This window comes from Neolamprologus brichardi, chromosome 5 (assembly GCF_056152115.1).
Source record: "Neolamprologus brichardi isolate AB-2024 chromosome 5, ASM5615211v1, whole genome shotgun sequence".
Lineage (NCBI taxonomy): Eukaryota > Metazoa > Chordata > Actinopteri > Cichliformes > Cichlidae > Neolamprologus > Neolamprologus brichardi.
Genome location: NC_142108.1, coordinates 16,158,862 through 16,265,034, shown reverse-complemented (window position 1 = coordinate 16,265,034; position 106,173 = coordinate 16,158,862). Strand labels below are relative to the sequence as shown.

The 106,173-nt window shown below is 40.1% G+C and overlaps 14 protein-coding genes across 22 annotated transcripts; 10 read left to right on the top strand and 4 right to left on the bottom strand.

The window, feature by feature from the left end:
• Positions 1–1,406: 1,406 nt before the first annotated feature.
• LOC118453679 (proline-rich transmembrane protein 3) lies at positions 1,407–3,853 on the bottom strand. The gene is made up of 2 exons (XM_035904495.1): positions 3,376–3,853; positions 1,407–3,046 (listed from the first exon to the last, which is right to left on the bottom strand). Exons 1-2 carry the CDS (start codon positions 3,851–3,853, stop codon positions 1,407–1,409), a joined length of 2,118 nt encoding a protein of 705 aa, XP_035760388.1.
• A 2,630-nt stretch (positions 3,854–6,483) lies between these two features.
• qrich1 (glutamine-rich 1) lies at positions 6,484–15,545 on the top strand. 5 transcript variants are annotated; one of them, XM_006783364.3, is made up of 12 exons: positions 6,484–6,590; positions 7,721–7,980; positions 8,055–8,123; positions 11,164–11,301; positions 11,400–12,206; positions 12,566–12,725; positions 12,907–13,061; positions 13,173–13,287; positions 13,651–13,759; positions 13,854–14,005; positions 14,094–14,184; positions 14,272–15,545. In XM_006783364.3, exons 1-12 carry the CDS (start codon positions 6,584–6,586, stop codon positions 14,459–14,461), a joined length of 2,253 nt encoding a protein of 750 aa, XP_006783427.2. In that variant the 5' UTR covers positions 6,484–6,583; the 3' UTR covers positions 14,462–15,545. The 5 variants fall into 5 exon arrangements, with proteins under 5 accessions (XP_006783427.2, XP_087696900.1, XP_006783425.3 ...); XM_087840774.1 differs by lacking the exon at positions 6,484–6,590 and adding an exon at positions 6,627–6,726; XM_006783362.3 differs by lacking the exon at positions 6,484–6,590 and adding an exon at positions 6,686–6,824.
• Positions 14,711–18,639, bottom strand: rpusd4 (RNA pseudouridine synthase D4). Its single transcript, XM_006783365.3, has 6 exons — positions 18,015–18,639; positions 17,133–17,340; positions 16,953–17,046; positions 16,615–16,765; positions 16,428–16,525; positions 14,711–16,032 (listed from the first exon to the last, which is right to left on the bottom strand). The coding sequence occupies exons 1-6, from the start codon at positions 18,424–18,426 to the stop codon at positions 15,832–15,834; spliced, it is 1,164 nt and encodes a 387-aa protein (XP_006783428.2). The 5' UTR covers positions 18,427–18,639; the 3' UTR covers positions 14,711–15,831.
• LOC102777418 (WD repeat-containing protein 82-like) lies at positions 18,548–22,169 on the top strand. Its single transcript, XM_006783366.3, has 9 exons — positions 18,548–19,174; positions 19,273–19,373; positions 19,460–19,526; positions 20,619–20,718; positions 21,110–21,226; positions 21,318–21,473; positions 21,581–21,650; positions 21,728–21,870; positions 21,970–22,169. The coding sequence occupies exons 1-9, from the start codon at positions 19,014–19,016 to the stop codon at positions 22,000–22,002; spliced, it is 948 nt and encodes a 315-aa protein (XP_006783429.1). The 5' UTR covers positions 18,548–19,013; the 3' UTR covers positions 22,003–22,169.
• Positions 22,170–25,867: 3,698 nt separating this feature from the next.
• On the top strand, positions 25,868–31,505 carry LOC148102759 (uncharacterized). Its single transcript, XM_087841311.1, has 10 exons — positions 25,868–25,933; positions 26,014–26,105; positions 26,396–26,710; positions 27,361–27,417; positions 27,936–28,025; positions 28,290–28,379; positions 29,542–29,577; positions 29,709–29,807; positions 30,418–30,458; positions 30,552–31,505. Exons 3-10 carry the CDS (start codon positions 26,410–26,412, stop codon positions 30,621–30,623), a joined length of 786 nt encoding a protein of 261 aa, XP_087697437.1. The 5' UTR covers positions 25,868–25,933; positions 26,014–26,105; positions 26,396–26,409; the 3' UTR covers positions 30,624–31,505.
• A 7,815-nt stretch (positions 31,506–39,320) lies between these two features.
• Positions 39,321–46,901, top strand: twf2b (twinfilin actin-binding protein 2b). The gene is made up of 11 exons (XM_006783367.3): positions 39,321–39,507; positions 40,295–40,372; positions 40,475–40,653; positions 41,793–41,888; positions 41,962–42,066; positions 42,149–42,163; positions 42,263–42,304; positions 42,423–42,548; positions 42,732–42,882; positions 44,737–44,858; positions 44,955–46,901. Exons 1-11 carry the CDS (start codon positions 39,483–39,485, stop codon positions 45,120–45,122), a joined length of 1,107 nt encoding a protein of 368 aa, XP_006783430.1. The 5' UTR covers positions 39,321–39,482; the 3' UTR covers positions 45,123–46,901.
• A 3,895-nt stretch (positions 46,902–50,796) lies between these two features.
• LOC102778187 (cytokine-inducible SH2-containing protein-like) lies at positions 50,797–52,803 on the top strand. 2 transcript variants are annotated; one of them, XM_006783369.3, is made up of 3 exons: positions 50,797–50,910; positions 51,695–51,851; positions 51,952–52,803. In XM_006783369.3, exons 2-3 carry the CDS (start codon positions 51,713–51,715, stop codon positions 52,455–52,457), a joined length of 645 nt encoding a protein of 214 aa, XP_006783432.2. In that variant the 5' UTR covers positions 50,797–50,910; positions 51,695–51,712; the 3' UTR covers positions 52,458–52,803. The 2 variants fall into 2 exon arrangements, with proteins under 2 accessions (XP_006783432.2, XP_006783431.2); XM_006783368.3 differs by lacking the exon at positions 50,797–50,910 and adding an exon at positions 50,917–51,142.
• A 2,621-nt stretch (positions 52,804–55,424) lies between these two features.
• On the top strand, positions 55,425–59,888 carry LOC102778666 (rho-related GTP-binding protein RhoA-B). Its single transcript, XM_006783370.3, has 5 exons — positions 55,425–55,538; positions 56,488–56,645; positions 56,903–57,023; positions 58,588–58,718; positions 58,813–59,888. The coding sequence occupies exons 2-5, from the start codon at positions 56,490–56,492 to the stop codon at positions 58,984–58,986; spliced, it is 582 nt and encodes a 193-aa protein (XP_006783433.1). The 5' UTR covers positions 55,425–55,538; positions 56,488–56,489; the 3' UTR covers positions 58,987–59,888.
• Positions 59,889–59,982: 94 nt separating this feature from the next.
• Positions 59,983–66,982, bottom strand: tmem43 (transmembrane protein 43). Its single transcript, XM_006783373.3, has 12 exons — positions 66,789–66,982; positions 64,898–65,032; positions 64,660–64,794; positions 63,081–63,175; positions 62,949–62,998; positions 62,801–62,870; positions 62,650–62,720; positions 62,429–62,556; positions 62,249–62,323; positions 61,060–61,161; positions 60,854–60,971; positions 59,983–60,771 (listed from the first exon to the last, which is right to left on the bottom strand). Exons 1-12 carry the CDS (start codon positions 66,804–66,806, stop codon positions 60,569–60,571), a joined length of 1,200 nt encoding a protein of 399 aa, XP_006783436.1. The 5' UTR covers positions 66,807–66,982; the 3' UTR covers positions 59,983–60,568.
• On the top strand, positions 66,784–71,540 carry zgc:112334 (rab GDP dissociation inhibitor beta). Of its 3 annotated transcripts, XM_006783372.3 has the most exons (13): positions 66,785–67,266; positions 67,818–67,919; positions 68,085–68,124; positions 68,495–68,602; positions 68,694–68,790; positions 68,893–69,027; positions 69,111–69,309; positions 69,394–69,525; positions 70,182–70,281; positions 70,372–70,543; positions 70,644–70,788; positions 70,877–70,931; positions 71,026–71,540. In XM_006783372.3, exons 4-13 carry the CDS (start codon positions 68,516–68,518, stop codon positions 71,167–71,169), a joined length of 1,266 nt encoding a protein of 421 aa, XP_006783435.1. In that variant the 5' UTR covers positions 66,785–67,266; positions 67,818–67,919; positions 68,085–68,124; positions 68,495–68,515; the 3' UTR covers positions 71,170–71,540. The 3 variants fall into 3 exon arrangements, with proteins under 3 accessions (XP_006783434.1, XP_006783435.1, XP_087696899.1); XM_006783371.3 differs by lacking the exon at positions 68,085–68,124 and having other exon boundaries at positions 66,784–67,266; XM_087840773.1 differs by lacking the exons at positions 66,785–67,266; positions 68,085–68,124 and having other exon boundaries at positions 67,808–67,919.
• Positions 71,541–72,281: 741 nt separating this feature from the next.
• ndufaf3 (NADH:ubiquinone oxidoreductase complex assembly factor) lies at positions 72,282–77,310 on the bottom strand. The gene is made up of 5 exons (XM_006783376.3): positions 77,061–77,310; positions 74,895–75,090; positions 74,711–74,777; positions 73,278–73,378; positions 72,282–73,160 (listed from the first exon to the last, which is right to left on the bottom strand). Exons 1-5 carry the CDS (start codon positions 77,150–77,152, stop codon positions 73,041–73,043), a joined length of 576 nt encoding a protein of 191 aa, XP_006783439.1. The 5' UTR covers positions 77,153–77,310; the 3' UTR covers positions 72,282–73,040.
• On the top strand, positions 77,216–89,380 carry nckipsd (NCK interacting protein with SH3 domain). Of its 2 annotated transcripts, none has more exons than XM_006783375.3 (13): positions 77,216–77,979; positions 78,834–78,946; positions 79,030–79,240; positions 81,244–81,319; positions 81,456–82,054; positions 84,493–84,663; positions 85,158–85,244; positions 86,371–86,509; positions 86,612–86,692; positions 86,911–87,039; positions 87,238–87,327; positions 87,430–87,602; positions 87,850–89,380. In XM_006783375.3, the coding sequence occupies exons 1-13, from the start codon at positions 77,809–77,811 to the stop codon at positions 88,072–88,074; spliced, it is 2,265 nt and encodes a 754-aa protein (XP_006783438.1). In that variant the 5' UTR covers positions 77,216–77,808; the 3' UTR covers positions 88,075–89,380. The 2 variants fall into 2 exon arrangements, with proteins under 2 accessions (XP_006783438.1, XP_006783437.1); XM_006783374.3 differs by having other exon boundaries at positions 81,453–82,054.
• A 1,306-nt stretch (positions 89,381–90,686) lies between these two features.
• slc25a20 (solute carrier family 25 member 20) lies at positions 90,687–99,987 on the top strand. Its single transcript, XM_087840772.1, has 10 exons — positions 90,687–90,823; positions 90,899–91,012; positions 94,745–94,837; positions 94,937–95,064; positions 95,172–95,262; positions 95,431–95,548; positions 97,440–97,512; positions 97,606–97,715; positions 98,055–98,179; positions 99,356–99,987. The coding sequence occupies exons 2-10, from the start codon at positions 90,908–90,910 to the stop codon at positions 99,416–99,418; spliced, it is 906 nt and encodes a 301-aa protein (XP_087696898.1). The 5' UTR covers positions 90,687–90,823; positions 90,899–90,907; the 3' UTR covers positions 99,419–99,987.
• A 1,694-nt stretch (positions 99,988–101,681) lies between these two features.
• Positions 101,682–105,645, top strand: prkar2ab (protein kinase, cAMP-dependent, regulatory, type II, alpha, B). Its single transcript, XM_006783377.2, has 10 exons — positions 101,682–102,108; positions 102,228–102,263; positions 102,337–102,476; positions 102,909–103,015; positions 103,682–103,835; positions 103,936–104,037; positions 104,133–104,207; positions 104,322–104,387; positions 104,511–104,649; positions 105,097–105,645. The coding sequence occupies exons 1-10, from the start codon at positions 101,850–101,852 to the stop codon at positions 105,219–105,221; spliced, it is 1,203 nt and encodes a 400-aa protein (XP_006783440.1). The 5' UTR covers positions 101,682–101,849; the 3' UTR covers positions 105,222–105,645.
• The last annotated feature ends 528 nt before the right edge of the window (positions 105,646–106,173 follow it).

Genomic DNA, 106,173 nt, shown 5'->3' with positions numbered 1-106,173 from the left:
CCCACTGCATCATCACCATCATCACAAATCATCACAAAGTTTCAAAAACGATTGAGAAACTGTCACTGCAACATACGGCAAATGGAGGCAAGGCATCACACCTTTAATTATTATATAACGGTGCTTTTGTAAAATGATTTCAAAAGTAATCTCCAGAACCACCCCCTTTTCAAACTGTTGACCAATCATTCATTACCATGTCAACCTGTAGCGGGAGAAGTCTTTGTTGTGTATGATAAGCATGTACTGGACTAATCAGCTCTGTTATCCTGTTTTTTGTGTTTGCGCACCGCTGAGAAATACGACATTATGACATATGCATTAGGGCTACTGAAAGTAGAAATAAAAAGATTAAAGTATTTATGGGAAAAATAACCATCAAGTTTGCGATTAAAAAAAAATGTAGGTTTAAAAAAAGTACCAAATTCAGCAGGAAAAAGAAAACTCTGAAAATTTCAAATGTTTCTGAGTTTTTTTCTTGTAAATGTGCCTTTATTTAATCCTGAATTTACCACTTTGTCTCTGTACAATTTTTTTCTTGTCAATTTAGGACTTTTTGAAAAGTTCTTCCCAATAGATTCTCCTGTCACCTGTTAAAGACATTTTTTATTTTCCACTTTTTTTTCTAACATTGGTAGTTATATCAAACAATTCAAGCTGAATAATAACACAACTAAATGCTACTAAGTTTAATTAATTCCCTTTTGTTCGGGGTAATTACCCACACCCATGTCTAAAATCTAATGTTTAAGTTCTATTCTTTTTTTCACCTCTTCTCAAAATCTTCTGTTTCTCGGTTTTTCAGCTTTACGTAAACCAGTTTTCAGTGATCTAAACATCTACTAAAACATTACATCCTTACACCTCCACGCTGACTGCCATTCTTATGATTTGAACACAAACACACACACACACACATATTTGAGGCAAAATCAATAAAAGTAAATTTGGTATGATGTAAAACATGGTTAGCACAAAATTTATTCTTTCAATTTCTAAATTTACTGTTGATCATATTATTCATATAAATTCAAATTGATTTACAAACAAGACAGTAAAAACATCCAGTCACTGTTGGTACACTAATCAGATGTCAACAGATAAGAGATGGTAATTTGCTGAATTAAAGGTAATCTGTTCTACATACACAAATAACACTGATAGAACAAAACATATTAGACCTTTATTATTATTAAATACTCACATTATTCACTAGCAGAAAAAAATCTGACTCAACAGATTTATTTAAGTGAAAGTACCATCATCTTCTCAAAAACATAAAGATCATATAAAAAGTGACAAATTTCAGGTCATACTGACTGTATTTTTGCATTATTAAACCCACCCATAGTAAACAGTTTTTACTAAAAGAAATATGATAGTTTATGTAAAAGACGTTTATGTCCTTAGAGGTCTGTGACATCGTCATCTGACCAGTAATGCTGATGCATCACTGCAGAGAATTCCTCTCTCATGTATGCAGCAGCTGGAGACTCATTGCTGCCATTATTTTCAGATGCAGCACTGGGTGACTGTACTGGTTCTTTGGCCTGGAAATGGTCTAGAGATGCTGAAATGGACTCTGTGTCCATCCAGCCGTAGCTGATAAAAGCTGGAGGGAAGGGTTTTAGACCACCATCTTCATCATTGGTGCCCATTGTCCATGAGGGAGGCGGAGGTGTGAACAGACTCCCTGCTACAAGCTGTCCGTGGTGAAAAGCATTGTCAATGCTGCGCCTGAGGTTAATAGGAGATGGGGGCCGCATGTCAAACTCTATAAGTGAAAGAATACACTCACGTTCACCAACTTTTTGCCACAGCAATGCTGCCTGAGAGTCCGAGCTGCTACTACCAGGATCAGACTTGGGCTCTGATATTTGGGTGGATGTTTGATCATCATATGGGGACATTATGTTGTTGCTGATACCTGCTTTTGACAGGTTATATTTGGTCCAGTTATTTGGCATCAGGTCTTCCCAGCTTTTATCTGATTTTTTTAGTGGGACTTTCCACACAGTGGCTAACACCCTATCCCAAAAGCTTTTATCCTCCATTTGTTTGAATGCCTCCACTCTGCTCTGCACATGATCACCCCTTGTGTGACCCTTAGATGGAGTCCAGAAGATCCAAGATCCCAGGACAAGCAAAGAGAATCCCCAGGCTAACTCAAGGAGTCTCGCCCAGAACTGACTCAGCCACCAGCCCCAGCCAAAGCGCCTCCAGTTTCCCAGTAGCCCATAAAGCCAGAAGAGACTATACATCTGAAGGCTGCAGCATAGCACCCCAAGGAAAGCGCACCCTGCTATGACTCGCTTTCCGCGCCTCTCGGCCCTCTGTGAAGGAGCCCACTGTGGTAAAGAGGACCTGAGAAAGGGTTGCAGATTGGAAAGGGCCTTTGTGAGGATCCCCAAGCAAAATGGGAGGCCCCAGCAGAGGGAAAGGGTCTGTAGCAAAAGAGGGACAGCAGGGGTTAAAGTTAAAGAGTATAGATCGGCTACAAATAATGCAGAGCAATGAAATATACCAAACCCTCCAACCACCCATGGGTGCTGCAGCTTTAGTGGGAAAAGTAATAAATTTAACCCTTTCAGTGTAACCAGAGCGAGAGCAAGCTGCGCCCACAGAAGAAGCTGCAGAGGAACATTATGTAGCGCTGCCAGAGTGGCATGAGACAGAATCTGACGGGTACCATAGGGGTCAAGCATGAGGAGGATGGTACGCAAAGAACCACCCATGATTAGGAAGCTATTTGCCAGGATCAGGGTGTAACAGAGGGGCCGAGGAAGCGTACATGCTCCAGCCATCCCCAAAACTGCCAGGCAAGCCATCAGCGAGAAAAGGCTGGCAGACCCAAAGACGTGCAATTCCCAGGCAAACGCCAGTGTGCGCCTCATGTCATCCCAGAGCAGACTGGTGCCATTAAAGTTTTTAAGAACAATACACGGCCCAACACCCAGCACGCAGGGGCCTCCAGGTTCTGAAGGTTTATAATTTATCATGGAAGTAAACGCACTGGTATGGAAAGGAAGTTTAGGGCGGTCTCCACCTGAAAGAAAGAGAAGATTTTATATTTTTAATTAAAAATAATTTCATGGTGAATTTTTACATACTGTTAGCCCGATTACTAGCATAGTTGCACAGCACGCAGTGTCACAGACAGCTACATGGAACCAAAAGATCCAATATCAATCACTTTTACTTTATTTGCTTTTTAAATAGATTTAAATTTGATTTTTCATACAAAAACGTGAAAAGAGGGATATAATTTTATACTAGATCTCACTGTGACCACCTGACAATTTAATGCAGTTAAAGAAAAACGTAAAGTAATGCACTATGTGTGCTACTTCACTTGCATATCACAGCTTTACTTACGAGTTGGGAAGTTGTGTTTCACAGCAGAGGTATGACTCTCTTGTAAGCGCTCTGCTGTTATGTGGCCGCCTTCCAGCAGAGCTCCCTCTGAGATTACGGGTACACTGGGGTGAGTGTTTCCTGTAATTGAAGTATTAGCTTTGTCAGCTCTTGGGTCCAGAGGCCCTGAGTGGTGCAGGCTGGGTTCTGTCCCCACTATGATTCCAGACCCAGAGTGGGTTTCTTTGCTCAATGGAGTGACAGCCTGATTGATGAGTTGCTGCAACTTCATGCTGCCAACACTATACCGGCTGCCTTCTACAGGGCTTTCTGATTGAAAGATTACTTCGCTGGCCAAGCTGTCCAGGCTGCTGTTGTTTCTGGCTCTACTTTGAGTTATTTGGACTGAGCCAGAGTTGGACGGTGAATGCGAAGATTGAATAAGGCTTCCAAGTGAAGAGAGGGACACGGTTAGTGTCACAAAGAGCAGACGCCCCATTTTTGACAGCCAAGATCTGTAGAGAAGAAAGAACGAAAGTACTGAAACACGTTTCCATGCATTCAGGTTCCTAATGTCCCTAGCACTAAAATTAACAGTCTAAAAATATGCTTTACAGTTTTTCTGAAGCTAACGCAAAACTTCAGCCATCCAAGATAATGAAAAGCCTCTTTTAAGAAAAAGTTCCTCTTTTGTTGCCACACTTTCACAGCAACTAAATAATCAAAAACTGCTTTGGTGAACACAAAAATATGTACTAAAAATATTAATTGATGTCAAGATGGCTAAAACTTGATTTTACCTTGAAATAAACACTGAAACACTTTCTTCACAGCCATTATGGGGAGGTAAATGATTATTAAATATATTTAGATTCACACAGACAAAATCTTATGTTTCAGTTCTAAATGACAATATCGTCTATGTGTAATCTGGAGGATATGCACCCTCTACAATAAATGCACATTTGAATCAGCAAAATTACAACACAACTTTGGAAAAACTGTTCACAATATGAGTCAGTCGGACCAAAAATATAAAGTAGCCATTTCAGTAATAAATCACGCATGGTAAACAATAGGTATCTAAATGCAATTAGAAAGACTAGAAAATGCTGTGAATCCAGAAAAACTCTGAAAAACTGAAATACTTTACCCCTTCATAGTTCAGTTATGATTCAGGCAAACACAAACACACATGACAACACATCATTCAGCTGTCAAATCAGTCTAACTCATTGACCTACCTGCGATCAAGTCTTATTTTCTGCTTTCTTTTTAGTGCATCACGGGTTGTGCTGCATCTTTGGTAAAAGTATGTGTAAAGACTGATTTCTGAGGTGATACACAAGGTGCATCACAGTGAGCCTTGAACTTAGTGACTGGCGTGCTCACAACTAACTAACGGCTTATTGCACCTGCTGGTTACTTGGCAACTTTCCATCACTATGTCGCTAGTAAAACAAAGACCTGATTACCATGGCCCATTTCTGGAGAAAAAAAGTTGAATAAATAATTCATGTTTACTGTTTGCAGTGTTCATAAATGAAGGATTTTAAAATGAAAATCAAAGTGGTAAATGACTGACTGTTAATAACAAACTACAAGCCTTCTGTTTTGTTTCAATGGCAGCTGTTTAAAGGTAAATCCTTCTGAAAAGGATTACATTAAGATTCTTACAGTGGCATAAAGTCACCTGCAGTGATAAGCCAGTAAGTCACGAGCCAAGTAAGCTGTTTCATGCCAACTTACTAGCTTATTATTTTTCCAGAGTATGCATGTGAAAGACTTATGCTTTATGATCAAATTAGGAGAGTGTTAGTCACCACTCAGATGAATCCTGTGGTCTTTTCTCTATCAATAATGGATCAGCTTTCTTTCCTCTTAACGTCCACCATGGTGATAGTGTTCGGGCTAGATTTTGCTAGACAGGCAGATTTTCCGAGACTAGAAGATGTTACATTTCAAATGAAGATTCACCGCATTATGACTTTCATTTTTTTCCATGAACACTCTCAGGTCCAAGTCATCTTTGCTGACAGACCCAATTTAGCCTCAAACCATAAACGTAACCTTGTATTTTGGAGAAAAGCCAGTATATATTATACTGGAAAAAATAGTTCTGTTGCATATGTTAAAATAAATTTGTCCCCTTACTGCAAAGAATTTGGACATCTTCTTTTTAAATTACATCTTCTGGGATCATTGCTTGTGATGAGAGACCTCAAGGGGTTAATTATAATAGCCTCAGAATTTGGGTGTTTTAAAGTCTATAAACAGGGGTGGACATTTAACAAGACCTTATCCTTAACCCTAGATGTGTTGCCAACACCCTGGAAGATGTTAAGCAGTTAAAGAAAAATGTACACATACTGCATAAACGCTGCCATAAGAGAGCCCTTGTAGAGTCAGAGATAGTCTGCAGCGAGTGTGGGAATTAACTCTTTCCTATCCAGTGTGTAGAGGACACAGCCTATGCACACAGCGCATCTGTCTAGGTCCACCTTAAGAAGGGCAAGAGGCAGTTTGTTGTGGAGGGAACAGGGGGAGGCCCTCAGTAGCACATGCCTGGCTCTTTAAGGCAGACTGGGGAAGTTAGAACAAGTTAAAGGCACATGCATTCATGTTTACCAAGCTTCAGGAGAACCATCCTGGAAGAAAATGTTTGTGTTTATTTAAAGTCACGTATCTTGATTTCCAGAGTCAGAGGAAATAAATTAAACAGTTAATAATAAAATAAAATGATTAATCAAAACCAGAGATATCGTAACATAAAAACAGTTTGACCGAAAATAATAATTTAAGTAAGGAATCCCTACTAAAATATTTTTAAACATTCTTTAATCATAATTATTGAAAAAGTGACAACAAAGGCCAATTAACCACATAATGTGGCCAATATCTATCTAATTTAAAACTATACAGATCCTATTTTTCTGTAATATTAGAACAGATATTGTTCTAATAGTATGACAATAATAAGTCATTATTTTGTCTGATTTTTAAATTAATCCTCAATGAAAGGAGTGGTGCTGTAAAAGGCTGTCTATTTATTGCGATCATTCAAACTGGGTATCTGTGTATATAGGTTCTATTATTTCAATGCAAATGACCCTGTTTTAATCTAAGAGACTGTGATCATCTTCCACTGCCAGACTACGGTTGACCCACCGTTACAGATGAGACATGCCCTACCTTTAACTACACAAATGTGGTTACACTTCTCGTCCAAATGTCATGTAAGTTTTCATAACAGTGCTGCTCTTGCTACCGGGATGGGAGCTGCAGTTATCAGCCCGTTGGTTGGCAGAGCAGTGTGGAGAGCAGCCGCGTTGTTTTCGGGGCCTATACTTCCGTCATTTTATGTCTCACTTGGTAAACAGTGTGTGGGGTTTTGTGCGTGTGTCGCTGAGTGGTGTTTTTTTGGACATACGACGTGGGATTTCGCCGCATAAATAAACCTGCTGGAAGTGGTAAACTTTTAACACAACCCGGAGCTCAGCGTGAAATAAGCAGACGTCAGAGAATCGGCCAATGGTTAAATTTTATCTCCGTGTAATCACGGCATTGTTTTGCGGGATTGCACAGCTGCTAAAATGTGCTATGTAGCCACGTAAATGGTATGCTGGTGGTAGCTGTTAGACGTTTATCGGCTTTTTGGTTTTAAACACCGTGCCTTGGCGGAAACAAGAGGATTTCATTTTATTTAAGGTAGCATGACAGGATCCAGAGCCGCCGAGCTAGCTAGCTAGCGTTAGCACAGTGGTTAGCCAGCGAGGTGTTGCTGTATTAAATACGTTCGATAGCCTCTATTATGAGTAAAACTATAGCCGTGTTGTATAAGTTACGGCATAAATTAGATTGGTATTCAACAGTGTAGAATGCAGTCGGCGGTTGCTACTCAGTGAACTATCCATATGGGTTGTGGCAAAACAGCGCCTAGCTAGCATTGTTAAGCTAGCATGCTAACAACTAGCTGTCACATAAACTGTCAATATAATGAAACCAGGCACTATTGTTGGTGCGTTGCTTCATTACTTCATTGCTATTAAACCCAGGTGATCGCTCATAGTAAACATTTAGGTTTACCTTTCAGCTAATCTGTGATTGCAGTGTTTCTTAATTGTAGGAAAAGTTGATTTAAGCAAAGCACAGGCATTGTATTAGCTCCAAGACAAATGCATTTAACATAGTAACCCTAACGTTCCCAACCTTACTGACAAACATTTAAACTGCATCATTTTAGTTGTATGTAAGAGAGAAAAGCTGTCTCTCATCATTTTACATGAACATTGCAAATGCAGCTTGTTTAGGATGTAATGGATGTAACTGTGCTCTTAGATGTGTAAAAGAAAAATCTCCTTTCCAGGTCCAGTGACAATGAACGAGCAGGAGAGTGGGGTGGTCTCCTTTGACGAATATGTGCGGCAAAAGGCCCGCACTGTGCCTCAGCACAGGATGAAGGAGTTCCTGGAGTCTCTTGCCAAGGGCCCAGAGGTGCTGCAGGAGTTCAGCCAGCAGGAAGGGGCAGCCACCAGCACAGCCATGGTGTACCATCAGCAGGGTGCCAACTGTGTTTACACAGACAGCACGGAGGTGGCAGGATCTCTCCTGGAGCTGGCCTGTCCAGTAAGACACTTTATATTGGGTGTTGAATTATGTTGTTTGGTGGTTTGCAATTACATGTACATGTTTTATAACAGGTACAGGTGACCTCAACAGAGATGTCACCCCAGCTGCATCAAGGATCTGAACAGCAGCTTCAAGTGCAGGTTAGTTTCTTCTTGTTTCAGCTGCTCTTGTTATTGGTCGGATCATCTGCCTCCATCTCACCCTATCCCACCGTATCCTCCTCTTTCACACAAACTCTCAAAGTTTGCATCCACACTGCTCAACCTGACCTGGCCCAATGATATATTCATTTCTAATCATATCCATCCTGGTCACTCCAAAAACAAAACTTAAGCTCTGTGACCTGCAGTTCCGCCTTGTCTTACTGTCAGTGCCACTGTCTCCAAACTGTAGATCAGAGCAGGTCTCACTACCGTCTTTTAAATTCTTGTTGCTATCCTTCTGTCACAAATCACCCTGCCACTTGTCTCCATCCACTCAACCCTGCCTGCAGTCTCTTCTTCACCTCTGTTGTGCACTGTTTGTTGCTTTGCATGGTTGATCCTAGAAATTTAAACTAATCAAACATGATGTCATTTGCAAACGTAGTCCCTTCCTTCCTGCCTAACCTCATACAAAAACATAGTGTGTTTAAATTTTATATAGCCGATTGTCCTCTCAGTCTCAGCACACCACAATTACTCACTAGTGTTTGGGTCATTACACAGAGACCAGAATATGTTACAAATTATTAGTTACTGTTTTAAAAAGCAGTGCGTTATTTTTGCATTACTCCATAGCAAAGCCTGATACACTGTCACACATATGAGAATGCATCTATGTTGACATTAAAAACCTGAGGCTACTAAGGATGTACCAATCCAGCTTTTTCCCTTTCTGATCTGACACCACTGCTTTGACTCGGAGTCTCTGCTGATGTACTGATTTGATCTCAGTGTTGGATTAGAAAGTTGTATTTCTCACTGTGAGGAAGAGATTGAAATAAGGGTGGGTAATTATAGATTCAAAATTTATATCATGATATTTCATCAGAAAATTATAATAATTATTATTATTAATAATAATTTTGGTGATATAGAAAAAAAATACAAAAATTTTAAACACTTGCAGTCAGCAGCTTTTTTTTGTAAGTGTAAGTAAATGAAGTGCACTTTCTTACTGAAATGAAATTTTGAAATGTGAATCTGTTAAAACAAGGTGGCAACAGCATTACATACAGTGACACAGCATACGTCAAATGTAATCACAAAAGTAGCCGAGGTAGTGTTTCCATGTAAGTCTGTATAAACATATAAAATAACTGCTTAACATTTGAGTTTATCAATAACTAAAGTAGCTTAACCTCCTCAAACACCTGCGCAGTATTGTCATATAATAAACCTGAAAACATATTTTTTTTACCCGGGATGTTTTATGTTGTTTTTTTCTTGGGTTGAGCTGTTTAAACACCTGCAGGTGATTAATTCGGTAATTCCTACCCACCATTGGCTCTTCCTGTCGTAGTAATGCTTAGTTTGAGGCATTTGTTTACTTTTGGATTACACGTCAGGAGCTGTGAGGCTCTCCTCAAAGTTCTGGAATATTTGAAAGGTAGCTCCCTTTTTACTAAATCTATCAGAGGCTGACATGTTGCTGTTCCTCTCAGACATGCCTGGGTTTTTCTGCTAGTCCTACATTTGAAAATGTAAATGTGAGACATTGCTGTAGCCAAACCATCAAAATATGATACTCTTATAGCACATAAAATGTGTACTGGTGTTATCTTTATCAGCTATAGATGTGAATCATTTGTATGAAAAGAGGTCATACTCCACTTAAGTTTTCATAAGTTTTGAAAAGGGTTAGGGTTAAAAACAGGTTATAAATTTACAAAATTTATGGTATTTACTATTGAAAAGGGGAGGATAAATACAGTGGGGGGGGGGGAAGAAATATATTCTTGTTCATTTAATCTATTTGCACTGGACTGGAGTCATTAGGCTGCAAACTGGTGTCATTTACAGGCATTGTACTTTCTTCATCCAGAATGAGACAGGTAGAGTGAAATGAACTTTAACTGAGTTGATCACATTTTAAATTATAATTATATCATAAGTTTAGTAAACACTCCTAAAAAGTGTTACACACAACTTTCCATCTTGCATGACTGGACAGAGCATAATGAGAGTGAAAGTAAACAGGAGGAAATTAAGAGAGAGAAAGTTATAAAGTATCACTGTCATCGTGCAGACTTTTCAGTCGTGTCTCACTTTGACCGCAGTTTCCAGTTAAATAAATGCTTCTGCAGATGTACAGATAGAAGTTGTTGGTGTAGCAGCATGAAATGACCCCAAACCTCCCTCCATGCTGTGTTAGCTGTGGCGCTAACTGCTGCTGTTATCTGGTAAACAGAAAACATTGTAGAACTCAAAGGAATGGATCCCATACTGACCCAAAAAGTTGGATCGAATATTGGACTGATATCCAATCCAAATATCAAAGCAGTGCCTTCTGAGAGGCTACAGTCAGGCTCACTGGAAGGAATCCCTTTCCTACTGAGTAAAAACAGAAGATCTTTCATTTAGTATTTAAGTATGCATACAGAGCCAACAGGAAATGTGAAAACCACGCAAAGGAGCACTTTACAGAAAAATGTTGTGGTCACAATGATTCTTCAGTAGGAAAATGTGCAGGTGGAAATGGAGGATACATTTCTGACTGGTTATACTGATTTATACCATCACATTCCAGTCCTTCTGTGCAATAAAAATTAAAGCAATGTAAATTTATTTAATGTAACTGGAAAGAGGGTGTTTGATTGTTGTTTGCCTGTTGTGCAGATAATTAAAGACCTTGTAGCACAACCAATGAAATATCTGTTTGATTAGTAGCAGAAGTTAGTTCTATGAAGTATCACAAGCCAAAAAAAAAGATCAACTTTCTCTCAGAATTATGGTTGCTGTTTCATGCTTGTTCAATTCACGTTAATGTAATTAAAACAGGATGGGTCACCTCAGACATGGGTGTATCTTACCGAGACTTCAAATGTATAAACTTGAGACGCCTTATGACTTTGATGACTGTTGTGTTGTTCATAGCAGAAATGTCAAAGAAAAGTATTTCAGTGTGTTTATGATACGTCATTTCTTCATAAGGTTGCTTACAAGTCTGTTTGTTTTTCTCACTCTCCCTCTGTGCCAGGTTCAGATCCAAGAACAGCAGGGCCAAACAGTTGGCCAGGTTCTTCAGGTGGCCCACCCCTCTCAGCAGGACATACAGGGAATCTCAACAGCCCAGCTTGTGCAGGCAGGAGAGCTCACAGAGGAGCAGCAACAGCAGGTAGAGGATTAACTTCAGTTACGTCTATCAGGTTTTTCCATGTTTCCCCATTTAAACAAACAAACAAAAAAAAAAAACATGTTTACTGTGTTTCACAGATTCAGGCTCAGTTGGTTGCCGCCGTAGCTGGAGGACAACAAATCCAACTGTCAAGTGGCCAACAAATCCAGTTGCAGGGAATGCAGCATATTCAGCTGCCTGGGGGACAGCAAATTCAACTTCAGGCCGGCCAGCAGATTCAGTTACAGGGTGGGCAACAAATCCAGATCCAGACCATTGAGACCATGACTCCTGCTCAGCAACAGGACTCTACCAGGGAGGCAGAGCGGAGGCCCAGCACTATCCCCACTGTTCTCCAACCAGCCAAGAAGCGTAAGATGGATGTCCCCCTAGCTGTTTCGTATGCTGTTCCACAGGGGCAGCAGGTGGCTACAGTTTTAGCCATCCCTCAAGGGCAGCAGCAAAGTTATGTGTCCCTACGACCGGATTTGCTCACAGTTGACAGTGCTCAGCTGTACAGCACTACAGGAACAATCACAGGTCCCCAAGGTGAGACCTGGACCATCCCTGTGTACTCCACTCCACAGCAGCAGGGTGTAACTCACATTGCTATACCACAGGAGACGTATAGCACAGTGCAAGTAACTACCGCCAACGGCAAGGACAAAATGTCCCCAAATTCCACATCGAGGTCTGCCGATGTGCATTCGGCCACCACTGCAACGCAGGAAGAGATCGTGCAGACCCTCTTCCCAGCACAGTTCATGAACGGCAACATTCATATCCCCGTGGCAGTGCAGACCGTAGGAGGGACATACAACACTACACAGTCAGTGCAAATATGGGACCCAAATGAACAGCAGAGTCAAGGGGAAGATGGACAAGACCAGCAGCTCCATCTGCAGGTTAGAAAAGACTCAGTCTTACAGTTGTACTCTGGTCCGCGATGATTATGGCTGGAACTAAATTTGCCCTGTGCAAATGTAACAAAACAGAACTGATAATTGTTGCTTTGGTCATAATCATGATGGTGTTTTCAAAAGTTCATGTTTATTTTTAGCCTTTTTTTTCTTTCTGAATTAAGAATGTTAACTAGTTTAACTATGACTAGTTAATACTACTAATCCTAACAATACCATGTTACAACATAACAGTATTATCATACTATGAATTACCGTCATGTAATTAATAAGATGTGTTTAACTCTGCTGCCATCTTTCTCAAAAACAACCTTTTTATTTTTTCCTTTGCTCTTCTACTGCAGGGTCAAGTAGCCACTGAAGCTCAGGGCGAAGCACCCACAGAGATTCTGGTTCCTGTGTGTCTAAAGCCAGAGGAAGGGCTGGAGGTTTGGCGCCTTTGGGTGAAGAGAAAAAATGCTGAACTAAGCAAACGGGAAACAACAAAGCTTGCGCCCATAGGACGTAAGTAGGCCTGTTACAGTTGTCTCAGTAACAGTGAGCTCTTGCTGAAACCAGAGGAAGTCATAACATTTTGCTGTTAGCACTCTGTGTAGTACGTACTGTTATTCTTAGTCACCTAGAAGTAAAGTCAGTTTTACACTGCTTCTCCAAACGTAGTGTTTTCTGGTATTTCTGCGTTCAGGTCGTCAGCCCCTGCGTTTTCAGGAAGATCTGGTATCCAGTGCAGTGGCAGAGTTAAACTTGGGTCTTTCCCTGATGACTCAGGAGGCACGAGGATCCGAGGACGAACAGTTTGCTCCTGATGTCCTGTATTACGTTTTCTTGTGTATACAGAAGGTTAGTATCCCCATAGTCAACCACAAAGAGGCAGGAAGAATAAAACTAAGGCTGAAATTGCTTAATAATCTTTTCTGTGTTGTTGGGGTTTTTTTCTTTTCTTTTTTATAGTATCTGTCTGAAAATGGACGTGTGGATGATATTTTCAATGATCCATATTACACTCGATTTTGCGAAAGTTTACACAAAATCCTGCACGACTGGAAACCCACTGTGCATCCTTTAGGTAAGGCAGAAGCCACAATTTTGTAATTGTTTTTGATATTCAGGCAGCATTTACATGTATGTAAACACTCGACAATGGACATCTTTGACATTTGGGATCTTTTCTGGCATGATTGCCATAGCAACAACCATCAGTCATTCACAAGATTAAAAGAGCTCCAGTTGCCTGTTTGCATTAGCCATGCTAGCTGCACTTTACTAACCTTATGCAGTTAACAGCATTTTTTTGGCAAGGACGAGCTAAGCAGCAGATCGACGATTTAGTTCGGCATCACATCATCCTGTTCAACATGACGGAGATGCGCTGAAGCCTTAAACACATGTATGTGAATCCTGCCATACTCATGGTATGTTTTCCTCTTAGGTTATATCATCCCAAGTCACGTGACAGAGGAGATGCTGTGGGAGTGTAAACAGCTTGGCGCACATTCACCTTCCACATTGCTCACAACTCTAATGTATTTCAACACTAAGTGAGTAACCATTGAATGGCCCTTAGTCTTTTATCCTCTCTCTAATCACTCAGAGTCAAATACCGAATATGGTACAATGTCATATTTGTTGCAGGTATTTCCGCTTGATAACACCTGAACAGCACATGAAAGTAGCTTTCTCTAAAGTCTTAAGACACTCAAGGAAGAACCCAACTAATGCCAAGGACAAAGCAACCAGTATTCGCCTTCTCAAAGGGCAAGGCCTACACAGTGCTGGACAAAAAGGTACTCTCTTGCTCAGGTCGTGATTAGCTCAGTGTTGGATAGCAGAAATGCCCGTTGTTGACCTGTTGCTGTGTACTGCATCATTTAGGAACCGATGACATGTATGAAGAGCAGATCGAGGATCCTGCAAATCCCCTTCGTTGTCCCATCAAACTTTATGACTTTTACCTCTTCAAATGGTGAGCAGCACTTCAGCTTAGTCGGATTTATGTGATGATTACTCTTCAGTTTACACCCCCAGACACATGCTTAACTTTCTTTTCCAGCCCACAGAGCGTTAAAGGACGTAACGATGCGTACTACATGACTCCAGAGCCTGTCGTTGCACCAAACAGCCCGATGTGGTACTCCTCTCAGCCCCTCACAATTCAGCAGGTGGAACAAATGCTGTCTCGCATCATCGTGGTCAGAGAGATCCAGGAGATCATCGGTGTTGTTCCAGAAAATGTGAGCTAGATTGAGGACTTGGCTCACAGGAACTTGTTCTCCAGATTGTTGACTATGCAGTATCCATCCTGACTATTATCATCGATGGCCATTAAAATAAAGTGGAACAACTTCTGAGGAGAGTATCATGATTATGCTCATCAGATCCATAAATTCTTCTCTTCTTATTATCTCTGTTTTTGACTGGTGGGTTGGACTTCTCGTTCTCTTGGCTGCCTTTGTAAGATATCACCTCTGTAACTTTTGAACCGGCAAGTGAGCAAGACTTTAGTCTCTTCTCAGCTGGGCAGAGATGATACACGTTCCTGTACAAAGTCAGTCTTATAAATGACTAAACAACTGTAATCTTTTCTTTCTTAACCCTCTAGTACCACTAGGAATAATCTTAAGACAGTTACAGGGACCAGTGCTCACAACTTTTTTTAAAAATACATTTTGGACCATGTATGATAAGTTTAAATCTGAAATACTTGTGCCTGTTTTTTCCAAAACATAATTACATGATATTGCTTGTGGAATAAGTTAAAACTCAATCATTCACATGGTTAAGTGCTACAGATCGGTGACAAATTGAAGGCAAAACCAGTGTGTTTCAGTAATTTGGTTGGTTGCCTGTGCTGTGCTGCCTCTTTAACTCAGCTGTAGTGAAGGACACAATTTTTCTTTATCTAGAAGATATCCTCTAAATGGGTATTTTAACCATGTTAGTGGCCATGTTGGCCCAAACTCCCCCACAAGGCACTTTTTAAGATCCGGTGACTACAGAGGTCAAAGCCTGATTCATAATTTCATAGCTCAAGTATTTCAACCCCCTCCTGCATCCTGGGAGATGCCACTCGCGTCAAAACTGAAGCATTTTAACATAGGATTAATGTGAGCTGAGACGTACTCCCTCCTTAGCATAACAGAGCCACCATATACTGTTGGATTTTTTTTTCCTTTAATTTGTCACCTATATCTGTATATTGTAGTCATTCAGGAGATTTTTCTCAGGATAAAACTAACATCTGAAACACCCATCAAGGATTTTTGCCAACGTATTCCTTCATGTATGTGTGTATAGTAGGTTATTAAACAATATATGCAGATGGAATCTTTGTATTAAGGGTCATGTCAAGCTGAAACATAATGATTACTGTCTTCTAAAAAGAAAAAGTGAGCTGTGGGTCTTTTTAATAATGACGCATTTGAATGGTTCTTATTCAGTTCCATAGCATCAGTTTTTTCATAATTAACACATTCTGTTCCACATCTGTCCACTATCACACGTATCAGCGCTGTAGTTACACATCCTGGTGTTCTATTCCACATTTAAATTACATTCCTGTCACAACCAGACAGGGTTGGACTGTTAAACGCTGAACAAAGTAAGGAGATGATCACGTTTGTTTTTCATCTGGGAGCGTTATATGCAGTCGGCCCAGTGTTTGAGTGAAGTATTTCGGTAGGGGGCAGGACACGTTGACGTCAGCTTGGCTGCTTCCTGGCAGCGTCAGCTGTCGTGCATGTAAATGAAGGGGAAGGTGCCGAACCTTGCTCTGTTCAATCCCAAGTTTTCCCAACACACGTTCTGGTAATTTCTGTGGAAGGAAATGTATTATTTAGTCATTAATTGTGACAAAATAGAAATCAAATTCTTATACGTGTTAAAAAAGAGACTGATCATCAGCCTACCCAACTGAGGGTCAAAGCCATGACTGTAAATGTGCACAATAAAACATAGTCAAAGAGCGATGAGAGGTGCAGTCAGAAAGCCTCTCAACCCAGTGTTATAGTTAAAATTACAATTAAGTAGCACAAACAACCACTATGGATATTCTCAATGTCCTTCAAAGTTTTTAAAAAGTGACTATGGTTAAAAAGCATATGTACCAACATGTCAGCAGCTAACAGTGATTAAGATGTGGATCCTTATTCACTATTCTATATTTCTTCTTGCTTCATCCTGTTCTCTGTGGGACTGTAAACATCTTACCTGTGGTGCCAGTTTGCTCCAGTGGGAATATTTGTGGTCACCAAGAATGGGACACCCGAGAGCAAAGGCCATATGAACCCTCATCTGGTGCTTCGCTCCTGTGACCACAATGAAGCAGAAAAATACTGAACATGTGCCCAGGCAGGTTTTTGGGATGATTTCCTTTTGTTCACATGTGCACTGTTACCTGTAAAAGGCTGGAGCTCCACAAGGCTGCAACCACTGCTGCTGTCCAGGACTCTGTACTTGGTCACTGCTGGATGAGCTTGGCGATGACTTCGGACTTTGGTTACACCATCACCTTCATCGTTCAGTCTGTAAAGAGGACTCAGAGCCATCTGAAATCAAAGAAGTTGTTATGAGACTGGAAAATGCACAGCATTATTTAAACAATAACTAGTAATTTACTCAAATGCCCTGGACAACAAACCCAAACTAATTTGTGTCATAAACATACTAACTACTAAGCCAAAAGCCGTACATACAAGGATGTTTAAAGCAATGATCATACAGAATAAGAGGCACCTTGTAGTGTGGCTGAGGACCTGTGACCTCTCTCTCTATGATGGGAATATCAATCAGACCTTCAGATGGCACAGGAACACCAACCGTGATAACCCTGAAAAGGAACAACATAACTAACATGCAGTGGGAGCATTAGCATGTACATTATTTAATTAATCTTTATCAGTTTCCCCTACTCACCAGTACTTCCTCTCCACTTTGTTATTTCTATTCAGAGCGAGTACGTGCTCCACCACTTCATCCCTCCTGGCCAGCAGGAGAGTTCCTGTTGAGTCCTTTTCTAGACCCAGACAGGGAATGAGCTGAGAATCAGACTTCATCTTCATCCCATCCATCATTTTGGAGAGAACAGGAAGCACAGAGGTGATGGATGTGACGTTGGAGTCATCTGGGAGACAGCAGCAACATTACATTTGTGGTGCCAGTTAGACATCCCAGCTTCAGTGTGATAGCTGACATTTTTTATGGTCATTCCAGCTGTTCTCAGTAATGATACTGCATGTCTCCTAACAATAACAACAACAATACTGAGCCTGTTTAAGAACACCTTAATATGTACCACAATAAAATATGCTCTCACCACATAATTTTTCATACACGTTTAACTGTTCATTAATACAAATATCTAATTAGATAATTACATTAATTTAGCATGCAGGCATCAATAATGGTCAATAGTTCAGAGCCATGATCAGAATGGGAAATAAAGGTGATTTAAAAGACTAAATGTGGCATGGCTCTTGGTGTCAGACAGGCAGGTTTGAGTATTTTATAAAGTTCCCCAATCATCTTTCAGGTTCACACAGAACAGTACAAATGGATGATGTCAGATGATGTTTTCTTGACACACTCTGTGCCCTTTAGTACCATTTAAACACCACAGTCTACCTGAATATTGTTGCTGACCATGTCCATTGTAAAACACCATGTTACAAAGATCTCACATTGTTTTTTTGAACATTACAATGAGTTGATTTTTATTTTTATTTCAAACTGAAAATAAAAACTTTTTCAAACTTCTTGTCAGTGTAGATTAAAGAAGACAGCCCAGTGTTGGTTTACCTGCCACAGGGACACCGTAGGGTTTGTTGACGATCACTACATCCTTGTCCTGGTACAGCACGCTTCTGTGAAGGTGTTTGGCGAGCACGTTGGGGTGCACATTTTGTAACTGTACACTGAACCGTTTCAGCTCCATCACCCTCCTCTGCTGGGCAGACATGGGAGGCGCTGTCTCTCGGGTCTTCGACTTCTCTCCTCGGATCTTACGGGCCAGGTCAACGGCTCTAAGACGGGGTTTGTCATCTTCGTCGGAGCCTGGAGTGTGGTTGGCAGCGGTGCTCTGAGCCCGGGCGAGGGGCGGTGTTGTCTGCGGACACTGGCGGCAGGTTGTCCGGGGTTTGACCCGACACAAGAGCACATTCAGGCCGGAGCTCCGGTCAAACGCACGCGCTAGTCTCCCACAGCTGTTCATCACGGTACTGAGTGAACCTCACAGACCAGACACGAGCTTCAAAACACAAGCATGAACTCTGAAGCTATTAAAGAATTTCCGGGCCAAGCCTTTCAGAATAAAAGCATAATTTCATCCAATCATTCAAATTAAAATAATTCCGACATATTAGACAATATATAGATAAAACCAAACGACAAACGATATAACTATCCGTTTAAATGCTCTTAAACATAACAAATACACACTGCGTAAATGTAACAAAGGATTCCGGTAATTTCCGCCTTTCTCTCAACGGGTGTATTTGTTACCTACGCTTACACGGCCCGCCAGGTCACAACTGCAAAATATTATAGCTTCTGGAAAGCACCGCCCGCCTGGTAGATGAATAAAACTCATAATTTCCGGTTGTTACAAAGTTGCATGTTGTCTGCTGTGGATTTTTGTTGTCATAATGCAAATACAAGCACCTTAGTGATCTAATGGACAGCAGATGCGCATAGCTCAACCAAACCGAAATAATTACCAGGCTTCATTAAATCTTAAACAGGAAGCTGATGGAGTGTTTTTTCTCCTAACGAATGCTTTCTTGGTAAAAGCCTGCAGCTATGAAGATCACAGACGGTGTATTACGAAGTTTCAGAGTGGCCAGGACTCATCGGAAAAACGAAGAGAAGGTCAACTGCGTGGACTACAGCCCAAATGGTGAAAATGTGATAACAAGCAGCGACGATGACCGCATACTGCTGTATGACATGCGAGATGGAAAGTAAGTGGCAGCCACTGTAGACAGTATACTGTATATGATAAATAAGATCATTAATGTGACTGCATTGTGTTATTATGTTGTCCTTGTGCTTTTCTCAGGTGCAAAAGCAACGTCTTCAGCAAAAAGTATGGAGTAGACCTCATCCGCTACACGCATGGAGACACAAATACAGTGATCTACAGCTCCAACAAACTGGATGGTAAACACTTGACGCCATGCACAGCAATGCGAATACAGTTAGTGGTCCATTTTGGAAAATGAAATATATTTTGGGATATTTTTCAGATACCATCAGATACCTTTCGCTCACTGACAACAAGTACATCCGATATTTCCCAGGTCACACTAAGAGGTGCGTAAAGCAAACACACAACCTTAATCAACCACAACTGTAAACATGTAGACTGGTATTCAGTGAAAGCAGACAGTTATATAGTATGCACCGTATATAAATACATGCCTACTAAGTAAATGGACATGCTTTTATTTACTGTAACCAGACTAAATAGAATAAAATGTAGTTCAGTGGAATTCTCATTTTCTACCTTTCTGGAGCTTTCTCCAGTGTGCTCATAAAAATACAGAAATATACACTCAGTGGTGACTTTATTAGCTAAACCTGTTGAATTGGATTTTAGTGGAACTATCTAATCAGCCAGTGTCATGGCAGCAACTCAGTACATTTAGGCATGGTGAAGGTGATGTGCTGAATTTCAAACTGAGCATCAGGATGGGGAACAAAGGTAATTTCAGTGACTTTAATGTGGCATGGTTGCTGGTGCCAAACAGGCTGGTCTGAGTACTTCTGATACTGCTGATCTGCTGGGATGTTCCCACACAACCAACTCCAAGATTTACAGAAAATGATCTGAAAAAGAAAAAAATTCCAGTAAGCAGCATTTCTCTGGGTGAAAATTCCTCATTGGTGACAGAGGTGAATAGTCAGACTGCTTTGATCTGAAAGGAGAGAAATAGTAACTCAAATAACCACTTGTTATAACCAAGTTATGCAGAAGAGCATCTCTGAATGCTCTCCAGACATTTCTGTAGCAGATGTGCTAAAGCAGCACAAGATCACACCGGGTGCCACTCCTGTCTGCTAAGAACAATAAACAGTAGTTACGGTTTATATCCCTAAAATTAGACAACAGAAGAAAAACATTGCCTGATTGAATGATTCTCAATTTCTCCTGCAAGTTTGAGATGTTAGGATCAAAATTTGGATGAGACAAAGCATTGCACTCAAATGGCCTCCAGAGTCACAGATTTCAGTCCAACAGAGCACTTTTGGATTGCAGAGGAATTCAGATTCTCATTGTGGATGTGCATATAGTGTGCATTCCTGAAAAGCTTGTTCCTGCCTGTCTTTCCTTAAAGTAATTTTACATTCAATAAAACATTAGCTCAATCCTGATCAGTTAAAACCAATTTGTTTGGGTTTCAGGGTTACTGCTCTCTCCATGTCTCCGGTGGATAACACATTTATCTCTGGGTCACTGGACAAGACTATCCGGATCTGGGACCTCCACTGTCAAAACTCTCAAGTAAGTAGTTTGTCACTTGATTGGAAGTTTCCATTTCTTCTGCCATTTGTACACATTTACAAATGTGTAATAACAGCTACAGCAGTAGAATAGTGTGCTTTACATTGTGACACAAAATACTGCCTATTAAAGTGCTGTTGATTAGTAGTCCCTGAGTAGTCTTGACCACCAGAGGTCTCCAAATCTCTCTTGGATCTGCTCAGACATAATAAATCTATGGGCAATACCAGACACACAACCTTGCAAAAATATAAGGAGTAAATAAACACCAAATGGAAATAAACACATAAATATGAAAACATGTGATGCAGAAAGTGGTCATTATTGAGGATTCTTTTGCATATTTCTTGAAAGTTAACAGTTTATGTTGCACAATCTCTCTGATTTTCAGGGTTTGATAAATCCACTGGGGACACCTCTGTGTTCGTTTGACCCCGATGGGCTGATATTAGCTGCAGGAGTGGATTCAAAGACAGTTAAACTCTACGACTTTCGTGCTTTTGACAAGGTACAGCTGGGTTTTCTGTTTGTGTTCACATGCATTCTTTCCAAAAGCCTTAAATGAAATTCTTAATTATCTGAAAATCTTTCCGTTGAAGGGCCCGTTTGCCTGTTTTGAAACAAGGTTTAATCGCGTTTGTGACTGGACTGGACTCAAATTCAGTAGTGATGGGAAGCAGATCCTCATATCTACAAATAAAGGGATTATTGGAGTCTTGAATGCTTTCAATGGATCTGTGCTGCACACTTTTTCCGTAAGAGACATATTGGAACAAAAATACAGAATTGCATCTGTTTTTATGTTAATATAATTATTTTCAGATTACATGCTGAAGCCATCCCTGTCTTTCCTCATTTTAAGGGCTACAACAACAGTAAAGGCATCTCGCTGGAGGCCTGCTTTACACCTGACTCGCAGTTTGTCATGATTGGTAAGCTAAAAAAAACCTCAAACTTTAGATCTGAGCCTTTTCCTTTAAGCTTCCTGTTAATACTCTTGTTTTTCCAGGCTCAGAAGACGGGAGAGTTCACGTTTGGAGCACAGAGAGTGGAATGAAAGTGGCCGTGCTGGATGGGAAGCATCCAGGACCCATCAGTGCGCTCCAGTTCAACCCCAGATTCATGACGTTTGTTAGTGCCTGCTCTAACACGGTGAGCGCAAGCCTATCTTACCAGTGTGTCATTGATCTCCTGCTGGAAAAACTGCTTATTGTTCTCATTTTGACTTTTTAAAAATTATTTTCTCAACAGACTTTTTGGCTCCCGTGTGTTGATGACTTGTAAAGGCACCAAAGGTCACCATCATGGAGTGAAGTTGGACCCTCCTTTACAAACATCGTGACCAAGGAATATTTTGGAAAAATGTTATGTTGTTTCTGCCTTTTTATAAAAAAGATGTTTCATTAGCTTTTATTAGCCTGTGTATTTTTAAATAATAATTGTGCTTTTATTGATGGTTTTATAATAAAAAATCTTGTTTTTTTAAACGTTGTCCCTCATCCTTCCTCAAGCGTTTGCTAGGAATTATCTGAATTCCAACAAGTGTTTTTATTATTATTTTTTTCCTTTGTATTAACCAACAATATTAGAAGTATAAATGTAAACTGACAAACACTAACAAGTGAGAGTTTTCTGTGTGTGTGTGTGTGTGTGTGTGTGTGTGTGTGTGTGTGTCTGTGTGTCCAAATCCTGTTCTTCTTTACCCTAGCTTAGATCCTCGTGGCGCAAAACAACAAGGTGCTGGAAACATTTCTTAGAGATTCTGGTCCATATTGACATGAAGACACAGACGTTGGATATCAGTTGGAGATGGTTTACGCTTCGTGTCACAGCACATTATCCTGCTTGAAGCAGCCATCTAAAGACCACTACACTGTGGTGATAAAGAGATGGACGTGGTCAGAAATGAATGATGATGCAAGTACCAGTCTACTTCCTCAGCCTGTCTGACCAATTCTGATGCTCGGTTTCATCATGTAGATGATGTGAATGCCTGGAATAACTGTTATATGATTGGCTGATTAGATATTTGAATGACTTAGCAGTTAAACATAAATGTAGGCCCCTCACACATGTGTAGCTCTGACTGATCCATTTCCAGTTTTCAGACTTTTTCCATTTGTCACACCCCTAAAAGGATCAGTCAACACTAATGCACGACTCTCTTCATAAAATAGAGGTAAATGACTGAAGTGAGACTTTGCTTAAGTTTTATGTTTCAGTTACGGTGAACTATTCTTGAATTCTGTTATCTAACTCAAACCTGTCGCCTCATCTAAATACAGGGAGTCATGCTAAACAAAGCTCAGTTTAAGTTATCCAGCTTTTCTTAAATAAAGAAGCTTTTCTTAAGCTAAATGGTGATTTACATCTTAACAACATTCAAATTAAATAATGCTCTGAATCACACTGAATTTATTTGTATATTTATTATATAATTTGCCCCGTCGGAGGAAGATGGGGCTATTCTTGTCAAGGCTCAACTGAAGAAGCAGCACAGTCGTTCTTCCAGAATAACCCAAACCGCTTTCTCTTCTTTCTCAGACTTTTCTCATTTCCTGTAGATTTTTGTTCTGAACTCTGAGGTCTGTCATCTCTGTTCTTATCTTCTGTTTCTTGAACCTTTTCTCTCATTCTTTTGGTGTTTCCTGCTTTTCTTCACGTTTTTCTTCCAGTTCTTTGTTTGCCTCATGCATGTGTTTCTTTGTTGTTCTTTATGATGGGTTGCTTGTAACTCTTCATGTCTCTTCTGTAGTAATTGAAATGAAGACTGTATGTCTTTATGACTTTTCTCCTGTCGTTGCTTCTGCTCCTGCTTTTTGGTGTTGGCTTACTGGACTTTGTTATAGAGTGCTTGTAAATGGCTGTTTTTGGTCACCACTTCTTGGATTCGTCACTCTATATCTCTGCATATTTTCTCAAGTTCAATTTTATTTCCGTCACTTCATTGTAAAATACTTGTAATTCTGTATTTTGTGTTTCAAAGTCTTGGAGAATGTGCTGTGTCTCTCTTTGGGTTTCTTCCAGTTGTTCCTTCTCTTTTAGCAGGTGTGAATTTTCTTTGAGCACTCTATCAATCATTTTTTGCAATGTTTCCATTTTTTCCTCTGTGTCTTCGAGTTTGCACTGCATCTGTTGGTGACCTGCCTCCTGTTCTTCCTTGTCTTTGAGCGTTCGTGTGTTTCTTCTCAATGCTTCATCAGACGTCACTTGGAGGCTTTCATTTTTCTTTGTGTCTTGGAGCTTGCACTACATCTCTATGTATTTTTCTTCTGTGTCATAGACCTTGTAAAAACTTTCTCTATGTTTGATTTTCCATTTTTTAAACTCTTTCTCCAGTTGTGTATTTCTTTCAACTGCTTCATCAAACATTACTCGCAAGCCTTCATTATTTTCCTCCATATCTTGGAGCCTGCAATGCATTTCACTGTTCTTCTCTTCCAGTTGACTTTTCTCCTCCTGCATTTCTGTGATCCTGTTCTCAAGGTCTTGTTTTTCCTTGTTCCAATTATTAAAATCTCTTTTGAGGGCTGGAAATTCACTCAAGGAGGAGTGATGAGGTGTTCCATTTGTCTTGGGTGACGTTGTCTCTGAGACAGTTTGGTACCTTGATGCAACGACTCTGTGGTTTTCTATTTTATTTTACTTTATGTAGGTACAAGAATTAACAGTAAAGTTTCAATCTCTATTTTATCTTTATCTATACCTTTATCTAAGAATTGTCATTATTTTTATATTTTTATTTTCATTATTTTCATATTGTTACAACAGAAACAATAGGAACAGAAGCATGCAGCTCGTACACAAGCATTTCACTACATGTTGTCCTCTGTATGATTGTGTATGTGACAAATGAAGGTTGTTTGTTTTGCTGAAACAATAATGGAAATAGATATTTGTTTTATAATATATAAATATTGGTACTGTTTGTTGGGGACTTTTTTAAATGAGTATATTTATTGTTAATGAGGGGTGGCTGTAGCTCAGGTGGCAGAGCAGGTCAGCCACTAATCAGAAGGTCGGTGGTTCAATCCCAGGCTGCCTCCTGGCTGCATGCCAAATATCCTTGGGCAAGATACTAACCCCGTGTTTGCCTACTGGTGGTGGTCAGAGGGCCCGGTGGCGCCTGTGTCCGGCAGCCTCGCCTCTGTCAGTGCGCCCCAGGGCAGCTGTGGCTACAATGTAGCTTGCCATTGCCAGTGTGTGAATGTGTGTGTGAATGGGTGAATGACTGAATGTAGTGTAAAGCGCTTTGGGGTCCTTAGTGACTGAGTAAAGCGCTATACAAATGCAGGCCATTTACCAATGTATTTTATTATTTAATAACACACACACACAAATTCTAAGCTAACTTGTTATTTAAACACAAAGAAGCAAGTTTCCCTTTTCAGCAGCCACCTTGTGACCCATGTTAATGATTGGTTGCATATTTATTTTTAGGGATCATCACATTATAGAAATGGCAAAATGTAGAATGTCGTTCATGGCTTTTTGCTCTGCTTGTGTTAAAGTGGTTCCTGTGGTTTTCCTGTGACGTTCCTTAAACTGGAACATCAACCTTTACAAAGTCAGACTTTCACATGTGTTCTGTACAGTCACATTAATCCTCTTCATCATGGCTGAACACCTTCTGTTAGTCATCCTCATGTGTAAGTTAAACCTCCAGTAGCTTTTCGATTGAAGATGTTGAATCTGTAGGTTTTACATTTTTCATGGTTGGGGATTTTATGTTGTGTTCTTATATCAACTTTTTTTGTGTCTTTGTGGTGCTTCTATTTTTTTTATTTTTAATCAATAAACTCACGTGAGGAGTCCCAAACTAAAACTTTCTCAGCAGGACAAATTCCTGTGATCTTGAAAAGACAGTTTGTTTGTATTAATGAGCCATTAATACATAATTATAATAATGGTTATTAATACGTGCATTTAGTATGTTGTTAACAGACTTTCTTTCCAACAGCTTTTTTTCATGAGATTCAAGCACAAGGTGAGTCCCTGATGTTCCAGTGTTCAGATTTTTCTGTGACTGCATATTTGTTCTTTACTTAAACCAAAAATTACCTATTAGATCAAAATTTTCTTTACCTCTAATTTTTCAGCTCTTCTTCCACCAACACTGACAGTGAACACAGCAGTGATCTCAGAGACGGACTCGGTCATGTTATACTGTCAGGCACCAACATCTGTTTCAGTTCATCAGTGTTTTTTCTACACGGTGAGCAAAAATACTTCCAAAGCCTTCTCATGCCTGCAGAATTTCACTGCAACAGAACTGCTGTTAATGTCACATCACAGTTCACTTGCTGAAGTTAAAGTGAGATGTTTTTACACTGAAGACCTTAATTCAACGTCTGCTGACAGTGAACCATCCTCCATCACCATACAAGGTGAGAGACTGCTCTTCCTGTGACTGGATAAGTTATCATACAGTGTGTTAGACATATTTATCTTTATAAAGCTTCATGTTTTCTTTCACAAAACTTTTTTAGGAGTGTTGTTCTTACACATTTTCTTACACCACCAAAGACAGCACACAGAAATCTAAACACGACCAGTTACAGTTAATTACAAAATGTGTTGCAGTTCACCTTTTATGAACACCAGTATTGTTATTGTTGTGCTGGTAAAACATACAATATTCTTGTATATTAATGGGACTTGATTAATCTTCATGTAGGTCAAACACCACAGATGAGTGTGCAGCATTTTAATGGGAAACATGTTCGGTTTGTTTGCTCTCTGCCTGGATCTGTGAAAGATGATACGAGATGTAATCTGTACTTTGGAGAAGCAAGTCGTTCGGTCCTCACAGCAACTGTCTGGAAGAAAAGCAAGACAAAAACTAAACAGAGGTTCTGCCAGTTTTATGTCTCAATTGATGATTTTTTGAGACATCTACATTATGTTCAACAAAAAGATGCCAGCTGTGATTACACTTTGACAAGGAAACCCAGGTCTTTGTCTCCTCGCAGTGATAGATACAACTTAACAGGTAAGTCGAAGATAAACAGACTTTATAGCACAGATGCTACTTTAATTAATTAAAATGATGAAAATGACTAAAATAAAAGCATTCAAAGTATTTTTCTCTAAAAATGTTCTGCGGTTGTTACTCCCAAGATTTTCATTTTGTTTCACTTTGTTTAGTTGGACCCTCAGTGCAAATAAATAGAACTGAGCTTTGATGTGAAAAAGAGTACGTCCAGACTGGCTTTGATAATATTGTCAGCATAATAACATGCTCACAGTAGAAGTGGGTAAAAGTTTTTACACTGGATACTCTTCCTAACACAAAATATTTGTTTTAATACATAGATATAAAAATATGAATATGTACTGATAAATGGTCAGAATTATAATATTTTTCACTGTCAGATTCAAAATTGAACTGAATCAAATCGACTGGAATCGGGGATCAAATCGAATCGGGACCTTAGAAATCAGTGATGATACCCAGGCCTAGACACTACCAAATATTTCAGTATAGGTAAAAAATGGTCCCTCGTCTGACATTCCCTTTGGGACAGATTTGACATTTAATGAAATAGTAAATGTGTTTTCAAAAATTTTAATCACTTTTGAATTGATTGCAGTAATAACAAAACCTTTATTTTTACTCAAATTAATTTCCTTTTACTGTAGCTATTCTAGAAAGTGAATCACCAAAGATCAACAAACCATCATCTATCATGACCACAGGTAGGACACACAGTACACGTAACTATTAACCCAGAGCATCATCATACATCACTTCTTTAAAATATCTTTAACATTTTATTGAACATTAATGGAGCAGAATTAAGTCTCAACAAACCCAGTACTTTAACTTCTACCACTTCAGTGAACTCACTATCAGGTAAATAAATTACTCACGTGGTAAAATTAGAAAATATTTTTTCTGTATTAATGTAAATCTGCTTAAATGAAAGATGAGACGTTTAATTTTTGTGTTATATATTATTTTTCAAACTAAATATTCTGAAGGCTGAAGACTGAAACGATGTCTAACAGTTCAAATACTGTTACAATACTATGTTTAACATACTTCTTTAAATTATAGAAAAGTTGGCAGACATACACCAAGAAACTCTGCTTTTCTTTTAGCACTTCATGCCAAATACTTGTTTTCAATAACGCAAGGAAATAAATAATCAACAATGTCAATACAGAAAATATGTGGCATTATAATATTTGTTTGATATTTTTCTATCTTAAAGGACTAGCTGCTCTTAATCAGAGCCCTAAAACTGGTGTGAACAATCCTGTCAAAACAACTCAGTATAAAACATCAGGAGACAGCACCACAGGTGAGATGTCATTGAGTGCATCAATAACACTTAAGGATGAACTGTAAAAATAAGACATTCAATTTTAGTGGGGTTTTTTTTTTCAAACTGAATGTTCTGAAGACTAAAGAGTAAAACAATGTCAGAAATACACCAGGAAATATTTTTGTTAGTTCTTTTCTTTTGGCATGTCATAACTTCAATACGATTTTAATACAGAAAAGAAATTAAGCAGCAAAATGTCATAGTGACATAATATTTATTTGATGTTTTTCTGTCTTAAAGGATTAGCTACTGTTAATCTCAACCCTACAACTGGTGTGAACACTCCTGTCAAAACAACTCAGTATATAACATCAGGAGACAGTACTGCAGGTGAGACTTTTTGAGTGCATCAATAATGGGAAAATAAATTGTCATGAAAGTTTGAAATGTCTTATTTATTACAGTACGTCCGACAATGACCTATTGACCATGCAGACAATGAGTCTGATTAAATTCTCAGCATAATAATATGATCTGAGTTCTAACTCTAAAATTCTGATGTTTGGTAGGAACAGTAAATATTCACCATGTTCAGCATCTTAAATAGCTTAAATAAAACAGTACTTTGTAAGCAGGGCTAAAGCTGATGTTGAAAGGAAGTTACTAACTTTGCGGGCACTTCATTACAAACCTTTGGTCTCCAAGATTGATGCAAATGACCAGATACATTTTATCTGTAGATATTTTTGTGTGTTTAATATTCATTATTATAATTGTTGCCATTCCCTAATGAGTACTAGTTTACCATTGCATACTAAATAAAAACTAATACAACAGTTTAATGTCAACTGACCAGCTGATGACAACATTAGGACAGAAGTGTTGATTGCATTGCTAAACAGAAAACACACAGTTTTTAGTTTTAGAATTATATGTTGTAGTGATTGTGAAAATATCAAAAAAGATGCAAAACCACTCAAATTATCTAAGACATGAAAAATATACAGTGGGTAAAAAAAGTGTCAGACATGTCACCAATTTTCTAAGTAAATATATTTGTAATGGTGCTACTAAAATGAAATTCTCAACAGACATCAATAATGACCCATTAAAGCCCCACGTGGAAAAAATCAAACCATAGATTCCATAAATTAAGTTCCATTAAATTATGACAAGTGACACAGTGAAAAAGTACTGAACACGGTAAAAACGGGAGGTGTAAAAAGGCATGGAAATTCATGACGCCTGAAATCAATCAGTAATTAGAAAAGAAAACAGAGATGGTGTGTAAAGAAAAAGTGTCTTGTTTAGTAAGGTGACACACAAGAAGCATCTCATGGTGGGTAAAACCAAACCGTCTCAAGACCTTCAAATATTGGTGTTCAATAGTTATTTTACCCACTGTATATTATTTCAAACTGAATGTGCAGAAGCACAGAACCTGAAGAATTAGAAGCATACTTAATCTGTTGCAGCTTTAAGTGACTGAACACAAATATACACCTCTACATACAAAGCTAACAGGCCCAAATCAATCTTCTTTTCCAAACAGATTCCAACAAGAATGATACTACAGGGAAAGTCGAGGGTAAGACACACTGCGTAGACATCCATAATATTACTTTCACTCATTCCACTGTTAATGCTGTAACTTTGTCAGATAGCAAAGTATCTTGTGTTTGAGTTACAAGTGAAATTTGTTTGTGGCTTTCAAAACAGAGTCATTATGGAATTTGGCAGCAGCTGTGACAAGATATGGAATAATTGTGGGCATGATCCTACTGGTACTGGGGCTTCTTATATTCAAAAGGAGAACTGGTGAGAAATACTTACTTCATGTGCTTAGAAAAACAATTTTTCAGTGTTCAGGTGACACATATTGAAGCACGCTAATAGCATTTTCCATTTTATTTTGCCTTCAGTGTATCAAGCAATGTCTATAAATAAACAAATATATCATTAGATTGCTTCAGAATCATCAACATTAAAATAAAAAACAACTCAGTTTTACACCAACTACCAGTGTCATCATCAAAACTTGTTAAACATAATTTCTTGTATTATCTCTGAGTATGACCAATGTGGAATACATGTTATGTCTTCTGTAGCAAAATTGCATCTATGTATTATAAGGATCTAGAGTGACAGCCCCCTAGACAGCCCCTGGATTCTTAAAGATTCAGTTCAATTCAATTTTCTTCACATCATATCAAATCACAACAAGTCACCTCAAGGCATTTTATATTTTAAGGTTAGGACAATAAAATAATTCAGAGAAAAACCTGGTAGTCAGCTGACCTACACGGACTTACAAGAGCAATGTGTGTGTGTGTGTGTGTGTGTGTGTGTGTGTGTGTGTGTGTGTGCGTGTGTGTGTTTAATGCTGAATGAAAGCAAGAATTTTTCAATGTTATTTTCTTACCTGCAGTTGGGGAGAACCTAAACGTGCAACAGATGAAAAATGAAAATGTAAGTGAGAGCTGGTACTAAATATGTTTTCTGTTTGGCTTAATCATTGCCACAGACTTACAGGACTCCTACATTACTGTCTTTATCTTCTAGTCTGTCACTTACCATGTGTACGCCACCATCTCTGAGGAAACAGATGCACCAGATTCACAGGACACGATTTAGAGCATGTTGATGCACACTGAAACATTTTGGTGATTTTGTCAGTAAAGTGCATTTAAAGGGTTTTAATTTATGTAAAAGTCAGAAACGTTTTACAGGTAGTAGATATTTTTTGCAAATAGCCTTGGACTTAAATTGTTGTAGATTATTTTTTTCTAAGGATAATTGGCATGATCATGCAGTTTTCAGCTTTTGCATTTTTAATAAATGCTTTTAGATCTTCATTATTTTGTTTTAAGTAACTGTAATTTGGAAGATGATAGTCATAACATCTGAGTCATTTCCAAACTTACAACTGTGGATACTGTTGCCATAAAATAAGATATGCTTCCCTCCAAATTGTCCACCTTTTAAACAATTGCTGCTTTTAAAAATTAGCTAATACACTATGTGTATCTATTTTAATGGTGTCATTTGCATTTCAAATTGTGTTATTCAACAGTTTTTTAAGGTGGAGTGTATTTGTTTTGTGTTAATATAAACTAAAGGGGAAAACAACATATTAAACGTGTATCTACAAACTGTCAACTGACAACACAAAATGTTCTTCCAAAATCTGCCTGGAAAAGGTCAAAGGATTTAACTGCATGTCCTTTTCAGTTTTCTCTTGGTAATAAAAAAAAATCCCGTTTTGTTGTTTTAAAGTTATATTGACACATTTTGAAGTAAAGGAATTTGTCTAAATATTAAAAAAGCCAATCTTGACTTCAATCGCAGGTCTCAGAAATTGTGGATTTGAATGCCCAAAAATGTATCTTCCATTTAAACTCTGTACTATTGCCATGTCACACTTTGGAATGGAAAACCATATTCAGTGAAACAAAAATATTTATTTTGTTTATATAATTTATTTTAAAAAAAACATAAATAAACCTACTAACTGTACTCAGTAAAAGACAGAGTTGCTATTTTATTTTGTACCTGTTGTTTCTTAATTTTTTAACTTTCTGCACCTGGATACTGTGTGTTCATTACATATTTAAACATGTATCGCAAACACTTGTTACTGTATTATTGATGGAGATTATACATACAACAAATCTTCCCAGACAATCAGGTAATCCACATCGCTTTTCATGTTTACATGAGAAGCCTGAAATTCCTCTTTTAAAACATCTGTCACAGCCAGAGAGACTTTCACCATAGATTGTGCCCCTATACAACTACAGTATATAAGAATACAGTGCCTTGCAAAAGTATTCGGCCCCCTTGAACTTTCCCACATTTTGTCACATTACAGTTATTTATGTGTAAAAAATGTTTGGAATCATGTATGATTTTCGTTCCACTTCTCACATGTACACCACTTTGTATTGGTCTTTCACGTGGAATTCCAATGAAATTGATTCATGTTTGTGGCTGTAATGTGACAAAATGTGGAAAAGTTCAAGGGTACTTTTGCAAGCCACTGTATATACAATTTGTAAACCTGTGTATATGTTGCTCTGTGACTCTTATCTTTAATTTAGTTGTTAGTCTTTTGTTACGTGCTGTGACAGCCCAGAGGCTATTAAAAAAATAGGGCATATGTGAGACCTCACCAACTACACTTTTTATGGCTAACCATAGAAGACTGTTTTAGGCTAGAGGACATCATAATTAAAAGATACAGAGAAAATATTATAATGTAGCTGTTACTACTAGTACTTTGCAGCTGCTGCAGTTTGTTTGCAGGGCACACTTGGCTACAGGAGGCTGCATTACATCTGGTACATTATACATTTATCGTATTGTTGTTGATGATACTTAGTAGCAACACAAGTGACAAAGTAATACAGATTCCACAGCAACAGGGAAATAACAGGGGGAAGACCTGACATTTACATTCAGCAAATACAAAAGCATTTCTCTGGTTCTGGTTTCAGTTACAGGAAATCTTATTTTCAAATACAGTACAGTATGTAATATTTAATTTTGCAGTTCTCATTTCTGATTACTACGTAAACTACCACAGCTGTTCCAGGTCCGAAAAACTTGTACAATCTTGTTAATAAACTACTACTATATTACTAATTGCTTTTTCCCTCACAAGCAGATAGTTTCCACATTATTATCCCCAGTTTCTGCCTGTTAAACACCTAAACAGCGTAGTGTATGGCTGTGCCCCTATAAAACTACAATATATCAGCCTGTGTATATGTTGCTCTTTGACTCTTATCTTTAATAACTTTAGCAGTTAGTCTTTTTTACATGCTGTGTGGCCCAGAGGCTTGTAAAAATAGGCAACATGCAACATACAACTACACCCCACCTCACCAACCAGCTGCAGTTTTTTGATAACCTCACAAGACCATTTTAAAGAATATGATGGTGAAAAAATACAGGAAGAATGATGTACTGTAGCTGGTTGCTACAAATACTGCACAGCTGCTACAGTTTGCTTGCAGGGCACATTTGGCTACAGGAGGCTACAGTACAGCTGGTTAGATCCAACCAAGTTTGAACTGTTAAAGACACTCATATATTACCTAATGTCAAGCATACATCAGGTAATATATGACAAAAAGTAATACAGATTCCACAGAAACAGAGGAACAACCTGACATTTACATTTACTGGCTCATGTTGTAGGAAATGTTACTTTCAAATATAGCAGAGTATGTAATCTTTCATTGTGCAGCTCTGATTCCTGCTTATTACACACAAACTACCACAGTTGTTCCAGGTAATATTATTGAGAGCTTAGTACCACTTTAAAGCCACTATATAAATATTCTCATGCACCTCATGCATAATTTTTTTAAAACACAAAGAAAGAGCTTCGCAGTTTGGATAAAAACAAATATTTCTACATGCAAACACAGCGTCAAACACGCGCTTTCTTTCATTCCTGCATAAACACTGATATGCACACATTTCACAGTAGGAGAACCAAAAGATTAAAGAACAGCTAACGTACAAAAATAAGTTTTCAGTAGTTGTTTAAAACAAACCACAGATTATGCTAACCTCAGCTCGTCTGCAAATAGTAGACAAACATTCTCATCTAGTCATCTTAATTTAACTCCCCGTGTGGTGTGTGATATTAATAATGCACACACAGGACCTTTCAAAAGCTGCTATTTGTGCAGCTTTGTGACCTGTATGTGTTGATGAAGTACTGATACCCCCTGTGGTTTTCCTGTGAACAACTTGTGCACAACAATTCATGATCTTCTGCATAGTCAGACGCACAAAAAGATCCTACAAAAAAAACACACATGTAAACTAAGACCTTAAATAAAGAGGGGAGTAATGGGGACACAACACTCAAGACATTTAACACAGAAACGCTAGTAACAGAGGAGAACAGGGAAATAACCTCAAGAAATCGACTAAAAGTAAACTATAAAAGTCAAATACGAATGAAAACAACCTAAGCAAAAGTCTAATATTAGACAAACCCAAAATTGTGAAACTACAACAGTGCAGGTAAAAAACAGATTAACAAACAGCAACTGAAAGTCCAAACCTGACATTTATGGGTTCAAAATCCAGGATCATTCCCTAGTGAGGACCCACTCATGGCCACACTCCCTGAGGAAGCCAGGACACAAGCTCAATTTGTATACCCTTGTGATTTTCTAGGTCCCTTGTGACCCTTGTTTCAATTATTTTGTCCTTGTTCAAATTTCAGCTTTTGTCCCTGTGGGCTCGAGGAGCTATTCCATCAAACCTACCTGTTTAAGCACCGTGGTTGGGCTCATCTCTGATGGAGATGACACAGCGTGCACATTGGAGGTAGAGAATTTGTTGCTCAAAAATAAACTGACCCTAAAGATCCTTAAAACAAAAGAACTCAGATTTTATTTTTTGCAGTGATTATTCTGTCTTAAATGAGGATACTCCGTTCCTTCCACCTAACATCTTATGAAATAATTTACAGCCTTGTTATAGTGACTCCTACAGTATTGTGACCTGTGAGTTGACCACTTTGTTACTTTTGAAATGCCCAATATTTTTCAAATTGATATTTTGCATGATGTCCAAAAACCATTATATTTCACCAGGATCATTCAATTTTTACCTGTGTTTGTACCTGGAAATTTATTGGACTTTTCAGAAATGAAATTTATTTTTTATTGAACTTTATGAATTGCTAAACTGTGGTCTGTTTTTACTGTGGTCATAAAGGGATTGACATGTAGCTGTAGCCCATCTGTTTCAAGATCCAATGTGTTGTTACTTCAGAGAAGCTCTCTGCATCTCTTGATTGTAACAAGTGTTCAGATCATCTTGACCATACTTGCATTACTTGACAGGCGTGCCTAACAAAGTGGCCAGCAAGTGTATACAGACTGGAACCATTTGGTTTAAATGGAAAATGTGCAAAATGGAGACACAAACACAGTGGTCTACAGCTCCAACAACCTGGATAGTCATCTCTTGTTGCCATGCACAGCACCTCAAAAACAATTAGTGGTCTATTTTGAAAAATGAAATATGATTATAGGAATTTTTGTTTCCTAGATACCACCCAATACCTGTCGCTCCCTGACAGCAAGTGTGTCCAATATTTTCCAGGTCACGCTAAGAGGTGAGTAAAGCAAACACTCAACCTTTATCGAACATAATGGTAAACATGTAGAGTGGTATTCAGTGAAACAGACACAGCTACATGTACCCTATATATAAAAAAACCTTACCTACTGAATACATACATTTATTTACTGTAAGCATTTCAAGCATAGTGGCTCCATATCAGACCAGATAGGGTAGAATTTTCACTTTCTACTTTTCTGCATCTCTTAGTCCAAATATGCTCATAGAAATATAAAAATATATAGTCATTGGGGACTTCATTAGGAACACCTGTTGAATGGGTTTTTAATGTAAATATCTAATCAGCGAGGATACAGTTCGCACAACCAAAAATGGACAACAGAAGAAAACGTGTTACTTGGTTGGACTCTCATTTTCTGTTGAAAATTCAGTTCAGTTTAATTCAACTTTATTTATACAGCGCCAAATCGCAAATAAACACCAATTAGAAAATAATCACATACATATGAAAACACATATGTATATGACTCTTTTGCATATTTCTTGAAAGTTAAGAGTTTGTTTTGCACCATCTCTCTCTCTGTCACAGTCCTGGGTCAGTGACCCAGTGTTTTTGTATCATTATTATACTTTGACTGTTTTATCTTTTCTAGTCTTTTGGTTTCTGTTTTTGCTGGGTTGCTGTTCCCTCCTAGTCAAGTCCGCATCTGTTATGTTTCCTGTTTTACTTTGAAAGTCTGTGTATGTAAATGTATTGAGTTTTGCTTCCCCTGTCTCATCTTGTCAATTACTCCCAGCTGTGTTCTCCTTCTGTGTCTCATTCCCTCGTTATCCCTCTGTGTATTTAAGCCTTGTGTTTGCCTCTGTTAGTAGCTGGTTTGTTGGCGTTATTTCCCTTTGGCAACCTGTGTAGTTCCCTGCGTGGTCTCCTCGAGTTTAGGACAGCGGTCCCCGACCTTTTTTGCGCCACAGACCGGTTTATGTCTGACAATATTTTCACAAGCCGGCCTTTAAGATGTCACGGATAAATACAACAAAATAAAACCAGTACCGGTACCAAAAAAAAAAAGGATTTATTCATAACACATGAGAAAAGACCCAGGAAAACCGAGTTAACGATAAAAATATTTTTAAATAATTTAAAATTTTTTATTATTTTTACGACTCACGGGCCGGTACCGTGGCTCAGGGGTTGGGGACCGCTGGTTTAGGGGACTCCCTCCTTCTACTGCTGAAGTAATGTCATTGTTTCCTGTATTGTTACTTGATTGAAAGTTACAGGACTAAAAAATAACCACTACAATCAACAGTGACTCAACAGTTAACAATGTTTTTTAAAAGCTATTAAAAAACATATGTTCTTCATTTCCAAGCAAAGTAAACTTATTAATGTAACTTATTAATGTAATGTAAGTTGAAGGATTCCCCCGTTCACAGCAGTATATTTTGGGAGAATATTTAAATGAATAATACAAAGCAATATTTGCTGCATGCAGTCCAACACGAAATTTAACCCTGAAAAAATTGTATTTTGGTTAATTGTGATAGTTAAAGTTTTTTATTTATTTGAATTCAAAAGGGGAAATGTTATCAGAAAGAGTGCATAACTGACGGGTGGATGGGTCAAAGCTGTGAGCACAGTGCTAAAACTTTGTTTACTCTTTCCTGTAACTCAGTCCTCGTGCTCAGTGATGTCCCCTCGCTCCTCCATGATAGTACTCGTATTTTATTGAAACTAAGCAGAAGTGAACTGAAGTCTGTTTCAGTGTTTTAGTCGTATTTATATGTATACATCTCTTCATGTCTCAGCAGAGACGCAGGGACAACTCTCGATCTGACAAGAACAAATGTATCTCATTAGACAATTTATTAGGTACACTTTGCTGGTACCAGTTTGGACCTACTTTTCCTCAGAACTGCATTCATTCTTTGTGTCATAGATTCAGGAAGGCGCTGCAAACATTCTTTATAGATTTTGTCCGTATTGGTGTCACACAGGTGCTGCAGTGTATTAACTGCACATACATGAAGAGAATCTCCCATTTCAGCACATCCCAATGCTCTAATGGACTGAGATCAGGTGACTGTGGAAGCCATCTGAGTACAGTGAACTCACTGTCATATTCAAGAAACCACTTTGAGGCATATTTGAGATCTATGACATGGTGCATTATTCTGCTGGAAGAAGGAGATGGGTAAACTATTGTCATAAACGGATGGACATGGTTAGCAACAATACTCACACAGGCTTTGTCATTTACACAGGGGTCAATAAGAAGCCCAAAGTGTGTCCAGAAAATATCTACCATACCATTATCTCACCTGCCTGAACCATTGACACAACGTAGCATGAATGTTACAGCAGAAATCAAACCAGACAAGACTTTTTCAAACTTCTATCGACCAATTTTGCAGCCTCTGTCCATATTCAGAGTTTTCTTTTCTTCCCAGAGTGATAGCTGGTGTGGTCTTCTGGTGCTGTAGCCCATCTGCTTCAGGGTTCAATGTGTTGTGAGTTCAGAGATGCTCTCTGCATCTCTTGGTTGTAAAAAGTTGATCCGATCATCTTGACCATCTCTAAGAGCTTGAATGCAGTCGCTGCTATTAAATTAGCTGATTAGTTATTTGCTTTAATGAGTTGTTAAACAGCCATGCCAAGTTATGATGTCTGCTCTTCTCATTCTTACTGTCTTTGGACCAGTGAAAACTCTGATATGGTTCTTTTCTCCCTTTCTAAGGAGTCCTTGGCCCCCAGTTTTTTATGAAACCAAGAAATAATCAAACCATAATTGGAAAGATATATAAACAATTCTATATACTACTACCAATAATTCTTACTTCTAGTAAGATCAAACTTTCTCTAAAGTAAAGAGTAATAATTATAATAATAATAAGATCCCAAAACTTGCTGTTTTATAATTAAGTATTGCATTACATAAAAAATTATTATTATTATTATTTTTTAATCCTTCTGTCGATGTTTATTTGATGTTCATATTGGAGATTTTAACAGTGATCATACAGCACTATAGTAATAATTTTGGATGTTATTAATCCCACACTGGGGAAACTCAGCCACATGAGGGACAGGAAGAAAAAGAGATTTAGAGACATATTCGAAAAATAAAACTAAAAAAAAGAAAAATTGCATTCAAAAAAGGCAAAATTATATAAGATATATAAATGTTATTATATACAGTAAAATACACAGAGATTTTTATGAGTACATAAAGTGCAGTGGGAGAAGAGACACAAACAGATATTTGTGTTGTTACTTTATTATTCTGTGAGAGAAATGCACTCAGCTTTTTTCTGTTTTTATAAGTGTGTCATTTTTTTTGTGCACATTAAGTGTGTCCTTCCAAAGTCGAGGAGGGTGGGGGCGGGGGGGGGGGGGGGGGGTGCTGTGTTAAATAATGTATAGATGCTTGGGTTCTGTACTCACCACTGAGTGAATAATGGATGATCCCATCACAGGTAACCTCACAGGTACACACTTATATTTCTCTCACCCACCTCTGTGCATGTGTGTGTGTGTGTGTGTGTGTGTGTGTTACTTTCGTGAGCTTGTTAGTTCCTACATCCTTTTGTTCAGACCATTCAGGGACACTTAATGTTTGGATCTCTTCAGTTTACACCTCAGGATACTTCAGTCTTCTCATCAGAAACCTCATATTCTCGTGTTTTAACACTTAAGGTTGCTTTATGTAGCTGCCCTATTCTCCCTGTTCACCCTTTCATTGGTTTTTGGAGCTAACCTTGCAGATCAAAGGCACAAAATATACTGTGAATACCTGAGGCCCCCACCCTCTAAATTCTTAGTCCAGGAAACAATGTTGAAGTGTTGCGGTCAGATTCTTGCTTGGTGTCACATTTCTGTGACCAGGTGGCTGGAATTTGAGATCATGCGTCTGCTGCAGCTGATCAGCCACTCTTTGATCGAGTTATCAGTTGCCATTACATGTGGCAGCATCTGAAAATGCGGCACTGACCCCCGACGTCATGTGTGGTGGGTTTCTGCAGAGCCCTCCCGCAGGGTACAGTACAGGACAGTATGTGACCTGCGAGACACTCCCCTGCCGAGACTATTAAAGTTGTGGTCATCGATACGCAAAGAGTTTTAGATCAGTGGTGAGGGTGGCATATCCCCTGACAGGCACGTTATTACTCATCAGCCACAGTTCCGCAGATTGTATTTCAAGTGTTAGGAAGCTCCTGAGTCACCCTCAAGGCGTTTATGTCACTGGTGCGCGTGGGTCCCTCCGTCTGCCATCAGCTCAGCCTACCTGCTGAGCAAGAAGAGCGAGGACACACTGTGACCTGGACCTGGTCCTTGTTGGATGAGAGGAGTGTGAAGCGGTGAAAACTTACTGCCAAAAGATGTCTCACCAAACTGGAATTATTGGTAAGTTGTTTATTTTTTTAAATGTAAACTGTGCATTTAAGTTTTATCCCAGTTGTCCCTGAGCTCAGTTTGAAAAGCTTTTTAAATGCTTTTTTATTAACAGACTCTGAGCTACACTGCTGCTAATAACACATCTTCACATCTTCTGATGTTTTTCTGCAAAAAAAATTAAAGATTGTTCCCAAGTGATCGCTTAGCTTCTTTAGGCTAATTTATCCTGTGTTATTATAAAAGTATGTGCTAACATTTTTAATCTGTTCTTAGTCATTTAAAACTTCTCTTCACCTTTGTGATGTCAGTGCTAACAATGTTTAGCACATTCAGGCTCTTATAGTTGAATCTCATGCATACATTGCTTTTTATGTGTGTTATGGCTTTTGGTAATCGGAGCATGAAGGTGGGCAGGCTGACGGAAGCGAACCTCTCTCACCTTTCTCACCTGATCTTGCATCATTAATGAGAGCGCTGTGTTTGGTAACCATGGCAAGAGAGAAGGAAAGTACATAACAAACAATCAAAGTTTGAGTTTTCTGTGATGACGCTCTGTCCTTAGGCTTTTCAAATTGGGGGATTTATCGACGATGGTCGATCAGATCCTTCAGTGATTCTTGGGGGGCACATGTTTGCTCTCTGAGTCACTGCAGGTGATGGTGTGACCATCTGGCAGTGGATCAAATTTTTTCCCTGAAGTAGAGTTTCAGGTTGTTACTTGGTCAGCTCTGTCTCACTGGCTTTCAACCACCCATCCTCAGTTTTGACTTGTCTGCCTTATATCTGGTTACTTAAGCAACATCTGAGCTGAAAGATTTTTTGGCCCGAGCGAGGGGAGGTGCCATCAGAATCCTGAAGATTATTATCAGAAACGGTAAAAATTGAATATTTGTGGCATTTTACAGTATTTTGATATAAGTGAGCTTTCATTAAACATCTCCAAATCTTGACTTTGTTCACTTTTTTCTCTCTGCAGAGGAATTGGTGCTACATTCATACAAAGAACCAGCCCGGAGCTGGGACAAGGATTATGACCAGTTCCTGCTTCCTCTGCTCACGCCTCTGGAGCCTTGCTACATCCTCTACCGCCTGGACTCCAAGAACGCGCAGGGTTATGAGTGGATCTTCATCGCATGGTCACCTGACCAATCACCAGTATGTGTGCAGCACATTTAAGAAACCATCACTGTAGACTGACATAAAAGTAGGACAGTGTCCTGTGGAAGAATCAAAATAACTTCATGTTTAGTGGCAAAAATGTCTTAATATTAGTTTAAGTTGAGGCTAAAGTCAGTTTATGCTTATTGTTAGTGAACACACATTGAAAATAGATTTTTTTTAAATATAATTTAAGATCAGTAACATATCTGATGTGTTGCTGCCTTCTCCAAAAATATTAGAATCAGAGATATTATGTTTTTTAGTTTGTTTTTACATTTTGTTTTCAATTCTGTTTTATTTAAGGTAGTTAACAGCAATTTATTTCTTAAAAAGGAAAAAAAAACAGCTCAGAGATCATCTAAAAAGTAAGAGAAAGGCTGTCTGATTTTATTCTATTTTTAGAGAATTTTATTCTCTTTTTAGAGAATAAAATCAAAAAATTATTACTTTTTACTTAAAAATATATATACAAATAATTATCTTTAGATTTTATTTACATTTACAGTTTCTGATTTAATTTGATTGTGAGCCAACATCTTAAACTCAAATTTAAATTGAGCACAGAAAGACTTTGTAGCAAATTCATGCAAAAAAAATTTTAATTTCTAATAATTAATCATAATAAAAATAATAATAAAATGCTAATAAAATGATCAAATAAAAATAATATGATAATAATAATAAAAATCATGTATTATTCCTAAACAAATTACACTATAATTAGTTCAGTAAGAAAAACAGCTGAAAACAGAAAACAAATCACACATGCTAGTGCAGGACCTCTCCCCCACATTAACTCTGATCAAATCAATACAATGGAAAAGAGTTTGATTGCTCAAGTTGCCCTTGCTAGTGAATAAGAAACTATTTTTTCTAACAATGTAACTAGAACTTGTTAGAAACAATTATAATATCATTTTATTATTATTATTGCGTGACAATAAAAATGACACCGTTTAGTAATAGATTTCTTTTTTCTTTTTCTTTAATTACAAATTGTAATCAAACTCTGTTATACAGGCTGTTTTTCCCCACTCACAAATACTTTATTTTTGAAAAGAACCACTGCTACAGAAAACCAGTAAAACTGTGTGAAGGTTTTTTGTCGCTGTGTCTGTCCTGGTGTTCTCCAGGTGAGGCAGAAGATGGTGTATGCAGCGACTCGTGCCACACTGAAGAAAGAGTTTGGAGGAGGTCACATCAAAGACGAAGTATTTGGGACAGTGGAGGTCAGTATGGTCCTTCCTGCATAATAATGGCCTGCCACTCACAACCAAGCCATTGGTGTCTCTGTGTTTCTAGGAAGACGTGTGTTTCCAGGGATACATTCGCCACAGGTCCTCCTGCTCCTCCCCAGCTCCTCTCACAGCAGCTGAGCAGGAGTTACAACGAATTAAAATCACAGAGGTACAGACAGGCTGTCAAAGCTATATGACTCTTATAGGTACGTGAGTTATCTGTGCTCATCCTGTGTGTGTTTTCCTTGCAGGATAAAGTTGTGTGGGTACGTTGATTTTGTTTTCATTATGATAAAAGAATTCAAGTATGTTTATGTTAAAACTTTATTGTATAGTGATTTCAATACTGTTTCTTCTGTCTGCAGGATGAACGCAGACGAATTGGGACTCCGACAGCAAGAGCAAGGGTTTGTGAAGTCTTTGGCATAGACATAGATTTTTTGTTTTGTTTTGTTTTTTTGACTGATTTAGTTGAATTTCATGTGAGGAAGAAGCAGTGCAAATATCTTTTTCCCTCCCCTGAAGGTAACAATGGAGTTTGGCTTGGACAAACGGGCACAGACTCTTCAGGGTCTTGCGTTTCCTTTACAAGAAGAGGCCAAACGAGCTCTGCAGCAACTCAAGCATAAACGCATCAACTACATCCAGCTGGTGAGCCCCCATAGAAAATATTTATAGCTCATTAAACAGTGAATATTTACATGTATACAGTAAAAAGTATACAACATATATTTGATAACAACATCTAAGGGTGTGTTTTTGCCAGTGAAACTAACTCCACATGACTTGACCCCTCAAAAGTAATTACATTTGCTTGCGTATGTTGTGTTGCAGAGGCTGGATGTAGACAGAGAGACCATCGAGCTGGTTCACACTAAACCTACAGAAATCCACGAACTTCCCTACAGGATTCCCACAGATTCACCTAGATACCACTTTTTCATCTTCAAACATTCCTATCAGGGCCAGCAGGAGGAAGCTCTGGGTCAGTAAAAACTCACTGAGTTCCTCACGCACTGTCTGTGACTTGTAAAGCACTAATTTGGTGCTATAAAAGTGAAGGGCAATGAAAGTATCTTACAGAGTTCACACATATTGTTTTAACTATCATCACCTCCACTTTTTTCAGGATGTTAGTCTCTCCTAACTTCTTCTAATTCTTGTTGAGTGACACCATGTGGTTTGCCGACCACAAGTTAAACTGTACATAAAGACTGGCTTTAGCTATTGTAAGATCATCATCTGGTTTGGGGACCATTATTTTGAAGCTTTAAGGTCATCCAGGTGAATTTCTTTTAGCTAACACTAGCAAGTTTAGTTAGGCCTCAGTCACACAGGTCAAGAGACTGGTCAGTAACCCCACTGGCAAACTCCAGGAGGCTGGGGTAAAATGCATACTCTCCGACAGGTTGGTTGCTGAGTGGTTGCTGAGTGGTTACTGGGTAAAACTGGTCGCAAAGTGGATGCTACACCAAAAATTGGTCCCCCATAGTTTGCATGAAAGATGCCAACTCATCTACAACCACTACCTATATGCCAGATATTGATTGATTGATTGATTGATTGATTGATTGATTGATTGATTGATTGATTGATTGATTGATTGATTGATTGATTGATTGATTGATTGATTGATTTTAAACACGAAAATAAAAATTACAAAAATAATTAACAAGTGTGCACAATACACATATAAAAAAGGGCACTGAATTGCCATCAACAACACTGCACCACTCAGTTCATTCACTTCACAAATAAGTGTTTTTATAGATACTGACAAATCACATTTGCTGTGTAATGTGAACTCTGCAGTGTCCTCAGGTCTGTGGGGGATTTTATCATCTTTCACCTCGTTGTTTGGTTCTGTTGTTTATGTTCTCTGCTTTCACTGGCCTGATTTCAAGTAACAGGCAGCTGTGAAGAAGCTCTGATAAAGCCAGCACCAATAAGCAGACACAAACAGTTAGAATTATGAACATTGATGACTGAGCTACAGATATAGCAGCTATTTCTGTCAGCGGCTGGGCCAAAAAGCTAAAAAGATTTGAGTGTTAACTTGGACTTGACTAGTCCAGTCTCCATAACAGCTGCAAATGAATGCCTGTTTTGTTCCAGTACACGTGTAAATGAATTACCATTGACAGTGACAGACGAGATATAAGCTTGTGTGTCTCCTTTTCATGCGAAACCTATTTAAAAACATTGTTTGTTTTTTATAATCAGCTGCCGAGCTGTTAATCTAGTTTGAACCTTTTGTACGAGCGATTTTTATACTGAACAAATGAGCTGGAATTATTCAGTTAGATACTCTGAAAAGCAGTGTGGGGTTAGCCTCATGTGTGCTTAATTATAGGATGTTCCAGTCGGATCTACAATATGTAACGTTTGCAGCTATCTAGGCCTGTGTCTCTTTTTATTTAAGACCCACTATGGTCTTGCACATTTTCATGTCATGAATGATGCTTATGTACAAATGAGGAAATCAGAGTTTGCACAAGAAGTATCATTTATCAAGGATAATTTTTTTGAGTAACTTTTTTCTACTCTTGGACCTGTATGAAACCAACAAAAGCCAATCACAATTAAGTCAGCCTTAAAGAGACAGGAGCTTAACCTTGTTTCAGATAGTAGATATTCCACAAGTCCCAGTGTACGAACAATAAGAATGACTTTGAACTGAGAATCGCACTTCTCTAGTTACTCTAGTAGTAGTAGTATTACTCTAGCAGTAAAAATATGAGCACAGTACGTCATCTATAACAGAAAGTAGTGAAGTAGCTAGTGAAGCTGATTGTGTGAGGCAGAAAATATCAACAGATCAGCTTCATCTTTGTTTCAGTGTTTATATACTCGATGCCTGGGTACACCTGTAGCATCAAGGAGCGGATGTTATACTCCAGCTGTAAGAACAGGCTACTGGACGAGGTGGAGAGAGACTACCAGCTGGAAGTCACTAAAAAGGTACAGCTCTCCCACAGAGACGGTGACAAATAATCTGTAGTACCACTGTCACTGTGTAAACTGTCTAATGACTGCCTACTCTCCATACCTGCTTAGATGGAGATAGACAGTGGTGATGGTCTGACAGAAGACTTCCTGTATGAGGAGGTGCACCCCATGGAGCACACTTTAAAGCAGGCATTTGTCAAGCCCCGTGGCCCGGGAGGGAAAAGGGGCAACAAACGCCTCATCAAGGGTGCTGGAGAAAACGGAGAAGAAAATTAGACATTACACACATTTGCATAACACAAGCACACAACACGATATCTAAGAATTGACTTGTTATTTGATTTGAATTTATTCATGTCTAGTTTCTTAATCTAATCGTTTTTTAAAGGGGATGCATCATCATCATGAAACTGTAAATTCTTGTTAAAAGTCATTTTAAATCATGCAGCAGACATTATAAAACTTACATTCCATTGTAGGTTTTCAATGTGCAGCCTCCTCTCTGTGTAAAGCTCTAAAAATAGACAATAGCAACATACAATAACATGTAAAAGTCTTGGGCCACACGTCATTTCTTTAGATTTTGGTTGGAAGGAGTCAAGCTTTCTGCAGGTCTTTTATAGTTTTTTTCTCTCAACACTGAATGCTTTTTCAGTTATTTTGCGTCCAGTCCTTGACCATTTTCAGGAGATTTTTTTTACTTATTTGTTAAGACTCTTAACACTGACCTATGAATCATTTGAATCATTCAAATATATAATTAAAAAAACGTAAGGAGTAAAACAGTTTTGTTTTACAACAACAAAGAACTGATTTCTTTAGTTCAAATCTATGAAAGACATGCTTAATAGGCATAAAGCAACCTGATTCTCAAATAGCTTTTAGCCAAAATCTTGGCTTATCTCAACATGGTGTGCAGTGTGTCTGTAAAAACGCTGATAAAGCGGAACAAGTGGAGGATAAATGTGGCTTAAAAACTTCTTTAAAACTATCAACAGCAGATGAACAGTCTCTGAAATTCAGGTCCTGAAGAAGTGGGAAAAAATCCAACAAAGACCTGAAACATGACCTGAGAAATGCATCTGGCCCTTCAGCTAACCTTTCTACTGTTCACTAAAACCTCATCACAAATGCTCTCAATGGAGGGATGGGCATCAAGAAAGGATTCTTAAGGAAGGGACACAGGGAGAAAAGGCTGACATATGCCACATTACACAAGAACTGGACAAAAATCAGTGACAACAGGTCTAATGGAGTGATGAATGTAAGTGTAATATTTTGTTCAAATCATTGATACGTAGTAATGAATAGCATTATGTTTCTTGTTATTGGACATGCACAGTGGATCACTGCCAGTCAAGGATTGGCCTCTCCAGAGCCCAGATCTGATAATTATTAAAGCAGTGTGTGATAATGTTGACAGAGAACAGAACAAAAGGCAGCCAACAAAGAAAAAAGCTGAATGTCCTCCCGAACTATTTCCGAATACTACTTAAAGAAAATACAGAAAAAAAAGAAAAATACTAGAGTTTAGACTGTGCTGAAGAATTTGGAAATTGGTCACATAAATTATTGACTTTCAACCTCATTATAATCATACAGACATTGTTTTTGCCTTATATACCGGGGCGATCGTGGCTCAAGAGATGGGAGTTCGCCTTGTAATCGATTCAATTCAATTCAATGTTATTTATATAGCGCCAAATCACAACAAAAGTCGCCTCAAGGCGCTTCATAGATACAGAGAAAAACCCAACAATCATATGACCCCCTATGAACAAACACTTTGGCGACAGTGGGAAGGAAAAACTCCCTTTTAACAGGAAGAAACCTCCGGCAGAACCAGGCTCAGGGAGGGGCGGGGCCATCTGCTGCGACCGGTTGGGGTGAGAGAAGGAAGACAGGATAAAAGACATGCTGTGGAAGAGAGACAGAGGTTAATAACAGATATGATTCAATGCAGAGAGGTGTATTAACACATAGTGAGTAATCGGAAGGTTGCCGGTTCGAGCCCCGGCTTGGACAGTCTCGGTTGTTGTATCCTTGGGCAAGACACTTCACCCGTTGCCTACTGGTGGTGGTCAGAGGGCCCGGTGGCGCCAGTGTCCGGCCTCGCCTTGCCAGCACCAGTGTGTGAATGTGTGCGTGAATGGGTGGATGACTGGTTGTGTAAAGTGCTTTGGGGTCCTTAGGGACTAGTAAAGCGCTATACAAATACAGGCCATTTACCATTTATATACCCCATTTCCATGTATGATTGCACGTTTCAAATTTAGATACACCAATTTCCAAGCAAAATATAAAGAAAAGAGGGCTGGCTCGAGATTTTTACATAGTACTGTAACTGTTGGGGTTAGCCTCTCTGACATTGGTCATTTGACTTCAAAGTCTCAGCTGCTGCCGTCTTGTTTTGTAGAGTTTTAAAAAAATCTAGATGTGTCAGTCTGAGAGGATATTCCACACTCATCTGATCGACTAACTTGTCGATCACATGGTAACTACTCCCTACAGCATACTCTGCTTTATCGACTGTTTTACTCTGCATGTGACTATGAGCAACGTGTAGTTTCAAAGCTTACTGGAAACTAGCAATCAAGATCAAAATCTCATCAGTGGCTGCAGATCAAGAGAGCAGTGAGGTCATTTTCTCATTCGGCTCTCTGTCGCCCCCTGCTGACCATTAGAAACAGTGCAGACTATAATGAGCTGCCAGTTAAACCATATCTGTGTTGTTGCATACAGTATGAACTGGACTGCTCTGCTGGTCTCCAGAATAAAGCTGGGGCGGTTAAGGGTTAAAATTTTCTTTTACTCTCCACTCTTCTCCTGCCTTTTTCTTTCCATCTTTTTTGATCGCCTGACTAATAATTAGTTCAGCTCATCAAGATCTGTGGGGGAAGTTACATGAATTTCTTTGCTTCAGGGTGGAGTATCCTTTACAGTACACTACCCAGGCATGTGCTGTGCCCACAGTCCACGCTTTAGCAGACACAAGCTCATCCACATTATTTACAGTTGCCTTCATCAGTGACCTGATTGAGCTCTGACTAGGATCAGATGAGGGCTGTTCTTTTACAATGGTTCTACAATAAAATGTTTTCTGTATTTTCTAGTGTGTGTGTCCTCATTTCTTTCCCTCTAATTGTGCACATGTGTTGGTGATAAACGTCATGCAGGAAAGCAGCAGCAGGGGTCACAGTTCAGCAGCAGAGGTCAGCTGGTTGTATGTGTATGTGTGCAGCATGTGTGGATGTGTGTGTGGGTGTGTGCGTTGGTGTTTTCCGGGAATGCGCTCTACTCGGAAGCCTTCAGCTGTGCGTTCTGCTGCTTTTGTATCTCATGGGAAACTGAGTTGATTTGAGCTTGTTTTCTTGGAAAACTGGTTCAGAGCTGAATAGCAGCTTTCATGAGGTCATTATCTCTGCACATGGAAACTGTGGGGTACATTAGGATGAACCTGTTTGAAGACATACTAATTTTAAGCACATTAGCTCATCTGCAAGAGGGAAGGCGCCACACCTAATTTTCTTCATGATAACATAACACATTTAGTAGGGGTGGGGGAAAAAATCGATACTGTGTAGTATCGTGATATTTTGTTTGCTAATAATGTATCGATACAGGGACAGCAGTAATCGATATTTTGTTACAAAAACCGTTTTTGTGGACTGGAACATGCTCTGACTTCAGAGCATCTTGGTCAGCTCCTTTTTCTGAGCAAGAATCCTGACATTCCTTCACTGTCCAAATGTGTTTAACTTTTTTTTGGCAGCAATAAACATGTTTTATTTTAATTAAGTTTAAAACTTCTTTATTTAATGTAAAATTATATTTTGTTTTAATTTACTTTCAAATTCTTCAATTGCTGAATGGGCTGCATAGTTTTGATAAATTGCATAGTTCAGAATAGCTATAATTGTACCAGATGGTTGCATTCAGTTAAGTTGGACTAGACTGTAATACAAACCGTTCAGTTTGTCAACAATAAAACTGACTGAAATGAGAGAAAGACTGAGTGTGAGACTTTGATATTAGATAAAATGAATATTGATAAAGTTTACCTTTATGAACAGAATCTGAATATTGCAATAATATTGTATAGTGCGTTAAGTATTGTGATAATATTGTATTGAGGGATGTATGGTGATTCCCACCTCTAACATTTAGTACAGAAATAAAGAGCTGAAGAATTAAATATTAACATGCTGCAATGTTTGGACATAATCTTCACCGAGTGTCATACAATAAAATAATAACTACAGTCTGCACACTTAAAGTTGGTATTGCAAAATATCACAGTCTTGCGCAGAATAATTGCAAATAAACAATAATTCCTTCGCATGACAGCAGCACTTATCGACAGCAGCATGGTAAGCTGAACATAACCGGAAGCTTTCAAAATAAGAGGTTGACTTTGTCAATACACGCTTTAATGCAGCCAGTGTAGTGTACCAGTGACAGTGTTGGGAAGGTTACTTTTAAAATGTATTCCACTACAGATTACATGCCCCAAAATGTATTTTGTAACGTATTCCGTTACGTTATTCAATGAGAGTAACGTATTCTGAATACTTTGGATTACTTAATATATTATCATGCTTTTTACAACTACATGAATGTATTGCTGTGTGATTTATTACTATTACTGGAGGTCCGCGGCTCCGAAGCATAGTAAAGGGACCTCTGGCTAATACATCAATTCCGTGTTGGGCTCATAGCTGAAAAATAGCTTTACTTTGTTATCTGGGTCAACTTTGCTTGCCAGAGACAGAGAGAGGCATTGAAAGGCTGCTCCTTATTGTTTCGGAGGAAAACACGAACACGGTGTACAGTCGAGTCTTAATAGCGCACTTACAACTGGGCTCGTCAGGCACTCTTCTTGGCTGCAGTGGTTATTATTATATTTACATGCTTCCAGCTCCCGTTTCTGCTGAATGACAACTGGTACCTTTCCACTCTCCTTTTTCTCCCTCCTCGCTCACAGACACATAACGGGTATGGCAGTCCATTCTCGCTGCAGCATGGACTACACTGCCCATGAGGCAACATTCTTTAGGCCTATGCCTGTAACACTCTGCCTATTAGCTTAGCACAACAACAACAACAAAAAGGCGCTCTCTCACCCAGGAAACACACAGTCGCAGAGAGAGCACCCTGTAACCATGGCAACCATAACGCTGCTGCCTGGAACAACAGAACATAGCTGTCAAACAAAAACCCAAACAGTCCTGACCCGGGACAATATGAAACAGGAAAATACCGCTGTGTAATCCATTTATTTTAACAAAGTAACTGTATTCTAAATACCACATTTTTAAACGGTAACTGTAATGGAACACAGTTACACTGACCAGTGATCTGTTGTAATAAAGGCTACCTTTAAAATAATTTTGTTACTATGTATTATATGATAAGTTCCACAGACTTTGTTTATTTGTCAACATTTTTATTATTTACAAAAAAAATATTATTTATAATATTATAGGGTATGATCAAATTTATCAATTTTCCATTTAAAATCTACAACTTTATTTATAGTTATTATTATCATGGTACATGTGGTGTTAAGTCTCAGACCAACCCTAACACTTATGTAACTTGAAATTTAGAAATTCTAAGTCCATTTTGACTTACGGGCACAAAAGACAGATATACAAACAAATATGTGTTTTTCTAAATAAAAAAAAGAAAACGTCAGTGGCAGAAGCAAACTTCTATAGCTGTTATTCCTTAGCTTTTTTTAAATTTGCACCTGCAGTGTTAAAAGAGTAAAACTAACTAATTATAACATTAAAAAAAGAATCAAAACTAAAACTAAATCCTGCAAACGTGACAGCAAACAATGAGGCCATTTAACAGCGCCCAGCTCGTTGCGGTTCCGATGCCATTCATCCCGTTTAGTTAAGAGTTTAGCGGGTCTTTTACATCTTAGTTTGAAAGGTTTGGCGGAAGTTGTGCTTATTGACTGAGCCAGACGCCGAGGTTGCCAGCAGCGCGCGGCTCATGAGTCCCTGCGGGCGTTGAAACGCAAAACCTTTCTTGGAAACAGATTCCGGGAACCTCGGTGAGTCCGGCTGAACCGAGCTGCTGTCTCCTCTGCGCCTCACTCAGTGAGGGGAGCGCTTCAGTCGCACATCCAGCGCTCAGCACGCTTATATATATTTGAATCATTTTGAAGGACTGAACCGAAAACTTTGGAGGACCGTTTATTATTATTATATAAATAATATTATAAATATTCACCGCAGGGCTGTTTTTACACTGGTTTCAATCCTTATGGTTTTTCCTGATTTGAGGTAAGAACATTTCTAATATGATTTGGGTAATATGGGTATTTTATTGCGGTATGCATGATTCTTATGGCACTCTTTGTTACAAAGTAAGGTACAAAATAAGGTGAAGAGACGAGTTATTATGAACTGGCGCAGTATAAATAAAGCTGGATTCAGCGTAACTGAATTGGCACATTTACTTGAGTTGTGTGTGTGTGTGTGTGTGTGTGTGTGTGTGTGTGTGTGTGTGTGTGTATAAATATAGATGGGTGTCTTTTTTAAGGTGCTCTTTAACCCTGTTTGTAACCTTAGCGGCAGGCTTCACTGTAAATAAGCACAACGTTTTTCTGACTGATCACTTTTCCCGTTGTCCTGATGGGAATGGTCACTTTCATGATTATAATGCTTCCATCAGTAGGGTGGTGGAGTGTCGACAGATCTCCAACCAGCTAACACTACGGGGAGATTTGGGACAGACATATTTGACATAAGCAACTCAATCCGCATTAATTAAGGGAATATAGTTCAGATGATCTCTTAGTTAACTTTCCTACATGGTCATCCTCGTCTCCACAGGTGTTCTGTCAGTCAGCAATGGTTGTACAGGCGGTGACCATTTTCCATCATGAGGAACAAAGAAAGTCATCCTGCTCGGATCCTGCCCCTTCATCCTGGGACCCAGCAGATGACCTCCGCTGCATCACCACCACCTTCCAGTATCTGCAGACTTCTGGTATGCCAGCCACATTTAAACACTTCTAGTGTCAGTGTCCATGTGGCTATTAAAAAAAACAAAACAAAAACACTAATAACTGAACTGTCTTTTCCCCCAGGTTGGTACTGGGGTCCCATCTCAGCAAGTAAAGCTCGGGAAGCTCTCCTCACAAAGTCTGAAGGCACATTCCTGGTGCGGGACAGCAGCCATCCTCAGTACATGCTGGCTCTGTCAGTGAAGACTCGCTGTGGACCTACCAGCGTGCGTATAGAGTACAGCAAGGGCTGTTTCTGGCTGGACTCTGTCTCCCCTGGCCTGCCTCAGCTGCAGTCCTTCCCAGATGTTCTCAGCCTTGTACAGCACTACACCAGCTCAGGCCACGCAGCACAGGACCAGACATCTAGTGACATTCACCCCCAAATGGAACCTGACGCTTCCCAGCACGCAGCTAAAGAGAGCGGAGTACCCATGAAGCTGAAGCACCCGCTTCACAAACTGGAGGTTTTCCCTTCTTTGCAGCACCTGACACGCCTCACCATCAACAGGCACACTAACTGCCCCAACCAGCTGCCCCTCCCAAAGCCTCTGCTCTTCTACTTGCAGGACTATCCTTTCTCTGTATAATACCTGCCCCTCAGCGACAGGACAGTCAGACTGGAATATGGTCGCGTCGTTGAGCCGATTCTGTGAATCGGGGACTCTTTGATATATTTATGTAGAATAAACCACTCTTGACCTCACTGCTCATGAATGAGCTTATTCTTACTGCACTGCTGCTGGTATTCTTCAATAAATATTCAATTATTTTTACATGCCGACCCCAGCTACTGTGAAAGTTGCAATGCCAATATGTGAGTTGTTTTCTTTCCTTCTTTTTTTTGATAATGTGGCCCAGTGAGAAGAAAGCAGCTCCTAAACCAGCTGTTTCGAGTGTTCTTCAATAAGGCAGCCTCCACTTATAAATAATAAATCAGTGAAGAAAACATCTACTCTGTGCTTTGTTGCTCTAGCAGAGATGACAGTAACAATTTGGGGTTTCGTAACTTAAAAACAGTTTTTCTCCGTGCCGGAGCCCAGTGGAAGAGATTAAAACTCCCAAATATACACAAACAGATGTGTAAACTGCAAAACGAGACAAAACAACATGTGAGACAAACAAAGGAACCATGCAGAGTCTGTACCCAGAGTTCTGCTGTCAATTCAGTGTTTGCATATAATGTGATGTGGACTTCTTTAGTGTTCACAATCCTGACAGAAATCTGATATCTTTCATTTCCAGAAAGGAAACATAAACGAATCAAATGCTCTTCAACGAATGCAAAAGCCAACAAAGAGGGACTGTTTGTAGCTTGTAGAAGAGGATTATAAATACCATTTCTGAGAATTAAATCTCGGAAATGTTTGTTTTTCCAGCTGTTGTGTGTGTGTGTGTGTGTGTCTTTCCCTCCCTCCCCTCTTCTGAATTACTGGTCACTTGAGCACACAGATAAATGTGAGGTATTACTGTTTTCATGGAAGCGCATCTGAGCTCGTTTCCACGAGTTGGAACTGAGCAGCGCAGAAAAAGCCTCTTATCAGGATTAGAGTAATCGCTGCGGTTATTAATACACTGCTGCACTGCCAGCTCACGCTCTGTTTGTGTGCCTTTCAGCTCCAACCTGCCGTCGAAAGGCTTAAATCATTTCTTAGGTCACAGTTAAATGATCGGGATAAGCAGAACAAAATCTCTATCGAGATCACATTGATATTTATCAGAATGAAGCTCTTTCATTGGGATTTACTGCAATATTAAATGAAGCCATGTGCCATTTAAGAGCTATATGCTGATACAGGAGGAGAGCTCAGGTTGAAGTAAATGTTGCAGCAGCTCAGTGTAGAAATACTCCATTACAATTTAAAATTCTATTTAAGTAGTGACTAAAGTAAATTAACTTTAGTTTTTTTTAGATCAGACCATTAATACTCATGATACAGATAAGTCAGTCTACAGTAAATTCTTACTGGCAGCTGGATGTCAGTAAAGTTACTGTAAAAAGTGACAGTAAAAACTTTACTGTAAACACTTTTTACAGCAAAAAAAACCTTCTGTAAATGCTCTAATTGCATTTACAATAAAGTTGCTGTAATTTGATTTTACAGTAATTTTTCTGTAATTTCTATATGCAGTAAAATTACTGTCATTGAATAAAGATCAGACTTCTACTATTTAATTTTTACAGTTTTATCTAGCTGCCATCATACATGCCAATACTGATAGATTGGTAATATCAATCAGTCGAGCTCGAAACAAAACCCCAAGGTTGCCCTATTGGAAAGTGAACTGCTTCCTCTGCTTTTGGCTCCTGCCTTTAGGGGTCGCCACAGTGGCTGATCTGCCTCCATCTCACTTCATCCCCAGGATCCTCCTGTGTCATCCCAACCCTCTGCATATCCACCTTGACTATATCCATGATATAGTGTGTGTGTGTGTGTGTGTGTGTGTGTGTGTGAGAGAGAGAGAGAGAGAGAGAGAGAGAGAGAGAGAGAGTGTGTGTGTGTGTGTGTGTGTGTGTGTGTGTGTGATCATTCTCTCTGTTCTTCCTACCTTGCATTTCCATATTCATTATGTTATGGAGTCCAATATATTCACTATCCCCCCCCTTTGCACATGTCCAGAGTATCTCAGCCTTACCTCTAACTTTTTTCCAAAGTGTTCAATCTCAGCTGACCCTCTGATGTACTCCTTTCTGATATTGCTCATCCATAAATACATAAAAGAGGTAGAGGGGAAAATCCATGCAATATAAACTAATACACAGTTTTTATTTCACTCCCTCTAAACTTCATAGTATGAGTGTAACGTCCAACGACCTATGTTGGACATGCAATCTAGACATGCAAACATTAGCACATGCTACTTGGAAATATAAGCAGGTATAGAGCTCAGAAGCTCAGATATGGATAAATTTGATAATACCCTTATCACCAAAATTATGTGTATTGGTAGGCCGATCAGTCCCACCCAGAGCATCGAAATACAATTTAGCGGTGATAAAAGTAAGGGCAATCACAGTTGCAAGAAGAATTCTTAGTGCATGAAAAGACACATCCTCCCCAAACTTCAAATATTGGACTAAAGTTATATTAGAAATTGTATCACCTGGAAGAAAAGTGTAAAGAGTCGATGATGATGATAATGACAACTCAGGCAGATCTTTGTAATAAAATGTTATTGACAATGTTGATGTTGCAGTTTTAAGATATAATTGCAGGTTTGAGTGTCAGTTCCTGCTTGAAAATTTTATAATAATGCTCTCTATTCAAGTTTAATATAGGAAACGCAAATTTCAATAACAGAAAGTAAAATACAAAAAAAACCCAATAATTATATGGTACTCTGTCCCTCCTTATATATAACATATGTGTTTAATCTAATATATAAAAAAGCTCTGAACTAAAAAATAATAATTTATTTTTATGTTGCTGTATACAAGTATTGATTAAAACAGTGATATTATTATTATTATTGTTGTTGTTGTTGTTTTTGTTGTTATTATTATTATTGAGAAGTATGGTGTTGTACTGTAGTGCATTGTTGTGCGGTCCCCACCCCCTCACTTCCCTCCTGTTAATCCTTCAGCAGCGGCGCACAGTAAAGAAGCAGCGGCGGAAGCTAACAAAGCACTACTTGGGCTTCATTTGAGTAGATTTTTAACTAATAACTTGGTGAGTTGGAAATATTTTCAAGAATCCTGTAGCTGTTATATTTTCTAACACTTATTGTGGGTAATTATACTATTGTTCTGACTATAAATCTGTGTGTCTTCTCCAATATTTCGCCTAGCCTAGCTAGTGAGCTAACGGACCGATAAAGTCATATAGACTTCCGTTATGCTAAGCTAATTCTAGCTATCTAGCCTAGCAGGCTAAACCGGTACCGGTTTGTTACTGAAAGGAGAAGCAATGATTCCGGCTCAGCAGCTTGAAACAAACAACAAACACGACCTGAATACATTATATCACACGTGTTGTACGCATTTACTGTAGCACCCCCGAGTTATATTGTAAACATTCAAATTGAGCTTACAGGACACACACATCCGGCTAAGCTAACGCTCGATGATTAGCTAGCTTCAGTAAACACAACATCCTCCTAGACTAAATCTGGGTCAAACACCACTGCGGGGGTCCTAGTTATATTTCGCTGACATACATTTGCATGTTAATACGGCCAGTGTTGTAGTGATGGAATAAATGTTTGACGGGATATGTATGTGTATTTTTTTTGTTCGAGCTTGATGCCGGGGAGGGTCAGAAACACTGGAGCGGAAACGTAACATCACAGTAGAGGGCTTCACTGTATGACTCTTAATTTGTAAGCCAGCTATGTCGCGATGGGCCCTTGACAGCATGTACAGTATAGCTGATCAGGGGACCATGAAAAGCCGTGATGGTGATGATATTGTCGCAGAAAGCTGCACAGTTAGCCCTGGTGTTATTTTGTTTGGATTTTGCCAGCACAGCTGAAGGTTGCTGGTAGTTCATCGTTTATCACAGGCATAGTGTTAGAAAGTTGGACAATGCTTCCCCCTCCTGCATAATAAAATAAAATTACCCACTCTGATATAGATGACGTTCACGTGTTTTAATCAATCTTCTATATTTTTTCCTGAAGCTATGGCAGCAATCAGAAAAAAGCTGGTCATAGTGGGAGATGGAGCCTGTGGGAAGACCTGTTTGCTCATCGTGTTCAGTAAGGACCAGTTTCCAGAAGTTTACGTGCCCACAGTGTTTGAGAACTATGTTGCTGACATTGAAGTCGACAGCAAACAGGTAAGCAGTATTTATTTCTTCCCAGAATCGGTGTTTTGTAACTGGAGGACTCTAGTGGCTGCACTCATGTAATGCTAAACCTATAGACCAGGGTGGGCAGTTAATTTTCACATGTTAGATCTAGTCTAACCTGTACGAGTTTGAATTATTGAGCAGATTGAGTTCTGCTTATTGGCAAAATTAATTGTCTGACCTGCTCACCTGCTACCGACTGTGCACTGCTCGAAGATATTTCAGCTTCTAAACACTTTTGGCAGGTCGAGTTAGCACTCTGGGATACAGCAGGTCAAGAGGACTATGACAGACTGCGCCCGCTCTCCTATCCAGACACTGATGTCATTCTCATGTGTTTCTCCATTGACAGCCCTGACAGTCTTGGTAAGTAAAAACAGAGGAGACTCAGCAATGTTGCAGCTCATTTTTAATTTTAAATTATTATTACTAAACCACCAAAGGCTTTGTGGGAGGGGGAAAAAGACTATTAAAAAAGGGAGGGGATAGCTCAGTAGTTAGAGCGTTCGCCCCATGATCAGAAAGTCGGGGGTTCAAATCCACCGAACGGCTACCTGAGTAAGGTACCATCCCTGCACACTGCTGCCTGGGCGCTGGATTGATAGCTGCCCACTGCTTTACTGAGTGAATGGGTGCAGAGAGTAATTAGCAAGGTAGTAGTAGCAAGGTTTACAGAAGGCTCTCCTTGAGTTAAAAGCTCTGGAGCTTGTTTTGAAATCTGAAACTCTTATGTGGGCCACTTCTTTGTGTTTTCATTGGTGGTTAAAGGTGATTTTTGAACACTTTCTAGTTACTTCCACCACCTAGTAACCCCTACTCTATTTAAGGTCTTTGCCTTGTGTAGCACATAAAAGACAAATTCAGGATTCAAATATTGGCCTGAAAATTCAGAGTAAAATGTTTTTTACTTTCCATTTGTTTGTTTTACCTGATCAGCTTCTCTGTTAAATCTAAATGTTTAAATACAAGGGCTTCCATTAAAAAACTGTATTAGAAAAAATAAGATGGTAATACAGAAGAGGCAGGAGTTATGCACTATATTATTACTATATATATTTAACAGTAGCGCCTGCGTTTTGAACCAGTACATGGGTAAGAAGGAGTATTGACAATAATGTCACAGTAATCTTGCCAGGAATAAGACGAAGTGTACTAGAGGCTACAGGATACTGGCTTATAGCTGCTCCCTCATTCACATGGGGTCACCACAGTGGGCATGTTTGATTTGGCAGATTCACCGGATGCCCTACCTGATGAATGTGTAAACCATAACACTATGGAGCCACTTTTTTTTTTAATATATGTGTATATTTATTGTAAATAATGGCTTGAGCACTTGCAGTGCCATTAGTAATGAGAAAAAAGAGTTCACTGTAAACAGACCCGATGGAAATTCTTGAGATTTGGTCATAGCTTGAATAATCTAATATTAAGAATCAGAAACATAGAAAACAGCTATTGGACATGGAGTCATGTAATGACTGTCTCCCACCATGAGTCTCAGTTTGCTCTCCTCTGTACATCACAGTGGACGCACATTTATCATGTGATCTGTACCATTACAGCACACCTTGTTCTCAAGTTTCTCCATCTAAAGTATCTGCTCTTCTTGATTCAAGTCCACACCACCTTATCTCGCATACAGTCCAGAGCTGCAACTTTTACAAGTTAAAAGAAAAGTCACTAGCAGTGATTTTAAGTTAAGACAAATAATCGTTTAATTTCTGCCTGCTGCCAAATGTCAGCATTTTATTTATTTTTGCATTGTTTGCACAGCAAAACATGTTAAATGATATCCTCTTAGCCTATAGGACTCTGTGATCATTAGTGTTTTCCTGCTGGGTTACAGAGCAACAGTAATCCATTAGGAAAATAATCAACAGCCGTGTGTCTCTGCTTTGAATGCTGCTATATTTGTCTCCTTATTCAGAGAACATCCCTGAGAAGTGGACCCCTGAAGTGAAACACTTCTGCCCTAATGTTCCCATTATACTAGTGGGAAACAAAAAGGATCTGCGTAATGATGAGCACACTCGGAGGGAACTTGCCAAAATGAAGCAGGTAAAACTTAACACCCTGAGCAAGAAAACAAACAAACTTTGTCAGTGAAAGATTTTTTCCTAACATTGCTTCTTGACCTTTATATTTATTTTAGGAACCTGTTAAACCTGAGGATGGGCGGGACATGGCTAACAGGATTGGTGCCTTTGGATACATGGAGTGCTCTGCAAAAACAAAGGATGGTGTGAGGGAAGTATTCGAGATGGCTACCAGGGCTGCACTACAGGCCAGGCGGGGAAAGAAGAGTAATAAATGCGTCCTACTGTAAAAGGAGGCATGAGGACTGCTTCCTGGAGGGGGAAAGAAGGAGAATTAGGTCAAACCTACCCCCCAAACACACCCACCCAAAAGACTGTTCTCCCCAGTTTTTACTAAAGGTGTAATGCTTTTACTTTTCTTTTATTTCTTTATTTCTTTTTGGTCTTAAGCAAAACTAGTCAGGTTCTGTCAGTATTCAACTTTGAAGTTATGGAAAATACTTTTTTTGTACTTAAACATAAGTAAATTTGCCATAATAATCAAACCTCCTTTATCCACACGTTCTATGTAATCAAAAAGGTCAGCGGGGGAACCGTGGTGTCAGCCTGCCAACTGCAGTTAAGTGCTTAAGCCCTGCGAGCTGATCAGAGGAATGTTTCCACAGCCAACTAGGGTTGAAGTACCTGCTCACTGTGACCCGTAGTCCTTTAATTATTGACAAACTCGTGCACACAAAGTCAAAATTTGTTTGTGTGCTTCATAAACAAATCTGCATTATGATCACATGCACAATGCGAGACTGGAAAATCTTTTTGCTAAAATGCAAATGGAAACTTAGTGTTTTGTGTAATAAATTACTTTGTAAGAATCTGGACAACTTGCATCACTTGATTGAACACTGAATTAAACTGAACTAATGAATTAAAGCCCTGTCTAGGATCAGAATTCAACTTTATGCAGTGGTGAGGAAAATCAAAGGCCAGTCTATGCTTTAGGCTCCTCAGTTTATGGTGAACCTTATGGATTAATACGGGCCACTCTTTGGCCGTTCCCCTGTGAGCTGAGCCTGAGTGCACACAAGCATGTTAATGAATCCCATTAATAGTTGTTAAAAAGCTGACAGCCGAGATGTTTACTGATCAGGACAGTGAATGTGAAAAATAAACCTGCCCAGGCTTTCTGGGGGTCAAACTGCCTCTACCTTCACTTTTTGTTCTAAGCACATATCAGTAATCTTCTATAGTTGAAGGTGATCTTTTTCCTGAATGAAAACATGAGCCAAAAGTAATTTCAAACTTTTACTCAACATTTAAACCAAACACAATTGAGAACCCCACTTCTTTGGTGTCTTTTCAGTTTTACATGTAAGAACTGAATTTTTGATTACAAATAATTGTCATTATTAAACCTACTGAGCTTTCTAAACAGTGAAAACAGAGGTATGTAACAAATATACAGTTAAACAATTCTTTGGATGCACATAGCTAAAACTACTGCAGTCTCACTTATCAGTGTGTTAAATCCAACCTTAATAATGCAAAGTTCTGAAGAGTGTTGAGCACTGAGTTTTGTCCAGGACTGTTGGATTCAGCTGCATTTATTTTTAACTGGGTGAAAAACATTCAAGCTAAAAAAAACCAACAAACATAATGGAACGAACAACTTTGGTGAAGTAAAAATTTATATATTGCCAGTAAAACTGATGCATGCTGGATTAAATTTATTTAACCACAAAACAAACCCATACACTCAATGTTTGTTTAAATCAACAACAACCCTTTGTGCAGGCTGTAACAAACTGGGGGGAAAAAATGGCAACCCAAAACATCTGCAGCTCACCATCAGAAAATCTATAATCACGAGTTCAACAGTCATGCGTTCTTCTTGGCGGGAAGTCCTGAGCGGGCGAGAAATATCGGAAGAACAGCCAGCGCTCCTAGAGCTACTGCCACCAACGGTCGGTAATAAAGCCAGCCGAACCCAATAACGATAAGAGACAGCGAGCAGGAGATGCACAAGGCAAAGATCTTCAGTCCAATGGACACGAGCTCTCTAAGGACAGGAACCCAGTCCACTGCAGGAACACAACAGACAGGAAGTATAAATAATAGAAGCAAGGAAGGAAACACAACTGTACAGCAGCAGAGTTAATTTACCCAGCGTGTAGATGATTTGCATGCTCAGCTGGATACCAAGGAACATGAGGGCCCAGCCTGCAGCCCGGAGTCCCCAAGTCTTCATGCTGTTATACTGGTGCTCCCTCGCAAACACCTCCTACAGATAACACAGAAATACGCTTTACCCAGATAGACACACAGAAAGAGAATTTAAACCAACAAATGGAAATGAAGCCCACGCTGACCTCTGCAGAGAGCTCCTCCAGATAAAGGATCTCCAGAGTGTCTCCTGATCTGGTTTTAAATGGCAGCAGCTGCTCCCCTCTTTGCATGGCAACAATACTGACCTGAAAAACAGCAGCATGTGAAGCAGAGTTAGAGACTTAGTTTTAATCTAATATAAATACATAAATGAGCAACTCTTTTGACAGTATTTGTTCCTGCTCATATTTCATGGTAAACTGAACATTTGTTTGTTTTGGGCTTTTGGTTGGAATATAATAAACGGCACATTTGGCTGAAGAACATACATCTTTTTCCTGAACAAAACAACTTTTTTTTAATAATCCCATAAATGTAAGCAGCATGCCAAAGGAGACCAGAACTGTCCTCATGTTGATCTACTAAACTTTCAAAAAAAACAGCTGTGAAAAAGTTTTACCATGATTATTTGGTACTGTGTAAATTTACTCATTTAACAGTATAGTACATTCTATATATGTTTACAGTATACAATTTTTTATTTAATGTGCAGTTTTATACTAGTACACGGGTAAATTTGAAAATATCCCATGCCATTCTGTTATGGATAAAACTTAAAAACAATATTAAGTTTCCATACCTCCAACAAAATATTCTAATAACTACTCATAAACAGTAAATGTTTGAAATACTTGATCATATATTTGACTATCCAAATTCTATTTGTATTAATAATCATTTAAAACACTACTTAAATTGATTTTTATGAAAGTTAATGAGAAAATATTTTATTATTGAATGTTATAAATAGCAACATAAGAACATCATGTAGGTTGTGACCACAGACAGTACATAAAAGATGGACATAGCTGTAGTGAGGTCAACCTCAGTAATAAGGGTTAGAGTTTACTGAGAATATTGCATGCTCATGACTATTATGTTCTACTGAAGATTTGATGCTAGCAACTGAGACCATAAACGTATAAGGAAAATGTTTACTGGGTAACAGTGAAATGAAAAGTAGGGTCACTTTTCCATAAACATCTACACAATCAGACTTTGTTTTTAACCAGGAGTCTCCCCCTGGTGACTATCAGAAAGAATGCAGGTTTAAGGCACTGAATTCACTTTTCAGATCCTGAAGGTACATCAGTCTCCTATAAACAGACTACAGTCAAAACCCAGTGGAAATGTAGGCAGAGAATGTGTTGATGGGTCATTTGTAGCTTGTACCGTCTGAGCAGGGCCGTGGCGTGAGTTCTCACTGCTCAGTCCAGCGAAGGAGAACCTCACCCGCACGTCACCCACCTCATGAATTCAAACAAATTCAAAGTCAACAAGTGTGGAACGCATATCACATAACGAAACGCAACACTGAGATTATTTGCGAGGCGCTCACGACTAGATGCTCACCTCTGGCCTGCGTGGATTTGGAGTGTGATAGAAGTAGTCATCATGAATAGAGAGAAAGGGGTCCAAGTTAAAGACAGGAAAATCCCTCAAACTCAGTGTCTGGAAGTTATTTATCTGCTCCACCAGGCCTGATGATAACCAGGAAATTAACCGAGTACTAAAATCCAAACACATGAAACACAGCATATGTGTAGTGGCTGTGTGTTTGCTTAGACACAAACCTTTAGACAGAATGAATGGCCCAGTTCGGACTTCAGGAGACACCACCATCACACTCTCAACAGCCATGGCACTGAAACACAAAGACTGAAGTGAGCATGGACTGGATGCACACACAAACACAAGATGACCATATTAAATATGCTTTAGTACCTCGGGTTCTGGTGACCAATCTCCTTATCAAAATTACGACTGTTCACCAACTCTGACTTCCACTCAGTGTCTACAAAAAAGGAGTTATAACCTCTATACACAGGCTGTGCTGTTACCAAAGATTACAGACTGCAAAAAAGAAACTCACTGTAGGTGTATGTAGTTTCTGTTTTGGTTTCACCATTCTCCTGGTAATCCCTGAATTAAAACGTACAGTCAGCTGCATTCTAGCCAACATGTCCACACCCAGTCCCACCCTGAGTGCTGACAACAGCCTTACCTGCTCTCATGGTACTCCACCCACTGATACATCTCCACCTGCCGCTTCAGCTTCACTGCATGCACCACCACTTTGTAGTTGGGGTCATACAGGGGCTGCAGAGACACATCAAAATTTACACATCAATTTACAAAATTCTTAATGCTGGATTATTAAACATGACAATGTCAAAGTCTGACAATGTAATTAGTACAATAATGCATTACTATAAACACAAACGAAAGAATTCAAGTGAAACTATATGAAGCTTCAGTATACAGATTAAAAAATAAAACATTAGAATCAAAACAAGGAAGCCAACTGGTGGCACATTTATGTCCACAAAAAATGGAATCAAATACTAGCAAAGATATTTACATGTTGTACAACTCCTGAGGTTGTGTATTAATTTAACATAGATAAATACAACACTATTTCTCACTGTCTGAGTCTCTCTCAACATTACCTTCTTTTGTCCTCCTCTGCAAAGATATGAGGGTAAACACAGCCAGATAACAGGCACCACCGCCTGTTTATCTAAACAAACTAACTAAGGCAGCCCTGAACTTTTTAGACATCACCCGACAGAGATGCACGTGAGAAGGCAAACAGCCAGAGCAGAAACTCTTTAACCTGCCAGCCCCATGGAACAAAGTCTGTGTGATGTCCAATTCCATCCATGCGAGAAAAACATACGTAATCGGTCACAGAGTTCAGAGCAAGCGAGCGGTCGTCCGCCTGAGCTGATTCCTCACCTAAACTGAAAGGAGTATGTCCCGACCCGATTCCCCCAACATTGCTCAGTTCTCTGTAATGGATCAATGGATGGATGTTCTTTTACCAAATGTACATACAAAGGTTATTAGGTTTCTATCACATATTTAAACAAATATTTAAGATGAGCTGTAGGGAACAAATAGTTAACTGAAATGACAATGAAAACTAGACTTGGAAAAAAACTAAAGCCAACTAAAATAAAAAATAAAACATCTTCCAGAGTTGTCCTTTATTTTAAGTCTACTTGTCAGTTTGGTAAAATTCTGTTATCACAGAGTGCCTGATGGGGCATGAATACACATGTTGAGCTAGACTCTGGATGACATTACCGTGAGTCAACAAAGAGTTGTGTTTGTGTAATCCCTGCACTGATTTTAATTCATTAAATGAAAAGATTAAAAAAAACACTTCTTATCAGGAAGTGATAAGTGTGTAGCTCAAGCAAATGCAGAATGATGGAAGTTCTTAAAATATCTGGATGTTCGATATCTGAGCACAGTTTCGGAGGCCTGCAGAAACCATAATTTTAGGGGTAGGGGACTCTAAAACTATACAGAAGGCACAAGTTTTGAAGTGCATCTCCACCTGGAATTTTGTCATGCAAATCTGTGACAGTCAGGTTAAAGGCTCCAGACAAATATCCTCCATATCTTAATAATTAAAAGACTGAAACTAATATAGAACCTTTGAACTGCTCTGTAAACTAACAGAAACTGAACTCAATTAAAAAAAAAAGCTAAAACGTAATAAAAATTATGCAAATAAGGGACACCGACACATACACGCTACGGCAGACCAATGTTCAAAATACAGGCGAGCTCACCTCTGCAGTATGCAGCTTCGCAGACAGGTGAACTAAACGGCCGTTGTTTTGTGTGTCGAAGCTGATATACGGCCCCAGTGATACAACCTGGGAGAGACCTTCATCCAGGGACTTTGCTGTTTGCAGAGTCCGTCCCTGCACAAAGAAACCATCACAGATACAAAGTGCTGTCTTTAGTCTACTGTTAAATCATCGTGACCATGATGATCTGAGCTACTTAGAAGGAAATGTTTCCTACCTCATTGGTGAAGAGAACATAAATCGAGAGGAAAAACAGTCCCACACCAACAACTGTTCCTCCTGTAGTTTCACTTAAACGCTCCAGAAATCCAGGGTTGGACTTTGCAGACACTCGCTTGTGTTGGTCTGGAAACTGGACAAACATAAGAACAACCAGAATAAACACGACATCAACAATTGGGTGACAGAACCAAGTTTTGGTTTCTCATTAGTGTGTAGTTATTTTCTATATTCAATCTTTTAGTAATGACATGACCATAACAAGACATAACTAGTAACTTAACAATAAACTGTCTTTTTATTATATTATATATATATATATATATATATATATATATATATATATATATATATATATATATATATATATATATATATATATATATATATATATATATATATATAAAATAATACACCAGGTGTTTATCTGAAAACTAATGATGGTTTAAATACATGAATCTTAGAAAGCGAAGACACACATTCCTCTGATTTATTACAACTAATCCAGTACCAGCCAACTGCAGTTCTGGTGAGAAGTTTATATCCACTCATCATGGACATGAATGTAATTTTGAGCTTTTTGCTATGTATTTGAACTGTTCTGTTTTCAGGATGTAATCATTGTACAACATACATCTTTACTGACTTTAAAAAACAAGGATTGGGTGAACAAAGCTGGAATTTATTTGGGATTTTCTCTAATCCACACGAGGTCAAATATATACATAAACCCCCACCAATGGTTAAATGTCTCTTGGTGTGTTGCACCTCAAACAGACACTTTTGATTACTCAATAAGTTTGTGTTATAATTCTGGCTGGGTATTTGACCATGCGTTTTGACAAAATTGGTAGAATTCATTTGAAACAGTCAGTTTCCTGGCATGGCCACGGTTTTAAGCATAGTCCGCAAATTTTCAATAGGGTTGAAGTTGGGGCTTTGAGGAGGCTATTTGATAAGATTAATGTTAGCCTGCTTTATCCATTCCAAACAGTCTTTGGTGTCTGCTTAAGATCATGTAACTGTGTCCAAGTTTAAACCATCTAACTGTTGATTTGAGGTAAAGGTAGCTCTCCTCCTTTACTATTCCATCTACTTTGAACCAGTACTGCTTGCAGCAAAATCTGTTGTTTAGAAATGAGTTCAAGAGGCCTTCTTAACTTGTGTAAATCTGCAATTCTTCTTAGATCATTATCGAGCTCCCCTTTCTTCTGGTCAATCATTGGATCGCTGTCCTTTTTTATGCTGAGAAACTAGCATTTGTAGTTGATCTTGATAACCAGTGTAAAATTAATAGGCCTTGGTTTATCAATTTAACAGACACTGAAGATCCTTCAGCATCACTTACTAAAATACAGTGAGTGTATATTTATACTTGAGCCTGTAGAAAATCTAAATTATTTTCAAGCTTGTGCACCTAGTTCTTGTTTTTAAAGTCACCAAAGGTTATTGTTGTACAATCACTCCACCCTGGGGAAAAAAAATAAAAGAACAGTTCAAAGAAATCATTAAAAGCCCAAAATTATGACGTTCATGCCCACGATGAGTGGATGTAAACTTCTGGCAGTAATTGTATGTGTCCCTACATGCAGCCTGTGGTCCCATGTCCCATCATGACTTAGGCGTGCAAGTGACACGCCCCTTTTACACTTCCTAATCTAATTTTCATGTCTGGGCGAAAAAGTTAAGACTAAACGGCGACTCACCGCTGTTGCCATTGTACGTACCAAATTAAAGCATTAGAAATGATTAGTCAGATTAAACTGACTGAAAAAAGGCGGCAGTTGAGGGTCTAACGCTGCAGCAAAGTTATGTTAACTGCACACATAAATCCGGAAGGAGTTTACATTTATACAGTAGAACCAAAGACCATTATTCGAGCCACCTACTGTTTGTGCTGTAGACATTTCTCTACTTTCTCGACCGCCAACTTTCAAGGAACACGAAGATGCTAGCAACCACAAACTGACACGCCAACGGCCAGTACGCTTTCACTTTTACTCTGGAGTATCCCGAAACTCGCCCAGAGAGGCGGACTATGTGAGAATTGTGGCTCCCGCCCAACTCGCCGGTTGCCCAATTGATATTAAGCGATTGCTTTAAGGAAAAAAAAAAAACAGTTCCGGCACCAACCCGGAAATCTTTTTTCTCGAGGCTTCATGGGAAATGAAGTTTTTTTGGTGACTGTTATCAATAGAGACGTGAGAAAGAAAAAGAAATACTAGAAATGTATTAGATATTTATTGATATTTAATTTGTTTTAACAGTTCAGAGGAAATAGTATACTGTAAACATATATAGAATGTACTATACTGTTACTGGAAAGAAAAACAAGCAGGCTCACTGAAACCCACATACATCATAAAGGTAAATATTGAAAAATATTTATTATATTTTAGTTTTATACAGAACATGAAACTTCATGGACGGATGTTATTCATATTATGACACCTAGTGGTGATAAACAGAGGTACCTCAAGAATATGCACATTTGTACTTTTTCTCCACCACCTGACATTTAGTTTCTTTTCAAATTATAACCACAACAGCGTATCATTAATATAGCTGTTTGTTTGTTGCTTGGTTGTTTTACAGATTGTAATCATATTACAAGAAAGCAGCATACTCTTTTTCCTTCAATAATATAATTTTTAACAAAATAAACAAACAAAAAACAGAAAAACAGACACAGTAATTTGAAAATGTGACTTAGTATCATTACAACAGTGGGATATATTATATGTATAATAATACCTCAATCTGCAGTGACTGAGAAGCTCATAGAGCCAATCTCTCTCTATCACACACACACACACACACCGCATAGATGGGTCTTAAGAGGATTATTGCAAAGGGGAACACCAAGCAATTGGTGTCACCTATCATCATCACACCTGTTTCTGTCTTACTACACACAGACCCACACTCATAGACTGTGACAGGCTGCAGAAACAAAGCACTGGTACTCAGTGAGGATGGAGCAGGAATATGATATTATCGTGCTTGGAACTGGACTGAAGGTACGAAATTTATATTTGCTGTAAAATCTAAAATGAAATAATCTCTCTTGAATCTCTCTATATATATGATTCTGTTGGCTAACAGGATTTTATGCCTACTTTATTGTCAGTACAAAGCTTGAACCCCGTGAACTGAGCAGGCCATCTTTTGTCATGTGGTCTTAGGTGGAAATGTTCTGAGCTGACCAAAACCAGAAACCCCGCTGTGAGCAAGATATATATTTTCTGCAAAGTGCTAAAAAAAACGATGCCTCACAATAACTACGACCTTACCAAAACAGTTCTCAAGCAGAGGCACAGTCCTTTTACTGAGCACTTGCAATCATGACTTCTTTCATTTCCTCTTTTTGCTCTTGATTCAATAAGTGATTAAAGTCTGTAAGTGAGTGGTCTTTCTGCCATGTTTTTGTCACTTTTACTAATGATCCACGTGCAGACTTGTTAAGCTCTTGCTGGCTGCTAAGGGGGATTTATGGCAATTACCTCATTAGTCTAGTACTGATCTGTATATCTTAAACTACCAGCTGCTGATTCGGACACATTTGCCCCTCTGTTTTCTTCCTCATCTCTTTCAGGAATGCATCCTCTCTGGTTTAATGACTTTAAGTGGGAAAAAGGTTCTCCACATTGATAAGAATCCTTATTATGGAGGAGAGAGTGCATCCATTTCTCTCCTTGAGGAGGTGCATGTAAACAAATACAAAACTCATGAGCATGCATGCACGTACCTTCATTTGAAGACTGCTGATAATAAGGTGTTTCCTTTATTTGCAGCTGTACAAGAAGTTTAATACTCCTGGTCCTCCAAAATCGATGGGCAGAGGGAAAGAGTGGAACGTTGACCTCATCCCCAAATTTTTTCTTTCCACCGGTGAAAGTTTACTGTTTATTGGCAGGTGTTTGTGCAATGTCTTGCTGATTGTTTTGATATAAATGAGCATGCTTTAATTTTTGGGTGCTGTGGTTTGTGCAGGTCAGATGGTAAAAATCTTGTTGCACACCGAGGTTACTCGGTATCTGGACTTTAAAGTCGTAGAAGGCAGCTACGTATACAAAGGAGGAAAAGTGCACAAAGTCCCCGCCAGTGAAAAAGACGCAGATGCTTCAGGTGCCAGATCAAGTCATTCCACTTTTTAAGACAAGTTTCCAGACGGCCATAGCTTTATAACGCTGAAATATACATATTTTCAGATCTGATGGGCATGTTCGACAAGAGGAGGTTCAAGAAGCTGCTGCTCTTTGCTCTGAACTTTGACATAAGAAACCCTCGCACCCACCATGATGTGGATCCTCACAAAACGACCACAAGGGAATTGTTCCATCGCTACGACCTGGGACTTGATGTCATAGAGTTTATAGGTCACGCCATAGCCTTGCACAACAGTGAGAGGTCAGTTATAGGAACTTAAGTGAAACAACACTGAAAACAGATTAGTAGGCATGATTTAAACCTGTCCACCTGCCGTCCTCGCAGTTACCTGGACCGGCCCTGTGTGGAAACCATCAGTCGGATCAGGCTGTACTCCGATTCGCTGTCCTGTCGAAACACCAGTCCGTACCTCTACCCACTGTATGGTCTCGGGGAGATACCACAGGGTTTTGCCAGGTCAGGTTCTCACTAGTTCTTTGATTTATGTTCATCAACAGTTTAATTTGACTATTTTAATTCGAGTGCAAAAATCCTAGATATTTGCACTCTAGGATTCAGTGCAAGTATATCATCATCAGCCCCCAGCAAGCATTAGTGGATGTTCTTCCACTGAAAGTTAAAAGTGGCCCCTTTTTTAAATTTCCAACTCCATATTATCAGTCAGTCAGTCAGTCAGCATGATTCACAATTCAAAATAAATCTTATTTATCATATACCAAGCCCCTCAGTTCATCCTTTAGCAAATGCTTCCTTCCACGTCCCTTTAAGAAAACTTTTTTCTGATTGGTTGCTCCTTGCAAACAAAAGGTTTGAGCAGCAGGTGGGTGGGGCTTATCTTCTCAAAGCTAGAGCTGCGTACCTGAAATGATCACATTAGGGAAATCCAGTCTTAATGACAACATTCAGAGCCACAAGTGGGGAAAAACTTTATAAAACCAAATGTTCAGAGATGCTGATTTCTTTCTTTTAAACTTCTCTCATTTTTAATGTGAGCATGTGCCATTATAGCACTTTCTAGCACACATAAAGAAAAGCATAATAAAAGCTGTTTAAAGGAAACGTTCAGACATTCATGCTTGCACTTATAAGATCCAGTCCTCTTTGTGTTTCAGACTGAATGCAGAGTATGGAGGAACGTTCCTGCTGAACAGGGCAGTGGATGAAATTGTGATGGATAGTGGCAAAGTGAAAGCTGTGAAATCTGAGGGGAAGGTGGAGTAGACAAAATTAAGCCCTGCAGTCACTGTCCAGGAGGTATTTGTACTCCCACTGATGTGGTCTTTTTTTCTCTCCTTCTAACAGCTGTTCCACTGCAAACAGTTAATCTGTGATCCCAGCTACGTTCCCAATCGAGTGAGGAAGGTGGGGCGTGTCGTTAGGGCGATCTGTTTTCTAAATCATCCAGTTAAACACACTCATGATGTCAGCTCCTGTCAGATCATCATCCCTCAAACTCAGCTTAACAGGAAGTCAGGTACTAAGTTATACTACCACAATATCTAACATGTACAAAGTTGAACCCTCTGACCTGCTATTCCTGGATTTGCTCCTCTACTACTTCCTCCTCCATGCAGACATTTATATATCTGTAGTGTCCTTTGCGCACAACGTGGCCTCAGATGGGATGTACATCGCCACAGTCAGCACAACTGCAGAAACCACCAACCCAGAGAAAGAAGTGCAGCCAGGACTCGAGCTCCTCGAACCCATCGTGCACAAGTTAGTGACACTCTGAAGACTTAAATCTTACAGTTTGTGTTTTTGTGGTGTGATTTAATTCAGTGCAATTCCTTCTTGTTGAATTCAGATTTGTGTCTGTCAGCAATCTGCTAGTTCCAAATGAAGATGGAAAAAAGAGTCAGGTATTGATGGGGTTTCCCCAAAACTAAAACAATAATACGACTGTAAATAGGATGGTGGCCTTAATTTTTTTTTTAATCTCTTCTGTCCTTTTAGATATTTGTGTCCCGCTCATATGATGCAACAAACCACTTTGAGACTGAGTGTGAGGACATCAAAGACATGTACCAGCGGCTCACAGGGACAGAGCTCAGCTTTGCAGGATCCAGGCACCAGTCTCATAACTCTGATGACGACTGAGGACAGCTTGATGTTAGCAGCTGGGAGGCCGTAAATGTATGTGGTGTATAATCATCATTCATGGATGATTATATGCCACAGCTGTAAAGCAGAGGGTGTGATGTAGGGTGTAGACTGAACTGAGAGTGTGCTACGTAACTGCCTGATGTCTCTTTTGCCTCTTAATTTGTTTGCTGTAATTTCTCTCTCGTGTGAAAATCTGCTAAATAATGATGTTGCTACTTTGTTATGAGAGAAGGTAATACATCACTATGACTTTTCTGCTGGATAGTTTTTACATCGGTTGTTTACACCAGAGTGAAACTTTTTATTTTATTTTATATTACTTATCAAGTTATATTGACTAAAAAACATAAAATGTTGTGAAAGTATTGAATGTAGTGTCTACCTTCACATTCAATGTTTGTTTGCTCTTCAAATTCACTTATGTATGGCTGAATAATTTACACACACACACAACACAGACATCACATGGGGATACAAGTCAGAGATCAGTAGCATTACAGAAAAACACTGAAATATACACTACAATAGGAAAGTACAAGAGGGAAAAAAGAGACCTCTACTCATGCTGGGCTCCTGGGAGGACAGCATGAGAACAGGAGAAAAAAACTCCTCTGCACAAAGAGCACATAAATGTCCACAGCACAACATTATGGAACACGTGACAAGCAACAGGGTAGGCCCTACAAAAGTTAAAGTTAATTAGATAGATTTTTTTTAAAGTGCTGATCAGTGAGAGTGTTTATGAGCTGCAACATGCAGCTTGTGAGCGATGAGGGTTTAAAGTGTTCAGCCTGACGCTGGGCATCTTCACCGAGACAGATGATTAGCGATGAATCACACTGATGTGTAAAGGATTACTGGACTCTCTTATCTGTGGGGCTTATGTGTGAGAAGGACAAAGCCAATAAATTAGGTGCTGCACAAACAGCTTGTCAGCGGCAGCGTGCTGGATGCATAGGACGGACAGACGCACGGAGTAAAGAGGCTTATCCAAATGAAGGACACCAGCCACCAGCACCTCTGGTAGCCACATTAAAACTATTTCTTTAACAAACAATCCCCTTTAACTGCTGCCCAGATCACATTCAAAATGAAAACACTGCCTACTGAGGTGATCTTACTACTGATTTATTGTAAAACATAATACATTACACTTATGCTGCAGTATGTAAAGCATTTATATTTTTATACAAGCAAAACCTGTGTTTATATATAAGAACATGCTTACACTTTATTACAGTCCAATTCTGGTTTCCTTGAGTTGAGTCTTCTTTTAAACTCATGCACACAGAGCTATAAGCAGCTATAAGCAGAATTACAACAGTGATGTGAGACACTTTTGTGTGCAACCACATGCTGACTGAAATGTGTGACAGGAAACCCAAGATCAGCATTCACTGGTACACAAACCTCACAGAGACCACTGGGTGAAGGTGGCTGCTACTGTGCTCGTTTACAGCTCTGTATTTATAGACTGTCAGATAGTTTGTTACACTGGGCCTTTGTGCAGCCCTCAGCTGTATGAATTAAGCTTTTAGCATTTTAACTCCTGACCCTTGAGCTAGCTTCTCCTGACTGGCTGATCTTTCCAAACAGGTTTGAACAGCCAGAGGTGTGCGCCTTAGATGACCACATTAAAGGTAACAGCTCCCACTGACATCATTCAGAGACAAAGTTTAAAAAGAAGTTTTAAATGAACATCCTCTGGTACGACACTATAAATGTCAGGAAAGGCGTAAAAGAGTCACTTAACTTTGTCTATAAGGAAATAAGTGTTGTAATAAAGTGTTGGAGCTTGTTACTACTGGAGTTTTGTGCACAGGCAGATCATCAGTGAACTGCTGACCACCTGCAGTGATCACCTTCTACATGTTGTTGTTGTTCCCAAGGACTTCAAGTGCTGTGCTGGGTGACGGAGGGATGAGGCCTGCAGCTACAATTCTTCGCTCACTCATTAGGAAGTTGAAGGTTGCACATGCGTTTGGCTGCAAATCAGAATAAATGAATGAAAAAAGACATAAAAAGAGACAATAAGAAGTATTTCAGTGTCTGTTAGCTCATGCTATGCTGTCAGAAAGAGAACAGGATCACTTGTATTTTACCGTGTCCTGCACCTCCACAGAGATGCCTTTACTCTTCAGAAGTGCGAGCACCGAGGGGTTGATTCGTTCCAGTCGTGTGCCTGTGCCCAGCACGAGAATCTCTTCACAAACCAGGAAGAACAGACAATGAGGCAGATATATTTCCATTCAATGAGGGCCAATAAAACCAATAAAATAAGGTAAAGAAATTACACCAAAATTTAATGGGGACATAATTTTGTTTAGTGTTGATGACAAAATGACAAATAACATTTTAGTGGACACATAGAAGAGAGTGGACACTCTGGCAAGGACATTAATGTACCTCACTCACTGGAACACAAATGATTCTCATGTACAAAGACTGAGCTGAAACAGACTGAGTGCGCTCGCTGCCCGACTGTTAAAACAGGCAGACAAATGAACAGACGTTTGCCAAAAGAGAAGCGACTGTGCCAACTTTGTGGTGTAGCCCCTATACAAACGGAGCTGCACTTTCTCACTGCCACTGCTCACTTTCTCACACTTTCACAAGTCCACATACAGAGTGTTGGTGGTGCTGACTAATGAGCCGGAGCAGACTTTCAAGACGGGAACCATGACAGATAACCCAGCAAATGCTTTGGTTTTTTAAATAACTGTGGACCAACTCACTTTTCTCAGTATTTAGTCTTGGTTAAAAACTAGCTTAGAAAAAAAAAATCAAACAAACAAAATATCTGCTAGTTCTGCTTCGACACTGTTGGTCATGACATTTTAATTTAAAGCCTTCATGATGCAGATGGTTTAACAGGTCCGGTCCTCGATTGGTTTTCATCACAATAATGAATCTTACAATACAAAGTGACCTGAGTCAACTGTTGTCGTTGTTGACTATATAAATAAAATTGAATTGTACTGAATCATACCTCCAAAAAAACTCCAAAAGTAAAAATTTAATCAGGGGTTCCTCAGGGGTCTGCCCTTGGTTCTTTACCTCTCTAACCTTTAAATGTTCCTGTATGGTTCCATCTTTAAAAAAGACAGAATATATATTCTTATGCAGATGATACATGGTTCTACCTATCATTTCACGTTGATGATAATTTTACTCTGAAAAATTACTGGATGTTTAGAAAATTTTAGAACTAAACAGACCAGACAGAGATATTTGTTGTTGGTTCAGAAAGTCAGAGATAGAAGATTTGTTCACATGAATCAACTCTGTCTCTGAAAGACCTCGAACAAGCCAGAAACCATGGCATAATTTTGCAGTGAACTCAGCTTTGATAATCATGTCAAGGTTACCAGAACTGCTTTCTACCACTTAAAAAATTCTCATCTTTAACTGACTCTGTGAAATCGGTCCATACTTTCATATCAAGCAAGTTAGATTATTGTAATGCTCAATTTGCAGAATTGACAAAATCATCAGTCATCTGTATATAGGTCTGCTTTAGTGCATATATTGGTACCTATTTTTGGTTCAAGCATGTGGAAGAGTGAAACACTTTCTTCTGTGATATCTTTTGAACTTCCAATCTGCAGAGAGAGAGAAAAAAAACACACATATATAGTTGTTAAAATAAACTACAAAAAAAAAAAAAGAATTTCATAAACTTTCACAAACTGCAAGGACAGACTGGAAAGCACTTTCACCTTCCACTGCAGGATAGCAGGAGGCAGCACGGCACAAGGCCCATACACCCTGTTTCCATCTATATTGAATCCTGCAGAACTGTAGCTGTGGATGAGGACCCCATTGTCTACATCCTTCTGCATGACAGAGACTGTGGTGCGCTGGTACAACTCATCATCGGAGGGTTCCAGTCTATGAGCTCGGGACAAAAATGGGCTAAAGAAAGACAACAAAACCCCCACAGTAAGTTAGAACCAGAACCATAAACAGTAGCAATTGTTTTCTATAGTACTGAAAAACTGTGGGTGTGAAACAGATATAAATCTCTGCACATTCGCCACCACTTTGAATTTCAAAAAACAGGCTGCACCACGGAGCTGCTGCCCAACGGCCCACTTTACACGCCAACCCACTGATAAGGATGTGAGCCAAAAGCTTTAGGCCTCGTTCTGCAAGCCAGGAGCCAAAATATCTGCTCGTCTAAGGAGCTGCAGCAAATGTTAGCCTGCTGTCACACTTTCTTTCCAGGCTATTCCAGAAAACTGAGCTAGATCAGCACTTCTTTGATTCTGAGCTTCTCTGGTCAGATGGAGTCTCACCAGCGGCTTTTAGCAGTGCGACTGGCAATATAAGCCCGGGAAACAGCATGTATGACAGGTAGGTATGGGATAGTAGTAGATGAGAGGTCTGCTGCCTCTGTTGTGTGGAGTGTAGCGGGTGTGATGGGTTGTCCACGTGCAGTTTCTTCAGTGACCTCCTGTCGCTCACTGACTCAGACAGCTCCAGATTCTGACCAATGATGGTTCCAGCCTTGTGAATTTGTTTGTTGGTCCTGCTGGCATATCTGGCACTAATGCTCCCAGCAGACAACAGGCTAAGAGAAGAGCTCCAGCATACTGTTGCACAAATTGATCATACCCTTCTTGCACAAAACATCAGTGTTGGCCCTCCATATGATGAACAAATGCAATAAATAAATAAGAATAATCTCAAATTTAAACCTGGATGAACTGCAGTTTAGGTTGATCTAAATTTCCCCATCAGCTGCATAGTTACACTCAAGTCAAGTGGCTTTATTGTCATTTCAATCATGTGTAGTGGTACAGTACACAGTGAAGCGAGACAACGTTCCTCCAAGACCATGGTGGTACATATAACAGACAATCAATACATGATTACATAAAGTGCAAGTGTGCAAAAATTGCAAAAAAACAAAACAAAGACAGTGCAACACCACCACCATCACATCCCAAAAGTGCTCTAATGGACTGAGATCTGGTAACTGTGATGTTTAAATGATGCTCAGCTGGTACTAGGTGGCCAAAAGTATGCCAGGTTTGACATGCTGTGTACTTACAGATGCCTTTCTGCATGCCTCGGCTGCAGTAAGTGGTTATTTGATTTACTGCTGCCTTTCTGTCAACCACAAAGTTGGCCATTCTCCTACAATTCTCCTGCAACCTCTGACAAAAAGAAGGGATTTTCATCCAGAGAACTGCTAGTCAGAGGATTTTTTTTCTGGACCGTTCTTTGTAAACCTTAGAAACGGCTGTGTGGAAAAATCCCAGTAGACCAGCAGTTTCTGAAATATTCAGACTAGCCTGACAATCTGACACCAAGTCACATTTCCTCGCCATAATAGTGCTCAGGTTCAGGCTTCATGCTGTGTAACTATAAAATATGCTGCCCTGTGATACCAAATCAAAGGGTCCTATAAAGCAGTCAGTTCATTCATGACACAAGCTTGCATAATTTCTATTACCTTTTTAAAATCATTTTAGGCACGACAAACATTAAGCCGCTAAGCTTCTTTAATATGAGGATATGATCTTTTACCTAATATATCACAGTCAAATTAGATTTAGATGGTTTGCGGGATAAAAAAAAACTTCTTAAAGAAACTTGGTGACTACTTGGTGTTGAACAACTAATAATAGTCAAAACAATAGCAGGTTGTATGCTCATAAATACTTTGACACTGTAAGTTAATGAGGTCATTGTGCTTAAATTACGCTTTTTCATGGAACAGCGATTTGCAAAATGACAAGACTGATACTGCATACTGACAATAACTTATTTTTATGGAGACTTCTGTAACAAATGCAGGTATTTCATCAAGGGAGAAGGAACGTTAAAATATAGGAACTTAATTGAAACGTGAGCCTTAAAACGAAACACCGCCCTACCTCGAGAAAGCGGGCACCGCTCTGGAGGAGAACAGAAAGCCCTGGGTTGATTTCTGAAGGAGAAATCTGGCAAAAACCGCAGCAGTGGCCATGTTAACAGAGAAATGACCCAACCGGTGGCAGGCTGGGGGGCATAACACAGTGTAACACCAGGCACTCGTTTCCGGTGCTGTGTAATGCAAAGTCGAACATCTTTCATTTATTCCTTTTTTGTGTATTCTTTAAAAAACATCGCGTTATCTTGTTTACATCACGCATTTAAGTTAATCAGATGCACAATAATAATAATAATAATAATACGTACTGAAGGACAAAAAGGGGGGTGAAATTAACGGAATAACGGCTAACAGTTGGTTACATACGCGTGGAGGTAACTCTTACGTAAAAGTATAGATATTAAAATATTAATGTCATTTTTATTTCCGTTTTTGTCGCCTATATGTCGGGTGTTATCCGTATTTAGCTGAAATTTCAATAACGTTGACATAAAATAAAATACCAAGTCAGCTCTGTCTTTGATTAAAATGTCTGGGGGGCGTGTTCGGTGGGATGTGACAGCGCCCTCCTATGGTGTTTACGGTAACAGTCGGGTCAGATGATCCGAGCTGCATTGTAAATAGACATGCCTTCGTAGTCGCTTTAAATCACCCCAGCAGAGCAGATTTCGGCACTCGGGCACTGCTTATCTCCAGATAACCCTTCTCTGTCGTTATCGGGTCGTTTCGCTGTCTTAAAGTGTCATTAAAGTATGTACCGGTCTTTGTACGCCTTCCGATCCTCGGAGCCCAACTCGCTGCACTTCGCGGCCGGAGAAAGCTTCCTAATCCTGGAGAGAAGCAACAAACACTGGTGGCTGGGGTCCCGCTGCAGCTCGGGGGAAACCGGCTACATCCCCGCCTCGTATATCGAAAAAATCCAGGTAAAAACAATGTTTGCAATGCTCACTTTCCCTCTTTGGTTTCAGTGAATGGCATCAGTGACCGAGCTGCACCCTGGGGTGACGTGAAATCCAGGGAATGCGTAGTAAAGCGGCTGAATTGATGCGATCAGACGGATTCAGTGTACCGCTATATGTGCTGCAGTGCAAGCCATGTTGAGGGTGTCAGGGTGGGGGAATGCATGCTTGCGAAATAATAAGCCATAAATTATTGCAAAGGTTGCAGTATGTAGGGACATGGGATGGCTTTTTTTCTCCCTGCACTGCAGTTGCAGACTGCGACAGAGAGGAGCTTGCAGGAGGATGGGACAGGAAAAGAGTCAGGAAAGGATGCAATATAAGAGGATGACAAGGGGAAATACTGAGTAAGGATGAGAGATAGAGCAGATTCAAGGCCACCACCACCACACAGAGCCATTGTTTCTGCTCAGATTAACTAATCTCCTCCTGTGACTGTGTATCATTTTCATTCTGAGGATTTTCTGCTCTCTCATTGTTTTCAAAAGTAGCTGTTCCTTCCACATAACTTTGGTTCCCTCTCAGTCACACCCAGATGAGCTCAACAGTCTCCAGACTCATAGTGAACTAGTCAGAGCATGTTATTTAAAAGGAAAAAAAAGTGTCTCACAGGAGAGGAGCGCTGACTCCTGTAATTAATGACATTGGCCTGAATGTGCAGCCTCAGTGAGCATGTGTGACTCTGGTTAAAAGGCTGTTCATGTTAGATAACTGTCCCAGTTTGTCTCAGCCTCAGAGCCATATGGCTTGCCCGGTTTTGATCATTTTGTATGCCACTTAATATTTCATTGAGTTTATCCCCCGCGTGTCTCTCTCAGGCTCCGGAGCAGGATGAGGTACTGCAGTCCATCGACAGAGCGATCGAAGGAATCCACAATGTGGCCTTAAAGAATGGAGGCAAATACAATCTGGAGCAGCGGGATGTTCTGCAGTGAGTGAAGCTCTTTATGGAGATGGTACAGCTCAGTGTTTCTCTGTGCGCTATGTTTGAATCGCTGCCCTCCTCTGTCGCAGAAAGCTCATCCATCACAGAAAGGAGACCCTCGCTCGGCGAAGTTCCTCCTCCGCCAGTCACAAACAGGGCCTGCCATCTTCAAGCAGTGAGATATCGCTCAGTCAAACCCCTCCTCCACCCAATGGCCTTAGCAGAGACTATCAACGACAGGGAAGCGTGCCGTTATCAGGAAGCATGGACAGTATGCAAGGACAACAGGGTTTTTATCAGGTAACAAGCAGGTGCAGTTTTTCTTACCTCATGCTCCAATTAATCTGTTAATATAAATGTGAATTATTAACATGAAAAAGCCTCGGTGCACGCAAGAGGTGCAGGGCATGGCAATCAATCTGATATATACATATAAATATTATTTTTTATTATTGTCTACTCAGCTGTGATGCTGCTCTGGTCCATGTGCTGCGAAAAAGGAGTTTAAAGAGTGGAGTCAGAGCCGCTCTGTACCTGTCGGGTCGCATTTCTAAACAATGTTCTGAAAAAAAATGAAGAAAAGTTTCATACTGGTGTTTGTGTATCATACAGCACTGTGCAAAAGTCTTGAGCCACTCCTCATTTCTTTATATTTTCCTTTCAAGATGTCAGACAAAGTTTTTTAAGTGGTCTTAAGCAATAGTTCTCCAGGCTTTCTGAAGGTCTTTTAGAGTTTCTCTTTGAACATTTGCTGTTTTTTTTTAAACTTATTTTCAGTTCAATCCTTTTACCTGTAAACTGACTGTGAATCATTCAACCATACAAAAGGCACCTAACTCAAAGGATGAACCAACGTTGTGTCTACATATAATAGACAACACAGGAAAGAACCAGTTAGTGTGTACTTAATAAATATGAGGAAACTGGACAGGTGAAGAATAAAAGAGGAAGTGTCAGGTATTAAAAAAAGCTGATGAACAGTATCTGAAAGTCATGGCCAACAGAAATGCAGCAAAGACCTGACACAGTACCTGAACAATTCATCTGGCCCTGCAGTTGATCTATTAAAAATCAGTGGCAACAGCGGAGGGAGCGATGAATCCAAATTCAGACTCAACATTACTGAAGCTGTGTGCGATCACTTTGACAGAATGAAATAAAAGGCAGCCAAAAAGAGCTCTGAATGTCCTTCAAGAAGCCTGGAGAACTATTCCTGAAGACTGCTTAAAGAAACTAGAAGAAAGTTTGACTAAGAGAGTTCAGGCTGTGCTGAAGAGGCGGCTGTGGCTCAGGACGTAGAGCAGGTCTTGTGCTAATAGGAAGGTCGGTGGTTCAGTCTGCATGCCAGATATCCTTGGGCAAGATACTGACCCTGAGTTGCTCTGTAATGCCTTCATGGGAGTATGAATGTGTGTGAATGTCAGACAGAAAGCACTTAATTGTAGAAAAAAGTGCTTATATGAATGGGTGTGAATGGGTCTGTGAGGCATGTTGTATAAAGCAGTTTGAGAAACTTGCTGTATTTGAACCATGATACCAAATATTGACTTTCAAGTGCATTTCAAGCACATAACGAATGAGGCGTTCCTCAAGACCTTTTGCATTATAATGCGTGTCCCAGTACTGATCTATTTGTGAAAGGCGATGATATTAGCTGGAGTGTAAATGAGTTTTCATGAAGCTCAGACAACAGGTTGATCTGCTCATTGGTTCCTCCACAGCGTGACCTGCTTTCAGTGTCTGTCTTGATTTTATACACAACATTTTTTAACCCAACAATTTTTTATTATTTTTGTTAGTATAATTGTAAGTACACTTGGTCGTCTTTGTGATTGTGCCATTAATCTTCTTTAATATGTGCTGTTCAGGTTTCACAAGGGACCTGAAATGTGGGAGCTTTGTTTGTGAGCCCTTTTTTTTTGCTACTAGTTGGTAATTACTGTGACCCATAATTATTTTGTAATAATAGACGATGAGCAGCGACATGAATCTGGATCTTTCTCCTCTGTGGAGAAAAGATGAAATGAAGTTAATTTGAGAATAAGAATAATCTGTGCACAAAAGAAAATATCACCACATCAAAAAACACATTTTTTAAATCTAATTTTATAGAAAAATAGGAACGCGAATACATTTTTTCTGTGGATATTTTTGAGTGTTTGATGAGATTATTTTATCTTAAAAAGATTAGTTCTCTGAGTTCAATGTTAATGCTGAGCTGTGGAAGTTAAGTCTCCATCAGCCAGCTGTGCTCCTCCTGGACCGCGAGATGACATGTTTGTTGTCTCCGTCCCTTCCATCAGGTGCCACCTCAGGCCCGGCGTGCTGCTCCGATCACTCCGCCTCCCCCTGAAAAGCAGAGGAACCACCGGCGTCCAGGTGACTTTAAGCCTTGCACTCGTCACCTAAAAACAGATTACGCCCTCAGTGTTTTCGCTCCTGCAGCTCTATTCTTAGTCATTCCTGTTTGCACTCTGCTTTCTGTAACTGGAGCTCTCTTCGTCTCTCTCAGCAGAGCCAGAGGTCCCCTCCAGAGTGTCCTCTCTTCCCTCGTCCCCTGCTCCCTCCCTCTCGATCAGCACCACCTCCATAGACACGGGCTCCTCCCTCTCTCCGATCTCCTCTGAAGTCAGTCTGCCAAGTATTTCCAGCACCCCTCCTCCTCCTGTACCGTCCCGTGTCAAGCCCCCCGGGCCGCCTCCGGACCTGCTGCCCTCTGACTCGTCTCCTCAGCCGGCTCCTGCAAAGAAAAGCCCCGCACCGCAGCCCCCCCCGCCTACCCCACCCTCCCAGCTCAGCACCCCTCCTCAGCCTCCTCAGCCTGCTGCTCCTGCTGCTCCTGCTGCTCCTGCTGCTGAGGAGGACCAGCGGGAGCCTGAGTGGCCCGTCGCCCCCCCGCCTGTCGCTGAAAACCCTCCTGGCAGCTCCTCGACCTCTGAGGTGGTTCCCATGACCATTGGAGCTGAACTGATCGAGCTGGTGCGAAAGAACACGGGCTTGAGCTACGAGCTGTCGCGGGTCGCCGTCGGCGTGGTTGTCGCCCATCTGCAGACCACTTTGCCGCAGGCCTCCCCCGCTTTGGAGCAAGTCCTCGTCTCGTTGGTGGAGAGCAAGGTCAGATTTGTTTTCATCACATGGCGTGGCTCCAGCACGCTGGCGCCCGGCCAGTTTGAGAGCAGAACGCCGGAGTCGTTTAGAGTTTCAGCTCCCGCTGCATTTAGCAGCGAGGGCAGTTCACACAGTGTCACTCACTCATCTTTAGATACAAGCGTCACGCTTTTCTGTTTCCACTGCTGTCAGGTGGAGATTGTGGTGGAGTGGGTAATGTGACCCCAAATCCCAGTAGATGCCAACTTGTGGCTCCATCCCGTGTTTACACGCTGACATGTGTGCACACATCCTGTCGAAGAGCTCGAATAGTCTGCGGTCTCTTCAGGTTGTTTTAATATGTAAAACACTCAACTTAGAGCTAAGAAAGAGGGAGCTGGAAAAAGAAAGAAGAAGTTCAAACAAAAACAAAATTAGAGTCAGCCACAGTGTTAAACAGCCTGCCTTGTGTTGCTATGGCAACTTCAAACTCTCAGGACATGAGTAGGGTGCTGTCCTGTGGTGTTTGGCAGCAGATCAGCTGGGCTCAAGGGGGTGGAGCCTTCGTGGGTCTGGTTTGTTCTACTCCATGGCTTTGATTGTGATCCTGATTGGGAATTCCAGAAAGCAGGTTTAACAAACTCTGAACCAAACATTTAAATCTGAGATGGGAAACATGAGTGGTCACTTCCAGAAAATCTTATCAGTCAACTCAGAGTATGTTCACCCCGAGTTAAGCACATGCAGGATTCACCATGGCAACAGGTAGATGAAGAGCGTCCAATAGAATCCAGTGAAATGTTAATTTGTGCCGATGCGGACCGCGATGAAGAAAAAGCAGGAGCAGAGAAATGATTCAGTGTCAACGCCCAACTTAAATGTTCATGATAGAAGTATTAAAGCCTCAGATATCATTATTCAGCTGAGAGGGATGAAGAACGTGGCAGATGAGACGCAGCTCATGTACCTTTGAAATCAGGAAGACTGATTTTGGTGATTTGTAGTGGAAAGGATCTCAGGGTTTAAAGTAAATATTTCTTAGATTCTTTTTATTGTTCTCAACAGTTTTATTTTATTGTTCTCATCTTTTCTTCCAGCCTGTCATCTGTTTTATGATGAAATGCTGCCACAAAGGTTCAGACCGCCTGCAGCCGGGATTCAAAGCCCCACTTTAAACCACATTTCTTCCCATTTTAGAGTCTCAGCGCATCAGTGCACAGTCTTGACTCAAATATTTATATAAATTGTAACAAGATGCCGTCTGTGAGCTGTGATATGAGCTTTGATGTGGACCGTGTGAGTGAGGAAATGAAACTGAATGTCAGACAGATGTTTCAGGTTCAGCAAAGGAGGGGAGGGGGCAGACACAGACCTGCCAGAAAGCTGGTTAGATTCAGAGTTAGCTCAGAGTTAAGTCTCGTGCTGTATCAAAAAAACAAGTTTCACTAAACCTGCTTCCTGGACCAGGACTCACGCCAGTCCCATTACCACGGGGGGGAAGGGGGTCAGTGCTGGTAAAATCCAGATATATACCAGTTTAATTTTGTGGCTCATCAGTTCATGCTGGCTTTAATGCTTTCTTAATGAACTGCAGAGGACAGCCTCTTTATAAGGTCTGGAAAACAACCGTCAATGTGCCCAGCTGTGCTGCCCGCACACATCCAAGATCTTCATCGACTTCATTGGATTCTTCCTTTATGGGTCACCACCACCGTCACCACCGCCTTCCTATCATCCTCCTCTGGCACACCACTGCTCTGCACATCCTCCTGCGCTGCATCCATGAATCTTCTCTGAGGTCTTCTTCTTTTCTTCAGTGTCTTTTGTATCCATCTCAGCCTTGCCTCTATTTTTGTCTCCAAACCGCTCGACCTGAGCTGTCCCTCCAATGGACTCGTTTCTAATCCCGCTTAACCTCCAATGAAAATCTTTCAACTCTGCCACCTCTAGCTCGGCCCTGTGTGTTTCCGTTAGCGCACATCCAAGATGATTAACACAAACACCAAGAAAAAACTCTGGTCTTCTCCTTTAAAGCTGCTCTGATAAATGTTTTTATATTTAAGGATGACACAACTAATAATTGTTTGGAGATATGTAATAGTGATGGTTTTCGTTATGTTACAGCAGCAGTAGGGAATAGTTTTTTATTTGGGTGTTTTTAGTCAAAAAGTTCCAGTAAATTCTTTGCTCGTGTGTCTCTGATCAAAAAGAAGAAGGAGGCTTCTCTTTGGAAGGTTTCAAACGCAGTGAAATGATTAGAAAATAAATGTTTTTCTCTCTTCATGAAGACAAGAACAGAGAAACATGAGAGCGAAAGCCAGGTGACCTGAAATACAACTCCAGCCGTCCACTAAACAGAAAACAAAAGTGTTGTTTTGTCTGTCCTTTAGTGTGAGTCTGTGTGTTCGCTGTAACGGGTTAAACAAATGCAGGCGTGTGCTGATGTTTCTTATCCGTCCCTGTAGGACCTGAGTGCGGCGCTGCCGCAGGGCCAGGTGTGTCACGATGAACAGCGGCTGGAGGTAATCTTCAGCGACCTCGCCCGTCACCGGGACGACTCCCAGCAGCGTAGCTGGGCGCTTCATGAAGATCACGCTCTCATCGCCTGCTACCTCGAGGAGCTGCTGAAGATACTGGTAGGCGTTTCTGTTAAATATGCCAACGGGATTCATTTATAAAGCTGTAACAAGCAAGAAGAAGAAGAAGAGGAAACTTCCAAGGAAACTGAAAGGAAGTGGATTTAGGTCAGGAGAGGGAAGCTTTTCAATGTGTTTTTACATACCTAGTAGACAGGACTGATCTGTTGTTATGATTGTGATGTGAACATTTCCTCTGATAAGCCTGTGATGCAAACCCAGGACGCGTCCAGATGTTGTGTAGTAAATACCAGACGCGTCTGATAGGATCAGAGCGGCTCAGACGGCTCCCAAATCCAGCGACGCACTTAAAGACTGAATCTGGAACCGCTTCAGGCTGCTGAATGAGCTTTGTTGGCAGTTTCCGCTGAGCCACAGTGGGATGCCCAGATGAGCTGTTAATGGCGCTCCTGCGATGTGTGGGAGTCTGATTGTTTGGGGATTATGAAGTTTCATTGTTATGTAATGTGACTGCCTTTGCTTTGTGTCCTCAGACCGATGCAGATCCAGAAGTGTGTAAGAGGATGTGCAAGGCCAACCACTTTGAGAACGTGCTGTCCCTGGTTTCCTATTATCAGATGGTGAGATGTGATGTGAACACAACAAAGGATTTGATGTTTGACTCAAATAAAAATAAAGCATCGGCCGTAAAATGTCGTGATGCCTCAGAAAGAACTGCGGCAAATATTGTGTGTTTGATATTTTTCATATTTTTGGTAAGAAGTTACATTGAATGTCATCATTTTGGGCTTTTAGTTATTTATTTAAACTCTCCTTTTACCAGGATGGAATAATTGTACATCATACATCTTTAATGGCTTTAAAAAACAAGAACTGGGTTCAACAAGTTTGGATTTATTTTGTATTTTCTCTGAAGGTCAAAAGTATAGATACACCTCTGTAATCTTTTAATAAGTAGTGCTGAAGGTCCTACAGTGCTTTTTAACTTGAAAAGACCAAGGCCTAATAACGTGATTGTATCATGACTGATACGACTGGTAGTTTCTCTTTGCCTGCGTAAAAATTGATTCGTTTGACAGCATTTGCTGGATTAACTCGGAACAACGGGAAAACCTTCTAGAGAAATGTTTGATGATCAGCTGTCAAACATGGTGGTGGTAGCATCACGCTCTGGACTGTTTTGTTTCCAGTGGTATTGGTACATTGCATAAAGTGGATGGAATAATGAAGGAGGACAACTACCTCCAAATTCTTCAACTTCACCTCAAATCAACAGCTAGATGACTGAAACTTGGACACAACCGGGTTTTCAGACAGGACACTGATTGCTGGTTTTGACTAAAACAGGCTAGCATTAGTCATGTGGAAAAGCTTCCCAAAGGCCTGACCATAACCCTATTAATCATTTGCTGCACCTAAAAGTTGAGCCCATGCCAGGAACCAACCAGTTTAAATGAACTTTATCGATTCTTCCAAGAAGAAGAGCCCAGAGTTGTTCCAGAAGCTTTATGATGGCTTCCAAAAGTGTCCGGTCTGTGCTGTACAATCATCTGACTCTGGACAAACAGTTCAAAGAAACCATTAAAAGCCCAAAATCAGCACGATGTTCGTGTTTGTGTAGTTGGATATCTCTGTGTGAAGCATCTGTCAGAGCCGCCCTTGTTCAGCCTGGCTGACCTCAGTCAGAGCTTTACTGTTGTTGTGTGTGTTGTGTGATGATCCGGTGTCGTTGTCGCCTTCGTGCAGGAGCACCGTGTGTCTTTGCGGCTGTTGCTGCTCAAAGTTTTTGGGGCGATGTGCAGCCTGGATGCTGCTCTCATCTCCGCCCTTCTCAACTCCATCCTCCCCATGGAGCTGGCCAGAGATCTTCAGACTGACACACAAGGTGAAAATGTCACTCATTGCAGTTCCTCTTATTTTATAGCTCAGTTAAAGTTAGCCACGTTTGTCTGATTCACTCTTTTTTTTTTTAATGTTTTTCCTTCAGAACACCAGAAGATGTGCTACACAGCTTTGCTGCTAACTATGATATTCTCAATGGGAGAGCAGGTTCCATATCATCACTACGGTATGTCCGCTCTCTCATCATTGGATGAATCTGCTGTGTGACACAAAGCAGTGCTTTGAGTTCAGCTTCCTGGCTGTGCTTTTGTCATCATTTCCAGCACATTATGAGAGGCTTATTCAAGCTAAACACATCAAGAAGTTTGACACGTGTGATTTAAAAGCTCAGCCTAAAGGCTATTGTGTGCAGTAATAAAAACACTGGACTCTCCCTGCTTGCAGAACACTTGAATGCCGAGTTTGTTCAGTTTCTGCTGGGTGTGGTGGAGGACGGGCATCCCTCTGATCCCACAGAGCAGCTGCCTGACATCTTCCTGAACCTCGTGCTTTCCTTCAACCTGCACCACACTGGTGAGAACAGCCTCCACAGACGCTTTTATCAGCATTTTTGTACAAATCATAACAGGAACCTGAAGGAGTTTGTTTTATTTGTAATTATAACAAATGGAGCAAGGCCATAATTTCAGTGTTCTCTGGATCATTTTTGCCTTGAAATTGATTTACGTAGAAAGGAGTTTAATAGTTGTGCTGCATGTTTGTGTCAACCAGTTCCCAGCAACAACGTGATCATGAACGAACTGAAGCAGAAAAACGTCAAGATCCTCTCAGAGAAAGTGCTGCTGCTCCTGAACAGAGGCGGTAAAAGAAACTATTTTTGGGAGCGTCCTCACGTTTATCCTTCATAAATATTCTTCATACGTCTTCTTTTTTTACATTTTTCATGTCCTTTCCCGCCCCCAGACGACCCCGTGTGCATGTTCAAACACACTCCACCTGCACCGCACTCGGTGCTCAAGTTCCTGCAGGATGTTTTCGCCAGCCGAGAGACTGCCGACATCTTCTACCGCACCGACATGATGGTGATGATCGACATCGCCGTTCGACAGATATCTGACCTTTCACCTGGTGACAAGGTGGGACACTGAAAGCTGCTGATGTAATTAAGTTGCTGATAAGGAAGTGGGCTTTAGTGGGCCACTGTGGCTCTGGAAAGAGAGAGAGGGGTGATTCTGTTGTTTGCTTGTTTGGGTTACGGGATTCAAAGGCAAAACTTTTAAGTCAAACTGTCAAACAAAAGGGGGAAATCATATTTCATGGATGCACTGCAACCATATTTGTCAGGCACATGATTATTTTCTCTCCTTGTCCCTCCCTGTGAAGCTGCGGATGGAGTATCTCTCCCTCATGCACTCGATAATGCGCTCGACGGACTACCTCGAGCACCAGCACCGCCTGTCGGATCTGCAGGGGACACTGCAGAGGATTCTCAGGGAGGAAGAAGATCCCGGCGAGGATGAAGGGAGCGCTACAGCGAAACAGATGGATAAGCTGATCGTGCAGCAGATCTACAAGGAGTTCCCGCAGATCTGCGAGAACCAGGACTAACCGGTGCCAGTATCACAAACTGTAGTCTGCTCCCAGCTACTGCGGCGAGGTACGGTAAAGATTAAAAGAGGAAGAGCGGACGTTTGAAGACGGCTCGTACCCCGCGCCGGCCCGTGCTGAGAGAAGCCGGTGTTTACTCCAGTGCTGCAGCGTGCGTGGGATGCTGAGTGTTATTTGAATAATGAGTGTGTGAGAGTATGTGAGTGTTTAAGAAGGAAGAAATCTGACAAATGCACAAAAGGTTTGTGCCATATTTGGTGAATTAGTAAGTGGCCAATCCTTGAAGCTCTTCTCAAAGCAAATCCTTAGCAATAATGTCCTTGTGAAGCTTACGTGGACTAACTGCATGCACCTAAAAGTATTGTTGAAATTAACTGACTAATAACCACAGGTAAACTCTATTCTAACCAAACTGACTGCAGTTTACAGATTTATAGCAGGAAGGCAAATCAGTGCTTACCGTAGATGATTTGAGGCCACAGCTTCAGCGTGGAGAGAAAGCTTTGAATCTTTACGTGCTTCCCTTTTAGTGGGACCAAACTACTGTGTGTTACTGACAGCGATATTTTCTCCACAGATCACCGCACTCTTAAAACTGACTTCCTCTTTTATTCATATCCTCCATCCTAATTTAAGACAAGTAGAACAACTTGAGCAAGTTTTCTTCTCTGGCGAGAAAAGCACAGTCTGACTCGCACGTTGTCGATACTAAGCTTTTTGCTGATTAAGCTGCCACTGCTTATTATCGAGTCTCTCTTCTGGCTCTGGTACTTTCCTCACAGCTTTTTGCTCTGTACCTGCAAAAGCGAAGCTCCTCAAGCATCACGCCTCATCGACCGTTTACGGCTTCTGTGCTGCAGTAAAGCAAAATTCTGACAACTGGCTTGTGAGCTGTGGCAGGAGTGTTATTACATTATCAGTGTTGTTGATTTCCAGTTTCTCATGTTCATACTTAAAGTCAAGGAGAAAAACTGTAATGCAGGGCATTTATTTGATCTCATTGTGGTTTAAATACTTTCGTACCTTCCCCCTGATTGTTTTTTCCCCTCCTCTCAACACTGTAGTGATGATGTTGTTCGTTATTATCTGATTTCTAATCCCTGGCATTGCTTCTCCTGACACGATCCAGAAGTGATATCAGACTTTTAGTGTGAGTGTTTCATTCTCTGGTTGACTGTGTGTGTCTCTTTACGGTGTATGTGCGTTCCTTTGTGCGCGTGCGAGTGGTGAACGTCTCCATGATTCACTTTGTCTGCAAATGTGCTGCGGCTGTGTTATAATGAAACTAATAAAGCTCTATTTTAACAGTGAACTGTATTTTTGAGAGTGTGATTGCGGGGCAGAATATCCTCATTCACAGTCTTCACTGCACTGACGACACAGCAAATGTTGAAGTCAGATTTGGCTGTTTGTTTGTTTTATTCAGAGTTCAGAATCATTTAATTCTTTTATTTATTTTATATTTATTGTATTCAATTTATTTTAAACATTATTGCACAACTAAGGTGTTGGAAACATTGCTCTGAGATGTTGGTTCATACTGACATGACGGCATCGCAGAGTTGCTGCAGATTTGTCAGCTACACATCAGTGGTGAGACTCTCCCGTTCCATCACATCCTCTGTTGGGTGCATCTGGTGGCCCTTTGAAAACAGCGAAATATTCATGTTCAAGAAACCAGTTTGAGATGATTTGAGCTTTGCGGCATGATGATCCTGGTAGAAGCAGCCACTGGATGATGGGAACACTGTGGTGACAGAAGGATGGATATGGTCAGTAACAATACCAAGCCAGGCTGTGGTGTTTAAACGATGCTCAGTTGGCACAAAGGGATCCAAAATGTGCAAAGAACATTTTCCCTACACCGTTACAGCGTTTATGCTTTCATTATATTCTGACCCAACCGTCTGAATGTTGCAGCAGAAATCAAAACTTATTAGACTCATTAGACATTTTTCCAATCTTCTATTGTCCAGTTTTAATCAGCCTGTGTGAACTGTAGGCCGGTTGGTGGTGAGGTAACTAAGTAAGACAGATCAAAAGACACGCTGTGGAAGAAAAGAGAGCGAGAGGTGGCCACACTCTGTTTCTTCCCCATTCTCACGCTCTGTTTGAACTTCAGCAGGTCATTTTGATCATGCCCACAGGCATAAATGGACTGAGTTGCAGCCATGTGATTGTCTGATTAGATAGTTGAATTACGGAGCATCTGAACACTTGTACCTAATGAAGTGGCAGGTGAGTACACTTAGAAAACACATTTACCATGTTTGAGACTCCAACACTTCTCATTTCACTGAAATACAACACAAGTGTATCATCTTTGATCCATCAGTTTTTGAGACTTCTACATCATCAATGTGAAAAAATGAAACAAAGTGTACATTTATAATACATTTTTAAGGAATAAATAGCAAATATTACACTCAAATTTTGTCAGAAGATTCCTTAAACACTTTTTAAGCCATTTTCTGACAATTATTTCTTTAAAGGGTTACAAAGATGTCAGGAGCTTGAATAATAAACGGCAGAGGGCAGGAGTACTTGTGTGCATCGAGTAGTCAGTCTGATAAAAACCAGTAGAAGAAGAATGCTCAACATTTCCGCCGGACAACAAACAGAAACGCACAGGAGTGCAGCAGTGTTGCAGTCAGATCGGTCCGGGTAAAGTGGGTCAAAGGTCCAGCAGACCGGAGCGGCTTCAGCTCTCGCAGATATCCGTCTCTCTCCCTTAGGAAAGCCCGAGCAGGTGAGTTGTTAGCGGCTGGCTCCGACACCTCTGTGTTTCCTCTGCGCTTCATTCATTCCGCTTTCCTTCCTGCAGACTGTAAACATGTCCAAGCAGCCGCAGCCGATCAGCCCGCTGAAGAATTTCTTCGCTGGAGGCTTTGGAGGGGTTTGCCTGGTCTTCGCCGGACACCCACTGGACACGATCAAAGTAAACAATAAACAGCTGCGTGGGTTTATTTGCCACCGTGCCGCATGTATTAGACACACAGCAAGGGTGTGAGGTGTATGGGACACTTTGTGCAGGCCTCGGGGGTGTTAGTGAAACACAACCGTGAGTTCAGTGTGAGGGTTTCTGCAGCTCAGAGATTACCTTTGACCCACTTTCAGGCTGTGAAGTGACTCGGCTCACCTGGATACATGCAGGAGACCTGTCACTGCGTCAGACACTCAAGATCAGATCAATACTGCTGATAATTCAATCAAGCCTGTGTGCTGTCCAGTTTCAGCCTGCATGAAGTCATGGCGTGATACATCTGCATCTGGTGTTTTGTTGTGATTCCTTGTCTGCACACTGAGGCTAAACACTGGGGGTTAAAAGTATCACTTAAAAGTATCACTACTGCATGATGTGTTGAAGCTATTCAAATGTGGGAAAAAACAAGTGCTACAGCTCAGACTTACAGGTCTCAGCTAGCATGAAAACGTGTAAAATTCATGACAGTACAAAAAACACCAAACAAGTATGGCTTGTTTGGAAATGTTGCCAGGAGAAAGTCTATTCTGTCTAAAAGGATATGACATCATGGCTTATCCTTGCAAAGACTGCTGAAACAAAGTCCTGTGGTGTTTGGCCATAATGCACCACACCATGTTACAAACAAGGCACAAACACCACATAGCACCTGTCAGCACGGTGGTGGAGGGTTAAAGTTTTGGTGTAAGCTATGTCATAAATAAAGCTTTAGCTCGTATGATGGGCTGATGTCGCGTGCAAACCGAGAACATCTCCATAAATCAGTGACAGCCCACCTGCATGCTTCCAGGTGAGCTGAGTCACTCCACAGCCTGAAAGTGGGTCAAAGGTCATCTCTGATCTGCAGAAACACTCTTGCGCCCTTTAATTGGATAAGTGGTTCCTGCAACGGTAATTAGTGGTTCTGCACTGGCCATGGAGGGGAAGTAGATAAATTGCTTAAAGTGCATAGAACAAGGTGATGTTAACATGTGACTTGTAGTCTAAAGACTAGAAAAGCGCTTAATAAATGGGAGTGCGCTACATTACAAAATGGATTATCAGTTAAAATTGAAAAAAGTAATGCGTACATATCTAACATTCAGATTCTGATCTAAATGAAAAATCTCAAACTGCCCTAAACTTGCATTTAAATTCAGTGGAAACAGCTTGTATGTAAAGTGTGTAGAAAAAAATTCCACCCATTGCATGTCCTCTGTTATGCTGTAAATATTTTGGGTGCACATCATCTCTTTCATAAAATACATGTTTTCAGGTAAAATGTGTCCTTAGGGAAGTTCCTTTCTACTCCAACATGCTATTTTTGGCTGCTCCTTTATTCACGAGGGGCCGTCACAGCAGATAGCTTCACATGTTTGGCTTGGAGGCGTTCACTGTCACAGGCAGAGAAGGGGGGTACACGTGGGACAGGTTGTCGCAGGGGTAACACATTTACACCTATGGGCAGTTTAGAGTATCCCGGTAACCAAACATGCATGTTTTGGGGAGGAAAAACACACAAGCTTTGCATAGAAAAGACCCACACCCCCTCTTTTTCAAGAGTGCACACCACAGCACTACCCTGTCCCAAGTGTTTTTACCAAACAATCACACACAGACTGAGATGGAGTCCTCAGGGGTAACTCAGGATTCCTGCCCAAGAATAATTTGACAAGCAGTCGAGGAGAGCCACAAATATACAAATTAGACTTATTCACATAACCTCTTTCTGTAAAGATATGAAAATAACCAATCACTAAAAAGCAAAACCTTTCATTATATATACCGTCACCGCGCAGAAGGTGACGTATTTGCCAATAACCTTCTGAAGTAGGGCTGTGCGATATGACCAAAATCTCATATCCCGATATAAGAATTCTATCGTCAGATATCGATATAAATCACAAAATTGTAACATTTTCTGTAAATTCTGTGAATCTCGACTTGCAGGAAGTGTTTCCAGCTGCGCGTCACGTAGCTGGAGTCGAGTGTTTTAACCGATGCATGAAACGATACATTTTTAGACATAAGTTGTAAAAGCCGCCGTTTTCTTTGTGAGTATTTATTACACAGCGTGCTGCGGGGGAAAGCCTGTTCTAACGTTTGAGTCTAAGGTTTATTTTTTAGCACCTGGCGGCTCTTTTTTACTTCTCATCCGTAAATAATCTGCTCTTTCACGTGATTCAGTATATTTTGGAAAGTCTCAACAGGATCTTGAGCTTTATTGTGAAAGGTTTATGTGGAACATAAACAAGCGGACAGGCGATGCTGTTACCGTCGTTGTTGCTAACAACAACGCATAAAAACAGGCGCATGTCCGTCTGTAGTGTGGTTATATAAAATATAAGAGAAAGAGAGAACTTTAAGAAATTAATATAGCCACTACAGTGACCATCAAAACGATGAAAAAATATTGCCGTAAACAGTTTAGTTTGCGACACCACGAAACAAACGATAGCGTAAAATGAAACATAGACGTTTTTATATCGTCATCCGATATATATAGTTATATTGAACAGCCCTATTCTAAAGTCTCTTCCAACTATGAGGTCCATGTTCCCTGTTCTGTAGTAACAAATGGAAAAGGCAGGGTTTCACTTGTTTCACTTGATAAATGGCATCGTAGATTATTAAGACTGGTTTTGTAAACAGGAGACACTGGAGTTGTTTTGGGGTTTTTTCTCTCAGGGTGGCGTCCACCCGACCTCCCCGTACAGGATAGAGTGATGGGATCTGAAACTGTCTCCAGTGTTAAATCCAAGTCCTGAGATTGTGATACCCAGCAGAGCTCTGGCAGCAGCGTGCATGCAGATTACATTTGCATATTCAAAAACTGGTCAAACCTGCTGCTAAACCAGAGCCGCTGCTTTTTTTTCTAAAACGAAACCCAACTGAGCTTTCAGCTTCCTCATTAGTTCCTTTTAAAGTAAACCAGGCAATTTTAATATTTCAGCTCCCGTTACCATCACAATAGTAGACCAGCACATCTAAGTTAACTGGGGTTTGGTGGTGTTTAGTGTTAAATGCCTTTAGTTAAAAGTCTAATCAGACCCTTTTTAAATAGCTAAAATAATCAGATTTGAAGTTAGGCAGGGCTTTTTCACTAGAGGGCGCTGTTCCAGCTGAGTGCACAGTGTCAAACTGCAGCCAGGTGAAGAATATGACGTGAAACTACTATGAATGAATCGATTTTTTTAGGAAAAATAAACTTTTTTGATTGTTAATCATCTTTTCAGGTTCTGAAGTGCACCCTGATCATGATACATGTTACACAAGTGATTTCATTGTTATCTTGGTCAGTGTGTCGTACTGAGAGTTACTCTGTGATTCCCACCTTTTTCTTCCACTCATGCTCCTGAGCAAACAGTATAAGGAGGTTCAGAGGAAGACAGAGTCCTTTCTAGTGCTCAGATTCGCAAACGAGGCTACAGAAATATTTATAAATAAAGTAGATGCACAACTTAACACATGAGCGAAGTTCACCAGACTGTGGTGATAGAAACGACATTAAAGGAGAAGGTCTATGAGAAGTATAAAGTCAGTCAATGACCAGCTACATGTAAATCTGTTGTGTACTTTGTGTATCTGGTGGTTGTGTTTGGATGAAATCATGCACGCAGTCCATGAGAAGAAGAAAAGAGCACGTTTCCATGGAAACCTCAGGTTATTTGCACACTTCACATCCTTTTCTCGCTCCCTCTCTCTCAGGTGCGTTTACAAACTCAACCAAAACCCAAACCTGGCGAGAGCCTCCTGTATGCTGGGACCATAGACTGTTTTAAAAAAACTTTAGCCAAAGAGGTGAGCATGCACACTGATGCAAACTCTGGCATTTCTTAACTAAAATATTGTTTTTGAGTCCTCAAACTGATGTTTCCTCCTCCTCGTCTTCCTTTACAGGGTATTAAAGGACTCTATAAAGGAATGGCAGCCCCCATAATCGGAGTCACGCCCATGTTTGCTGTCTGTTTCTTTGGGTTTGGGCTGGGAAAGAAACTGCAACAGAGAACTCCCGATGATATTCTTACGTAGGTCATTGCTTTGTCACGGGTGGCGACAGTTTGGCTTGATCCTGTCAGACGCTCTGTGGTCGATTTCTGAGAGTATATCAGCCCCGTTCTCTTGTCTCCTGCAGGTATCCACAGCTGTTTGCTGCTGGGATGTTGTCTGGCGTGTTCACCACAGCCATCATGGCTCCTGGAGAGCGCATCAAATGTCTCCTACAGGTCAGAGGTTAAACATGCATCTGATTGCTCTCACTTTGTTACCTGAGTAGTTGATTGGACGTGTGGAAACACACCTAGTATTTCTTTCAGCCCCTCCTGTCAAAGGTTAGAAGTTATTATTTGGAACAAATCTTCAGTAAGTGTAAAATTATGCGTGTGTGTTTGCAGATTCAGGCGTCCACTGGGGAGGTGAAGTATGCAGGACCCATGGACTGTGTCAAACAGCTGTACAGAGAGTCTGGAATCAGGGGAGTCTACAAAGGCACCGCTCTGACCCTCATGAGAGGTGCTGCTTTACTTAAATATTCATTATTTGCTCTTCATTTCTTAGTAGATCAAATATTAACACTTCATGTCATGTCTTCACAAAGTTTCTGCTTACATTTAGTTTTACTATCCAAACCCCTGGAGGCCTGACAAACATGCTCATGTAACCTTTCCCAAGATGTTTTTAAAGCTATTTTAAGTCCTCCATTGTTAATGTCGCTGTGTTTGCTGCCACATTGTTGCAGTGTTTGGTTCATGACCAACACCACCATCAGAAAAACTCCTACCACACGACATAGAATGAGTGAAATTGATGCTTTTGCTTTGCCAGCAAGAACAAAGTTGCTTTAGCTGTTCTGTCACACTGTGTGCATCTATCCACTCATCCACACAACATTAAAACCACCTTCCCAGTACTGTGTAAGATCAGATCGATTTTATTTATCCCAAAGTTGGGAGATTCCTCTGTTAGAGCCGATGAAAAAGTATAAATGGATAACATAAGAAGAATGGTATGAAACTTATTTTTTCCTTTTTTTTTAAATGTAAAACTTTTGAGATTTAGGAGAGCGTTCTGGCCAAGAAGGACAACAGGACAATCATAAGATGCATAAATTAGTAGCACATACATCCAAATACAAATCCATCCATCCAAATCCAGTTAAGTAAAAGCTAAATATATATATTTTTAAGGATAGCTGTATAAACTTCCGATGCAAATCCAGTCATTTTGTTCTAAGAGCAAGCCTGAAACATGACGGAAAGCGCTAGTTCAGAAAAGATCTTCAAGGTTTTCTATATATAAGCTTTCCTGGGGTAAAGAGTTCATATGGATGCCACTCAAAAAAAACAAAAAAAAACAACACAATTTTGGAGATCCAAAGTCAAACTTTCTGGATATTATCTCAAAATTCTGCAGTTATTTTCTCAGTTTGAGTTGGTAAGTTTTTCACTTGGTAAAAAAACTAGATCTTTTTACTGGTAGAAACAAGATTCTATAGCACAATAAGGTAAAAATGTATCAGAAAGATTACAATAATGTAAAACTAAATAAAAGTATAAATGGGGTGGGGGTGTCCCGTGGTGTCTTCCACTGAGGCGTAGGCCTTTGATGCTTCGGGTCCTGTGGGTTGAGGGGTGGGGTATCTGTGGGGCACGATTGTTTGGGTGCGGCCCACGGATCCTTGATGGGGTTGTGGTCTAGGCTTGCAGGATTTGGGCTCTCTGTTGTGCATTGTTTATGGTGTGGTGAAGCGCATTGTCCTGCTGGGTGTTGGTCTGCGACAGTGTTTAGATGGGTCGCGTTTGAATGCCAACGCTCTATTCGTGAGATACTTCTGGAGCATGCGGAGAAGCAGCTCGAGGCCACGTTAGCTGCTAACTCACACGAAACTGTCAGCAGCTGAGTCTCGCCGTGAGTGACACAGGCACCACGTTTTCATGAGGAAGAACAAACCAGCACACCCGAGGACATGTAATTTAAAAAAAACCCCAAAAAAAACAAGTTACTTCTGTATTCAAGTTCAGTGAAACTCATTCTGATTATCATCATGTCTTTGATGTGTAAAGATGAAAACCATCACAGGGCGATCTCTGCCTGAACGGCTAACTAGGGCTACCCTCCAAAAAACCCCAAGATCTCTTCTAGTTTTGGTCAAACCACATCTGAGGGGTCAAAACTGAAGGAAAGGGTTAAACAGCTCTTACAAGCTTTCAGAAAATGTCAAACACTTCATCTTTAAATGAAATTAATTATCACTTTAATCCATTTAATTATATATTATTGGATAAAGTAATCATATTTAAGTTGTTTGGGGTGTTAAAGTGGAAAATTATGAAGTTCAAACAGTGTGTGTGTATGTGTGTGTGTCTTTTTCTGTATGTGTGTGTGTGTATGTTTTGTAACTCAGATGTTCCAGCCAGTGGGATGTACTTCATGTCTTATGAGTGGTTGAAGAATCTCCTGACACCTGCAGGAAAAAGGTTCATATTTGCTCTGCCCTGCAGCATTTGCAGCTGTGTGTTTATATAAAACAGGCCGTCTGAGCACTTGGACTTGTCCTCTTGTCTTCGCAGCCATAACGAGCTCAGTATTCCCAGCGTGCTGTTTGCAGGAGGGATGGCCGGCATCTGTAACTGGGCTGTCGCTATTCCCCCCGACGTACTCAAGTCTCGTTTCCAGACAGGTTGGTGTTTGTGATCAGTATCCATCCTGGTTTAGTGCTGCAGATCCTGGAGTTTTTTTTCAATTCTGCTGATTTATATTTGAAGATTTTTGCACTTTTTGTATTTTAAGATCATGATCAGTTTAATTTTTTCAGTGATTTAAAAAAAAAAATACATTCATGCTAAATGAAAGGATGCTCTGTAGCCTGTGGAAAGTTTGAAGCTGATTTTTCCATCAGTCAGAAAAACTGAAGATGAGTCCTGTTTCTCTGTCCGCTGCCTGACCTCCTCCTGGTATAAGCAGCTTTGTCTTTTAAAACGTTGTCTGTGACCAAGTTAATAAAGTGTCTTTCTCTCAGCTCCTGAAGGGAAGTATCCCAACGGTTTCCGTGATGTCCTGCGGGAGCTGATCAGAGAGGAGGGCGTGGCCTCTCTGTATAAGGGCTTCAACGCTGTCATGCTTCGAGCTTTCCCTGCAAACGCGGTGAGTCTACTTCACTTATTCTTCAGGCATGATGGATGCAAAAAGAGATAAATTTCACTGGAATGGAAATAAAGTGATTAAAATTTTTTGTGCAGTTTGTGCACTTCAGCCTTCTGCAGAGGCAAAGTGACAGCAAGCAAAAGCTGAAGCAGTCAAAGCAATGAGAAGTTTTCACTGCAGCCACTGTTTGTGCTTCTCATGCAGCTTGTTTGATCTTTGTAAATCATGGTGAACTCCTCCATCGCTCCCTTTCCTGTTCGGGCTCCCTGTGGAGCCGTTTTTCAGGACAGCTGCACACAAGCACATCTGCTGCAAGTCCCTCATTCTTCATACACATTCATAAACATGTTTTTTGATTGTTATTTATTTGGTTTTTACCTCACCTGTAAGAGGCTGATGGGGTATTGTCAAGGACATCCAAGTTTGATAATGTGATAACTGCGATAAACAAATTTGAATCTCAGTGACCTCAATTTCAAGGTCAGAGGTCAAATTTTCTGAAAATACTGGGAATGTGATAACTCAAGAACAAGGTGACGAAGGATTTTGAAATTGATAGCCTAGATGTGTCCACTGGGAGCCCACTGCATCGTTTTAAATACAGTTTACAGTTTAACTCTTGGACCATAAACAAAGCCCAGATTCACTGTATTCATTTCCAAAACAGCAAATCTGCAAAATATCTGCCTACTGGCATCTTTAAAGATGATTAATTGGCACATTTTATCTCATACATGGAAAAAATAAGTCTGGATATGAATAGTTCATATTTTGTTTGTTGGGCTGTTAGAAGATGGAAAACCAGGAACTTTTCTTTCTTCTAATTGTTTAGTTATTACTTGTAGTATGAATAGCCTTTTGGGATGTCCTTATCAGCAGGAAAAGTTGTAAAAGTTATGAAAATAGAGTTAAAGTTTACACCCTCCTTCACATTTTCCAATGCTAACAAGTATCGGCTTACATGCAGATGACTGCTAACAAAGTGACACCACTTTAAAGTACACAGTAAGCGTCTGGTGTTAATTTCAACAGGGGAAGCACAGCGAGCCTCACTGTTCCACATAAAAATAACACAAATAAAAGCCAGCTGATTATTTCTGCGTATCTGTGGTGAGCTTTACTTCCTCCTCGCTTCGTAGACTAAACAGTTTTTGTTTCTCATCTTTTTGTTACCAGGCTTGTTTCTTAGGATTTGAGCTCGCAATGAAGTTCCTGAACTGGTTGGCACCAAACCTGTGATGGAGGCTCGGCGTCACCTCGTTTGTGATCCCTGGGAAACGCACGGATCTGAAGAGATTTTAAAGAATTTCTAACTTTTTGATTGTTTCTGAAACATTTTGGTACAGTGCAACACGTGGATGGTTCAGACCTGCTGAGAGTCGATTGGAAAATGTTGTGATGGCCTGGCTGTAACCGTGCCAACACACACACAACACACACACTCACAGTCGAATGTTCTCACTCCTTTTGTTTTACTTTTTTTTTTTTTAATTGAGTTTTTATGTTTTAAAAAAATGGAGTGAAGTGAACATGTGCCTTACCTTTTATCTGCGAGCTGGTGGACGTATCAGGGAAAAGGTGCATTCTCTCGTGCTCTGTGTGCCGGGCTCTCAGCAACACACACCTCTGAACTGTCTGCATCCTGTACGGTCACGCTTCACTCAGTGATCGAAAACACAACCATCACTTTCTGTCTGACTAATGTGAAATTATAGGAATAGGCATAATGGCTGTGATCGAACAGCACATGAATGGCAACATCTGTAAAAATAAATAAATAAATCAGAATCCATAAACAACAAAAAAAATCCCCTCTGTTTTTTTGTTGTTGTTTTTTCTGTCATGTCTCCAGTTTTTTTCCAGTTTTTACCAATTCAGTGTGTGATTACTGTAGTTGGAGATGATGGAAAAGTCCCAACTGCTCTCCTCCTGTCTGCATGTCCTTATTCAGGCTGGCAGCATATCATCAATTTCAAATAATCCTAAATAAGCAGTTTTGATATATATATATATATATATATATTTTTTTTTTTTTTAGTTTTAGAGACAAAGGAAACCATACTGGGGTGGGGCAACTTTTATGTCCTTAACCCCGGAGAACCCATGGGGTAAAATTTGACCCCATGGTTTCCCTAGTAAACCAATGGGGTTGGATCTGACCCCATGGGTCCTCCAGGGTTAAAATACATAAATGCATACAAATCATCTTTTGTCTCATTTATACCTAAAAGTTGTCTTTGTTTTCTTAGAAGAGATAATGATACAATAAATAGTTGTGTGCATTAACATTTAAACACGAGGATGGGGGCAGAAGAGTTCGAGCAGCCTCAGCAGAATAACTAAAGGCAGGTTTAGAGTCACCTGATGGAGCCAGGAGTGTGAACTTTCTGACAAAGAGAAGTTTAAGCTTAATCTCAAAAGCAGGGAGGCTCCAGTGTATGAAAAAGTGTTTGCCTGCTTTTCATAATTTTGCTTTAACAAACATGGTGCTGCTTCAACTACAACAAAAGCAAAGCACAAATATAAATTACTTATAATCACTGAAACAAATTGGAGGTTTTTCTTTGCAGTACCTGCTGCTTTACGTGTAAGATTCGCCTTCTGAAATCATATCAGCTTTGACTTTTGCGACATGCACAACCACAATCACAGTCGTCAACTTAAAGTGTATTTTTTTCCTGGAGTAGAAACTCCTTGAGCCAGAAATGGCTGCACAAAGTGCCAGATTGAAATTTAAACAATGATTTGCCTTATCGTCTTCAGCAGCTGCAGAGTCCCTTTAAGAGGTTAGAATAAAAATAAAACCTCAGGCAGTTTTTCCAAAAATAAACTCAGTGTAACTCTAAATTTGAGTTTCCCTTCTTCCTTCATCCATTTAAGTTATGCATGCAAAAAGTTCCCTTTTGTTTGAGTTATATTACCAAAACCATTTTGTACCAAAACAGGGTTTTATGTTTGTACCGTGATACAAAATGAGGACAGGAAGATCATAAGATCATCAGAAGATCAGAATCATGTATCTTGTAGAATACAATAGTCCGTGTTGTAAAAGGAGGACAGGAGCAGAAGATCACAAGATCCTCAGAAGATCAGATATCAACCTCCACCCACCCACAAACACCCCAGCCCCATCACCCGGGGAGCAGAGGAGCACAAAAGGCTAATCAGTGTGTGTGAGGACACTTGCATTGAAGTTATTTTGTACTGTGATAGTTACTTTTAATTTTCCCGCGAAGTACTGCATTTTTCATAACTGTGCTATATATTTATTAATATAAATGAAGACATTTGGACGTGAACACCAGCCTGACTTACAGGATAAACGGTTAAAATCACTCTGCGTGTGTTGTTTCTTTGCCAGATCATCGTGCTCTGAGGCTTGATCCAGTGGACAGCCTTTAATTACATGTGATGTGAAAAGACCTGGTCAATACTTTCCGACAGGCTGTGCTAAATAAAAGAATCAATACAGGCCAGACTGGGAGAGGAGGAGGAGGAGGAGGTGGAGTCACTATGCTCCAGTGATGATGCTTCAGACAGAAAGTGTGTTTATCACATGCTGATTGCTGCATTTTGTTATTCCTGCCATCGTAAACTGAGGTTAATGGAAAAGAAGCTCTTATAGACTTTTTTTTTCTCCATTAAAGCTCCTGACCTTTGAACCTGAATAATGAGCACTGTAGAGATACCAGCTGGTTTGAAAGAGCTGCTGCAGGGATACACGGTGGAAGTGCTTCGTCGCAGGCCTCCCAACTTGGCCGAGTTTGCCGTGCAGCATTTCACACGTATTCTGGAGAGCCAAAGAAATGACCAGCAAGACAAGAAACCCAACACTGAGTCTGTGCAGAAAGAAGTCACTTTTGAATCAGGCACAGATGAACCCAACAAACATGAGGAAGAGGAGGAAGAGGAGGAACCGGTCCCCGTTAGTGAGTATCTCACTATTAACACTGTTACGAGCACTTCTGGAGCTGTTACAGTGAAGTGTGCTAAGCCCTGGCTTTAAAAACACTCAGTGTAACGCTCTGACCTCTCTCTCTCTCTGCAGAGCGCCCCTCTGGAAAAACCAATCGCAGAACTGCAGGTCAGTAAGTGGAACAGCGTGAGTCAATGTGGCTACATGACTCCACTTTGTTCATTTGTTTGTCTCGCTGCAGTTTGTGCAGAGGCGTACAACCCAGATGATGATGAGGACGATGACACAGAGCCTCGGGTTGTGAATCCCAAAACAGACGAGCAGCGTCGCCGGCTTCAGGACGCATGCAGAGACATTTTACTGTTCAAGACATTAGAGCAGGTATAGCAGCTTAAATCAGGTTTTAAAAGAAGATGTGGTTACCCTTGTGATGATCACAGACAGAGACCTGCAGGAACAATGTCCAAGACCAGAAAGTGCTGCAGACCACAGCACTCAGGTTTTAAATGTCATGTTACTGGCTTACTGTAGGTGACAAAGGGACTTTATTGTTTTTTAAAAATGCAAAAGTCTGCTTCATTTTTCAGTTCTTTCAAATCAAGTTTGGCTTTTGCTATCTATAATTTTGGCTTCACATCCTACACTGTGCCTGCCCTTTACCATCCTCTCTCAACTGTTCTTATATTTAAGCTTAAGCTCCACTTTTTAAAAATATTTTTATACATGTTATATCAGCTTCAAATGCCTTTTTAAATATGCATTCTTAGAATTTGTTTCATAAAAAGAAACCTGTCTCGCTATGTTTTCCTCCAGGAGCAGTTCTCTGAGGTTTTAGATGCCATGTTTGAAGTGTTGGTCAAACCTCAGGATCACATCATAGACCAAGGAGATGATGGGGACAATTTCTACATCATAGAGAAGTGAGCGAGGTTTACCTTCTTTTCAATATTTAAACTAAACCAGCTCAAATCAATTTCATTTAGGTTATAATGCCGAGTCACAAGACAGAACTTTATTTTATAAGGTAAAGAACTTACAATATTACAGACAAAATCCCAACCATCAAGCACTTGGCAACAGTGGGAAGAAAAAACTCTGAAGAAAGAAGAAACCTCTGGCAGAACCAGGCTGAGGGACAGGCAGCCATCTACTTTAACCAGTTGGGGTTGAGGGAAGGAAGAGAGGATAAAAGACACTGTGGAAGAGAGCCACAGATTAGTAGTAATTAGATGAATCCTGAATCCAAACTGGGAGCTGGTTCCACAGAAGAGGGGTGCGAAAGCTGAAGCCTTTGCCTCCCATTTGTCTTTTAAATATCATAGGAACCACAAGTAAGTCAACAGTCTGAGAGTGAAGTGCTTGAATGATGTGATACGGTACTATGAGGTCTTTAAGATAAGATGGGGCCTGATTATTCAACATGCATGCTATGCCTTCTAATAATAGTACCTAATGTATAATATATGCATAAACAGAATTGGTCCTAGTACAGAACCTTGTGGAACTCCATAATTAACTAGTATGTAAAGAGGACTTGCCATTCACATCTGCTCCCTCTCTCTCTCTCTCTGTCCAATCACTTCCAGAGGTGTCTACGATATTTTTGTACAGAAGGACGGTGTGAGCATTTGTGTTGGAAAGTATGACAACAAGGGCAGTTTTGGAGAGCTGGCTCTCATGTACAACACGCCTCGAGCCGCCACAATCGTGGCGACACAGGACGGAGCCCTGTGGGGCCTGGTGAGTCTGACAGAAGAAGATGACCTTCATCCACCGTAGCATTGTGCTGTATGTGACAGAGTGCGCGAAACAGGTTGTTCTTTAGTTGCTTCCCTTTCAGGATCGAGCCACATTTCACAGACTGATTGTGAAAAATAATGCAAAGAAGAGAAGGATGTATGAGGCCTTCATTGAATGCGTTCCTCTTCTGAAGTCTCTTGAGGTTTGCCGACACACACACGGCATTTTAAAAAGACAACAGGATATAAGAACATAGCCACCTTTTATTAAACGTTTATTTCACCTGCTTCGTTTTAGGTTTCTGAGAGAATGAAGATTGTTGATGTTCTGGGAGCTCGAGCATTCAAAGATGGAGACCGCATAATTACACAGGTATAGGCCTGCTTTATCTTGGGTTGTTTTTAGATTCAAGTTCAAGATTCAAGTTTTTATATTAAGAACACTTTGGTTAAACTTAGTCTTTTCTGCTGCTCTTTCTTTTTGCAGGGTGACAAAGCTGATTGTTTCTACATTGTGGAAACAGGAGAAGTGAAGATTATGATAAAAAGCAAAGTAAGCGCACTACTATTTCCAAACCTCTTAATTAACCGTTTTATCTATTAATTTTTTAATAATGTTTATGTTTTACTGTATGTCTCAGATGTATGAAATGACTGACAAGTTTCTTTATTGCAGACAAAGGCGGGCCAGCAGGATAACGCAGAAGTGGAGGTGGCTCGCTGCTCCAGAGGGCAGTACTTTGGGGAGCTGGCGCTGGTCACCAACAAACCTCGTGCAGCAACAGTTTACGCTGTCGGAGAAACCAAATGTTTAGGTACATTAAATGCCCACAGATGTTGGTAATGTTAATTGAGTTTAGCAGGCATTTATTAATGCACAGCTCTCTTAAGGTCCCATCACAGCAACTTCACAATACTTTGGTATACAGACGAGTTCATGGTCAACTGAATGACTGCAAGGTGCTCAGGCCCTGTGGCTGAAAAAACAAGCCCTTCCACCACCATGCTTGATAGTTGATATGAGGCACTTGCGCTGATATGATGTGCTTAGCAGCACCTGGTTGCTATATACTTACTACTCCATGCCTGTGGAAACAGTGAGTTTTCAGTGTGTGACGGTTAGAGATCTGTGAAAACGTACTTTTTCCAAACATGACTGTGGGAAGAATGATGCAGGAGCCTGACACACATGTACCATGTAAAACGCAAAAATACAAAAATGTCTGTGACATGAATCAAAATGTGTTTTTTTTTTCTTCCAGTAATTGACATCCAGGCTTTTGAGCGTTTGCTGGGTCCCTGCATTGACATCATGAAGAGAAACATCTCCCAGTATGAAGACCAGCTGGTGGCGCTGTTTGGCTCCAGTGATGATTTGAAACAATAGTACACATTTAAAGTTGCCAATGTTTTATAAATCAAAAATAGAACCAGTGCATGTGATACTTTTATCTTCCTCTCGAGGTAAATACGGCTGCCTCAATTTGAAGTCATGTTTTGTTTTTTAATGTGTTCAAGTTTAAGATTCACCATTTTTCATGCGTGATGATGTCAGTACTTGTCCAAACAAAATTTGATGGATAAATTAAGTCAAGATTCAGTCAACTCACTCACGAACAATCCATCAGACTGCAGCCTGGCTGGTGCATCATCTCTGTGTTGGTCTGATTGACATGACCATACAGGACACGTCCCAGTAAGGAAACTCATGTAAATAAGTACCTGAAGGTAAACTCACTGCTTTCTGAACCACTCTTGATGTTATTAGTAACACTGTGTATTTGCTATGCCACAATATAATATTAAAAAGATGGGCAAACTTCTTCTTCACATTGTTTTAACTAAAGTTATTTTCAGCATATAATCAGATTAACAGATGGAAAAAGTTGCTGTACAGTTTTTGAGGGATTTTCCCACCTTTGTTGGATTGAACAATGAATATTAGAAAAATAGGGAGAGATAGCGGGGGATGATGTGAAATCAAATTTAAATTATTTGATTAAACGATAATTCTTATTTTTCTTGGCCTTCAGACAATTACCCTGATTGATACAGGCCAAAAAAATAATTCTAATTAAAACAAAACAAAACTGAACCTTTATTTAATTCTTCATATACCCCAAACTTGCATTCAAGATTTCAGCTCCTGCAGGGCAGTTAGATTTTCATTTAGTGAGCTCTTCTTTTCCTTCTGCATTTTCTGTGCAATGGACTCATTGTTCAATTGAATTTTTCCTCTTTCTGAGCCTTCTTTGCACTGCTATGTGAGATATTCAATTTATTAAGCTGTGTCATGTTCTGCATGTCATTTAGCTCATATACCTGTTTCTTCTTCTTCT

Excerpts from the sequence above, each read along its gene's own strand:
- LOC118453679 (XM_035904495.1), bottom strand. The coding sequence starts at position 3,853 with ATGGGGCGTCTGCTCTTTGTGACACTAACCGTGTCCCTCTCTTCACTT. Across the intron at positions 3,047-3,375 it reads GAAACACAACTTCCCAACTC|GTGGAGACCGCCCTAAACTT; the intron begins GTAAGTAAAGCT and ends TCTTTCTTTCAG.
- ndufaf3 (XM_006783376.3), bottom strand. The coding sequence starts at position 77,152 with ATGGCCACTGCTGCGGTTTTTGCCAGATTTCTCCTTCAGAAATCAACC. Across the intron at positions 75,091-77,060 it reads GCGGTGCCCGCTTTCTCGAG|CCCATTTTTGTCCCGAGCTC; the intron begins GTAGGGCGGTGT and ends GTCTTTCTTTAG. Across the intron at positions 73,379-74,710 it reads CATGCTTGAACCAAAAATAG|AGATTCTCGTGCTGGGCACA; the intron begins GTACCAATATAT and ends TGGTTTGTGAAG.
- zgc:112334 (XM_006783371.3), top strand. The coding sequence starts at position 67,875 with ATGGAGCAGGAATATGATATTATCGTGCTTGGAACTGGACTGAAG. Across the intron at positions 69,526-70,181 it reads ATACCACAGGGTTTTGCCAG|ACTGAATGCAGAGTATGGAG; the intron begins GTCAGGTTCTCA and ends TTTGTGTTTCAG. Across the intron at positions 70,932-71,025 it reads AAGATGGAAAAAAGAGTCAG|ATATTTGTGTCCCGCTCATA; the intron begins GTATTGATGGGG and ends CTGTCCTTTTAG.
- twf2b (XM_006783367.3), top strand. The coding sequence starts at position 39,483 with ATGTCTCACCAAACTGGAATTATTG. Across the intron at positions 41,889-41,961 it reads AAGTATTTGGGACAGTGGAG|GAAGACGTGTGTTTCCAGGG; the intron begins GTCAGTATGGTC and ends CTGTGTTTCTAG. Across the intron at positions 42,305-42,422 it reads CTCCGACAGCAAGAGCAAGG|GTAACAATGGAGTTTGGCTT; the intron begins GTTTGTGAAGTC and ends CCTCCCCTGAAG.
- LOC148102759 (XM_087841311.1), top strand. The coding sequence starts at position 26,410 with ATGAGTGTGCAGCATTTTAATGGGAAACATGTTCGGTTTGTTTGCTCT. Across the intron at positions 28,026-28,289 it reads ATCAGGAGACAGCACCACAG|GATTAGCTACTGTTAATCTC; the intron begins GTGAGATGTCAT and ends TCTGTCTTAAAG. Across the intron at positions 29,578-29,708 it reads TACTACAGGGAAAGTCGAGG|AGTCATTATGGAATTTGGCA; the intron begins GTAAGACACACT and ends CTTTCAAAACAG.
- prkar2ab (XM_006783377.2), top strand. The coding sequence starts at position 101,850 with ATGAGCACTGTAGAGATACCAGCTGGTTTGAAAGAGCTGCTGCAGGGA. Across the intron at positions 102,264-102,336 it reads AACCAATCGCAGAACTGCAG|TTTGTGCAGAGGCGTACAAC; the intron begins GTCAGTAAGTGG and ends GTCTCGCTGCAG. Across the intron at positions 104,650-105,096 it reads CGGAGAAACCAAATGTTTAG|TAATTGACATCCAGGCTTTT; the intron begins GTACATTAAATG and ends TTTTTCTTCCAG.
- tmem43 (XM_006783373.3), bottom strand. Across the intron at positions 64,795-64,897 it reads ATGTTCTCTTCACCAATGAG|GGACGGACTCTGCAAACAGC; the intron begins GTAGGAAACATT and ends TTCTTTGTGCAG. Across the intron at positions 62,999-63,080 it reads GTGGAGTACCATGAGAGCAG|GGATTACCAGGAGAATGGTG; the intron begins GTAAGGCTGTTG and ends GTTTTAATTCAG.
- rpusd4 (XM_006783365.3), bottom strand. The coding sequence starts at position 18,426 with ATGAACAGCTGTGGGAGACTAGCGCGTGCGTTTGACCGGAGCTCCGGC. Across the intron at positions 17,341-18,014 it reads CTACGGTGTCCCTGTGGCAG|ATGACTCCAACGTCACATCC; the intron begins GTAAACCAACAC and ends GCTGTCTCCCAG. Across the intron at positions 16,766-16,952 it reads GTCCTCAGCCACACTACAAG|ATGGCTCTGAGTCCTCTTTA; the intron begins GTGCCTCTTATT and ends CTTTGATTTCAG.
- qrich1 (XM_087840774.1), top strand. The coding sequence starts at position 6,627 with ATGGGAGCTGCAGTTATCAGCCCGTTGGTTGGCAGAGCAGTGTGGAGA. Across the intron at positions 12,207-12,565 it reads ACCAGCAGCTCCATCTGCAG|GGTCAAGTAGCCACTGAAGC; the intron begins GTTAGAAAAGAC and ends CTTCTACTGCAG. Across the intron at positions 14,185-14,271 it reads GACTTTTACCTCTTCAAATG|CCCACAGAGCGTTAAAGGAC; the intron begins GTGAGCAGCACT and ends TTTCTTTTCCAG.
- slc25a20 (XM_087840772.1), top strand. The coding sequence starts at position 90,908 with ATGTCCAAGCAGCCGCAGCCGATCAGCCCGCTGAAGAATTTCTTCGCT. Across the intron at positions 91,013-94,744 it reads ACCCACTGGACACGATCAAA|GTGCGTTTACAAACTCAACC; the intron begins GTAAACAATAAA and ends CCTCTCTCTCAG. Across the intron at positions 97,716-98,054 it reads CAAGTCTCGTTTCCAGACAG|CTCCTGAAGGGAAGTATCCC; the intron begins GTTGGTGTTTGT and ends TCTTTCTCTCAG.
- nckipsd (XM_006783374.3), top strand. The coding sequence starts at position 77,809 with ATGTACCGGTCTTTGTACGCCTTCCGATCCTCGGAGCCCAACTCGCTG. Across the intron at positions 81,320-81,452 it reads GAGGAACCACCGGCGTCCAG|CAGAGCCAGAGGTCCCCTCC; the intron begins GTGACTTTAAGC and ends CGTCTCTCTCAG. Across the intron at positions 82,055-84,492 it reads TCTCGTTGGTGGAGAGCAAG|GACCTGAGTGCGGCGCTGCC; the intron begins GTCAGATTTGTT and ends CCGTCCCTGTAG.
- LOC102778187 (XM_006783369.3), top strand. The coding sequence starts at position 51,713 with ATGGTTGTACAGGCGGTGACCATTTTCCATCATGAGGAACAAAGAAAG. Across the intron at positions 51,852-51,951 it reads CCAGTATCTGCAGACTTCTG|GTTGGTACTGGGGTCCCATC; the intron begins GTATGCCAGCCA and ends CTTTTCCCCCAG.
- LOC102777418 (XM_006783366.3), top strand. The coding sequence starts at position 19,014 with ATGAAGATCACAGACGGTGTATTACGAAGTTTCAGAGTGGCCAGGACT. Across the intron at positions 19,175-19,272 it reads TATGACATGCGAGATGGAAA|GTGCAAAAGCAACGTCTTCA; the intron begins GTAAGTGGCAGC and ends TGCTTTTCTCAG. Across the intron at positions 21,227-21,317 it reads ACTTTCGTGCTTTTGACAAG|GGCCCGTTTGCCTGTTTTGA; the intron begins GTACAGCTGGGT and ends TTTCCGTTGAAG.
- LOC102778666 (XM_006783370.3), top strand. The coding sequence starts at position 56,490 with ATGGCAGCAATCAGAAAAAAGCTGGTCATAGTGGGAGATGGAGCCTGT. Across the intron at positions 56,646-56,902 it reads TTGAAGTCGACAGCAAACAG|GTCGAGTTAGCACTCTGGGA; the intron begins GTAAGCAGTATT and ends CACTTTTGGCAG. Across the intron at positions 58,719-58,812 it reads AACTTGCCAAAATGAAGCAG|GAACCTGTTAAACCTGAGGA; the intron begins GTAAAACTTAAC and ends TATTTATTTTAG.